Genomic DNA, 144,179 nt, shown 5'->3' on the forward strand with positions numbered 1-144,179 from the left:
TCTCCATCTAAGTAAGCCATGCCCAGGTCCATGAAGTAAACTCCATCTCGTCTGCAACATGTTGTCCATGATGTTTGGTGTCAATGTGCTGCATGAAATCAACCACATCTATCCCAACATCATCATCCATATGTGTAAAATCCATCTCCTCAAAATGAAGAGATCCTCTCATCAAACCCGACTCTCGATGTGCCACATCTAGGTCCATGAAGCAACCTCCATCATATCTGCAATGTGCCATCCCTCAAGTCTGCCAAGGAAACAAGTATACACTTGTCTCATCTCCCATGTGCTGCCCATGATCATAGACCAATCAACTCCCATGTGTAAAAAGTGGTTAAGTCTCGACTCAACCCATGCCCAAGTGTTTCCACCAAGGCATCACCATCGCTGCAACTCCATCACTCCAAAGTGTCTCATATCGATCCTCCACATCAAGTCACTCTCTCAAGCACACCCATACATGTATTCAAAAGTATGCACCCCATACTGCATCAAATTCCCTGACCTCAACTCCTCAATGCATCAGATCCTCCAAGTCCACCATAATATGAAGTCCCCAAAAGTCACAACCTCATGTCATCATGAGCTCCATGAGTCATCTCCAACCAACATCCTAGCAAGCATACATGTCTCGGCCCAAAGGTCTCTGCAAGATGCCTCAGCTCTCCATGTAGTAGGAATGCTCCATAGTCTACTCACGAATCTAACCAAGTCCATGGCCTTGTTGTACAAGAGTGCATAACATCCCCATTGGCTCATAAGTAAAACATCTCCATGTCACATCAAAAAATCCATTCGCATAACATCCCTGCCTTGGCACTCCTCATTGGATGCCCATAAGTGACACCTCTACAAGTGCTCCTGCATAAGACTACCATGCTCCATGTCTCCAACTCGATGTCCATGACTCAAGTTGCCCATGTTGTCCAACTAAGTAGACCCATCACAACAATCGGTCATCCTCATCCAAGTCTGCAATCCGGTCTAGTGAACTTGGTCACCCAAACCATATCATCATCACATGAGTCTCTTCCATCATGGCTCCCCCACTAAAGGTTCCACCAAGACTTCCTCTTGGTCTTGACCATGATAAGTCCACCCAAGTATCGCCATACTCAAGTGTGTGCCCTTCCCCAATCTGTCCATGAGTCATGCCGGACACTTAGCCAATTTCTCCATATGGCTAAAGCATGACCTATTCTTCCACAATGATCATCATGTTCCTCCCTTGTCATGGGCATTTGCACCTTTTTCCATAAGGTCACAAACAGCCCCAACAATCTCTGCAACAGTCAATGGTCCTTGCTTCTCCATACAAGGTATCATCGTAGACATCCATGGTAAGACTCTCCATCGCATCGGAAAATTGATTTTTCCCTTTCCTGCACATGGCCCATCTACCAAAAGCTCAACTGAAACACAAGTATAAGTAGTACTTACTTCATCATGAGGCTCCTCCATGTGAGTATCCTCATCCACCAATGTATGCAAACTGCACGATCTTGGTCCAACTTGAACAATTTCAATTTCATCCTCCATCGTTGTTATGCCTGCAACATCCTCAAACATCACAGCTTCCTCTTCTTTGTCATCGCAATCTGCAGTTGCAACCTGCTCCATTGCACAACCAAGTCAAAGAAGTTTGTCTTCAACATTCCTTTCCAAGACTTCAAGTTTATCTCGAATCCGTGGGTTCTCTTCTTTCATCCGCTTCAACCTGTATAAGGTCAGCAAGAGCTTCCCTTGGCATTCTTCCAAACCTGCCATGTCTTGTCGTTCAGCTTGGCCTAAGCACAAAGCTTCACCCCTGCTAAACCTGTCACGAAGTATTACACTTCCCTGATACCACCTGTCACGAAGTGCAGTGGGATCAACTTTTCTGCAAATCTGATTCTTTGAATCAAGGCTCTGATACCAACTCTCACGAAGTGCAGTGGGATCAACTTTTCTGCAAATTTGATTCTCTGAATCAGGGCTCTGATACCAACTGTCACGCCCCTATACTGGCGGTACTCTTCCAACCGCGCTATAGGAGGTGCGGCACCACCGACCACTTTCTTTTTAACAATACTTGCGATCGTGGACTATGCCTACTCTCTATACTTAGATTATTTTTCAACTTTCCTAAGTATACATTCATTAGCATAGCGGAAACATTCATACATCATTCATCATTATTATCTTTTAACATATATGCACAACGGATAATAAATCGAGAGGGGCAACTCCCTGAAATATGAGTTTGCCTGATAATATTAATACTTCATAAAATAATCAGTTTTACAGTCTTTATAGGAAACCCCAAGTTTCCTTGGTACAATATCTGTCAAATTGTGCAAGTCGGCTTGCACCGTTCAAACCACCCGAACCACCGTTAGAAGTGCCTAAGGATACTTCTGCCCGTTGCACCTCGTTCACCGTCACACTGTTCAGCACGTCGTTCATCTACAACTCGTTCAACTGAACGCCCTCAACTTGTTCAGGTGGATGCCCTCTCACGCCCTTGTCCGTTCAGACGTTCAGACCAACCTCGCTCATTCAGTTGTTTAGCTCGACACCCTCGTACGCCCTCGTCCGTTCGGTCGTTCGGCTCGACACCCTCACACGCCCTCGCCCGAACGCCTTCGCATGACTTTTCCCGAACGTCCTCGAATGACTTTGCTCATTCAGTCATTCGGCCCGACGTCCTCGCATGCTCTCGCCCGTTCGCTCGTTCGACTTGGTGCCCTCGCACACCCTCCCCTGAACGCCTTCGCACGACCTCACCCAAACGTCCTCTAATAACTTCGTCCATTCGGTCGTTCGGCCTGATGCCCTCACACACCCTCGCCCGAATTCCTTTGCATGAATTCACCTGAATGGTCATTCAGATAAACGCCCTCGAATTCCCTCGCCCAGTCATTCGGCCTGATGGCCTCACCCGACCTGCGGCTTCATTTTCTGCATTTTCCCAGGCTCAGTGCTTCGGCCCAAGAGTCCACCTGCACCTTGCCAAATTTCAGTCCTCTCTAAGTTAGCTCGCCCTCCAGCTCACATGAACACTTGGAAACTTCACTTGATTTCTTTTTGCCACCATTTCAATGCTTTACTTACATGTGGTTGGTCCATTGTTTGGGGCGTCGACTCACCAAGCCGACCCACCGCTTCGTCCAACTCGCCCCAACTTCGCGTCGGCCCATGGTGTGGGCGCCCATGTGCGGGATCGCCCCCACATATAAACTTTCCACCTTCCAACACTTAGTCATTTTCACAATATGACTTCGCGCTGCACGTTTCCTTCATTCTGTCATCTTGTCGCACAGTTCGCACGCGCCCTCAACTCGTTGTTCAACCGCCCAGCTTGTTGCTTTCCCGTCGTACGCCCGTTCCAACTCTTGCTGAACTGTCGGTTTAACGTGCACACCTGGCACGCTCGACTTGTGGGCTTGAAAGATAGTGTCCTGCCAATCTTTGTTTTAAGTTTTAAAATTAGATATAATTTTCATTTATTGAGGTTTTATGGAGTCAATTTTCTGACTGTTGATCAGACAATTTGGACCAGTTGGCATTAAGAAGGCAAAATTCCAGCGAAAAATACGCCAATAGTAGTGATGGATCATCAGAGACTCAAATTATTGGACTAATAGTGAAACTGTGACAAACTATATGACAGGAAATCGGACTAACTGACATTCAGCAGAATAAATTCTGGCCAAGAATACACCTAGAGCAGTGGTGTATTAAATGACTGATAAGATAGTTTTTAGATGGAATAAATCTCAGCCACGAATATGCCAAGAATGATGATGCATTAAAGACATTGTGTATTGACGTGTCAATTTCACTCAATAATAAAATTTTTTATTATAATTCAGTAAAAAAGATATTGTTTTTGATAGTGGGAATAGATTCAAGCACCATCAAAAACCTACATCCAAATTTAAAGCTTGACAGTTGTAACCTGACTTTCCAAATATTTGCCCCGGATTTTATCAAAATTTTACCAAAATTTCTATTATTTTCAAACAAAAAATAATGCGTAGTTACACTACAATATGTCTATATATGGAAATTGTGCATATACTTAAGTTGTGCATATACAGAATTCATCTTCCATATATGCACAATTTCTCTATATGCATATATATATATGGAAGCATGCTAATATGGAAGTCACATTCATGCATAATCTATATGCATGATTCCATATCTATATGCATATATAAAAATTTTGCATATACGGAAGATGGGTTTTGTATATGCACAACTTCCATATATATACATAGATATGGCAGCGTGCATATACAAAAGTCATGCATACGCAAAAATGAATCTACATTATTAAAATTAACCCTTTTCTTCCACTTTGTTTTATGATTATATGTGTAGTGTTGTCATTTGCCATTTATGTCAAAGGGGAAGAGAAATATCTACTACAAGTGTGAGCAACATCAATTGGTTTAGTAATGAGGTAGTCGGTGGTTATGGTTGCCATTAATTTCAAAATGGGAGATTGTTGGAATTGTTGTGTTCACATTGATGGCAACCATAGCCACAAACTACCTCATTACCAAACCAACTGATGTTGTTCTCACTTATGGCTAATATTTCTCTCCCCTTTCACATCAATGGAAATCATAAAGTAAAGTGGAAAAAATGGTTAATTTTAATCATGTGAATTTATTTCTACATATGTGTGACTTCTCTATATGCACACTTCCATATCTATGTGCATATACAGATTCAATCTTATGTATATGTGCAACTTTTATATATGCACATGGATATGGAAGCATGCATATATAGAAGATGGCTTCCACATATGTGTGACTTTCATATATGCATGTTTCCATATCTATGTGCATTTATAGAAACTACGCATATATGGAAGATGGCTTCCATATAAGCACATAGATATTATGCAAAAATTGGAAGTGCGTATTGGAAACTAGACTTCTATATATGTGCTTGCACATCTACATGTATATATAAAAGTTTCACATACATGAAAGATGGATTATGTATATGTGCAACTTCTTTATCTATACATAGATATGGAAGCATGCATATATGGAGGTCACACATGTGTGGAAATTAATGCATTTATGAAAGTTGACTTCTATATACTTGCATGCATATCTATGTGTATACACAGAAGGGCACATATATAGAAGATGGCTTATATGTGCAAGTTTTGTATATGCACAAAGATATACAAGCACATATATAGGTCAATTTTCCTATATGCGCTGCATTTCCGCATATGTATGACTTCTGTATATGCATGCTTCTATATTTATATGCATATACATAAATTGCACATATACGAAAGTCATCTTCCATATATGGGCAACTACTGTATATGTACATAGATATGCAAGCTTGTATATATGAAAGTAGTGTTTGTGGAAATGCAAGTGAATATATGACTTCCATATATGTGATACTATGTAGTCCACTATGATTCCCAAGTGAGTGTGAGTGTGTTGTGTTTGATTGAGGATGTAAATGCATGAATAATTTTGTTTTTAATTACACATGAAAAAATTGGAAAAATGCCTAACCACTATAATACCATAAATGACTTAAATGTGTAAATATCATAATTTCACAATACATTTTTATATATTGGGAGAAAACTACATTGAGAGAGATACGAAAAATAATATATTAATACTGTAACATTGTGAAAGAAAACATGTGTTTTTAACCATTTTAATATGTTAAAAGTGATGCTAAATTAATTTAAAAATAAAACAAATGATATATAACAAAATGCGAATAAAAATATAAAAATGTTATATCTTTATAAAAATATATATAATAATATAAATTATAATATACAAGTAAAATATAATATTTAGAAACATAATAATATAAATTCAAAATATCATAAACCATTTCAATCTTAGTGTACACTAATCATTATTATCATAACCATAAATATTGGATGTCAAGTTTGGGGTTGCAATATTTGTAGAGTCTTGGAGGAAACTACAACAAATCCAAACCCAATTTATAACATGCAAATTTAAAATTAAAGGAAATAATCTCTATATTTTCCTTGAAGTAAGTCATTCCCCCATTGAAAGCATGGCTATGACTAGGTATCTTGTGTACATGAAGAGGTTAAACAACATAGAGGTTTGTTACACTAAAAAATGTCACCTTGACTACTTACAGTTAGTATGGCTCAAATCAACAGTCATGCTACCCTCTTAGGCAAGTCTTTATGCCTCTGTTATCCATCTCAAACTCAAAGAAGAGAGAAAGTCTTGTAAAAACTATGTTTATCTCTGGGGTCGCAGGTTCTCTCTAGCCTTACCTGCGGGGACGCAGGTCATGTTCACAAAAACTGCGTCCATGGACGCTCTGTATGTTAAAGGACAGGTGCATCCTCCTGTAAAAGGCAAAATGCGCAAGTTTTATCTTGAGAAAGTTACTTGTGGTTACTTCTAGAACATTCTAGAGGTCGGTTTGATGAAATGGATGCGCCTCCAGTTGGTTCATGTATCTCTATTAAGAGGGGACTTATCCCATCAATAAGGGAGCTATCCCACCCATAGAGGGGGATGATCCCATTGATAGTGGACCTGAATAACCTCTTTACAGCACTATAAATAAAGGCATTGAGCCAGAAGGAGGAGAGGTTGGAGCTATACATTTTCTTTGGGTAAATGCTGCAGGATTTAGGTCTTCCATTAGAACCTTTGTGAGGAGAGATTGTCTTTACATGATTCTACTTGGAAGTGGGTGAGCTTTGTCAAAGTAGAGGAAAACACTTGATGGACCCTGGGAGGAACTTGCACAACACCAAGGCCAGGTTGTAAGAGTTTCTTTGTTTCATTATTAATACAAACTGGTTTATTTTTCTCAATAGCTTGTGTTAATGAGTTATTTCATGTGTTCCTTGGTCTGCATGTTGAATCTATGTTTTATTATATGAAATACAAGTGCTCGGTAATTGTTTGATTGTTTGTGGTTGCAGGAATTGACTTGAAGGAAGAGCTCATCCGGATTGGCAAGAACGGACTACAACAATAGCGTTTTGGAATAAGGTAAGCCTAAACACTTGTACTTTTCATGTTGTAAAAGGTAGATTTAGAGAAAGATCACTCCATTTTGTCTTATTTGTCGCTAGCGAGTTTATACTCCTAGGGAGGTCAGTTGTGTCAGACCAAATGACTTTTTCCGCCACGACAAATTGGCGAAGGGAGGTCAGTTGTGTCAGCCCAAATGACTTTTTCCGCCCTAGTTTTGCGTCATTATGCTGGGGGCATGTGAACTTATAACAAGCATAGTTTTTCGTTTCAAGCTTGCGTAAACATGAAACCGAATCCGAGCATAGTTCTTTTCCTGTGTCAAGCTCGTTAAAAAATGAAACAAATCCTCCTCTACTTGAGTCGAGAGATTGACTAGATCTCGTAAATGTTAAGTTGTATATTTAGGTTAGTTATTTCAGTTTTTTGCATAATTTTGTTACAGTCTTAGGTCGAGTCTTTCAAATGATCTCGTAACTCAACCTTCATTTCATCCAAATGAAGCTGGGGGGCATGCGCTCTAGCAGTTACGCTTAGGGGGCATCAAGCACAGTTTTCTCTCTGTTTCAAGCTTGTGAAAAAATGAAACTACTTTGAAGCATAGTTTTTTCTCCATTTCAAGCTTTTGTAAAAATGAAACCTATCTCGAGTCAATTTCAGTTATTTTCAAGACTCGTTAAACTCATGAAAATCCCGAGATTATTTTGCTATCTTTCATTCTCGTAAAACAAATGAAAATGCCGAGTTCTTTCCGTCTTTTCCTGCTCGTAAATTAAATTGAAAGTCGGCCATACGAGTACATTTTTATCCCTTTTTCAAACTCATTAAAACTTATGAAAAAGTGAAAACCATGAGTACATTTTTATCATTTTTTCGAACTCGTTAAAACTTACGAAAAAGTGAAACCTCAGAGTCATCTTTTAAGCCCTTTTCTGACTCCTAAAACATGAAAAGATCGCCGAGTGTTTCTTTTACACTCGTTAAAACGGAATTAAAAGACGGTCCCCTTTTAGCTCTTTTCTGACCGTAAAATCAGGAAAAGATTGCCGGGTTTTTGTCGTTTCAAACTCGATAAGGAAATAAAACGACGTGTCTTTGATCGCTTTTTACTTTTCAGGTCAACGACACTATTATGAAATTACTCCTTGGTCGCAAGATCAAGCGGTTCCCCCAGGTATTATTTTATACTTTTTTGGGCTTGAGGGACACAAATTTACGAAAAAGTTCAACGTGGAGTTTCCTTAAGTTTTTCAGACTCTCTAAAAATGAAAAACGCCGAGTTTCTCCTATACTGGGCTCGTTAAACTTTTACAGTAAAGGACCTGTTCAATTACAAACAGGAACGAACCACTCCTTCCTAGGGTTCGAATTTAAACTAGGTTGGACTCGTCCGAAGGATGAGCTTATAACCAAGCATATGTTATCCTCCTCAAGCTTGATAAAAATAAAGAGGTACTTGCCAGAAATGGTGGGGGAAAAGAGAGAAGAATGAACCTATTTGTCACCTTTTGTCTCAAACGAAACTTTATTACCACTCTTGAACACGACACTTTTGCATTTCACCTGGGTTGGGAAATCTTTTACCTCACAGTTGACCAAATCACTTTGAAAATCTTTAACCAGGTTCAGGGATCAACTTTGAGTTATTCGTCACCAAACCATCTGTTGTGTCGTTATGTGTTCAAGAGGTCTGCAAACAAAACTTTCATCTGCAAAATACTTATCATCCATTTGACCATCCCTGAGTCAGTCCTTACAGCAACATTTCTTCAACTTGAACAATGATTTCGTGTTGTAGGCTTGCCTGCAACGAGTCGCTTTCTATCGACATCGACACATTATCTAGAAAGATGACTTAGGAATCGACAGTACCTTGAAGTCTGCATGCATCAATGGCAGGTTTCTCGCCTTTGACGACAGTTTACATCATTGACTTTCGATCAAAGGATTCCGTGAAGTGTTCGACATCAGAACATCTATTCACATTTCACGGGTTGTGCTTGGTACTTTGAGAACCATTGACATTACTGGTGGTCTCTCTCACGCTTGTTAACAGTTTACATCATCGACTGGTAATCAAGTGGTTTCTAACATGTTCGACATCAAATCATTTAATCACATGTTTAGAATCGTACCAATTCGGGAAGTAGAAGTGAAGACCCTGGATCTAGTTTCTACCATCCAGGCTGCGAGGAGTTTTGTATTCATTGTCTATGTAGACTAATCATAAACAGATGGCTGCGTCCATACTGTGTCTACAAAAGTCTATAAAAATGATGTACTGCAAGATCATTCCTGTATCAGAATAGTTAGTCCATTAGTTAAAGTTTTGAATCTGAGTATGGGAATGCCTACCTCAGTGATGATATAATCTTATACATGTATTTTGTGTTGAAAATTGCAGGTTCTAACCAGGTCATCCACAAGTCAATCCTTGAAATGATAAAGCGCTTCACCCTTCCTAGAATTACAAAACACCAATCTATTCCAGGCTTTGCACTTTAGGGGGCAATCTGTTACACTAAAAAATGTCACCTTGACTACTTACAGTTAGTATGGCTCAAATCAACAGTCATGCTACCCTCTTAGGCAAGTCTTTATGCCTCTGTTATCCATCTCAAACTCAAAGAAGAGAGAAAGTCTTGTAAAAACTATGTTTATCTCTGGGGTCGCAGGTTCTCTCTAGCCTTACCTGCGGGGACGCAGGTCATGTTCACAAAAACTGCATCCATGGACGCTCTGTATGTTAAAGGACAGGTGCGTCCTCCTGTAAAAGGCAAAATGCGCAAGTTTTATCTTGAGAAAGTTACTTGTGGTTACTTCTAGAACATTCTAGAGGTCGGTTTGATGAAATGGATGCGCCTCCAGTTGGTTCATGTATCTCTATTAAGAGGGGACTTATCCCATCAATAAGGGAGCTATCCCACCCATAGAGGGGGATGATCCCATTGATAGTGGACCTGAATAACCTCTTTACAGCACTATAAATAAAGGCATTGAGCCAGAAGGAGGAGAGGTTGGAGCTATACATTTTCTTTGGGTAAATGCTGCAGGATTTAGGTCTTCCATTAGAACCTTTGTGAGGAGAGATTGTCTTTACATGATTCTACTTGGAAGTGGGTGAGCTTTGTCAAAGTAGAGGAAAACACTTGATGGACCCTGGGAGGAACTTGCACAACACCAAGGCCAAGTTGTAAGAGTTTCTTTGTTTCGTTATTAATACAAACTGGTTTATTTTTCTCAATAGCTTGTGTTAATGAGTTATTTCATGTGTTCCTTGGTCTGCATGTTGAATCTATGTTTTATTATATGAAATACAAGTGCTCGGTAATTGTTTGATTGTTTGTGGTTGCAGGAATTGACTTGAAGGAAGAGCTCATCCGGATTGGCAAGAACGGACTACAACAATAGCGTTTTGGAATAAGGTAAGCCTAAACACTTGTACTTTTCATGTTGTAAAAGGTAGATTTAGAGAAAGATCACTCCAATTTGTCTTGTTTGTCGCTAGCGAGTTTATACTCCTAGGGAGGTCAGTTGTGTCAGCCCAAATGACTTTTTCCGCCACGACAAGGTTAAACAACGTAAAGGTTAAACAACATAGAAGCATGGAGGCTTCTTGAAATTGCTTCTAACTCTAGCCAGAAATTCCTCCAATTCAAATAGGAATGCTTAGTATTAGGTGGTGTGTTGGGGATAAAAGATGATATTATTCTATAGAATAAGGATAATATAAAAATTATTATTACTTCAAAATTCTAGGAGAAATTGTTAGGTGATAAAGAGTAAGAGGGAAAAAGGAAACTAAGATATTATTAAGAGATAATCAATCACAATTCTGAAAATCAAAGAAATAAAAATTATCTATCTGTCTTGTTCAATGTTAAGAAGAAAATTAAAATATGAACAAAATTTTATACATCTCAATAATGAAATTGAACATTGGTCAATTCTCAAAGCAACAAGAGATGTCACATTTGTGAGCAAGAGAGTTGAAGATGAAAAGTGCATTATGTTAGATTGTTAAGCCTATACTCAAACTCATCTAAATTTGGAAATGCTACAAACCTTCTTGATCTTTTCACTAATCAAACCATATTGATATTGGAACAAGTTTCTTAATGTTTTTCCAACATATAAATAATTTTATAAAGAATTCCATGTAATGACATACATTCTTAAACTCTAATAAACTATATTTAGTCTCAATAGATTTTGATTATCATTATTATCATTACTATTATAATTCTATATATAAATAAAAAATATTTCTAATAAATCTAATTTGGATGATTATGATTTTTTTATATAAATTTTATTTTTCTAAAATAAAAATTATAAAGATGATTCTTTTAAATATAATTTTCAACAAAAATATGATATAAGAATTCCAAGAGATATACTTAAATGCATTACTAAATACCATAAACATATATTTTTATTTATTTTAATAAAACCGAATTAAAAAAAAATACAATGATATGAACCAGAATGTATTAATTATAAGACCATATGAAAGGAAACACGTGTTCCTAATAACACTGTGTGATGATAAATTATTTTAAATATATAATGAAATAAAAATAAAAATATTAAGAATATATATCATAAATAATATAAGATATTTTGATTTTAGTGGAGATTAATTATTATTATCATCAAGATAAATATTGGATTTATAATTTGGAATTGTAATAAGAGAGATCAAAACTAATTTATAACTTTTAATTTTAAGATTAAAGGAAATAATCTTTATTCTATTCTTTTGATTCAGGCAAATCATTTTTTATCGAAAACATCGTTAGGACGAAGGTATTTTATTGGGTGAGAGTGCATTCTACATCCCAGTACGAGTGTAATGTGTAATTATGTCCATACTCAACTTGGAGTTGACAAGTGTTTCTGTTAAAATAGAAATAAAATAATGTCCCTTATCATAAAGACAAAAATATTTCCTAGATAAAAGATCGCAAAAATAAATATAGTTAATCTTAATTAAAAGCATTCTAAAATATTGATATTTCCACTCACATTGACTCAGTTGATTGTTGAAAATGAGAATCAACACCAAAAAGATGTGGTAAAATATTTTGACCTTGGTAAAATATTTTCATTTCCATGTTAAGTGACATAATTTTATATCAAACTTTTAAGAAAAATAAATTAATTACAAAACCTAAAAAAATAATTATATTTTCACTTTTGAACATGAGGAAGATGTATAATTCTTATTCTTTTTTAATATTTCAATATAAGACTTCAATAAACTATCTAAATATCTATGCTAATTAATATATTTTAATATGAAACTTCATAGAGAGAAATTGTTATAAAAAATTACTCTAATTTTTTCTATAATAAAATATTTTAATATCTACTTTAATGTTTTCTATAATAATATATTTTAATATTTGAAGGGAAGAAACAATTGAAAGTAAAAATAATTAATTACTCTTTAATACAAAAGAAATGTGTAATTCATTCAATTATGAATCTAAAAAACTCAATATGTGTGATAAATAAAATATTTTAATATATATAGCTAAATAATGTTGACATATATTTCAAAATATATTAATAAAAAAATAAATCTTTTAATGGAATAATGTACTTAATAAAAAAATATTTCAATGTTTGTGATAAAATAAAATATTTTAAATTCTTATTCTTTTACATTTTCCCGTCTTTTGGAAATGTTTTGGTCTTTTTTTTTAAATCAATCAAATATTTGATGTAATTTATAAAATCCAAGTGTTAATGAATATTTTCAGGGCAATGAATCCCTTTATATACTTAAAAATTCAAATTAACATTTTAAGTCATTTACACATTCGTTTATGCAATTTCTCTCTCACACACACACACACACACATATATACACCAAGAGGGATCAAATCTCTTGAAGTGTAAATCATTTTTCAAATTTTACACTCTAAAATAAGTTTGCATCTTAAAATAATTGATCTTTTTGGGTACTTGGTAGATCTGTGGTCAAGATGGATCTATATTGGTGTATATGAAGAAGTCAAACAACATAGGAGCCAAGAGATTTCCTAAAATTGATTCCAACTTTGCCAAAAAAAAATCCCTTCCATTTAAGCAAAAATGCCCAATCTTGTGTGGTTCATTAGAGGATAAAAGAGGAGATTTTTCTACATAATAAGGATGATATGAAAAAATGTAATTACTTCAAAATTCTAGGGGAAATTGTTAGGTGACAAAGACTTAGAAAGAAAAATGAAACTAAGATATTATAAGGAGGTTATCAATTCCAATAGTGAAAAAATAAAATAAAAAAAATTATCTATCTTGTTCAATGTCAAGAAGAAAGTGAACATTGTTAAAATAAAAACAAATTCTATAGCTTCTTAGTAAAACTAAGAGGGTTGAAAATAAAAAGCACTCTCTTAAATTGTTCATGTTTAACTCAAATTCAATCTAATTTTCTTGAGGTTTTAAGTCAATAAAAATATGATGAACCTCAAAAGTTTCTCTCAGCCCTTTCTGAACATAAAAATAAATTGTTAAAGACTTTTGAGTAAACTCCCACCTTTTTAAAATCCAACTAACCATAACAATCTTAATAAAAATTAATAATCATTACCATCATCATCATATTTATAGTTAATAATTAGTTGTATAATAACTAGCAATTGCACCAGATGTTGCAAAGGAAATGTCGTAAGGCATAAATTGGAGAAGAATCGTGACATATAAAAATCCATTATGATGCAGGTGCATACTTTGTCATTAATTCATCCTGTTGGATCTGACGACCCAGATCACTGCATATTTTGGGAGCTCGGGAGGTGATATCAACTTCTTTCCCATTTGCAAACTACTAGACCACTCGATCTGCCTCCCTTCATCAGATGGTTGGCTGATTGATAAGACATAACACTCAAATGTTGAAGACAGAAACTTTAAAACATAAAATGCACAAGAATATTGATTCCCAAAACATTTCTGAGCAAATTCCTTTTATAATATTTTACTTAAGATGAGATCTGATTAGTTTTGACAAAGTCTCATTTAACTAAGAAATAATATAAAACAAAAATGCATAGTGCTCGATTAATCATGCCTTTATTATCCTACAACTAACTATTAAGAGTAGCTATAAATGATTGCCAGATGTGGCACATCATTTCTTCATTGTTTTAGCAAAAATGACCCCACCTTCTCAACAAGGGGTGGGAAGCTATGTTCAAAAGAAACCTGGGACAACCGTTTTTCCTAAGAAGGTAGTTGGCTTTGGTGCCCAACAAGATACATCATAGTCTGCTACTACAGGTCTAGTAGTGTGTCTTCCTCCAACAACTGCTGAAAATCCATAATTCTATCAAGTGCATGGGAAATGTGAACTTCCTCTTCCAGAATAGGAGGTTCATAGGGCTTGAGACTAAATGACATGAATCCACACCAACCTGCTTGAGAATAGTACATGGACTATAGTAGATGCACTTGAGTTTATGATGTCACTTCCCCTTAAGACACAGTTTATCTAGATAAAATTAGACTCAGTCACCTATGTAAAATTGTACAAATAGTTGATGTCTATTATGAAGTTATTTGTAGAAATGAGAGGGAGTGTGAAGAGCATAGGATACTTGGGAATGGGTGCGATCCAATTTCTAAAGAAAGGAGGATGTCGTGTGTTGGTGATGGTAGACAAAAGCTTGTATAGGGCCAACCAGTGGTAACCATAACAACCTCATTATAATTATGTTGTAGGACATGCAAATAATAATTGCATTGTTATTTTTGGTGTAGCGAACACAAAGGGCTTGTAACAAGCTGCAATTTATTTCTTAGGTTTGAACATTTGGTTTTTGTCTTGGAGTGATTTATAGAAAGCCTAGGGGGTGTGAAGATCATCAAATACTTGGGAATGGATGCAAGCTAATTTCTAAACAAAGAAGGATGCCTTGTGGTGCTTCTTTTGTTGGTGATGGGAGACAACTTAAGGAAGAGACATGGGTACCATGTAAGGGCCAACCACTGGTAACCATAACAACCTGATTATAAATGTGCATGGAAAGAAGAATCCCACTATTTATTTTTGGTGTAGAAACACATAGGCCTTGTACCAAACTGCAATTTATTACTTTTGTCTACCCATTTATTCATTTGCAAATGAAAGGCAGTAGAGAAATGAAGCTCACAACCCAATAACTGTTGAAATATCTTCCAAAAGGTGTTGCCTAAAATAATCATGTGAGAGAAAACCTTTGCATATAAGTCTTCACGGAAGGATTTCACAGTTGATATTGTTTTACATGCTTGATTGTCCCAATTCTCTCTTTCCTCCATTGTTTCTTGAAGAGACAGATAGTTTTTTTTTTTTTTTTTTTTTTTTTTTAATGTTTGAAACCATTTTATTCATTTAAATTAGGCATAGGATCAAGGACCAACACTTAGGTATAACTCTAGAAAAAGAATCAGCAAGGTGGTGGTGAGTCTCTTTCCTCCATTATTTCTTGAAGAGACAGATAGTCTTCTCTAGTTTATTTATTTATTTATTTATTTTTATTTTATTTTTTATTTATTTATTTATTTATTTATTATGTTATATATGTTTGAAACCATTTTATTCATTTAAATTAGGCATAGGATCAAGGACCAACAATTAGGTAGAACTCCAGAAAAAGAATTAGCAAGGTGGTGGTGAGTGAAAATAAATAAGACAATGAGCCCCCTCTTAAGCACTAATTTGCCTTTATAGTTTGAAGATGGGAAGATTAATAATTTTGTTCATGATGGTAAACCTAATATAGTTGTTGAGAGACTTATTATACTATCTTAAATATGATATTTTATTTTAGATATTTCCTTTTTAACCTTCAAAATCATTATTTTGATTTAGTACTCATAAGATTTAAATTTTTTTTTTTAATACAAAGTCTTTAAAAAGAAAATATATAATGAAAATAACTTTTTTTAAACAAATTTTATTTTTCAATTTTTTAATTTCGTGCACATATCAACCATCACTTTCATTTTATTCATTTAAATTAGGCGTAGGATCAAGGACCAACAATTAGGTAGAACTCTAGAAAAAAGAATTAGCAAGGTGGTGGTGAGTGAAAACAAATAAGACAATGAACCCCCTCCTAAGAACTAATTTTCCTTTATAGTTTGAAGATGGGAAGATTAATAATGTTGTTCATGATGGTAAACCTATTATGGTTGTTGATGGACTTATTATACTATCTTAAATATGATAGTTTACTTTAGATATTTCTTTTTTAAACTTCAAAATCATTATTTTGATTTAGTACTCATAAGATTTAAGTTTTTTTTTTTAATACAAAGTCTTTTAAAAGAAAATATATAATGAAAATAACTTTTTTTTAAACAAATTTTATTTTCAATTTTGTAATTTCGTGCACATATCAACCATCAATCCCAACAATATTATATTATTTTGGAAAGTAAAAACACAACCCATATCACCATGCAATAAACATTTCGCAACAATATTATATTATTTTGGAAGGTAAAAACACAACCTTGAAACAAGCGTGACCTATTTAGTATGTTAACTATTATCTTGTAAAATCAAATAACTACTACTTTGTGAAGGAAAAATAGTAACTACTATCTTGTAAAAAAAATCAGTGAAATAAAAATTATTATCCCAACAATATTATATTATTTTGGAAGGTAAAAGCACAACCCATATCACCATGCAATAAACATTTCCCAGCAATATTATATTATTTTGGAAAGTAAAAACACAACCTAGAAAATCAAATAACTACTACTTTGTGAAGGAAAAACAGTAACTACTATCTTGTACAAAAATCAGTGAAATAAAAATTATTCTTACAATACTTGAACTTCATACTGGAACCTAACGATTTGAACTCTTTTTTATGTATGATGAAGAGACCTATAAAGATACCCATCTTAATTAGTTTCCATGATGTGCAATGGTTTGTTCCCATAAATTCATAGTAGTTATTTCGCCATGGTTTGTTCCCATAAATTCATAATAGTTATTTCGCCAAAAGAAGATACAAGAAAATCCACACTTTTTAAGAAAGCAACTTACTCCCCGTGGCTTTCAAACTCAAAGATATCAGCATCGAAGACAAGCTCAAATGCCTTTCTTATCAATCCATTTAGAAAGTTCAAATGCCTTTCATATGTTCTCCATCTGGAATGAAAAGACATCAAAGCCAGCTGGTACAAGCAGTATTCGGCATTTTCGAGAATACCGGGCCATTTACTCTAGTACAAGTAGTATTCGGCTTCTTAAAAACTCACTAGTACAAATAGTATTCGACATTTTCCAGAATATCGGGACATTTACTCTATATTTCCAGTTTCTTAGAAACTCACAAGGGCGACTTTAGTAGAACAAAAAGCTCAAATGCCTTTCTTATCAATCCCTTCATTAAGTCTGAATGCCTTTCATAATATAAATGATCTCCTTCTAGAATAAAAAGACACCAAAACCATACAAGTAGTATTTCGAATTTTCTAGAATACCAAGCCTTTTCTTGTGTTTTGTTTTTCCGATTTTGTTATCTCTTTCCATATTAATATACATAAAGAAACAATTAAAATGATTTTTTAACTGGTTAGATTTTATGTCAATTATTATTAACTATTAACTAATTATTAATTTGAAATTATTATTAACTATTAACTGATTATTAATCTAATGGTTGATTTTTCTTCAATCTTCTAACATTAAATCTGAAGGTGAGAAGTAGTACCAAGTGGCACTTTGGAGAGTTGATTTCAAAGGGAAATGCTCTCCTTGTGGAATAAAAAGACATCAAAGCCGCTCGTACAAATAGTATTCAGCATGTATTCGACATTTTCGAGAATACCGGACCATTTATTTTATATTGCCAATTTCCTAGAAACTCACAAGGGTGACTTCAGCGGAACAAAAAGCTCAAATGCCTTTCTTATCAATCCCTTCATAAATTTCGAATGCCTTTCATAATATAAATGCTTTCCTTCTAGAATAAAACAACACCAAAGCCAGCTCATACAAGTAGTATTCCCCATTTTCCAGAATACCAGGCCTTTTCCTGTGTTTTGTTCTTACAATTTTTTGTTATCTCTCTCTCCATATTAAGATACATAAAGAAACGGTTGAAATGAGTTTGTAACTGGTTAAATTTTATGTCAATTATTATTAATTATTAACTAATTATTAATTTAAAATTATTATTAATTATTAACTGATTTTTTTTTTTTGTAAATCAGTAGAAGTATATTAGATTACAAAATTGCATAAAATACAAAAGGTCTATATAACCAGACAGAACAGAGTACTATAGGCTAAAACGACCAAAACCAACTGTGCCCAGGGCCTTAAGGATCAGTAGGCCTGCGGCTTAAGAACTAAGCAACCCAGACAAAAACTTGACATGCTAAGATCGATATATAGAAGAGGCTAACCACGCAGGGCTGCCAGACAAAACTAGATTCAAAATTGACATAAAGGCTTAAGAAAGCCCGTCGCAAAAAGACAGTAGCAGACATTAAAAGGAAAATACCCAGCAGAGGGTGGTTATTAGCTAGAGAAGAGCAGACTGCGTCGAAGATCTCCCTAATCCATTTCCGCGAAGTACTGATTGGTAGCACTTGGACTGGTTGCTTCATTATCGTTATCATCATTTGGAGTCTTCCGAGAACAATGTAAACTTTGAAACAGGAACTGATACTGTTACCTGTTTCGTAGAGATAGAAAAAAAGTGACCTGATTTTGAAAAGGGGTCATGCATAACACACATATTTTTTTTAGAGCATAGTTTTTGGCACTTTAGTTTTTTTTATGTACATCACGTTTTAGAATGGTGGTGATTTTCATGCTGATTTAAAAAAGTGAGCATTCTGCATGACACTCCTTTTTTAAAAGCCCTGTTTTTTGGCTTTAAACTTTTTAATGTATAAAATGTAAATAATTATTTAGTAAATTTGATAATTTTTGAAGTGGTCATTTTCTTCACATTTTCTTGTTTTTTATTTTTATTTTATTTTTTTTTTCGTGAGGTTTTTATTGTTTTGCATTTTTAAATTAGAAGGTCGATATTTAGACTTTTCGATATTCGACATATTTATACATCCTTAATTAATTTTTCAATCCACATGAAATAATTGTTTTTAAGAAATAATATTTTTTAACAATGGACATAAAAATAACAATTTTTAACATAAATATAACTAAAAAAACTACACCTTTTGATAATTTTTTGCTAGAATTGACATGTCAAAATCATAATTTTTATATGATAATTTTAACTAAAAATGGTTAAATAATAGCTTTTTCTATGAATTTCATGTCAAAAAAATAATAAAAATCACTTTTTTTTTCAAGAAATAATGATTAACTTAAAAATCAATGCAAAAATCACATATTACCAATATTGAACGTATAACAACCCTAATTGAGTGTTTATTCTTCTCATAAAATGTCAAAGTCAAAACATTGCAAAGCTTGATTTACAAGCATAACTTAAATTTAATCAACAATGTCACGTAATCCAAACTCTTCGTCCTCTAGAGTTTCATCATTGTCCTCTTCCACAATATTTTCTGTTTCATTTTGCTCATTTTCCTCTTCTAATGGGTCTTTGATGTCTGCGAAACTCCCAGTGTATGTCTTTCCAAACATTCCATGTAATGGTGGTTGGGATTCCTTTGCCTTTTTTGCTACACGTGATTCACTAAAGTCCCCTTTTTTCAACCCAATTTCTTGCATTGCATCTGGAAGAAATTGAAGAGCATTAATTCTTTGCTGAATGAAATTGCACTGTACTGGATCTTTTTCAATTGCAATGCAATTTCTTCCTTTTTGAAGGCAACATGCTAGTGTTGTACCTAATTATAAAGCACAAAAGAAATAATGAACTAAATTAGTACAATGACATATTAATTAAAAAAATAACATATTGAAATTTAATTCCATATAATAAAAATTACCTGAGCCAGAAAATAAATCCAAAACCCAATCTCCTTCATTTGCACAAATGTCTATAAGATAGTTAATCAATAATTGTGGTTTTTGATAAATGTTAACTATCTCTCCTTTTGCTTATTTGTCTTCATATGTTAGTTTTCTCACAACAGCATCATAACTCAGTATTTGGCTATGACTCTTTCTGTCTACCCGATCAAAAATCATAGACATATGGCTATCATCTTTTGCCCAACTATCAATATGAATGAACTCACAATCATTTATAAATTGTTGATCTTCATTGTGAAGAAGATTTGACTTTTCCCTGTAACATGAAATAGTAAAATTTCAATTAACTTGTACATAAATAAATTTTTCAACATTAATCAAATATACATTTTAAACGTCTTACCATGTAAGCTGCATCCTTGAATTTGTTTTCCCCTTGAAGCTTGACAATATCATTGCCAATTGTGTGTCTGAATGAAATGTCACAAATCTCCATAATGGTGATGACGTGACTTCTACAAATCCCGCAACCACTTTACTAAAAGCTTGATAAGTATAAGGGTCACTATCATAGTCAATGTTTGGAATATTGAAACCATGGGAAATATCTGCAATGACTAGGGCATAATCCCTTTTAGGTATGAGTTTAGCAATGTCTTCACAGTCGCCTTGTATTACTTGATATTGAATAGTGTCTAGCCCATTCCAAATGAAATGATTAAGAGTTGGATCAAGTTGAATATCCTTAATACGTTGCTTCCTCAGTCTTTTGATATTTATTTTTTAAATAAAGGTTTTGAAACTATCTGGCACTCCATTATCATTCTTCCTCATCTTTTATAAAATAAACAAATATATGTGTAAGTTATAAATTAAAAATAGTACATAGGTGAATAAAAATGAATGTATAAATCAAGATACCTTTTTAAATGCAAGATAAAAAGCTTTTAATGTTGATGTAGAACTTGAATCTGGATAGTTGCGTACGACATCATCCCAACTATCTTCATTCAACAATCTAACCATTTGTTCTTGAATTTTCATGTAAACTTTGTGACTGCATAGATAAAGTAACAAAAAGTTAATATAATGATATGTATAACAAATACTACCAAGAACAACATGTTTTATTTAAAATATAATTATAATCTAGAAATAAATAAAAATATTTTAACAAACTTATTTTTGAAATTCTTCAGACATTTCCTCCAATTATAATCCCCTGACCTCACACGAGATAATATTGTTTTGACAATTTTTTCATCTTTCACTCCTTGCATCGCCCTCCAAGGTGTGATAGTCATATCGTCTGGAAGATGCTTCATTTCAGGAGCTAATTTACTGTTGCCACATATGAATGGCTTAGACTTTTTGACCTTCTGGTTTTTAATGGCAATGTCTTCCCACATGCTAAAAATCTCATCAATCAACCTCCAAACATCTCCAGTTCTAAATGCCAATTGGAAAATTTTATCAACACCTCTGAATAAATCACTATGTTTGCTGCCTTTTCCACCTTTTGAATTGGTTTTCTCTTCAATTTGATATCCTATTTCCATACAACATTCCTTTCGGAAATCTGCAGTAACTTTTGTCCTATCCCCACCACATTTTTCTTCAAATTCACTATGAATAAATCTAACCCTTTAGATGAAAGTCATAGACATCCTATATTCATTATCTGAATTATGATCCCATGCCACTAACTTTGCTTCTGTATCAGATAAACCAGCGTAAATGATACATTTCATTGTTTCAAAACGTGTGTTATTAGGATATTCCTCCATCAATTGTCTTTGAGCTTCTACAGAATGGTTCCCCCCAAGCACATAATAATTGTATTCAAAACATTTTGACTTATCAAATGCTTCTTTGTTGGGAACTTGAAGTGGATCAACAAGAAGCACATAACTAACCACGTGAGCATATGGATTGTACCTCATCAATGTCTTCAAGTTGTGAACATGTATATGATGTGGTTTTCTAACTTGATATTGACATTGTCCTTCACTTGCTTTATAGGTTTGCCTAACATTAAGCTGAAATGTGCGACCACCATCAATTAAGTTTCTCTTTGTCAAATTCTCTCGAATGACATTTTGTTTTGTTTTGATAATGCCATCTTCCAAATCAGCTCCTAGTGTAATGATTTCTCTGCTTTCTTTTCAAGTTTCACTAGGTTCTTGACTGTTGGTAATGACTGCTTCAAAATCATCAACTTTACTTTTCTTGGTCATAACATTCCCACCAGAGTTATTCTTGGGCATTGTTACTTTTGGATTTTTATGGCTCTTTTCAGTTCCAATGTCATCTTCAGTAATGACAACATATGTTTCATTGTCAATTTCAACTTCATCGTTCTCAAAAGTAACTTGTTTACCCTTGCTAGATTTATCCACCAGAGACCTTTTTTTTCTGATTCTTTGGATGTAGTTTTGTAGCATTATCAATTACTTCATTTTGCCTATTTTCCATATCTTCTTCTCACACTGAGTAAAAACTGCTGACAACTTTCATGATATCATTCTCAATGAAATGAATGCCTCCCAACCTAATTGAACAACTTTCAACGAAATTCTGCCAAACAAAATATCATATGTCAATAAAAAACAAAGTTAAAAAATATAGTGAGACACTTTCAAAAATGAAAAATACAAATATAAATAACAATACTTACGATGTTTTGTGTCATCTCATTTACGATTTGACTACACAACTTTGTAGATACCTCTCTCGTGTCATACAATGAATATGATAGTTGGTATTTAACCCTTTCATGTGACTTGGGAGCTTTTGTAAGTACGTAAACAACTTCAGTGTCCGGTACCGAACACATATCTACGACTCTTCCCATCACCTCAAAAATTCCATTATCATTCGGTATATCGATATATAGATATATATTCACATTTGCGCTTTCTCTTTCTTTCACATACCACATTCTTGATGGAAATTTCACCTCTTTCGAATTCTTCCAGTCTGAAATCATCTTCTTATCACTTGAGGCACTTGAAAGATTTGTAGTCATGAGCTCAGGTGGAGTTCGTTCACCAATGTTTCTTTTATATGCACCTTTATGAGTCTTTGGTCCAGAAAGATTCACTGAAATTATCTTTGATGCCATTTTCCTGAAAAATAGAAACACATAAATCAGTAAATAATAAAAACATATTAACTTAAATTAACAACGAAAATATATCATAAATTTTAATCAACAATCGCCCCACCCACCGCCCTCCATATTCCAAAAGGACATGCATTAACATTCCAGTGTAAAAAAAGTAAATCACGAATAAAACATTTTGCTCGGGCGCCCTCACCCAACCCCGCCCCCCCCGCACGGCACGGGCGCCCTCACCCACTCAGCCCCCCAAGCATCCCAACCCCCCCACCCCGGCGGCCCGGGTGCCCTCACCCGCCCCACCGCCCGGGCGCCCCGGCCCAACCCCCACAACCCTCCCCAGCCTGGGCGTCCTCACCCCCCCGCCCCAACTCTCTCCCTACTCGCCCCCCGCCCCACCCGCCTCCCCGCCCGGCCCGGGCGCCCTCACCGACCCCTTCGGGCGCACTCACCCGCCCGCCCCACCCCTCCGGGCGCCCTCCCTATCTCTCCCCGAACCCGCCCGCCCCGCACCCCCTCACCCACCCACTCCAACCCTCCCAGCGCCCTCACCCCTTCAGGCACCCTCGCCCGCCCGCCTGCCCCACCCCTTCGGGCGACCTCACCCGCCCCCTCGCCCGGCGCCCTCACCCACCCGCCCGCCTCACCTAAACCTCCCTCCGCCCGGGCGCCCTCATGCAGCCGCCACCCGGGCCGCCTGCGCCCCCGCCCGGCATGCAGGGCGATTCCCGGAATTGCCCTGCCTGCCAGGTAGGGGCGCGGGCGGCCCGGGTGGCCCCTGCACGAGGGCACCATCCCTCGTGCAAGCGCTACCCGGGCCCCCGCCTGGCAGGCAGGGTGGTTCCCGTAATCGCCCTGCCTGCTTTGCGGGGGCACGGGCGGCCCAGGTGGCGCTTGCATGAGGACCCTCCCTCATGCAGGCGCCACTCGGGCCACCCGTGCCCCAGCCCGGCAGGCAGGGCGATTCCCAGAATCGCCCTGGCCCTCCCTCATGCAGGTGCCACCCGGGCCACACGCGCCCCGGCCCGGCAGGCAGGGCGATTCCCAGAATTGCCCTGCCTGCCGGGCGCGGGCGCGGGCGACCCGGGTGGCACCTGCACGAGGGCTCCCTCCCTCGTGCAGGCACCACCCAGGCCGCCCACGCCCCCGCCCGGCAGGCCCGGGTGGCGCCTGCACGAGGGCGCCCTCCCTCGTGCAGGTGCCACCCGGGCCGCCTGCGCCCCCGCCCGTTAGGCAGGGCGATTCCGGGAATCGCCCTGCGTGCCGGGCAGGGGTGCGGGTGGCCCGGGTGGCGCCTCCACAAGGGCGCCCTCGTGCAGGCGCCACCCGGGCCGCCCGCACCCTCGCCCGGCATGTAGTGTCATGCCCCTACACCTGCGGTGGTCTTCCAACCGCTTGTAGCAAGGTGCGGCACCACCGAATGCTTTCTTTTCACCAATACTAACATTCATGGACTACGCCTATTTTCACTTTAACATTACTTAGCTTGTGTTTCGCAACCAAGTAAACATGCAATTATCCTTTATACTTAATGAAGCCCATACTCATTCATTATCCATAGCAATTATAACAAGAACATCAATAATTGCAACAGTATAAAGGGGAGGGGCAACAGAGATGGAAGCGAAGGTCCCGTAATGTGAGTCTGCCCGACAATATATTAAGGATATCAGTTTACAATATACAAGTGTGTTTTGGCCAAACCAAGTCTCACACTTAACCAAATATTACAAAGAGAGGCAACCCTGCCTTTTACAACCATGTGCACCTCTTGCACGAAGGGTAGTGCTCACCCGAGCCACTTAAATCCCCTCGCCAAGTCCTACACAATTCTGCACATCCACTGAACCCCGGGTACACTTTTCCCACACCTCTACCGGCTTAAGACAACCTTAAGAATGCTCTCTCAAGTAGTGCGCATGAGCTATGCGCAGCTCTACCCAAAACTGCGCACTCTTTGTTTTACCCCTCAAGCTTATGCGTAGAAGTGATGGAGAATTCGTTGTCCAAATGAGCTCCAACGTATGTGTGTTTATATGAAAGTTAGTGTGGAACCACTTGTGGGCGGTGGCACTCCAACCGACCCCCAAACGTGGGTTAACACACCCCTTTCAACCTTCTTTCAAGTCGGCCTTGCCACCGCAAGCCAACCTCCAAGCGTGGGTATAAACCTGCGCTCTCCATTTCATTATGTCCATCTTTCGTCGCATGGTCGTTTCTGCTTTCGTCGCTTTTCCGTGTCGCCTCGCCCGCCCGTCATGCAGACCTCGCCCGCCCGTCGTGCAGACCTCGCCCGCTCGCCGTGTCGACCTCGCCCACCCGTCGTGCAGACCTCGCCCACGTTGTGCGATCGCGCGCCCGCCGTTCACCCGCGCGCCCGTCATGCACGGTGACTCACCCGTCGCTCCAACCGTGGTCACGCCCAAGGACCTTACATCCTCCTCCACCTAAAATCGTTGTCGTCCTCGACAACATACCATCTCGGTAGCCATCCACCAAGATCATCACCATCCATGATGTTGACTTCTCCACATAAGGCAAACATCCCTGCAAGATATGTAGAGCCTCCTCTCCATCATATCTCGACTTAGTGACCAACTGCCACCAAGCTCACCATACCAAGGTATGTATCTCCATCAGATGTCATCTTGATCCATGATTATCGACCCCATGTCATAATCTCCATTGCAACATCTCGTGTCGTCCTCATCATGTGTCCTCCCCCCATGTAGTCTCTCATCAGATGCCAACACATTTGTATCATGTGTTACCATGTCTCAACTAATGCCAACATATCTCTGCACATTGGTACCCCTCATGACTCGAACTAGTCGGGTGATCAGTCCAACCATATGCCCAAATCATAAGAATGCACATCCTTATGCCACCACAAGTCTTTCCCTGACTTCTGCTACATCTTGGACTCATCAAGAATCTATCAATCATCCCATGCTCAGGTCCATGGAAACTCCATCCCATCTGCAACATGCTCCACATAACCAACCTGATGTCCATGACTCTAGTTTTCCATGATGTCCAACCCATGTAGACCCCATCTCAACCTCTGGTCATCTGCATCCAAGTATGCAATCTATCATAAAGAAGCCTTCCCCAAGGCCCCTTGCAAAGTTGGTGTGGTTCCTCCCTACCAAGGCCTCCACACCAACCTTCCTCCAAGGTTGTTTATAGAGAAAGGAGGGCCAGGAAGTTTCCTCCCTGACTCTCATCCACCCATGTGTCAGATTGATGTTGTGTCCTCAAGTATCTATGCACAGCTTCAATCTCCTCACATGTACACCCAAGCTCACCTAGCTTGTCCTTTGTTAATTGAAAGTCATATATGCCCATAGCATACCTGCAAAAGTCCACTATCCCAGCAGGATCTCTACCTCCATAATCCTCATCAACCACTGCCTCTGAAGTAGTACTCGGACTCCCTTCATTTGCAACTCCATTGTGAAGATCATCAGTAGAAGATGCTCCCAACAAGTGTCTCCATGTTCGTGAGGTTTTCTTCTCACTTCCTTCATTATTCTTCCCGGCTCTTGCAACGAAGTCCACCAACTTCCTTTCTTTCATTGTTTGAGTCACACTCCCAAGTCCTCTTTGCTCCACATCCTCATGCTTCACATTCGGATCTTTGGGATACAAAGTCATAGAAGCCATTCTTGGTCTATACCCCAAGCAACTTCTTCTATTCATCAGTACCATCATGGTCTTCCCTTTGGCTGTGATCAAGAGAATGTCCTGGACCACCATTGGTATGGCTTGTGCAAGCTCCATAAAGTATAGCCCCAATACCATAGAATGATCATCCATGTCCACAACTCTCAAGTCCAACTTTCTAAACCACGATCCTACTTTCACCTGAGTGTCCTTCAACACACCATCAACAGCTCTAATGGTAGAGTTGACTGCTTTGAAAGCACTCCATTCCCTCTCCATCTTTGCTTTCTTCCCAAAAGACTTTGTTGCCTTCCTGCTTAAGAAGCTATGAGTAGCCCCCGTATCCACCAAAGCTGCAAATCTCTTGCCCTTCACAGTCACCTGCACAAAACTTAGCTTCAAGGAATCACCTTCCTTTGTTGGCTTTGTCTTGCGCCTTACATCAGCAACCTTCTTCAAGAATTCGGCCTCAGAAGTGTCAATTGGCTCATGTTCCACCTTGACATTCCTCCTAAGGTACTTCACCTCCTTGCTTGGCTCTTCTAAGCAACTCGATCCTGGTCTAGCTTGATCTCCTTCAAGCTTGCCCTTCATTGCATCTTGCTCAAGTGCACCAACCAAGTGTCCACTGACCAAGTTCATAGAACTAAACTTCCGAATGTCCTCTGGATGCTCTCGGTATTGAGTTCCCAACCTGTCAATGTAGTCGATCTCTTCCTGCTCAATCACGACAACCTTCTTACCAAGAAGCTTATTCTTTATCTCTTCCTCAATTTGCTTGATTTCGGCCTCCACCCTGGCACTTTCCTTCCTCAACTGGGCTCTTTCATCAAAGAGCTCTTGAAGATCAAGACCACTTCGTTGGATCTCCTCATCAAGTTCCTTGAGTTCAACATCTGTCGTACTTCCGCATTGGCTCTTGAGTTCTTCAAGTTCCCTCCTTAGTTCCGAACAGCTCTCCCGAATGTTCATATTCTTAGCCTTCATCGAAACCCAGTTAGAACTCCATCGACTCATCTGTTCCAACAATTCGTACCGGAAAGCTTCAACTGCACTATGGCTAGATTCACCTTTCGTAGTTTCATCTACCATCACTGCCTTTTTAGCCTTCTCCATGTTCACCAGTTACCTGCAACCCTGAACCAACCCTTGTTCCACTTGTGTGAAACGGTTTCCTTCACCTGCAAGTACCTATCACGAGCAACCCTGCTTAACAGCTCCAAACTGAAGCTTTGATAAGCTCTTCACTGAGCTCTAATACCACCTGTCACGCCCCTACACCTGCGGTGGTCTTCCAACCGCTTGTAGCAAGGTGCGGCACCATCAAATGCTTCCTTTTCACCAATACTAACATTCATGGACTACGCCTACTTTCACTTTAACATTACTTAGCTTGTGGATCGCAACCAAGTAAACATGCAATTATCCTTTATACTTAATGAATCCCATACTCATTCATTATCCATAGCAATTATAACAAGAACATCAAAAATTGCAACAGTATAAAGGGGAGGGGCAACTCCCCGTAATGTGAGTCTGCCCGACAATATATTAAGAATATCAGTTTACAATATACAAGTGTGCCTTGGCCAAACCAAGTCTCACACTTAACCAAATATTACAAAGAGAAGCAACCCTGCCTTTTACAACCATGTGCACCTCTTGCATGAAGGGTAGTGCTCACCCGAGCCACTTAAATCCCCTTGCCAAGTCCTACACAATTCTGCACATCCACCGAACCCCGGGCACACTTTGCCCACACCTCTACTAGCTTAAGACAACCTTAAGAATGCTCTCTCAAGTAGTGCACATGAGCTATGCGCAGCTCTACCCAAAACTACGCACTCTTTGTTTTACCCCTCAAGCTTACACGTAGAAGTGATGGAGAATTCGTTGTCCAAATGAGATCCAACGTATGTGTGTTTATATGCAAGTTAGTGTGGAAACACTTGTGGGCGGTGGCACTCCAGCTGACCCCCAAACGTGGGTTAACACACCCCTTTCAACCTTCTTTCAAGTCGGCCTTGCCACCGCAAGCCAACCTCCAAGCGTGGGTATAAACCTGCGCTCTCCATTTCATTATGTCCATCTTTCGTCGCATGGTCGGTTCTGCTTTCGTCGCTTTTCTATGTCGCCTCGCTCGCCCGTCGTGCGGACCTCACCCGCCCGTCGTGCAGACCTCGCCCGCCTGCCGTGTCGACCTCGCCCGCCCGTCGTGCAGACCTTGCCCACGTTGTGCGATCGCGCGCGCACCCGCGCACCCGCCGTTCACTCGCGCGCCCGTCGTGCACGGTGACACGCCCGGCGCTCCAACCACGGTCACGCCCAAGGACCTTACATGCAGGGCAATTCCGGGAATCGCCCTGCCTGCCGAGCGGGGGCGCGGGCGGCCCAGGTGGCGCCCTCTCTCATGTAGGTGCCACGTGGGCAGCCCGGGTGGCGCCTGCACGAGGGAGGGCGCCCTCGTGCAGGTGCCACCCGGGCCGCCCCGCCCCCACCCAGCAGGCAGGGCGATTCCGAGAATCGCTCTGCCTACCGGGCGAGGGCGCGGGCGGTCCGGGTGGCGCCTGCATGAGGGACCTGCCCAAGGGAGCCCTCCCTCGTGTAGGCGCCACCCGGGCCGCCCGTGCCCCTGCCTGTCGACCGGGGGCGCGGGCGGCCCGGGTGGCGCTTGCACGAGGGCGCCCTCCCTCGTGCAGGCGCCACCCGAGCCGCCCGCGCCCCCGCCCGGCAGGTAGGGCGATTCCCGGTGCCCTCACCCGACCCCTCGCCCGGCGCCCTCACCTACCCGCCCGCCTCACCTGAACCCCCCTCCGCCCGGGTGCCCACCCACCCACCCTCCGCCCTCGGCCTCACCCACCCTCCCTCAGCCCCACGAGCGGGGCTCATGCAAGCGCCACTCGGGCTGCCCGCGCCCCCACCCGGTAGGCAAGGCGATTCTGGGAATCGCTTTGCCTACCGAGCGGGGGCGCGGGCGGCCCTGGTGGCGCCTGCACAAGGGAGCCCTCCCTCGTGCAGGCGCCACCTGGGCCGCCCGCACCCCCGCCCGGCAGGGAGGGCTCCCTCGTGCAGGTGCCACCCGGGCTGTCCGCACCCCCGCCTGGCAGGCAGGGCGATTCCGGGAATCGCCCTACCTGCCGGGCGGGGGCGCGAGCGGCCCGGGTGGCGCCTGCACGAGGGAGGGCGCCCTCGTGCAGGCGCCACCTGAGCGGGGGCGCGGGCGGCCCTGGTGGCGCCTGCACGAGGGAGGGCGCCCTCGTGCAGGCGCCACCTGAGCGGGGGCGCAAGCGACCTGGGTGGCGCCTGCACGAGGGAGGGCGCCCTCGTGCAGGCGCCACCCGGGCCGCCTACGCCCCCGCCCGGCAGGCAGGGGCGCGGGCAGCCCGAGTGGCGCCTGCACGAGGGAGGGCTCCCTTGTGCAGGTGCCACCTGGGCCGCCCGCGCCCCCGCTCGGCAGGCAAACTGATTCCCAGAATCACCTTGCCTGCTGGGCGCGGGCGTGGGCGGCCCCGGTGGCGCTTGCATGAGCCCCGCTCGTGGGGCTGAGGGAGGGTGGGTGAGGCCGAGGGCGGAAGGTGGGTGGGTGGGCGCCCGGGCGGAGGGGGGTTCAGGTGAGGCGGGCGGGTAGGTGAGGGCGCCGGGTGAGGGGGCGGGTGAGGGCACCTGAAGGGGTGGGGCGAGCGGGTGGGCGATGGCAGGTGAGGGCGCCTGGGCCGGGCGGGCGGGTGAGGGCGCCCAGGGGTGGGTGGGGCAGGTGGGTGAGGGCGCCCGGGCCGGGCGGGCGGGTGGGTGAGGGCGCCCGAGGGTGGGTGGGGCGGGCGGGTGAGGGTGCCTGGGCCGGGCGGGCTGGTGGGTGAGGGCGCTCAGGGGTGGGTGGGGCGGGCGGCTGAGGGCGCCCGCGGGTGGGTGGGGCGGGCGGCTGAGGGCGCCTGCGCCGGGCGAACGGGTGGGTGAGGTCGCCCGGGGGTGAGTGGGGCAGGCGGGTGAGGGCGCCCGTGGGTGGCTGGGGTGGGCGGGTGAGGGCACCCAGGCTGGGTGGGCGGTCAGGTGAGGGCGCCCGGGGGTGGGTGGGGCGGGCGGGTGAGGGCGCCCAGGCTGGGCAGGCAGGTGGGTGAGGGGGGGGTGGGTGGGGCGGGCGGGTGAGGGCGCCCGGGTTGGGTGGGCGGGTTGGGGGAGGGGGTGGGTGGGACGCCCGGAGGGGTGGGGCGGCCGGGTGAGGGTGCCGGGAGGGGTGGCGGGTGAGGGTGCCCGGGCCAGGCGGGCGGGTGATGGGGGCGTGGGTGGGTCGCCCGGAGGGGTGGGGCGGGCGGGTGAGGGCGCCCGAGCTGGGCAGGCGAGTGAGGGGGGTGGGTTGGTGGGCCGGGCGGATGAGGGGGCCCGGGCTGGGCCGGGCGTGCGGGTGAGGGGGGGGCTGTTAGGGCGCCCGGAGGGGCCGGGCGGGCGGGTGAGGGGGGGCGCTGTTAGGGCGCCCGGAGGGGCCGGGCGGGCGGGCGAGGGGGGTGGGGCGCACCCACAGGTGTTAAGAAAATGAGGTTGACCGGGCCCACCATGCTCACGATGGATGTAATTGTTATTTTGGCTCAGGAAAATTATTAATTTAAAAAAAAAAAAAAAAAAATTCATTAAACTAATTTAATATAAAAGTTTTCAAGGAAAAAAATTTAAGTTACCTTTTAATTGTGAGAATTCTTCGTTGAATATGTTGTTGATAATGATTTAGCTGCTCCACAAATTCACGAGTCTTTCAACGATTTTCAGAAAACCTGGATGTGATGTGAGTAATAGTGATAATGAAATTTTAATATATAAGTGAAGTTACAGAGATGTTTTACTGTACGGTTAATATGGGATAATTTGTTTTACAATATTATAAAGTGAATATTATAGATTTGTTTTACAATGGGTTGAATGTGGGATAATTTGTTTTAAGATATTATAAAGTGAATATTGTAGTATTGGAAAGTGAATATTATATGGTTTAACTATTATAATAATTAATGTAGAAGTTGTAGTGTACAATTTTAATTATGATTTCATAAAAAAATTTAGTTTACATTTTTCAATAAATTGTAGAACAAAGTAATAAAGGTAAATAAATTTAACAAACTTTTTGGAGGGAAATATTTTCGCGAAACTTTTTGGAGGGAAATATTTTCGCGAAACTTTTTGGAGGGAAATATTTTCGCGAAATTTTTTGGAGGGAAAATTTTTGGAGGGAAAATTTCATTCTTTAAGCTATATAATATCTTTAGGAGACTCTCCATTTGTATCATTCAACATCTTCTATTTGAAAGGGATGGATTGTTCTGATAGTGAAGTTTCGATTTATACACCATCAACTTCTTCATCGCGTAACAACTCTATTCATATTGATGAATATAGCGGGAATTCTTCCACTATGAATAGAAAGTCAATTCTTCCACTTAGTCCTGATTCTAAGGACTATGAGAGCAGCACTAATGAAAGAGGGGATGGAGAATTTCAAATAAATGAAGAGTCACACATTCCACTTAGTCCTACTTCTAAGGACTATGAAAGCCGCGGTGATGAAGAGCATGATGGTGAAGTTCAAAAGAACGGAGTGCCACGATGTCCACTTAGTCCTAATTCTGAGGACTATGAGAGCAGTAGTTTTGAAGAGCATGATGGTGAGGTTCAAAAGAATGGAGGGTCACGGTGTCCACTTAGTCCTAATTCTGAGGACTATGAGAGTAGCAGTTTTGAAGAGCATGATGGTGAAGTTCAAAAGAATGGAGTGTCACGGTGTCCACTTAGTCCTAATTTTGAGGACTATGAGAGCAACAGTTTTGAAGAGCATAATGGTGAAGTTCAAAAGAAGGGAGTGTCACGGTGTCCACTTAGTCCTAATTCTGAGGACTATGAGAGCAGCAGTTTTGAAGAGCATGATGGTGAAGTTCAAAAGAATGGAGTGTCACAGTGTCCACTTAGTCCTAATTCTGAGGACTATGAGAGCAGCAGTTTTGAAGCGCATGATGGCAAATTTCAAAAGAATGGAGTGTCACGGTGTCCACTTAGTCCTAATTCTGAAGACTATGAGAGCAGCAATGATGAAAAGCATGATGTTGATTTTCAAAAGTATGGAGTGTCAAAGTGTCCACTTAGTCCTAATTCTAAGGACTATGAGAGCAGTAGTGATGAAAAGCATGATGTTGATTTTCAAAAGTATGGAGTGTCACGGTGTCCAGTTAGTCCAAATTCTAAGGACTATGAGAGCAGCAGTGATGAAGAGTGGGATGATGAATTTCAAAATATTGGAGTACCACAGTGTCCACTTAGTCCTAATTCTGCGGACTATGAGAGCAATAGTTATGAAGAGCGTGATGATGAATTTCAAAAGAATGGAGTGTCACTGTGTCCTCTTAGTCCTAATTCTAAGGACTATGAGAGCAGCAGTGATGAAGGACAAGATGATGCACTTAGTCCTAATTATAATGTGTATAAAGGTAGCAGTGAAAGAGGACGGGATGTAGCATCTTCAATAAGTAAACAGTCACATTTTCAACGTAGTCCTAATTCTATGGACTATGAGAGTAGCACTGGTAATGCATATGAGGAAGAATATCCATTAAACATCGAGTCAGATTTTCCATTCAGTCCGAATTCTAAGGACTACGACAGTAGCACTGAAGAAGCGGAAGATGAAGAATATCCTCCAAGTCAATATTTGAAAAGCAGAGCTGATCATAGTGTGGATAACATTCCTCTTAATGATGATGAGAAGCCTTATACAAATGATGATCAAATGATGGAGATGTTGCCAAGAAACATTGTATCAAGGAGTAGAAGCAGACCTTTTCATATCAATGCAAGTTGTTCTAGTTATACAAGGGGTAGAGCAGAATATCTGACGAGAAGAAGTTCTATCAGTGCTCTCATTTCAAGTGAATGTTGCCAAAAAGATTGCTTGAAACATATGGATTTCAAATTTGCATTAGAAAGCAGGAAGAGATATTTGTCAATGAATAAAAGCATGCAAAATTCATATTTAGTTGGGTGCATGCAATCTACATTGTCAGGGTATGATTATCATATTGGGACTTTTTTATCTGTAGAAAAGGTTTCAAAATGTTTCATTCGATTGGGAATTTTTGTCTCTCGAGAATTCAAGAAAATTTGGAAAAGGATCCCACATTTTATTCAGAAGTACGTCATAAAAGAAAGTTTGGTCCATTATCAAATACTGCAATGTCATGGATGAAATATTTCTTTTCAAAGCATGGAGAGTGTATGCCAAATGGAGAGACAATACATATTCCAAATAATTTTTCAAGACGAGAAATCTACAACTTATACAAAGAATATGCAGAAGGTGCTGAGGGACATGGCCAGTTTATTACATATCAATATTTTGTGAAGGTATGGAAGAAATAATTCAACAATGTTCGTATTCCTAAGAAGACAAGGATGGGGATTTGCAGTACATGTGCTTCTCTTAAATCAAAAAGGGACAAATGTGAAGGCTCAGAAAGAGGTAAGCGTTCATAACTTTAACTTTTAAAATTGTATAGTCATCAACTATGAAAACATATTTCTTAATGAATCTATTTTATGTTGTGTAGATTTAATTGTCAAACAACTTCAGGAGCATCGCGAACAACAAACAAACAAAAGGAAGAAGTTGTAAAAGCATCGAAAGAAGTGTTATGATAATCCGAATAAATATTTGAGTTTGATAATTGATGGTATGGACCAGAAGAAAACACTTTTACCACATTTTGTTCACACACCCAAAAATTTACAGGAGGAAAACTTTATTCAATTTCACTTGGTTGGTTGTATGGTCTTCAATGGGAAAATGTTGCCAAGGGTGTACTTCACAGCTCCAAATATTCATAATGATGCAAATCTGACCATAACCATAATTCATGATGTGATTTCTCATTGGTCTGGTAATCTTCCTGAAGTTTTGTATCTACAATTGGACAACACTTGCCGTGAAAACAAAAATCAGGTTGTTTTTGGATATCTAAACATGCTTGTTGAATTGGGAATTTTTCAAAAGGTAAACATTGGTTTCCTTCTTGTCGCGCACACTCATGACCATATTGATCGGATGTTCAGTCGTTTTTCAGTCACATTGAGGAGGAAGGAAGTTGGGAGCTTGCCATCACTAATTGAATGTATTAAGAAATCATACATACCAGAGCCTACTTTTGATGTGTTGGAAGAAACTATTGACATGCGAAGGTTTATTCTGGGGTCATATGGTGAGGGGAAATGCATTGAAAAACTTAATGACATTAGCTTCCATCATCAATTTCGTATCAAAAAAATTGATGGGAAAACACTAATATGGGGCAAGAAGTATTCAACTACAACAGAATGGGCATCGTCATCAGGATTGCAATTTTTGAAGTTCATTCCAGATCATCCAGTATTTGCATCAAAAATATTGTTATTACAATAAGTTGGTGAATTTCAAAATGCACGTAGACAGAACAGGCTATAAATTATTCTGATTGGCTGGAAGAAATTAAAAAATGTATTAGATATACATATGAGTACTTTGACATTTCTGATTATGTTTGGTGGGAGTCTTTTTTCAATAATCAAAGTGATATCATTTCGACAACAATAAATAAAGATATACCTCTGAAAAATCCATTTATTTGGCCACAAAATGTGTCGAATGAACATGAGGAAGTAAACATTGTTGAACAGCAACAATCTCAAGGTATTATTAATTCTTCACAGGCAGCGGAAAGAGAGATGTATATTGGTTCTAGAAGATCTCATGCACAACGTGAAGCCATGGAAGACCTTTATAGGGGTTCAGTACAGGATATTAAGGAGGGTTGCATGTTTGCAGTGCTAGCAGATGGAGATCCCAATGGCTATCCATTTTGGGTTGCTAAAGTTATAAAGGTCTTTACAGAAAATGAGGATGTTACAAGTGTTGAAGTACATTGGTATGCCACAAATACACACCCATTCAATGGTGTGTATAAGACAGAGATGGTAGTTGACAAAAAAATGGCGGAAAAAGAAAAAGAAAGGGTACAAATGTAAATCGCCGCCGCACAGACATATTAAAATTGGAGGATGTAGACATACTTGTTTATGACTTCAATTTAACAAAGAGAGGAACTCTTCGCTTCAAGACGATAGAGATTCTGAAAAGGTTGTTACCAGAAGGAACAGTGTTGAAATGGGAGTCACCTGAAACCAGTCGTAGATCTAGAAGAATTTTGAAACCTGAAATGTTGGGCATGCATGTGGACTCAGATGGGGCACTAGTTGATGAAAGAGAAGAATATGGAACATCTTCGTCAGCATCCAGTCACTCATCTGAAGATGTGAATTCTGATGGTGTGCCAGAAAACATGAGTGATTTTGAATAATTGTTTAAGACAGTTTATATAACTAATGTATGCATCGTATCTTCAAATAAAATTAATGTTTTCCATATGGTGTTAAATGAGAAGTTATGAGGCATTTTTATGTTGTTGGATTATATGTCTTAATTATGATAAATTTTATTGTTTAAAATATCTACAATGCAATATTAAATTAAAAATATAATATATGTTTTATTCAATATACAAATAATGACTTTTGAATGCATTTAGTGATGTAATTTGTTCATAATGTCATGGTTTTTTAATTTTATAGTTGAAAAAATTTCAATTTTTTTTGTATCTAGCATGTTATGGTTGAAAACATGTAAAATTTATACTTAGGAAAGAAAAATGATATTCTACCAAAAACATTAGTGTGTTTTTTCCCGCATAAACAACTTTATTTGACACATAAAAATTTGGTTTTATTAGCATTTTTTTTAAATACTGAAAATTGACCCTAAAAAAAAAATCATTGTTCCAGTGTTATCACTTTCATTTTGAAGCTATATTTTGCACGAAAATTTCATAGTAAATTTTGTAGTCACTGCGAATTTTAAAACATGTTCAAAATTGACGCCTAAAAAATAAAAACATCGTTCCAGTATACACACTTTTCGTTTTGAGCATTGTTTGATGTTTTTTTGGGGTTTTTTGGCCAGACTTCCCGTTTTGAGTTTATAGTTCCCGTTTCAAAGTTTACATTGTTCGAGAGTTATGGTACTTGACAGTGGAGGTTTTGAGATCTTCCTCCGGCACTTCAACAACAATATTAAGCCCCTAACGAATGGAGAGCTTAAAGAGCCGGGTGAAAGTGCCCAGACTCTGGGAAAGCATTCTGAGTTCCTCCGTGAGAGCCTTCATATTGACTTCCAATGAGTCTAGCCTTGCAGAATTCTTGGTTGAGGCCAGAGAAGTGGCATAGTAAGCATCTTTAAGGGCCGCTCCCTGCATGCTGAGAGCTTTGGCTAGCATGGTTTTCATGCGCCAAGCTTCACTCTGAGTTCTTAGGAATTGAGTGGCTCTAGTTGCAGGAGTACCCGGGTCTGAGAGCCAATCGGTTTCCTCCCCGATGGTATTAATATCCAGCCCCTCCTGGGCTTCATTCACCTTAGCTTCAATTTCTTCAATTTTCTTTTTACCCCTTGCACAGACAGAGGTCTCGTAGGCCTCCCGGGCTTTCTTTAACTCCCTGGTAGTTGTTGCATTGCGACTAACTCTATTCGTCATAGTGTTGTTGCAGGTATCGGCGGGAACTAAACAAGCTTCTGAAAACCAGACAGTTCGCACAGGGCTTAGCTCTATGAGATAGGTATGGCCGGTTAAAACATTTATATTGATCTTCATATTTATGATTGTAGGTGCCATGTGATGGTTCGTGATTCCCATCAGAGCCTCCGTAATTCCTTGGTTTCTGACAAAATTAATCCCCATTAGGTCCCTGATTGTCTTTCCATGATCATGGACGATTGCATCCGTGTTGCCATGCTTATGGCTGCTGAACATGGGCCATGTGTCCTTTGCTGTGCTGTACATCATCTGACTTACATTCCTGTGAGAGATCTTCCTCCCCTTTCGATGTGAGTGATAGGACCTCCCCTTGCAGTGCCATTTCCGGGCATAATGACTTGGGGAGTGATCATTTATGGTTGTCCTCATGAGTTATTGAAGAGCGGTACCATGAGTGCCTCTCAGCCCTTCCTCCACACTTGTAATATCTTGCCCAGACAGTTGTAAACACTTGCCTTGAAGCTCCTCACATACTACGTCTTGCCAATAGGTGTCCGGGTTAATATTTCGTTGATTGACCCCGTAGTTTGCCAAGCAATCCGCCACATCATTTGTAGTGCGTCTTACCGCCTGCAAAATAACACCATCGAGACCCAAAAGATGCTGCGCAATGAGCTTTGTAACTTTGGAAAGTCTCCAATGCTTTGTCACCTTTTTGGGTTGTGACCCATTTTGTAATTTCCATACTGCGTTGATTGCCAATTGAGAGTTCCCTTCCACAACAGTCGACCCTTTGCCCAAGAGAATTAGGATCTGGAGTCCTTGCTCTAACGCTGCAAATTCAGCCTCATTGTTGGTAGCCTCCCCCATAGACTGACTGAAGATATGAAAAATATCACCCCTGTTATTGCGAAGAACACCTCCTAGGCCTGCAGGGCCAGGGTTGCCCCAAGAGGCACCATCAAAATTCAACTTGTGAAATCCCGGTTGAGGAGGTTGCCAGGAGATTAAAGAGGGAGCTTGATGAGGATGCTGCGCAGGAGAAATGGGACAGGTAGTTGCAGCTATTCCAAACACCTGCATAATTTGTTTATCATTAACAGACAGCTCGGTCTCCTGTTCATCTTTACACCTGGTAAGAGTTGTTTCCCGCATGTTTTGCAGGATATTCATTTTAATAATCTCTATTGCTCTTGATTCTTCTTGAAAAACTCTTCTGTTTCTTTCTTTCCAAGTTGACCAAACTATGAAACTAGGGGTGAGTTTCCAGAGAGTGTTCACTGTTTCACACTTGGAATAATTGGTTCTCCAATTTGCTATGCTGTCTTGTATAGAGTCTCTGGTTCTGTCCGTTAGTTTAAAAATTGCCTCCATCCAATTCCATAGTCTATTGGTCCATTCACAGGTATTGAGGAGGTGATTCATTGATTCCTCTTCTTTATCACAGAGGGGGCATCGAGAGGGACCTATGAATCATTTTTTCCTTAGGTTTTCCCAGATAAGGGTTCTATGGTGCATTAGGAGCCATAGGATGTGTTATGCTCCTATACCAATAGGTGTCATATTTCATGATTGACTTGATCAGCTCTGTAATATGTTCATCCTTTTCGTGCTATATAGGTTTCCATATTGTGAAAGATCAAAAAAAATTAAAAAATGTAAAGAGGGTATACCCTAAAAGAAAAATCAAAGGGTAAAAAGAATGAAATGGTCAAAAGAAAAAATGAAAGAAATGAACCCCAAAGAAAAGGACCAGGAGATTGTGCAAGTCCAAATGCCGCTACTATTTCATGTTCTGTAAATAAAGTTTCATGTGTAGTTTGTTGAACTTCATGCTGTAGTTGATGAATGGCCAAACAACTTAATCTTGGCTAGTTCATGTTTCAATTTCCTGTTTTAGAAATAGAAAATAGAAATTTGTCCAAACTGTTCAATCTTGGCAGATAAATAGATAGGTAGAGAAGCAAAGGAGCTCAACTGTTTAAACTGAGCCCTTGGAAGAAATAAGTGCAGATTTAGATAGGCTTACAATGAAAAGAAAAGAAAAGCTAGAAGGGTTTGCTAGTCTAAATGGACCCAAAGAAAAAGGAAGAAAAAATGTTAGGCAAAGTAAGCAGGGTAGGTAGATGGTGTTGCAGAAGTGTCCTTATGATTGATTTTGTTTCCAAAAGGTGTTAATCCTATCTCTATCACAGTTGCATGACAGACATTTTGAAGCAGCTCAAGCAAGGCATAGAGGCATGACCAACTTCCCTTCATACTTCTTTCCCAAAATCCTTTACAAATCTCCCCCAAAGGTATTAAGATCTGCTTAAGATTCGTGAGCCACTCAATCAGTTTCAAGTTAAATGTCTAAGTAAAAATCCGTTTTACTTAGAGAGTATTCATGTTTCTCATATAAATGCTATGTTTACCTTTTTTGGCCTAAGTTGTTAACCATATGACTTAGCGTTGTCCTTTCAACATATTTCTCATATTAGCTCTAACCCTATTTTCTATAAATCCCGCTTAAATTATTCCCATCCCCGTATTGTGTATATATATAATAAAAACCAAAAAATTTATTATTCCTGCCCCGGCTAAGTTATAGCCATACACCGTTGTGTCAAAGGGATTTAAAGGTTTATTCGAAATCCTTAAATAACCTAACCCGCCGTGCAAAAAACCCAAGAGTTAATCAACATCCGGTTAATTAACAACTCATACCAACCCCAAAACCATTAAAAAATTTGATTTTATACATGGGGCCCGCGCATTAAACCTCCGCCGTCTCTGAAGAGCGCCAACCATCTGATCGGCACCCTCCCATCGGACGGCTAATATACATATCGCTATGCCTCCGTCCACCGTAGTTTACCGCCTGGGGAACTGTGGTTTTGGGCCCGTACCGTGGACGCGTGGTGCATTCTCGCGCTGCTCGCGGCCCTCCCCATCAAAACCACTCTGGCCGATAAGCAGTGCGGGGTGAAACCACTTACCGCCCCCCCGCTCAGCCGTCATGTTGATGTCACCTCCATGTCACCCTTCTGTACCCTCCGCTACGCGACAGGAAGTCCCATCCCGATGATGTCATTCATGTAATAAATGCGAAAAAACACCCCCAAACCCAAATTTTGTTAAAATTGTTGGGAAAATTTCATTTTCATTCACTTTCTCTACGAATTGTTTCCATGCACATTATGTTCGTTGATTGCTTGAGCACCCAGTCCGCCACCCGGCCAAGAAATTACAGTGTCACACTCTGTAACTCGTCAGTCAACCTGAAAATCGCACTGTTTTTTGCCTAAATACAGGTATTTACCCCGTTTCACTTTCTGAACTCGTAATTTTGTCTTTTCCTCTGTAAATTTTACCTAAAAGATCCAAATTCAAGTTAAAAAAAGTTCACAGTTGCCATACAAGGACCATAACCACTGCTATTTTGCCCATTTTCCTACAGAAGCCCGACCTCCAGTTTAAAAATACAACAACCACATATGGAAGCTCCTGTGGCACCCCTCAATGCACCTCATAAAGACCAGAATTTGGTTACCCTTGGCTGACAAGGATTTTCAAATAAAAGAATTACCTGGTGATATGAACCATCTCCAGGCATTTTTCCGAATTAGGAATAGTCATCTGAGTAACTCTGATATCCTTGGAATATGGGAATCTAATCTCCCCAGGTATTACCTTCCCTCAGTCAATGTGTTCCCGGATATTATCCACCATTGTTGTGCAAACTATGACCCTGTCAGTAAAGCAGTTTTGACCCCATCCCAAACTGTTATTTTCTACATAACTGCTGAATCTATCAATGAGATGTTACACTTCCATCCAGCTCAGCCCCTTGCTCCTCTTCCCATGGGGTTTTTGCTTGAGCTAGGCTCTCAATTGCCCAATGCAGAAATAACCTGGATTGCTCAATTATTCATGAAACCGGATTGCCAACCCCAAGGCCCACCTCCCTATGTGCATTCCTGGTTTACTGAAACTGGCAGGCTTATTCTTGACATGATATCCTTTATCTTGGGATTCAAAACCAGTCAATTTGTTGATGAGACCATCTTAGTTATGTTGTCAATGTTTACTCCAGGACAACCCCCTACTGTCAAATATGATAATGCCTCTTTCATTGCCAATAAAATCAATGAGCAATTCATAAATCTGGACAGAGAAGGAGTCTTCAAGTACACTTCATTCATATATCAACTTTTGCTATATTATCAACTAGAAAGATTTTCATTTCCCATCAGGAAATTGGATTCCAAAGGAGAGAGGAGGTTTGTGATCTTTTGGACCTTGGTATTCCACAATGTTTGTGAATCCCCTTATACCTACTGTGAATTCATTGACTTGTTTGTACATCCAACCTCAACTCTATTGATAGTAGCTCCTCCTCCTAGGCTCTCTGGTGACATAAAGAAGATTTTACAGCTTTCCAGACAATACAAGATAGGTGACTGGTACCTTTACCAAAATCATACTGAAATTAGAATATATGGCTGTGAACTTTGCCCTTACAAGCTGCCAAAATATGTGCCCATGAGACTATTTTCACTGGAGTGTTTCAGGCAGCTTATCAATGCAGATTTAACCCACTTTTGCAATGTAAAGAAAAAGGCTCAGCTGAGAATAAGTAACCAGTTAGGTCCTTTTATCATCAATAAGAGGGAGGCATGGGAAGATGCTGATAAGATGCTAGGGGAAGACCTTAAATTGAAGAAAAGTTTCTGGTGGGTGCCATATGACCCAAATAGCTTTATAAGTGACAGAAGAGTAATAAACAGGTTATCAGCTTACATACATAATAGGATCCCTGAAATAGAACAATTTGCTAATCAGGATGACTGGGTAGAGGGTACATTAATAGAAGAAATTATTGAACAAGAAAAAATGGAAAAATCTATGAAAGATCTTGAAAAGATCCTTGACCTGGACTCTTTTGGACAGGTGTCTTTCAAGCTGCCTCAACAAACTGGAGTGGGTACATCCTCTGCTAGAACTTCACAGCAGCCTGTACAAGAAACCAGTGCACCAGTTACAGGGTCTTCTAAGGGCAAGGAAGTGGCAGGCACGGAGCAGCAAGCAATGACTGATCAGCAGGGGCAAATTCCTCCAGTCCAGACCAAAGCAGCAGATATTCCTGCATTACAGACTCCTCTAAATGAGGAAAGAGGCAAGAAAAGAGACAGGGAAGAAGCCACACCTATCAGTGGGCCTGCATAACAACCAGGGGAAAAAAGGCAAAGACTGAATCCTCTGTTTGAAGAGGAAATCATTGAAGAAACAATAGAAAGTCTAAGAGGTGAGAGGGTAACCAGCCAACAGACCTCCCCAGTGATAGAGACATCAACTAGCTCACATAGGCAGGAGCTAGAAAGGCAGCATAGTGTGGAAGTTTCATCCACTAGGCCACCAAGTAAGCAGACCTCTGACATCAAAAGAACATTCACAGAGATAAAGGCTAGAAATGATCCACTAATGCTGTAGATTTATAACCAGTATCTTAAGATGGCTCCCACAGAGCAGCAAAGGTTAATGTCAGCATATGACATAAAATAAGGAAAGATGATCATGAATTATTTCAAGCCCAAGGTGCAGCAACCAAAATCAGTAGCTGATTATATCAGGACAAATCTGGAGGTCTTGGCTAATGACATTCATCCAATAGACTAGATTGAGCTGCATAAACACACTGGAGAGATGGCATACTCCACACTAGCTGATAAAGCTATGCTAGCTCATAAATTGCAAAATTCCTTGAATAATACCTCTGCTCAGTTAGATTTGGAGAAAGCTTCTTCTCTAGCAAAGGACAACAGGATCAAATCCTTGGAAGAAATTATTATTGAATTGGGACATGATCCGAAAGATGCCAAAGGCATAAAGGCACTGATGAAGAAGAAAGAAGAGGACATTGCTGCCCTTAGAAAACAGCTAAAACTACCTCCTTCTATGCATCCACAAACTGCAGAAGTTGTCCAAAAGAAATCTGAAGAGGACATGATGGACCTGCTCATGAGACTGAATGATGGACCTCCCAACCACCTAAAGTAGCTCCAATAGTCACTACTTCCCCCTCCACACTTATAACAGCATTGCCTCCTACTATCCTGGCATCGACAGCAGAGGTCATCACAGGAGCAACATCAGCAGAAGCAGCACCAGGCAGCAGTACAGGCATGAGCACAGAGAAATTAATAAAAGCCATGGAGGAATTGAAACTCCAAGTGTCAGAGTTGAAGCAAGTAAAAGAAAAATTGGCAAAAGTTGAACAGAGTTATGATAAATCCAAGATGAATGTGGCAGAGAAAACAAGGGAGATCAAAACTTTGGAGAACAAGGTGAGAACATTAGAAAAGGATCTCTCTCTAAATAAACCTCTAGCAGAAATCAGGGGAATTTTGTGGACCAACATCACCCAATCCCTTAGTGATGTGTGGAGGTCTATCCAAACCATTTATGAGCAGATTGACTTGATAAGAGTGGCCCATGTGGAGATTCAAAAAACAAGAGCCTTATTGGGATAGATGCCTGAGCAAGCTAACCGGCTAATACATTTTTTTAACGCCAAGACCAATGAAGAATTGGAAGCACTGGAAATTAGAGACAGAACAGGCACCATTCTAGACATCAAGAGAGTTATAACCATGAGAACTCTAATGCAAAATTTAGACAGAAGATGCCAGGACATGCAGGTAGAGATTAATCCTTTCACAGAAAAATTTACAGTCTTGCATCAAAAAGGTTTGCCAAGTCCTTTGGGAAGTAATGATCGTCTGATGAAACACAAAGACTATGTATATAAATTGAATACATATGCTATTGATCAAGTTAATACATCGTCAAGTACTTCAGGAGAGAAGGCACTTCCCTCTGGCCAAGCCCTCTACGACAGCCTGGAAAATTTATTCTACATAGAGCACAAGGTGAAGCATCTGTTCACTATCCCACCTAATTTCTTCAGATACATAAAGACTGAAAAAACTTTAAGGAAGCTTCAAAGACATAAATTACCAGGACCGGAGTGGTGGCAAAGTATGTTAGAGATCCTATAAACTTATCTTTGGTCAATTGAAAATTTTGGACCATCTACTATAATGCGGAAGAACAGAAATGAATCAGAGTCATGCGGGTCAAAGAAAGTCTAGCCAAGGCAGAATAACCAGCATAGAGTATCAGTAGAAGACGGCCATGAACCGACTTGCAGCACCTACCTCCAGTACATCTCATAAAGACGGAACAGCCAGCACTGCATCAATTTATTGTTCCCCTGTTTTCGAGACTTTCTATCTCTATCTTTGTAAAAACACATTAATCATCACCAGATATTATCTTCTTCAGATATTTGGTAAGATATTTTGATATTTTGTATAAATACCCCCCCAAACGAAGTATTTGGGGTTGGTTGATTAGGAAGCATTCTCAGACTTTGCTGTAATACAGAATTTGGGAATAAAAAGAGCCTGTTGGAACCATTTTTGTCTAGCTTACTGAATGAGGAATTGATGTTGAGGACCATTTTACAGAATTCTTGAATCATCTTATGGATCAATAAGTCCCTTCTAACTTGTGTTTTACAGTTTCTATGTTTTATCATCTATGTTTCATGATCTAAATAATAGAGAGAAAGAATAACTCAGAATTTGCTTGATTGCACTCTGTGTTCAGTCTTTGTTATTATCAATGTTTTCTTCAGAATTAGAATAAACAGTGAATTCTTAATTGCTCTTGTTTCCCCTGATTCTTTCATCTTGAATATTTGCTAAGGAATTCTTAACTGCTCCTTAACAGTACTCAGCCATTTTCCCTCTGTCAACATGATGAAGGATTCTTAATTGCCCTTCACCCATTGGCTCCATTCCATCTGATTTCAGCCTACAAATTGTTCCATATTTGAGTACCTTGCTCTGTGACACCTTTCTCTGTTTAGAAACCTAATCCAGGAAGCTATCCTCCTTTGACTCCATCATGCCCAATGGACTAAAACTCTTCAATTTTACCTCACTGTTCTATTGAATCTCCATTTCTCCAACCAAACTCAAAACAAAACCCTTGTACTTCATAGCTAGCCTAATATACCTCAAAACAAAGCTAAATTATAAAGAGAGAGCCCTCTCTGGATGCAAATTGGCTAGAATCTGTATCTAAAAGATTGGTCTATGGTTACCTCGGTCGTATTCCCTTTCTTACAACTTTGGGGAACAACCTGAGTGATAACATCATCGGCGACTCCATTGGGGATAGAATAATTGTTTGTTACTGCTATTTATTTCTTAAGCTACAGATGGAGCCTGAAGTTAGCCAGGGAGCCTTTGAAACTGCTTTTGCTATGAAATTGCAGGAGTGAATAAACGTTGCTTCAGTTTATCTCCAATCTAGTTTATGTATTAAACAGTTGTCCCAAATACTTGATCAGTTCCTTGTTTCAATAGATCTTGAGGAAAATTTAAAAATCCCATACTTAAAACTTCCTACAAGACACTGTTAAAGTTTTACTGTTAAAATATTTCAAGAAAAACCAAAAACATTCTCAGAAGCTAGCTCCAAAGAAGAAGATCCGTTATACCAGATCAAATCCTGATCCAAATCCCCCACCTAACTTTGAAAATCCTAATCTGATTCCTAAGATCCTTAGAAGTTAGCAGAGCTAAGAACATTCTGCTAGTTCACCCTGTGACACACATCAGCAGAACCCTATCCAATCTAAGCTTAATCCTGGAAAAGAACCAATCCTTTCTGCCATTATTGTTGCTTCTCCTAGTTCACCATCAGCACTTCAAACCATCTTTTCCACTCCTCCATCCTCAACTTACATTTCCACTGTTAACCCTACTTTTCCAGCTGTCACACTTATCTCTGCAAACATGGAAAATCGATATGCTCCCCTGAAACTACCTGCAAATCCAGGGACTATGCCTCAATATTATCAAAGCAAAATCACCTATTTTGATTGTACTGGCACTTACACAACTCAACAACATACTAAGAAAATGACAGACTATTTTGAAAACTATGAGATTGATGTTGATGATGTAAGAATGAAAGTCTTTGTCCAAAGTTTAACCGGAGATGTTAGAACCTGGTTTGGAGCACTCCCTATAAATACCATTGCTGACCCAGAAGCCCTTTATCAGATCTTCTTGAATAGATGGGAAAAGAAGAAAGATCCTCTCCACATCTTATCGGAATATGAAAACTTGAAAAGAGGCCCACAAGAAACTACTCAAGATTATTGTTCCAGATTTAATAATGTATACAATGCTATTCCTCAGAATCTCAGGCCTCCTCCAGACTTGGCCTTGATCAAATTTCCTGATGCATTTGACTCTGATATGGCATACCAGCTTAGGGAAAGAGCTCGTCGAAACCTAGAAGACATGCAGAGTATAGCTGTCAGTGTTGAGGCCAACCTAATTTCTAAACAAGCTCGAGCTAGAGCTGAAAGAAGGACATCGTTCAAAGAAGAACCTTTTGCATTTGAACAGAAATTAGATGCCATAATCAAAGGCGTGGATAGACTTGGTGATAGAGTAGAGACAATTGAGAGGAAATCCCCTTGGGATGGTCAACCGAGCAATACTGGGAGATTTCCAAACTTCAGAAAAAACCAGAACCTTAATACTGGAAAGGGTGGCCCTGACCAAAACATTAGGCCCCCATTTCAGGAAAATTATGTTGAATCTTCAACTTCTAGCGAGCCAAAAGAAGACACTCAAATTAATTTAATGGGTCTCAATAGTGAACAACAAATTTTCTTGACCCAAGAAGACCAAGAGGCTCACACTCTTAATCAGTTCCAAATTCAATCAGGAGAATCATTTGATTTTAGGGAGTGATATGATACAACCATCTATGAGGTTCACAAGTAGTATAATCTCAGGAGCAGAAGGATAGATGTTCCTGAAACCAATAAACAGAAGGAAACCAAGCAACCTAACAAAGCTAAGATCAAGAACCCTCCTATACGAACCCTTCCTAGAACAAATCCTAACCCAAACAATCCAATAGTTGAAGATATATCATACAGTCAACAACCTGACAGACAACCTTCCACTTCTATTCCTCCCAAAGGAAAGGTGGAAGAACCTCCAGAAATTAACATAGAAGAAACTTCAGCCCATAACAAAACTCCTTTAAAAGAAAAAGACACAGAAAATACAGCAGAAAAAGAAAATCTTACTGCCCCGAATGCAAAAATTCAAACAGAAAAACCTTTCAACCTTGAGACCGAAATAGGAAAATTAAAGATAGCCATTCCATTGTCAGAATTGGCTAAACATGATGTGTATAGAGATCAAATTAGCAGATCACTCCAAATTTCAGAAAAAAAAAAAAAAAAAAAAAAAAAAAAAAAAAAGAAGAAGATGCAGTAAATGTCCTTGATGACCAACCTGAAATAATCTTCGACCCTGAAGTAAACGGTAAATCAATAGATGGAGGGGTTCCTCCTTTCTATGGAAGCCTGAACATTCATGATAAGATACTTCATAATGCAATGTTTGATTCTGGTGCTTCTCATAACTTAATGCCTAAATCTATGATGAAGAAATTGGACCTAGATATTACCAAGGCATACAAAGACTTGTTCTCTTTTGATTCAAGCCAGGTCAGATGTCTAGGACTGATCAAAGATTTATGTGTATCATTAGTTCAATACCCTGCTAAGACTATCTTAATGGACGTAGTGGTAGCTGACATACCACAAAAATATGGCATGTTGTTGTCCAGATCTTGGGGTGCAAAGCTCCAAGGATCTTTACAGTTGGACATGTCCTATGCTACCATTTCAGTATTTGGCTAGCTAAAGAGATTATACCGAGAAAATCTAATGAAATATGTGGTTATTAGTTAGGAGAAGCCCCAGAATTTTCCCATCTACTTCATGCATTCTGACATGGACTCCTTCATTATATACAATGCTGAGGTTAATCCTGCAATTAATATCAAAGTTTTACCACTTCAACAAGAAGAGATTATACACCAAAACTCTAGTGTTCAAATTCAAGAAATTTCTGTGAACAATGATATATCAGACACAAAAGAGAAACCAGATGAAACTAAAAATCCAGATTTCCCTAGTAAACAAATTTCTAAGACTCCTGATACTAACTATGAACATGAGATCCTATGGTATTTAGAATTTGATGGTTCAGTTAATAAACTAGGAGCAGGAGTAGGAATTTGGGTACACAATCTAGAAAATGATCATGCTGAAGGGCATGCATACAGATTAAACTTCAAATGTACCAATAATATGGTTGAATATGAAGCCCTCTTGCTAGGACTTAAATTGGTCAAAAGCTTAGGGGCCACCAGAGTATCAGTATTGGGAGATTCTGATTTAGTCATTCAACAAATGAAAGGGAACTTCCTCACAAATGATCTCAGATTGAGATCTTACAGAGGAGTAGCAATTGAAATACTCAATACCTTTTTGGAAACACAGCTTGCCAAAATTCCAAGGAAACATAATTTGCATGCTCACAATTTGGCAACATTTGCCAGCACTTGTAAACTGCCATTTGAACCCAATCATCAGTTTACGACTGAGATTAAACACAGGCCAATTGTACCTGACAATGTAAAAAATTGGCAAGTGTTTGACAATGATACTCAGATTAACAATTTCTTGACCCTAAAGGAAGAGTTTTGTAACACTAATATGGACACGGACACTGTTGGAGAGGTTGATCAGATAGACAAAATTGAAACAGAAATTTCAGCAGAAACTGCAACTCAAATACTTCACCCAACAAAATTTACCAAGGAAAAGTTGCAAGATCTTAAAGAAATAGATGTTGATGAGGCTATTGGAGGAGAATCTGAAGTTATTGATTTAAAAGATAATTATTTGCCCACAGGATTAACTCCTTTGGAAGACTTTTTCGATTCTAATGACATCCCAAAGAAACCCAAAATGCAGCCTTTAAACGCAGACATTGAGGACTGTAATATAGGAACTGAGGAAAATCCTAAAATGATAAAAATATCAAAAACTTTGCCTCCTGACCAAAAGCTTAAGTATGTTGAATTGTTCAAAGAATTCCAGGACGTTTTTGCATGGAGCTATGAAGATCTCAAATCTTATGATACTTTCGTTATTCAACATACAATACCCCTCAAAGAAAATCAGAAACCTTTCAAGAAAAAACTCAGAAGGGTCAACCCTGTACTCCTCCCTGTAATTGAAAAGGAAGTCAAAAGAATGTATGAAGCTGGGATAATTGCCCCTATCAGGTTTTCAGAGTGGGTGTCTAATCTAGTGCCCACTAGGAAGAAAACAGGAGAAATTAGATTGTGTGTTGATTTAAAGAATGTAAATAAGGTTTCTTTGAAAGACCACTACCCCTTACCCAAGATGGACCACATTTTACAAAGGGTAGTAGGTGCCTCTGGAATTTCACTGTTGGATGGGTTTTCAGGCTTCAACCAGATTCTAGTTCATCCTGATGATCAGGAAAAGATTGCTTTTGCAACCCCATGGGGAACTTTCAAATACATGAAAATGCCATTTGGACTCAAGAATGCAGGGGAAACCTTCCAACGGGCAATGGACATAGCTTTTACTAAAGAAATTCATGATTTTCTAGTTATATACTTAGATGATCTCACTGTGTTTTCCAAATCAGATCAGCAGCATTTAGATCATCTAAGACAAGTGTTTTTAACATGCAGAAAGTATGGTATATCACTGAATCCAAAAAAATCCTTGTTCGGTCTAGAGGAAGGAAAACTGTTAGGTCATATAATCTCCAAAGATGGCATCAAAATTAATCCTGACAGAATAGAAGCCATTCTACAAATATCCCATCCCAGAAATGTCAAAGAACTTCAAGCTTTCCTAGGGAAAATTAACTTTTTAAGAAGATTCATTCCTAATTTGGCTGAATTAATCAGGCTGCTGAATAACATGTTGAAAAAAGATTCTAAGGTTAAATGGACAGTAGAAGCTAAGCAAGCATTTGAAGAAATCAAAATGGCCTTGACCAAAACACCAGTCCTTACAAGCCCAAAATTCGACAGAGACTTCATAATATTTTCATTTGCATCAGAACATACTATTGTTGTTTCTTTACTACAGAAAGATGATCAAGGATGTGAAAAACCCATAGCCTTCTTTAGTAAAGAACTGAGGGATGCACCACTAAAATACCCAATCATGGAAAAACAGACTTATGCACTTGTGAAAGCCATCAAATATTTCAGAGTTTACATATTATACTCTCATATAATAGCATATGTGCCAAGCACTGTTGTCAAAGATATCCTGACCCAAGAAGGGATTGAAGGCAAAAGAGGTAAATTGATTGCTACTATGTTAGAGTATGATATTGAAATAAAACCTACAAAGCTTATGAAAGGACAGGGATTGGCTAAACTCATGACTGAAACGAATTTCCAAGCCCTGGATATTAATGAACTGGATAATGAACAGGAGATGACGACTCCAAAAATCAGCCAGGCCTTCCTAGAATCACCTTGGTATGCTGATATATGTTATGTATTATTAAACCTGCAGGCTCCTCTACGGTTATCCAGAACAAAGAAAAGGTTTTTAAAATGAAAGCTTCAAATTTTTGTATTTTAGATGATGATCTTTTTTGGAAAAATCATGAAGGTGTTCTATTAAATTGTCTAATAAAAGATGAAGCTGACAAGGTAATTAAAGAATTTCATGCAGGGGACTATGGTGGACACTTGTACTGGAAATCGACTGCTGATAAAATCCTAAGGGCTGGATTTTACTAGCCAACCTTGTTTGCTGATATCAAAAAGTTTGTTACTGCTTGCCATAAATGTCAAATTTTTGAAGGCAAGAGGAAACTTTTACCTCTATCCCTTAAACCAATTTCCACTGAAAGACCATTTCAAAAATGGGGTTTAGATTTTATTGGAGAAATTCACCCACCTTCTTTTGGCCAACATAAATGGATCCTCACTGCCACAGACTATTTCACCAAATGGATAGAAGCCATCCCTTACAGACAAGCCAATGATTCAGTGATCATTCAATTCCTAGAAACCAACATCTTGTCTAGATTTGGCTGTCCTGAAAAGATTATAAATGATAATGTTGTTGCTTTCAAATCCAAGAGAATGATAAGCTTTTTTCATAAGTACTACATCACCTTAGGCCATTCCATAGCCTATTACCCTCAAGGTAATGGTCTAGCTGAGTCCTCCAATAAAAGCTTGATCAATATTATTAAGAAATTGTTGGAAGAAAACAAGAAAAACTGGCATAAAAAGCTTATAAATGCACTATGGGCAAATAGATTAACTACCAAGAGATCCAGTGGAACTAGTCCCTATGAGTTAGTCTATGGTATGGAGGTTGTATTTCCTTCATCTCTAGGGGTACCTGTAATGAAATTACTGCAAGAAGCTCAGGTACAACCAAATGACATTCAAAGAGGGATAAATCAGACTATACATTTGCAGCATACTAGAGAAGAGGTATATCAAAGATCTCAAGTGCTACAAGAAAAACTCAAGAAGATATTTGATAAGAGGACCAAGGCTGAAGATTTTTTTCATAGGAGACAAAGTTTTGAAATGGGATTCTAGAAAAGAAGATAAAGAAAAACATGGGAAGTTTGACTTCCTGTGGAAGGGACCTTTTATTATTCAGGCTTCACAAGGCAACAATACTTACTTTCTAAAAATCCTGGATGATACAGAAGCAGAAGATGGACCAGTGAATGGTCGGATGTTGAAACACTATTTTGATCCAGTTTGATTGATATATCCTGACTCCAACATGTACATAGGGAAGTTCAGTTTATACAACTTTCTACAACAATCAGAATAGAAAGGAATGTGCAGAAAATTTTGAGAAACAGTGAAGGAATTTTACTATTTTTGTTTTCAGCCCAAGAGAAATGTATATATTTTACATGGTCCTTTTGTATATTTTTTCTAAATTACAGCAAAGGAATATTTCAGAGTGCAACAAGAATTGTACATAAGGCCATCTGACCTGTTGTTCTTGACTTTTCACCAGGAAAAGCCATCCCCAAGTGGAGCCAGTGTTATGCTCCTATACCAATAGGTGTCATATTTCATGATTGACTTGATCAGCTCTGTAATATATTCATCCTTTCCCTGCTGTACAGGTTTCCATATTGTGAAAGATAAAAAAAAATTAAAAAAATGTTTAGAGAGTATACCCTAAAAGAAAAATCAAATGGTAAAATGAATGAAATGGTCAAAAGAAAAAATGAAAGAAATGAACCCCAAAGAAAAGGACCAGGAGACTGTGCAAGTCCAAATGCCGCTACTATTTCATGTTCTGTAAATAAAGTTTCATGTGCAGTTTGTTGAACTTCATGTTGCAGTTAATGAATGGCCAAACAGCTTAATCTTGGCTAGTTCATGTTTCAATTTCTTATTTTAGAAATAGAAAATAGAAATCTGTCCAAACTGTTCAATCTTGGCAGATAAATAGATAGGTAGAGAATCAAATGAGCTCAAGTGTTTAAATTGAGCCCTTGGAAGAAATAAGTGCAGATTTAGATAGGCTTACAATGAAAAGAAAAGAAAAGCTAGAAGGGTTTGCTAGTCTAAATGCACCCAAAGAAAAATGAAGAAAAAATGTTAGGCAAAGTAAGCAGGGTAGGTAGATGGTGTTGCAGAAGTGTCCTTATGATTGATTTTGTTTCCAAAAGGTGTTAATCCTATCTCTATCACAGTTGCATGATAGAAATTTTGAAGCAGCTCAAGCAAGGCATAGAGGCATGACTAACTTCCCTTCATACTTCTTTCCCAAAATCCTTTACTAATCTCCCCCAAAGGTATTAAGATCTACTTAAGATCTGTGAGCCACTCAATCAGTTTCAAGTTAAATGTCTAAGTAAAAATCCGTTTTGCTTAGAGAGTATTCATGTTTCTCATATAAATGCTATGTTTCCCTTTTTTGGCCTAAGTTGTTAACCATATGACTTAGCATTGTCCTTTCAACATATTTCTCATATTAACTCTAACCCTATTGTCTATAAATCCCGTGTAAATTATTCCCATCCCCGTATTGTGTATATATATAATAAAAACCAAAAATTTTATTATTCCCGCCCCGGCTAAGTTATAGCCATACACCGTTGTGTCAAAGGGATTTAAAGGTTTATTCGAAATCCTTAAATAACCTAACACACTGCGCAAAAAACCCAAGAGTTAATTAACATCTGGTTAATTAACAACTCATACCAACCCCGAAACCATTAAAAAATTTGATTTTATACATGGGGCATGCGCATTAAACCTCCGCCGTCTCTGAAGAGTGCCAATCGTCTGATCGGTGCCCTCCCACCGGACGGCTAATATACATATCGTTATGCCTCCGTCCACCGTAGTTTACTGCCCAGGGAACTGTGGTTTTGCACCTGTACCGTGGACACGTGGCGCTTTCTCGCGCTGCTCGCGGCCCTCCCCATCAAAACCACTATGGCTGATAAGCAGTGTGGGGTGAAACCACTTACCGCCCCCCCGCTCAGTCATCATGCTGACGTCCCCTCCACGTCACCCTTCTATACCCTCCACTACACGACAAGAAGTCCCATCCCGATGATGTGATTCATGCAATAAATGCCAAAAAACCCCGCCAAAGCCAAATTTTGTTAAAATTGTTGGGAAAATGACATTTTCATTCACTTTCTCTGCGAACTGTTTCCATGCACATTACGTTCATTAATTACTTGAGCACCCAGTCCGCCACTCGGTCAAGAAATTACAGTGTCATGCTCTGTAACTCGTCGGTCAACCTGGAAATCGCACTGTTTTTCGCCTAAATATAGGTATTTACCCCGTTTCACTTTCCGAACCCATAATTTTGTCTTTTCCTCTATAAATTTTACCTAAAAGAGCCAAATTCAAGCTGAAAACAGTTCACAGTTGCCATACAAGGACACCAGAACCACTGCTGTTTTGCCCATTTTCCTACAGAAGCCCGACCTCCAGTTTAAAAATACAAGAACCACATATGGAAGCTCCTGTGGCCCTCAATGTGGCACCCCTCAATGCACCTCATCAAGACCAGGATTGGTTACCCTTGGCTGACAGGGATTTTCAAATAAAAGAATTATCTGGTGATATGAACCATCTCCAGGCATTTTGCCGAATTAGGAATAGTCATCTGAGTAACTCTGATATCCTTGGAATATGGAATATAATCTCCCCAGGTATTACCTTCCCTCGCTCAATGTGTTCCCAGATATTATCCACCATTGCTGTGCAAACTATGACCCTATCAGTAAAGCAGTTTTGACCCAATCCCAAACTGTTATCATCTACATAACTGCTGAATCTATCAATGAGTTGTTACACTTCAATCCAGCTCAGCCCCTTGCTCCTCTTTCCATGGGGTTTTTGCTTGAGCAAGGCTCTCAATTGCCCAATGCAGAAATAACCCGGGTTGCTCAGTATTCATGAAACCAGATTGCCAACCCGAAGGCCCACCTCCCTATGTGCATTCATGGTTTACTGAAACTGGCAGGCTTATTCTTGACATGATATCCTTTATCATGGGATTCAAAACCAGTGAATTTGTTGATGAGACATCTTAGTTATGTTGTCAATGTTTACTCCAAGACAACCCCCTGCTGTCAAATATGATTATGCCTCTTTCATTGCTAATAAAATCAATGAGAAATTCATAAATCTGGACAGAGAAGGAGTCTTCAAGTACACCTCATTCATATATCACATTCTGCTATATTGTCAGCTAGACAGTTTTTCATTTCCCATCAGGAAATTGGATTCCAAAGGAGAGAGGAGGTCTGTGATATTTTGGACCTCGGTCTTCCACAATGTTTGTGAATCCCCTTATACCTACTATGAATTCATTGACTTGTTTGTACATCCAACCTCCACTCTATTGATAGGAGCTCCTCCTCCTAGGCTCTTTGGTGATATAAAGAAGATTTTACAGCTTTCCAGACAATACAAGATAGGTGACTGGTACCTCTACCAAAATCATACTGAAATTAGAATATATGGCTGTGAACTGTGCCCTTACAAGTTGCCCAAATATGTGCCCATGAGACTATTTGCACTGGAGTATTTCAGGCAGCTTATCAATGTAGATTTAACCCACTTTTTCAATGTAAAGAAAAAGGCTCAGCTGAGAATAAGAAACCAGTTAGGTCCTTTTATCATAAATAAGAGGGAGACATGGGAAGATGCTGATAAGATGCTAGGGGAAGACCTTAAATTAAAGAAAAGTTTCTGGTGGGTGCCATATGACCCAAATAGCTTTATAAGTGAAAGAAGAGTAAGAAACAGGTTATCAGCTTACATACATCATAGGATCCCTGAAATAGAACAATTTTCTAATCAGGATGAGTAGGTAGAGGGTACATTAATAGAATAAATTACTGAACAAGAAAAAATGGAAAAAGCTATGAAAGATTTTGAAAAGACCCTTGACCTGGACTCTTTTAGACAGGTGTCTTTCAAACTGCCTTAGCAAACCGGAATGGGTACATCCTTTGCTGGAACTTCACAGCAGCCTGTACAAGAAACCAGTGCACCAGTTACAGGGTCTGCTAAGGGCAAGGAAGTGGCAGGCACGGAGCAGCAAGCAATGACTGATCAGCAGGGGAAAATTCCTCCAGTCCAGACCAAAGCAGCAGATATTCTTGCATTACAGACTCCTCTAAATGAGGAAAGACGTAAGAAAAGAGACAGGGAAGAGGACACATCTATCAGTGGGCCTGCAGAACAACCACGGGAAAAAAGGCAAAGACTGAATCCTCTGTCTAAAGAGGAAATCATTGAAGAAACAATAGAAATTCTAAGAGGTGAGAGGGTAACCAGCCAACAGACCTCCCCAGTGATAGAGACATCAACTAGCTCACATAGGCAAGAGCTAGAAAGGCAGCATAGTGTGGAAGTTTCATCCACTAGGCCACCAAGTAAGCAGACCTCTGACATCAAAAGAACATTCACAGAGATAAAGGCTAGAAATGATCCACTAAGGCTGCAGATTTATAACCAGTATCTTAAGATGGCTCCCACAAAACAACAAAGGTTAATGTCAGCATATGACATAAAATAAGGAAAGATGATACTGAGTTATTTCAAGCCCAAGGTGCAGCAACCATAATCAGCAGCTAATTATATCAGGACAAATCTGGAGGTCTTGGCCAAGGACATTCATCCAATAGACCAGATTGAGCTGCATAAATAGACTAGAGAGATGGTATACTCCACGCTAGCTGATAAAGCTATGTTAGCTCATAAATTGCAAAACTCCTTGAATAATACCTCTGCTCAGTTAGATTTGGAGAAAGCTTCTTCTCTAGCAAAGGACAACAGGATCAAATCCTTAGAAGAAATTATTATTGAACTGGGACATGATCCCAAAGATGCCAAAGGCATAAAGGCACTGATGAAGAAGAAAGAAGAGGACATTGCTGCCCTTAGAAAACAACTAAAACTACCTCCTTCTATGCATCCACAAACTGCAGAAGTTGTACAATAGAAATCTGAAGAGGACATGATGGACCTGCTCATGAGACTGAATGAGAGATTGAGTGAGACAGAGCAGACATTGGAGAAAGCTCTACAGGAAAAGCAGGGAGAGTTGACCTCCCAGCCACCTGAAGTAGCTCCAACAGTCACTACTGCCCCCTCCACACTTATAATAGCATTGCCTCCCACTATCCCAGCATCGACAGCAGAGGTCATCACAGGAGCAACATTAGCAGAAGTAGCACTAGGCAGCAGTATAGGCATGAGCACAGAGCAATTAATAAAATCCATGGAAGAATTGAAACTCCTAGTGTCAGAGCTAAAGCAAGTAAAAGAAAAATTGGCAAAATTTGAACAGAGTTATGATAAATCCAAGATGAATATGGCAGAGAAAACAAGGGAGATCAAAACATTGGAGAACAAGGTGAGAACATTAGAAAATGATCTCTCTCTGAATAAACCTCTAGCAAAAATCAGGGGAATTTTGTGGACCAACATCACCCAATCCCTTAGTGATGTGTGGAGGTCTATCCAAACCATTTATGAGTAGATTGACTTGATAAGAATGGCCCAAGTGGAGATTCAGAAAATAAGAACCTTATTGGGACAGATGCCTAAGCAAGCTAACCGGCTAATACATTTTTTGAACACCAAGACCAGTGAAGAACTGGAATCACTGGAAATTAGAGACAGAACAGGAACCATTCTAGACATCAAAAGAGTTCTAACCATGAGAACTCTAGTGCAAAATTTAGACAGAAGATGCTAGGACATGCAGGCAGAGATTAATTCTTTCACAGAAAAGTTTATAGTCTTGCATCAAAAAGGTTTGCCAAGTCCTTTGGGAAGTAATGATTGTCTGATGAAACACAAAGACTATGTATATAAATTGAATACATATGTTGTTGATCAAGTTCATACATCATCAAGTACTTCAGGAGAGAAGGCACTTCCCTCTGGCCAAGCCCTCTACGACAGCCTGGAAAATTTATTCTACATAGAGCACGAGGTGAAGCATCTGTTCACTATCCCACCTAATTTCTTCAAATACACAGACACTGACAAAACTTTAAGGAAGCTTCAAAGACATAAATTACCAGGACCGGAGTGGTGGCAAAGTCTGTTAGAGATCCTATAAACTTATCTTTGGTCAATTGAAAATTTTGGACCATCTATTATAATGTGGAAGAACAGAAATGAATCAGAGTCATGCGGGTCAAAGCGCATCACATCAAGGTCAAAGAAAGTCTGGCCAAGGCAGAATAACCAACACAAAGTATCAGTAGAAGACGGTCATGAACCGACTTGCAGCACTTACCTCCAGTACATCTCTCATAAAGACGGAACAACCTACACTGCATCAATTTATTGTTCCCCTGTTTTCAAGACTTTCTATCTCTATCTTTGTAAAAACGCATTAATCATCACCAGATATTATCTTCTTCAGATATTTGGTAAGATATTTTGATATTTTGTAAGAAATACCCCCCCAACGAAGTATTTGGGGTTGGTTGATTAGGAAGCATTCTTAGACTTTGCTGTAATACAGAATTTGGGAATAAAAAGAGCCTGTTGGAACCATTTTTGTTTAGCTTACTGAATGAGGAATTGATGTTGGGGACATTTTACAGAATTCTTGAATCATCTTATGGATCAATAATTCCCTTCTAACTTGTGTTTTACAGTTTCTATGTTTTATCATCTATGTTTCATGATCTAAATAATAGAGAGAAATAATAACTCAGAATTTGCTTGATTGCACTCTGTGTTCAGTCTTTGTTATTATCAATGTTTTCTTCAGAATTAGAATAAACAGTGAATTCTTAATTTCTCCTGTTTCCCCTGATTCTCTCATCTTGAATATTTTCTAAGAAATTCCTAACTTCTCCTTAACAGTACTCAGCGATTTTCCCTCTGTCAACATGATGAAGGATTCTTAATTGGCCTTCACCTATTGGCTCCATTCCATCTTATTTCAGCCTACAAATCGTTCCATATTTGAGTACCTTACTCTGTGACACCTTTCTCTATTCAGAAACCTAGTCCAGGAAGCTATCCTCCTTTGACTCCATCATGCCCAATGGATTGAAACTCTTCAGTTTTACCTCACTGTTCTATTGAATCTCCATTTCTCCAACCAAACTCAAAACAAAACCCTTGTACTTCATAGCTAGCATAATATACCTCAAAATAAAGCTAAATTATAAAGAGAGAGCCCTCTCTGGATGAAAATTGGCTATAATCTGTATCTAAAAGATTGGTCTGTGGTTACCTCGGCCGTATTCCCTTTCTTACAACTTTGGGGAACAACCTGAGTGATAACAGGATGGTTTTAATCTTTGGCCATATGTTTGCATCCTAGACAAAAACTCCTGCTGACTTGTTCAAATTCCCTCCTATCTCTTTATTCTTGTTGGCTTGTTCAAATTCCTTCTTATGTCCAATCACTTCCGCAATGAACTTTCGAACCAGCCCCAACTAGTTATCGCTTGTGCAACTCAATTCACTCTGTTCGTTATTTCTCTTGCAACTTAATGTTGGCATTATGATACAGGGGTTGTCCTTGATGGCAACTCACATAGATGACAGTTCATAGTGCAATGGGTTAATAACAAATGATTATAGATCAGACTCTAGAGATTGAAGAAAGAGAGTGGTTTAAGAAGTATATGTTGGTTCACTTTGTCCAAGAAGCGTATACACGCGGTCTCACAGAACAAAAAGAGCATATACGTATGCACGCACTTTCATAGAAGGAAAAGCACGTTTGGAATGGAAAATCAAGGTTTTGGTCTGAGGTATTTGGTCCGAGGTATTTAGTTTGAGGTATTGGTTTGAGGTATTTGTCTGAGGTATTGGTCTGAGGTATTGGTCCTAAGTAGTTTTGGTCTGAGGTATTGAGAAAGGCCTAAAACTATATAAGGAGGAGAAGATAAAAGGGATTGGTGAGCAAGTAATAAATATCTTATGAATAGTGAGATCAAAAGCAAATATGCGTGTTATGGGTTTCTAGTGCTTTACTTGATCTGAATTATGGATGAACCTTAGTGGTTGATGAGGGATGAGATCTAATCAGGATCATAAGACCTAAAATGAATTATCATTATGTGGTTTGATCATGGATAGTCTATATCTAAATACTAACGCATGATTTACACTGTAAATGTTTTGATCTGGGTATGACTAAAGTCTGGAATAGTTTTGATGTTTTAAGTTAGTATTTTCATATCTGCTCGCTGGTTCACTTTAATAAAAGTGCGTATACACGCTGGTTCGACACATAAAAGTAGCGTATACAATATGAAGTATGATGTTTGAAGTTGCAGTTGGTTCTGGTTATTGATGCAGAATTTTGGGTTCTACTCTGTGTTCACTGAACGTTCAGATTGATTGATTGTGATTTTCTTCAGTGATGATGGGTTTTCAGTGATTGGTTGTATTGTAGTATGAGCTTCAATGTTGTTGATGGGTCCAGTATGAAAATTGGATGAAACATGGCCTTCAGATTGTGTTATTGTGTTCCAGAAGTATCCAGTCTGAAAATTTATGAAATATGGTCCTTAGAGGAAGAGAGAAGGTCGTAGCCTTCTGTAGGTCGGTGCCTACGTACTGGTAAACACATCGGCCAGTACAAGAGCTAGAGGGTTGGAGCTCCTTTCCAGTAGCAGTTGGAAAATGAGTGAAGGTTGGAAACTTCTGTAGGCTGGCGCCTATGTACTAGTAAACAGATTAGCTAGTACAAGAGCTAGAGGGTTGTAGCTCCCTTCCAGTAGCAGCTGGAAAATGACAGAAGGTTGTAGCCTTCTGCAGATGGGTGCCTGCGTACTGGTATGAGTCTGTACCAGTACAAGATTGTAAACAGGTTTTTCTTATATTAAAAGAAGACATCAGCGGGTGGTTTTTGTCCTGCATTGGGTTTCCACCTTAAATCTTGGTGTTTATGTGTATTTCTAATGTGTGATGGTTTATTCTATTATTAATACACATGTTTATTGTTTATATGGTTAATGAAGTACTGATGCACTAAAGATTAACATATGATGAATTAATTGAATCATCAGTTTGCTAGATATATGTTGGTTGCTTTAAAGACAGTTGTGTGTACACGTGAGTTACCTTCATTGAAGTAGTGTATATAAATTTGAGTATGAAAAGAAAAAGTTATTGAATTGTAATATTGATTCACACCTGAAGCGATTCTACAGCAAGAGATACAAAACCCTAGTTGCTGCCGAACGGACCTGCCATAGCCGCTGCAGGTTCCACCACTGAAAGCCACCTATGGCACCAGCTGCAGGAGGGGAGAGCTCCGCCTCCCCTCCAATGGACACGCCCTCATCTGACAAGACGCAAAAGACTGTGACTCTGCACCCCGCAGACACAGGTCCAGAAACTGAAAAAGACCAGCAAAGGACGCAGGAGGAAAAAATGCACTCAGCTCGGAATGAAGAGGACAACGCAAGCAATGATAAGCACACCAATACGGAATCATCTCAGACAAAAGTGACCTCAGCCACTTGTATACCAAAAGCAGCAGAACCGATCAAGGTTGAACTGCCAAGCCACCGCATCAATGGGGAAATCCAATATATGCAGGATTACGCACTCATCGGAAAGTTCTTGGGATTCTGGCCCACAGAAAAAGCCTTACAAGGATGGATAGCCTCAAAATGGAAGCCCAAAGGACAAGTGACTTTACAGCTTGGCCCAAAGGGCTTCTTTACAGCCATATTCAACTGTTTAGAGGACAAAACAAGGATATTTGAAGGCGGCCCGTACTTCTTTAACTCTTCAGGTTTGTATCTAACGGAATGGAAGCCTCGATTCAACCCTGATAAAGAAGACTTCAGTTGGGCCCCTGTTTGGATAAGAATGTATTCCCTTCCCGTGGAATACTGGAGAGAAGAAACGCTGGCAGACATCGGCAACAAGCTGGGGACCTTCATCAAAGTTGCAACCGAAACAAAGACACGCAAATACACCTCTTACGCTAGGATCTGCGTCAAGATGCACCTAACCAAGACCCTTGCAGACACGGTAAGTCTCTTTCACGATGACTTTGAATGGAAACAGCCTTTAGATTATGAGCATATCCCTTTCCGCTGTCGAAAATGTCATGAGCACGGCCACCTCTTCCGTGACTGTCCCTTAAATGTGCAGCCCAAGGCTCCTTCTAATGATACTAACAAGGATCCAGATGGCTTCACCAAAATCCTCACCCGCCGCCGGCATGCCAAGAAAAACCAAGCAACTCCGGATCAAGCCTTCAAGGCGAACCCCCAGAACCGCTTCTCTGTTCTTGCCTCGCAAGATATACAAAACAGTCCCAACTCTGACTCCCCGGATCAGCCGATCCCACCCTCGCCCTCCCTCAACCGCTCCAACCCCTTATTCTCCTCTGACCCAGCCTCTTCCAACTCTGCAGATATACCCTCTATGGAGAAAACCAAATCTGTTTCAGATCTCGGACCCCTAATCCCTTCCAAGGGGAAAACCATGTTGAATGAAAAACAACAAGCATCAGATATGGATCTTGACGCAGCTCTAGCCTTGAGTCTTCATGAAAATGCAGTGGAGGAGGACCACAATACTCCAATTGTTATGGAGGAAGATCGAGAAGATGTAGATCTAGAAGAGTTTGACATCTCCAAGCTTGACATCTCCAAACTGGAGACAGCATGCAAGCAAAAAGAGTACAACTCAATCCCCCTCTGGCAAATAGACAAACTTGAAGGAGTCCTAACCAGGGTGCAGCACCATAAAAGCCTGGGCATCCAAGGAGGCAGTCACTGGGATGGAAGAAAGATCCTTAAAGAAACAAAGAAAAGGGGCAGAAAAACAGACCTTCAGAGAACAATAATAGTAGGGGAACTACTTATGGATTCGGGGCAATTCCCCAAGTTGACCAAGTTCTACAAACCCAAATCTCAGTCTACATGAAGCTCATCTCAGTCACTGGCCAATTCTACTCCAATGGTCTAGACCAGGCAACTGCTGCAATAGACCCTTTCGATTCGAAGCCTTTTGGCTCACAAACACCAATTTCAAGGCCGTGGTCAATCAAGCCTGGACATCTTACATCCCGCCTGTGGGAGCTAAGATGTATCAGTTTCAACAAAAGCTGAAAAATCTGAAACAAGTTCTTAAAATATGGAACCGAACTCATTTTGGCAACATACAGGAGAGCAGACAAAAACTGGAACAGCAAATGAAAGCACTACAACAAATATTCATTCTGGAAGGACGCACAGAAGAACAAATTCAACAGGAGCAGATCCTCTGGAATCAAATTGAAGAACGTCAAAAACAAGAGGAAATTCTATGGCGGCAAAAATCTCGAATAAGCTGGCTTAAAGATGGAGAGAAAAATACAAAATTTTTCCACAAAACCACCATACAACGGCGTATGCACAACAAAATTACCTTTGTCAACAATCAACAGGGTGAAAGAATAGAGGCTCATGAAGACATGGAAAAAGAATTTACAGGATACTTCAAGGACATTCTAAAGGAACCTGACGGCAACCGGGATGAGGCAATCCGGGCCATCACGCAGCACATTCCTAAAATTATCAATGAGGACCACAACAATCAACTGCTCCAACCCATATCATTAAAGGAAGTAGAAGAAGCCATGGCTCAGCTCAAAGATGGCAAAGCACCAGGGCCTGACGGATTCACAGCCAATTTCTTTCATGAATTTTGGGAACTCATCAAAGTTGAAGTATGGGATCTAGTGGAAGAATCCCGCAGCATGCACTGGGTCCTCCCGGCCCTCAACTCAACCTTCATAGCCTTGGTTCCCAAAGAAGCGGCATCAAACAAACCTGAGAAGTATAGACCAATAGCGCTATGCAATGTGATTTACAAACTCATTTCAAAGGTTATTGCAAACCGACTCAAACCGCTCCTTCCCTTGCTCATCTCTCCAGAACAGACGGGGTACGTTGAAGGTCGGCAGATTATGGATGGAATAATTCTATCAAATGAAGTCATACACTCTTTAAAGCTTCTCAAAAAACCAGGTATGCTTCTCAAACTAGACCTTTCTAAAGCCTTCGACAAGCTTAGCTGGAATTACATTCATAAAATGCTCTTGGCTTTTGGCTTTAATGCAACCTGGACCAGATGGATCATGAACCTAATCACTTCTCCCAGTTTCTCTGTCTTACTGAACGGATCTCCCTCACCTCCCTTTCACCCCTCGCGTGGCATCAGGCAAGGGGATCCTCTATCACCTTTTCTCTTCGTTTTAATGGCTGAAGGGCTAAGCAGGCTCCTCAAATCGGTTGTTTCCTCCCAAGCTCTCAAAGGCATCTCTCTTCATGGCCGCACTCCTCAGACACATCAGCAATTCGTTGATGATACTATGCTCTTCGGGCATCCTTCCGCAAAAGAGGCCTCTGTATTCAAATCTCTCCTATCCCTCTTCTCTGAAGCCTCTGGCACGTCCATTAACGCTGCAAAATCTCAACTCTTCTTCTTCAACACTCCCCCCTCCACGCAAAGGAATATTGCTCGAATTTTGGGATTCACAATTTCCCACCTGCCATCTAAATACCTGGGAGCTCCCCTCTCCGATTCAGCAATCAAGCAGGTGTCCTGGAGGTCGCTATTGGACAAACTGGAATCAAAGCTCTCATCCTGGACTTTCAGGGCTTTAAATTTGGCAGGCAGGCTCGTCCTCATTAAATCAGTATTACAAGCAATGCCGCTCTATCTTTTCTCCATCTTGGCAGCTCCAAAAGGGGTACTGAAAGCTATACGCAATCTTCAACGCAATTTCCTCTGGGGATCCACTGGCCTGAATCGGAAATGGGCTCTTGTCAAATGGACAGAGGTTTGTAAAACCAAATCAGAAGGAGGGCTAGGACTTCGGGATCCGCTTCAAAGCAACAACACAATGGGAGCTAGAATTTGGTGGAACTGGGTCTCCAAGCCAAACACCCCATGGGCTCAATTATGGCAAGCAAAATACGCCAGAGGCAGCCAATGGAGTGACCTCATCAGAATCAACCCTACAGCGCAGGGATCACTCATCTGGAACAATGCAAAAACCCAAAGTAGCTTCATACAAGAACATAGCTTCTGGGAAATTCACTCAGGCAAAGCTGCCAGATTCTGGGAAGACTCATGGCAGCAACTCCCCAAACTTGCAAATTTGTTCCACAAACCTCTCTGGCAGGCTCAAATGAAGCAAGAAAGCATCACACTGGTACACCAGTTCTGGCAGCCATCTCCAAATCATGACTTTCAGACATGGAAACCGGCGCGACTCTGGCAAATAGACTGGCAGGGAGAAATGTATACCGATATTGATCAGGAACTCATAAATAGGAAAATCCGCCATTCCAATCAGCAGGATAAACTCAGATGGGGCTACACAACCAAAGGCACTTTCACCACCAAAGAAGCTCATCACTTGCGCTATTCCAATCTCCAGGCGGCTAAAGATCAAATCTGGGAACAAGTTTGGCACACAGGGCTATGGCCCAAGATCTCCACCTTTTTATGGCTACTAAGCAAAAAACGCATTCTCACTTGGGACAATTTGATAAAAAGAGGATTTGTAGGGCCATCCAGATGCCCAAACTGCAACATTAATTGTGAAACCATCAGTCATCTAATGGAAGAATGCCCATTAGCAAAACAAATCTGGGAGAAAGTCGAAAAATGCAATATGAGAGCAAACCCAAGACAGGAGGATGTAACGGAAAACATAAGGAACTGGGCCAAAAAGCCGTTCAAAAGCCGGATTCTTAACTCTCTGTGGAGCATCATACCAGGCTTTCTGTACTGGACCCTATGGAAAGAGCGCAACCATAGAATCTTCAACAACACATACAGATCCATAGATGATCTTTGGCTCATCCTCAAAAAAAACATACAGGAAACCCTGGCCATCAGAGTCTGGAATGATACTGACATGCCCGAAATCCAGCAGGAGCGCAGCATTCTGAAAGAATGGAATCTTGATCTCAAGTCCTTAGTCAAGGTAATCACCAAACCATCCATCAGATCCGCCTCACCATCCTCTTGGTCCCCACCTGCATTCAACTCATACAAGCTGAACTTCGACGGAGCTGCCAAAGGCAACCCTGGCCCTGCAGGCTTTGGAGGAGTCATTAGACGACATACAGGAGAAGCGATACATTTATATTATGGCACAATAGGCAAAGATACCAACAACGCAGCAGAGTTGGAGGGTCTATGGAAAGGAATCTGTCTAGCTGAACAGCATCACTTCTCCCCACTTGAAGTTGAAGGCGACTCTCTTATACTCATAGAGGCGGCTAAAAGAATACAGGCTGGAGCTAAAGCAGTCAAGATAGCAAAAAGTTGGAGACTGCTAAGCCGACTGGAATCTTTGGAGGAAAAGCTCCACACTCCCCACAATATAACCTTCCATCATATAAGGAGAACTGCAAACCAGGTAGCAGATCGGCTGGCAAATCAAGGCGTGTCACAGTCGACACCTTACTTCTCAGGCTCACTGGATATGGTTGAAGATGCTCAACTCAAAAAGGATTGCATCTCTTTGGTGCAAAAAGACCTCCCTCCCCCGGATGCGGGTGCCTTTGATGCGTGAGAGGCAGGTGGCTCGTCACATGGGCAGGTGTCAGCCCGGACGAGCCACGACATACCAGGACGCTGGTGCATTAACTTTGACGGAAGGTGAAGCCATCGGGATGTTAAGTCTGGTTCAAGCGCCATTCAATGCGGAAGGTGAAGTCATTGGGATGTTAAGTCTGGTTCAGGCGCCATTCAATGCGCAGCAACGAACGAGGAGAATGGAGCTCAATAAGTTCGAACCCTATGTCGCTTTCCCGCATTCCTTCAAGCGGTCCGAGCAGACACTGGCAGAGACAGAACATTCTCTGGCTCAGTGTAAGATTTCTCAGAGGGATTCTGTTACGGGGGATAATCGACGGATGCCAAGAGAAAGGCTCAGGATGAGCAGTCGTCGCGGCGGTTCCAGGGGTCGTTCTGCCACTCAGAGGCCTGCCATTTCGCCCTCCTCCTCAGTGGAAATAACTTCCGAGCAGAACAGAATCCCGAGCAGACTAGCAGGCCGTAGCAATGAAAGAGGCAGGGGAGAAATTATGGACTGTGGTCATGTGGAGCATCCGGCTGTTCGCTATCGGATCCCCTGCACGCTGGAGAACAACACTCTCATCGTCTCAGTCACCGTGGAGCATTGCAGCAATCTCAGGGGGCAACTGGAAGACCTGACGGTGCCAAGGGTTGACATGCAAGTTCCCAGAGTTGATATGAGGCGACCAACTCAAGCTGAAGATGCTGGCCCCAGTGAGCCGGTTCAGAGGTTGCTGCGCTCAGACACGGAGGAAACCAAGAAGCTTAAAGGTCTAGCGATGGATGAGCCTCACACAACCGATGAGGAATAGCTTAGAAGCCACTCTGTTTTCGCTGCTAGGAACGCTACTCTCTGTCCAACTCTTTCTGCTCACTTTGTCTATCTGTTATTGGGTCTATGTCCACCGTGAAGGTTTATATGTCCACAGTGTCAGTTTACGTGTCATCCATGTTGGCTTATGTGTCCACCGTGTCAATTTATGTGTCCACTGTGTCGGCTCATATGTCTACTGTGTCGATTTAGATGTTGGTTATGTCGGAAGGAAGAAAAACTGGTCCCTTTTTGCACCAGTGTTGCTCTGAATGGTTAATCATGGGGAAAATCTCTCTGGAGATGCAGGGCCACGGCCCTGTTGTAAAAATTTGCTGTAATTTTGGTTTTTTTGTAATATAAATAGCATAGTCTTATCGAGAAAAAAAAAATATTGATTCACACCCCCTCTCATTATATTCCCAACACTCAACACACTCCATATTCCACCCTTTTTCTGTCTACCTAGACACTCAAATTTTCTTTCACCTCTCCTGCTATTACTACCCAATTTACTCTGTGGGATGAACCTAGCAACAGGGATTAGTGGCAATGGCTTGCTCCTAAAGGTTTATCTTATTGTTTTTTAATTCCTCCAATTATATTTACCTTTGAAAACTAGTGAACTAGTGACATCATCTTTTGGAATACAAAAACAAATATCAGAAAAGTTCTTTGAAAACTAGTGAACCAGTGACCTCAGCTTTTAGAATACAAAAGAAAATATCAGAAAAGTAGGGATCTGATTTGTATTTAGATCCTTTAATTACATTATCTTTTAAAATTAATGAACCAGCCATGTCAATTCTTCGAATACAAAAGCGTATATAAAAAAGGTAGGGATCCAATAACAACTCTCATGAAGAAAAAACAAGCCACAAGGGTGAGCATAAAATTAATGAACCAGCGATGTTAATTCTTGGAATACAAAAGCATATATTAAAAAAGTAGGGATCCAATAACAACTCTCATGAAGAAAAAACAAGCCACAAGGGTGATCAGAGTGTTCAAATTTACAGGTTGTTTATGTGCAACTTGTTCCTGTTTTTGTAATGAATTAGAATAAATATATTATTTTAATTTATGTTTTAAAATAGAAAAGAAACTATAAATCCACATTTTAGAATTTTTAACTTTAACTCAACATTATTGATATATAAATATGGTATTGATAACCCTTAAACAAATGCCCAAGTGACATTGTAACATACCCATGTAAATACTATACACGTAATAAATAAATAAATAAATAATTATTTATCGAAAAACTTAAATGACACATGATTATGCCTTAGCACTAAAGACCATTTCAATTATGTACAATACCATAAACTTAAGTTCAGTCTCGTTCATTTATGTCTGTTGGTTAATTACATATACGGATTAAGGCCTTTAAACCAACTTTCCATGGTAATCTCTGGCTTAAGGACCCCCTGGAATTATTATTCAAGTGACCTTTTGTTCTACATTTAATTGGTCGGGCGACGTGTCTGCCCAGATCTAACAAGGGGATGGATCTGGACTCTTCCATTGGACTCCAGCTGGCCCTCTTGGCCTTAGAACCTGTTCTCCATCTACAGTTGCTATCATTCCCCTTCATCTGACAGAGGAGATTGCTTATTCTTCCCGATGCACCAGCTGAAGTCTATCCCTTGGCATTCTCTACTATAAGTTATTGTTTTTTTTCCTACACATTGAGATTGATTATTCATATCTCGTTTTTTTCTCCATCATGATTTTTGAGGGTTATGGTTCTCTGTTTTGCCTCTCTAGTCGGCGTGGTAATTAATCATTGGGTCTGTCCCTACAGGCCGTGAATTATCTACATGGAGTACAACAACTTGGAGGCAACCCCAACCCGATTTGCATCTCAGGTAAGGGTTTCTCCCTAACTCACATCCGTGGGTTTTCCTCTTTCTGTTACAATGTGAATTTCTTTACTAGATTGTTGATAATGAGTTTTAGTTTCTGGCACTTTACCTTTTATTTACTAGTTCTAACACTTTCTTCTCTGTTCTTTTGCGAGGTAGAGGGCATGGCTTACGCTAAGAGTAGGAATATGTGGTTTGTGTTTAGAATGGCTCGTACATCTGGAGAGGAACCACAAATCTTATCCACTGGGTATAGTCTATAGCGGAGGTGTTTCTCTTATCCTGTAGCCTATAGGGTTTTCATGAAATCCCTAGATTAATTATGGCGGACATCTTTTAAGGCATTGTAGTTATAATTATTCAGGGATATACAAGCATTTGAGTATAATGTAATATGGTTTTATGCTAACCCTTGTGGCTGGCTTGTTCTAATTTGGCTATGGGGTAGGCAGTGACTTATTCAGACATGAGCCCTTACTCACTTGTTTACTTCACTGTTGTTGGACTGTAAAGACAAGTTCTAGTCTTAAATATTTATATGAAAATATATTTATGTTTTAGGAAAATTCAGTTGATATAGTCTTTACTTTGCTGCATAGCGTTTGGTTGAGGTCTCTGCACTTAAATGTTTTCATGCTTATTCTCCTTGTTGTCTCCTGGTTATTAGCTGCATTCTTGTCTTTGTAAAATGGATATTAGCTATCGGCCGTATGCGGCAAGAGTTTCGTTTCGTTATTTCTTTGAGGAGTAGCAATCTTTTTGTTAGCTTAATTTTGTTTTTGATTGTTTATGCTATTTAAGATATCTGTTATTTAATTCTTGGGATTGTATCTAAACCTGTATTTTGTTGAAAATACTGCTAGGGTAATTTTAACAGCACCTTGAACTCTAGGTTCGGTATATGTTTCATAGAATCCCTTTTCTTTTTTGTTGCGGTGCTATCTCATTGTCTATGAAAATTTCATATATTACATTTTCAATCATACTAGTTACATTTCTTCGTATTTTGGTTTAGCGTTTGAGATTGAAACCCTACTTAATGATTAAAGGATTTCTCATTACCTGGGGTTAACTTTGGAACCAATTCTGGAAACTATCATTAAGTTCCCTCGACTTTCTAGGTTTAATATTGGGAGTAAAACCCTATTTCTCAATTATTATAATGTCTTTGTAGTAGCAGGTCTGAAGAAATTACCCTCTCTAAAAGAGGGGGTTGCCAGACTTATTGTAACTCTACCTTTGTAATTACACTATCATCTATTTTTTACTTTTGTGACTATGATATCTTTTAATTATGCTAGTTATAACTTCTACTTATAACAAATAGAAGTGAATTACTTTCCTAACAGTTCTATGCTTTCCTTTTTCTAAGCAATCACTATACTTATGTAATTTATAGTTTTACTTATCGGTATAATGCCGAATTCCAAATAAGGGTCTGCTACCAAACCTTGACCTTTGTTGCTCTTTTACCTCCCAACCATGAGACTACCTTGTAGAGTTGTCCCCCACCATGAATTGTTCCTTATACATAGGAACTATATCGAGACTATATTTCTCATCAAACCGTTATCTGGTCCAAACCATACTTAGCTCTGGAAATATGCTTGACACTTCAGCGCAGCTTCCTCTTTTCAATTTACTTTCCTCTCTTTTTCTCTTTTGATCTCAGATACTCCTATCCTCTTGATCTTTATTGAATAAATCTTCAAGAAATTAGTTAGGGACAGGTAACTGTCAATCCTAACTACTTAACATGTAAAAAGATAATATTTACATATAACTGTTATTTCATTCCTACATAACTTAATTTAGAAAATAATTTTTTGTTTTTTGTTTTTGTTTTTGTTTTTGTTTTGTTTTTTTTTTTTTTTTTTTTTTTTTTTTAATAAAATAATAATAATAATCAGGTTGTTGAGTTTTGCAGTAATTAAATAATTACATTTGCTGGGGATATCACATCTCCCCCCCAAGATAAAACATTGTCTTGATGTTTCTCTTCTGAAAACAGATTCGGAAAGGTCTCTTTCATAACCTGCTCGTCTTCCCAGGTAGCCTCCTCTGGCCCGTAGTGCTGCCAAAGCACTTTAACTTGGGTGATAACTAGTTTCTGCAACGTTACTTCTCTCTGATCGAGTATACCCAGGGGTTCGACCAAGAACTCGCCTTCTGGTTCGACCTATACACAAGAAGACAAAAATTAGTCAATCCTCTTTATTATTAATCAACCTGTTATAAGATGTCCTATCTTTAAGTAATCCTTCTAAATTACCTGGATGTCCTGCCAATTGATTATATGTTTAGGATCATATATGTATCTCTTAAGTACAAAAATGTGAAAAACATTATGCACACAAATATGGCTGGGTAGAGCAAGATGGTATGCCACTGGCTCGATTCAAGCCAAAATTTGAAAGGGGCCGCAGAATCGGGGTGCCAATTTAGCACACCCGGTCCATTGCAATGAACTCTTCTTGGCCCGTACCCATACATACACATGATCTCCCACTTGAAATTCTCGAAAACTTCTCTTCCGATCGGAAAAATTCTTCTGTCAGTCCTGAGCAGCTTTTAGGTTGGAACATACCTTCTTAACCATATCCTCCATTTCTTTTAACATGTATAGTCCTAGCATCAATTTTTCTTTTGGGCCACCCCAACTCAAGGGTGTCTTGCACTTACATCTGTATAATACTTCAAATGGACTCATCTGTAATGATGTGTGATAGCCATTATTATACGAAAACTCCACCAAATGCAGGTAGTCCTCCTATTTGGATGGCTTCTACATTACATAAGTCTACAACATATCTTCTATCATCTGATTTACTCACTCAGTCTGTCCATCTGTTTGAAGATGGTAATTAGTGTTGAAGTGCAACTGTGTGCCCAACCCTGCAAATAAAGCTTTCCAGAAAGCTGAGGTAAATTTCACATCCCAGTCGGAAATTATCATTTTGGGTATTCCATGCAATCTAAAAATGTTTTGCATAAATATGTTAGCAATTTGCATGGCCTTGAAGGTTGACTGTACTGGTATGAAATGAGCATATTTTCTTAATTTGTCAACTACTACCATTATGGAGTCGTTTTTCCTTTTTGACTTGGGCAGTCTGGTAATAAAATTGATGGAAATGTTTTCCCATTTCCATTTTGGAATAGGCAATGGGTAGATTAATATCGCCGAGTGACGGTGCTCCGCTTTTACTTGTTGGAATTCCAGATAGCAGGCTAAATACTCTGCCACCTCCTTCTTCATACCAGGCCAGAAAAATTCCTTCCTAACTGCAGTATTTAACTTCTGGTAACCAGATGGCCTCCATACAAAATCTTATGATATTTGTCTAAGATTAAATTTTTAAGATTCTTCTAATTAGGAACATATACTCTTTTTTTTGTAAATCAATAAATTTTCTAAATTTACCTCATATCCTAGTGGTTGCTCATGACTATTCAAAATTTGAGCTTCTTGCCATAGATATTTATATTCTGAATCTTATGTTGCTATGTCTCTAATTTTATCATAAAAACTAGTTCGTGACTCACTGAAAGTGATCCCATATAAACAATTTACATTTCGACTTAAGGCATCCGTGACTCAGATCTCCTCTCCTTTCAAGTGCTTGACTTAAAAATCAAATTCGCTTAGGAATTCCATCCAACGAACTTGTCTAACATTCAAGGTGGGAAGTTTGAAATAATTAGTTAAAATGTGATGATTATCCATTAACATAAATTTCTTACCCATTAAGTAATGTCACCACATCTTTAAGGTGTGAATGACTGTTGTCGGTTCTAAATCATATGTTGAATATTTATGCTTGTGCTCCTTAAGCTTTCTAGACTCATAGGCAACCACCTTGCCTTCTTGCATTAATACCCCACCTACACCTTTCTTGCTGGCATCTGTACAAACCACATAATATTTGTTTAAATCAACAATGCTCAAAATGGGTGCGGTGGTAAGTAAATGTTTGAGCTGATCAAAACTTTTTTTACAGTCCATGTTCCACCTAAAATTTTTCCCTTTCTTCTGCAAGGAAGTGATGGGGTATGCCACCCTAGAAAAACCTTCAACAAAGTGCTTATAATATCCAGCTAGACCCATGAATGATCTTATATCAGCCACATCCTTTGGTACTGACCATTCCATGATGGTTTTTATCTTTTCTAGATCTACAACAATCCCATCCTTAGTAATGACATGTCCTAAGTACTGGATTTGTTCTTTGAAGAAGTCACATTTACTGTACTTAGCGTACAATTGATGTTCTCTTAAAACTTGTAGAATGATTTGGAGGTGCTCCTTATGTTCTTCTATGTTCCGAGATTAAATTAGTATGTCATCGATAAAAATTAACACAAATTTATCCAAATACTGATGAAATACACCGTTCATGAGGCACATGAAGGTTGCGGGAGAATTAGCTAGCCCAAAAGGCAGCACAACAAACTCATAATGTCCATGACGAGTTCTAAAAGCAGTTTTTGCTATATCCTCTTCCTTTGTCCTAATCTGATGGTAACTGGAACAAAGGTCTATCTTTGAGAACACAGTCACTCCCTTCACCTAGTCAAATGACTCATCTATACGAGTTAGGGGGTATTTATTTTTGATATCTAGTTGATTTAACTAATGGTAATCCATGCACATCCGCAAGGTTCCGTCCTTATTTTTAACAAAGAGCACCGGAGCTCCCCAAGGTGATACACTTGGATGGATATACTTTTTATCAAGTAGTGCTTGTAGTTGCATTTTCAATTCTGTTAACTCTAGTATTGGTAAGGGGCTCAGGAGACTGAGGCAGCTTCTGGAATCAACTCAATGGTGAAATCTACATCTCTTTTTGGAGGGAGTCCCAGAATTTCTTCAGGAAATACATCCTGAGAGTTTTGTACCACAGGTATATTTTCTAAAGAGACATATTTATCCTTTGCATTGGTATATCTTACTTGTAGTGGATAAATTTGGTAGCCTTTTTTGATACACTTAACCAATTGGGAGGCTGTCATGGGCCTTAGTTTCAGAAGTCTTAGTATGCCTTGAATTTCCTGTCTCTCTCCTTCCTCATCCATGTAGTTAATAGTTTTGGTTTTATAGTTAATGATGGACTATTGTTTTTCCAACCAATCCATACCTATAAGGATATCGTAAGATCCCATAGGTAACACGTTCAGGTCTGCCATAATAGATAGACCTAATAACTTAAGTGGGCAACTACTGACCTTGGCCAACACCCTTCTTTTTGCTCTCGTGGCTAGTTGTACTAACCAAGGATTTTTAAATTTAGCAACTTGCAAATAGCATTGTTCTACTATCTTGGGGCTAATATAACTCAAAGTAGCTCCCAGATCAATTAAAATAGATATAGCTTGGTCAAAAACTTTACCTTCAAATTCTATCGTGGTTGGTTGGTATTCTACCTGATGGTCCTCAAGAGCAACATAATCTTAGGTATACTCCTTGCCACTTCTCCTAGAGTAGATGATTCTTGAATCTGTGAAATCTAATCATTTCCCTTGTGGTGTGGACAGTTTTTGACATAATGTGGCCCTCCACATCCCCAACACTGTACAGGAAGTCTAATTGTTAATTCCACTTCAGTTCTTCCTGACTATTCATTTGTTTTAGTCTCCCCTGGAAGCTTAAATCTGGGCTAATTTTTGTTCAAATTTTTGTTTGTTTGATCCTTATAGGGTCCTTTGTTCGTTGTATCCTTATTTCCCTTATGGTTGGAGGTAAATTTTATTCCCTTTTTGTCAACCCATCTCTTTCCCACATCTCCCTTTTGCTTGTTTTGCTGATAACATATTCGAGCTTTCCTTATAACCTCATCCATAGTTTTCGGGTTATAAAAATCGAGGCGCTCTTTCATGAATAGCGGAAAACTATTGATAAAATATTGTACTTTCACCTTTCCTTCTCGTATGTAAGGAACATACTGAAGCAAGATGTGAATTCTGCTGTGAAATCATCCATAGACAGTTGACCAAATCGAAGATCATGAAACTCCTTGGATTTTTCATCATAGAATCTTTTAGTTAGATATTTTTCTTTAAAATACCTTTAAAAATTTTCCCAGGTTATGCTTTGCTCATTTACTCCCCATATCAGTTTTACCTCTTTCCACCACACGGTGGCTTTCCCTTACATCTAAAAAATAGCCAAATGAGCCTTTAAATTATGATCGTATTCATACAGCTAAAAATACTTGTTCATATTGATGAGCCAGGCTTCCGCTGCCTCCTCTTGTTCACCATCAAAGAGGGGAGGTTTTATACTCCAAAATTTCCCTTGAAGTTCTATTTTTTGTCTTTCTGTGTCTTGTGTTCTGATACATTATCGGATTCTTCCTCATGATTTTCTTCGCCACCCTCCATTTCCATGTTCTCAGTTCGATATTCTTGTTCTCCAGTCATATTTCCATGCTCAGGACTAGGGATTGGTGGTCGATGATTCTGCCTATCCGACAAACTCTTCATAATATTCTCCTACTCTTGCATTAGCCTCTCATTATCTACCTGTAACCGAACCATCTCATCCTTCAGTTCTTGTACAGTTTCCATGATTGTAGTATTGGTATTGCGCGGCTCTTCCCCCAACTGTACCCATACTTCAGGGTTGGTTTCCTAAAGGGACGCTGGCCCTGTTCTCGTTATGGTTCGGTGTGATGTAATTCCAGTTCTCCTCATGTTGTATGCATTCCTTTCTTTCTCTATGCACATGACAAATATTTTTATTTACTTATGTTCCAGAGGTCTCATTTTTGCAACCTGAGTGCTCTGATACGAAATTTAAGATACCCATGTGAATACTATACACGTAATAAATAAATAAATAAAAATTTATTTATCAAAAAACGTAAATGACATGTGATTATGATTTAGCGCTAAAGACCATTTCAATTATGTACAATACCGTAAATTTAAGTTCAGTCCCATTCATTTATGTTTGTTGGTTAATTACATATACGGATTAAGGCCTTTAAACCAAATTTCCATGGTAATCTCTGGCTTAAGGACCCCCCGAAATTACTCTTCCAGTGACTATTTGTTTTGCATTTAATTGGTCGGGCGATGAGTCTACCCAGATCCGATGAGGGGATGGATTTGGACTCTTCTGTTGGACTCCAACTAGCCCTCCTGGCCTCAGAACCTATTCTCCATCTATGGTTTCTATTGTTGCCCTTCATCAGATGGAGGAGATTACTTGTTCTTCCCAATGCACCAACTGAAGTCTATCCCTTGGCATTCTCTACTACAGGTTATTGTTTTTTTTCCTACGCGGTGAGATTGATTGTTCATATCTCATTTTTTTCTCCGTCATGACTGTTGAGGGTTATGGTTCTCTGGTTTACCTCTCTGGTCGATGTGGTAATTAATCGTTGGGTCTGTCCCTGTAGGCTGTGAATTCTCTACATGGAGTACAACAACTTGGAGGCAACCCCAACCCGATTTGCATCTTAGGTAAGGGTTTCTCCCTAACTCATGTCTGTGGGTTTTCCTCTTTCTGTTACAATGTGCATTTCTTTACTAGATTGTTGATAATGAGTTTCAATTTTTGGCACTTTACCTCTTGCTTACCGATTCTAACACTTGCTTCTCTATTCTTTTGCGAGGTAGAGGGCATGGCTTGCGATGAGACTAGGAATTTGGGGCTTGTGTTCAGAATGGCTCGTTGTTACAAATCCAATTGGGCACATCAACCCTAACTTATAGATCAATACTATTAGGGCTCATCAACCCCTAATTCAGTTGTTACATGCCCTAAAAAAGTCAACCATCAGAATGCCTAGCTTCCCAAGAAGTTTCATGACTAAAATCATCCAAAAACTGCCTCTAAGAAGAACAGTGCAGGTAGGCCTTCATTAGGGTGCGCTGCAATGCAAACCATACATTGATAGGGTGCTATGCAGTGCACTTGGTCCCTCTTTGGCCTACGTTGGGTGAATTTGAGCGAATTTCCATGAGGGTTTGAAAGATTCCTTATCCATTGGATGCCTCTAGAAGTTTCTCAAGGTTATCTACTCCTTTGAGCTCATATTTGGATGAGGAAGGGAGTTAAGGAACATCAATCTCTTATCCCTTCCTCCATGGAACTAAATTCTAAGTTTGGGAGGGCATTCATTATCAACATTTATGGCATAACTTCCTTCATTTACCTATAAAAATACCACTCATTCAAGTGATCACGGGCTGGAAATTATTGAATTAGAGGGAGATGTTGTTAGTATGAGACTTGAGTTGATTTCAAGTGTTGCAATGACGTCAAAATGTCTTGCTTGTTATGAGGAGAGGATGGGATTGAACTAGAGGAGTGATGCTGAATCGAGCAATGGGTTGTGACACTTCCTTTTACTAATAAAGTGTTCAAACATTTTTCCATATGCTTGTGTTCTTCATTTATGCTTTCGTATGTGTATCATGTACTTGATTCCATGCTATGTTTAATCAATAGATCATTATCACATGCTTTGATTGGTTGTTGTCTTCTGTCTGTGTGCAGGTACTCTTCAAGCAGATTAAGTATGGAGAGGAGAGACAAAGTTGTTCAAGGGAGATAAGGAGCAAGCAAAGGCTACATGTAGGCTTCTTTGCCTCTTATTTAATCTATTGGTCATAGGAAAGTAGAGAATGCTTTGCACTGTTGTTCTAGACTTAGCTACTAGTCTAAGGGTTTAAGTGTTTATCCGTAGACACTAAAACTTCCCAAAACAAATTGGTGACTCCAAAGGGGAGCGATCATCCATCTTACTATCTTATCAACCTCTTAAGACATTTCTACATACTGTACTTGTGGTCGTTGATTGAATTTCAGTCTTCTTTCATTGAAAATTGAGCCAAAACTGTGCCAAATTGTCTTCAAAATTGCTTACTGTCACCAACACAGCCCAATGAAGGACACAGTGCACTGTAATGCACTTCCCGCATAGATCTAGTGTGCTTCAACGCATTGTCTCTCACTGCTTCTTGCGTTGATCCCTTGAGGGTCAGTTTCTTGTCTAGGAGCTAAAGTTTTTGAGCCAATTTTCTCCTGTTTGAAAGATTTGCTGAATGTCAATGATGTCTTGTCTCTGAAAATAGTGTTTCATCTCCTTACCTGGCCCTACTTAGACTAGGATTGATAAATTTTTCTTATGTATTTACTTTGTCATTTTCAATCTATAGTCGAAAGTTAGTTTTTGATTGATTGATCTTTAGCGAAAGAAAGTGTCGTAAAATCGTCTTTTTCTTCGAAAATTGAATTGTCGTCAAATCTTCATTCATGAAATATCAATTGATTGATGTGTGCAAATGCTTAGTCTTTTCATTGAAAGTGTCGTAATTTCTCATTTCTTTGAAAACAAAAGTTTCGTAAAGTCTTCCTTTCCTTGAAAAGAAATTGTCACAGAATCGTCATTTTTATGAAAAGAGTTTATTGATCGATTGTGCATTAGTTTTCCTTTTGATCATTCACATTAAGGGAAACTGAAAATAAATACATGCATGTTGCATTGAAAAAAAATTTGTGTGTTGATAAGGAATAGTATAGGGAATTTGCATTTAGATTGTGCTCTTTGCTCTTTGATCAAAAGAAAATTTGATTGCTCTATCCCTAAGTAGCTAGGATTTTTATTGTTAAATTGAATGGAAAGAATGCTTATCATGATAGTTGCATTCCTAGAATTTCAGAATACATCACGTGGTGAACTTGAAAGGCAAATTCCTAAGCAAGATCAACTTAAAATAAACATCAATTTACCTAATGGAGCATTGTCATTAACGCAAAAATTTAGTGGTTCTAGGCTAGAGACGTGTTCTGGCGTCGTAAAACAAAGTAGTTGTCGTTAACTTGTCTGCAATACATCCCGAGTGTGATACCTCATTCCACGTACATGAGTATATCGTAGCTCATCCACGTACCTTCTAGTATATAGGGCGGTGTTACAGTACGTAAAGTATAAGGGAATGATCTCACTGTGTGGTTTTGCATTAGAAAACGCTTATACGGACTGGGCCTCCACGTACCTTCGGGTATATATGAGAGGAAAAATCTAGGTTTCTATCCATCCTTAAGTAACCGAGTTGGCTGCCTTGTAAATTTTGATACACTGAACACAACATTCAGGGAGATTGCCTGCTCATACTTCTTGGTTCGCCAGGAGGTATTTTGTAGTTCACAGTTGCTTGGTAAACCTTTTTCCTAGTATACCCCTTTTTGTTTATTTCTTTTTTCATAATAAAATTAATCAGCAATCGTAGAGGAACATCAACCCATACCCCGTCATTCGTGGAGAACAACGAGCAAACCACCTTTACCTCCCGAAGCGACACCAATTCGGGCAAAGCGGTCTCGCTTAACTGAGTCTAGTAGATCAAGAACTCCTAGTTCTTCATCTGAGTTACCTGAATCATCTATTTCAGTAAGTAGAGAGACTCCAGTTACTCCAACTATTTCTGGTACATCTATTCTTGAAGAAGAAGTTTCATAATTACTTGAGGACATTAACACTGATCCTAGTGAAACAGTAACTGAAATTGTTCAACCACAAGTTGATACTCAACTTAATATTGCCCAACAAGAAAGTAATTTTGAATTTGAATTAATTCAACCAGAACTTAATCCAGAAACTATCCCAGTTCAAACAGAAGTTACATCTAAACCTGAAGTTGTTCATGAACCTCTTACTGAAACTGTTTTTCATTTACCTGAACATCTGGACTTCGAAGTTGAACATTCAGAAGTTTTTATTTTACTGGTTACCCCTCAGACATTAGTAACTATTGAAACTTCAACTTCACCAACACCAGAAATCTTTTACGGACCTGACGATGAAGTTCTTCCACCAGGTTTTATTGCCATAGAGGAGGAATTGGAAGAAGATTCCACACCTGGAACCCCATTTCACTTTGGAACTGGAAGCCGAAAAAGCTTTGAATGAATGTCATTCAGGAGCTTGTGGTGGAAATTTATCTGGTTACGTTACCGCACAGAGAATTATTCGTGTTGGTTACTTATGGCCAACTATATTCAAAGATTGCATTCTTGTTGTCAAAAGTTTCCATGCTTGCCAGATATTTGACCGAAAAACCAGATTACCACTTGCACCACTGCATCCAGTCATTGCTGTTGGCCCATTCGCCAAATGGGGCATTGACTTTATGACATGTAACCCCACCTCGGCCGGGGGGCATGGGTATATTATAGTCACTGTTGACTATTTTACCAAATGGACTGAGACAATGCCAACATTGAACAACAATGGCAAAATGGCTGCCTTATTTTTCGTGAACCATGTGGTTTCCAGGTTTGGTGTACCACAAGTCATAGTTACAGATCATGGATCTCATTTTTGCAATCACATGATGATTGAATTGACTGCCAAGTTAGGACTGTCACATGATAGTTCTACTCCATATTACCCACAAGCTAATGGACAAGTTGAGGCTTTCAACAAAGTCCTTAAGCGCATGTTGCAAAGAATGATTGGAGTTTATAAAAGAAATTGGCATTTAATCCTATACTCGGCTTTGAGGGCATATCGAACCTTCATGAAAAATGCAATCGGATTTACACCCTTTCAATTGGTGTATGGTTTGGAAGCAGTCTTACCAATCCAATGTGAAATCTCGTCTCTCAAACTCGCGATTGACCTGCTACCTGACACTTCTGAAGAAGAAGCGCATTTCTTGGAGCTAATCCATCTGGATGAAACTCGTCGTGATTCCACATTGGCTAACAAAGCGCACAAGAAATGTATTAAGGCGTAATATGATAAAAATGTCAAGCCTCGTGTCTTCTCAGAAGGTGACCTGGTCTTGCTTTACGATCAGGAGTCTAATAAACTTGGTGCAGGAAAATTTGAACCACTTTGGATGGGCCCTTATATTGTTAAGTGTGTTTTGACGAAAGGTTCCTACGAGTTAGTGAACTATGATTGGATTCCATTGTCGCAGCCCCAAAATGGATTGTACCTTAAACGTTACTATGCTTAGTTAAGTGTAGTAAAACTCACTGTATATATGCTTTGATTGCATGTGTGTGTGTTTCTTTTAGAGTTCTTATTTGGTTAAGTAATCCACTTTGCATTTGTTGCAGATGTCGAAATTTTCAGAACCATTTGTTGGTTACGCCAATGGGGCTAGTCGTAGTACGTAGAATCTATCCTCTGCAGCATGGGCCATTTTCGCTCCAAACGACGAGTTAGTGAGTTTTAGAGGGATATGTATTAGACGATCGATAAACAATATCGTTGAGTATAGCACATTGATTGAACTCCTCTCTGATGCCATTTCACTTGGCATACGCCGAATCATCATTAGGCTAGACTCACAACTTGTTGTACTACAACTTAATGATGTTTATACCGTCCGAAACCCAGAAATGCATCGCATGTTCCTTAGATTTCATATTTTGGAAAGGTATTTTGAGTTTATTCAATATCATCATATTTCTAGAAATCTAAACACACTAAATGATTCTCTAGCAAATTATGTGTTAAATAGACATTTGCGACATATGTAAAGTAAATATTTTCAATTCACATCATCAATTGAATCGGATTGCATCACTTAACCATAATAAAACCCTGAAAGTAAAATAGATAGTTGTTTTAAAAGTTTTTACAAATATTTTGTGTCCAAGACAAAAATTGGTAATCTCACCAAAAAACTCAAAATGTATGCAAAAAACATCTAAGTAGACTAGTTCTGCTCATGATAATGGGTCACATCTTGTGGTATCATACGTAAGAGTCTCATCCAACGACTTGGCACACTGATGGTGTGGCGCTGCAGGCGCATAGGCAACTCCTCGATCTGGACATTCGGAATGCCTAGGGTTAAACCCTCTATGTGATCCTGTAGCTCAGCCAATGTCTCGGCTAAATCTAAGTCTTGGAGAACTTCTCTCCCAACAGGTCTCTATGCTGGCCCACCTGCCTCTCGTTGGTGCCCCACAGGTCGAACAGGTCCAACATCTGCATACATTAAAAAAATGTTTTGTTTAGTCTTGGAAATAATTAAAAAAACACAAAAAACGTAGAAACTTGAAAATAAAAAACACTTTGGTCAAACAATTTACCTATAGCACTCCACTGTGCTCCAACTGGTAACATCAAGTTTGTGTCACCATGGAAATCCATTCCTGAATATGGATATTTTGCGACAGCCATATCCTGTCGATCAAACCACTCAAAGAACACATGAGTAAATGAGATCAATGACTGACCAGCATGTCTAGCCATAAGATCTACCCATCTTTGCATCCGTGGATCTCTAGATCCAGATACACCTAGTGAAATAAGTTGTGGTTGCATAAGTGGGATTCTCTCCAAGGCAAAAGAAATTAGGATAGACCCATAGCCAAAATTATTTGTCTTTCACTCTTTTCCTTGGTCAGTTGTTCTTCCGCGGATGAAAGCACTGCCTCACCCAAGTTGAACACTTTTGGCTCTAAACACTCTAAAGCATATTGTATGTATGATCTATTTGCGAGGTGTAGTGTCACATTGCCAGCCAGTTTGGCAAGGGTAAAGAGGATCATCCTCAATGGTAAATCACTAACATCCCTGATGTTAATCTTTCTGTCTCTGCTAGGTTGAGCTCCTTCCTGGCAGAACTGTCGTATATAGTCTCTCACTGATTCACTTCCTCTGGAAAATTCTGATAGTGAGATGGGGGCATCTCACCTCGAAAGTCCAGTCAGAAAGTAGATTTCATCGATGGTAAAAGGGATCACTTTTCCCCTAATGTGAAAGGGCTGATCAGTAGGATCCCAAGAATGAACAAGGAACGATAAAAGTTCAATCTGTTGTCGCATGCTAGATAATTGAAAATACTTGAGTAACCCACAATTCCTTAGGGCCTCAACCGTACCCTGATTATTTAGGGTAATCATATCTTGTTGTTTGTGCTCTCGTTCTCTCCATATAATCAACATTTTGATCTGATGAATGTCTGCAATGCAACCATTAGACAAATTAGGATCCATTTTTTGCAAAAAACAATGGAAAATTTGGGCAAAAATAGTTGTGTAAACTTGGGTTTTGCACCCAGCGCACCCGTCCCTTAGAGACATTGCGTTGCAATGCATACAACCTTCTGGGTGAGTGCAATGCAGCGCACCTTTTGATACTAAAAGGGTGTGCTGATTCCAGAGTTCAAAATTGAAACCCTAGGAGCCTCAAAAACTCAAAATTTTTGCTTAGAATTGAAAATAAATGGAATGAAATGAAAGAGAACAGAGATAGCTCCTACCTGGTCCAGACGGCACGAGGAATGATCCACTGAATCCTCCGCAATCAACTAGTGAACTATGAGGTAAAAACTGCGCTAGAGTACCAAAATCAAAGGGTAAAAGTGAAATGGTAAAACTTGTTTTTATGTTTATTTCTTGCACATTAATCGAGTAAACATTAGTTTTATTCAATTTTATCCATGAAACAGGTATTTTTAACCTATTTTGATGGTGTTTTGAGTAGGTTTAACAACTGAAATGTAGAATTTCACGTGCTCAAATGTAAATTGAACATATTTGACCACAAAGCAAACTTTTATCTCTTTTTTGAACTTTGTTAAAAACGAAAAAGGAACCCCCTTGGAGTCCTCTTTAAGCTCTTTTTAGACTCTCTAAATATGAAAAGATTGCCGAGCACTTGTCCATTCCAGCTCGTTAAAGGATTGAAAAAGATATCTCTCTTGTATTATTTTACGCTTTTTTGGACTTGAGAGATTATTTTATGAAAAAGAACTTGTGTAGTTTCCTTTTCGTCCCTTTTCAAACTCCCTAAACATGAAAAGGACCGAGTTATATTTTTCATTAAACTCGTTAAAAACATCAAATAGCGACACACTTGTCCATCTAGAAAAGACTGAGTTTAACCTTCGCTAAACTTTTTAAAGCATCAAATAGCGATGGATTCACCCAAAGGGTGAAATTATACAACAAGCATATGTTATCCTCCTCAAGCTTGATAAAAATAAAGAATTTCTAGTCAGAAATTAGTGGGGAAAATGGGAAAAAGCCGAGAAAACTTTATGGTAGCAAGTTACTCTTGAACATGACACTTTCACCTCATCACCATGACTATGTGGGTTGGGTCATTTAGCTTGATGATTATCACACCATTGGTCTATCATACCATCCATTACTTTGTTTTGTGTCAATGCTACCAATTCATCTTAGTGCTACCGACATGTTCAAGAGAAGTCATTCAGTTCAAACTTCATCCTTTGCAATACCATAAACCTTCATTTTCATGATCGCCATTCCTGAACCTTGTGTCATCAGTCGATTTTTCATCTCCAAAATCATTTACCTCGTTTCGTGTCGATTATGTGGGATACATCAAGGCCCTCCTGCGATGAGTCACTTTTTGTCGACATCAGCACATTATCCAAGAAGTAGACTTAGAAACACCCCTTCAGTACCTTGAGGCTTGCATACATCAATGGCAGGCTTCTCACTTCCGGCGATAGGTTGACATCACAGGCCTTCGACCGAAAGACTTTGTATAGTGTTTGACATCAAATCATTTATTCACACCATGCGAAATGTATTGTAGTACCTTGAGGGTCATTATCATTAGCGGTGATTCCTCTCGTGTCTGTTAATGACTTACATCATTGGATGGTAATTAGACGATGTCTTCCCATGTTCGACTTCAGAACATTTATTCACATGGTTAGACTTGTACTTGAGCAAAAGATTGAACGAGATTGAAGACCCTAGATCTAGTTTCATCCATCCGGGTTGTGATATTTTCAGGAGTACCAAATCAAATGTACAATGGCCTTACATTCATAGTCATCCATTCATGGGTCTATATCTGTAGACGACTATATTTGTACATGTAAAGAAAATTTATAAGCTGAGCTTGGGTATGCCTTCCCTCAGCGAGGTCATGAGAAAAAACCAAATTATCATGATATATGTATTGTAATTGATGCAGGTCACCTTCCACTTCAAAACCTCCTCTCCACATGATAAATCATTTCACTCGACATCCATATTTACGAATTCATGCTTTAGGGGGCAACTGTTATAGATCCATTTGGGCACATCAACCCCAACTTATAGATCAGTACTATTAGGGCTCATCAACCCCTAATTCAGTTGTTACATGCCCTAAAGAAGTCAACCATCAGATTGCCCAGCTTCCCAAGAATTTTCATGACTAAAATCATCCAAAAACTGCCTCTACGAAGATCAGCGTAGGTAGGCCTTCATAGGGTGCGCTGCAATGCAAACCATACACTGATAGGGTGCTCTGCAGCACACTTGGTCTCTCTTTGGCCTGCGCTGGGCGAATTTGAGCGAATTTCCATGAGGGTTTAAAAGATTCCTTATCCATTGGATGCCTCTATAAGTTTCTCAAGGGTATCTACTCCTTTTAGCTCGTATTTGGATGAGGAAGGGAGTTAAGGAACATCAATCTCTTATCCCTTCCTCCATGGAACTAAATTCTAAGTTTTGGAGGGCATTCATTATCACCATTTATGGCATTACTTCCTTCATTTACCTATAAAAAGACCACTCATTCAAGTGATCAGGGGCTGGAAATTATTGAATTATAGGGAGATGCTGTTAGTATGAGACTTGAGTTGATTTCAAGTGTTTCAATGATGTCAAAATGTCTTGCTTGTTATGAGGAGAGGATGGGATTGAATTGGAGGAGTGATGCTGAATCGAGAAATGGGTTGTAACTCTTCCTTTTATTAATAAAGTGTTTAAAGCTTTTTCCATATGCTTGTGTTATTCATTTATGCTTTCATATGTGTATCATGTACTTGATTCCATGCTATGTTTAATCAATAGATCATTATCATATGCTTTGATCGATTGTTGTCTTCTGTTTGTGTGCAGGTACTCTTCAAGCAGATTAAATATGGAGAGGAGCAACAGTGTTGGTTAAGGGAGATAAGGAGAAAGCGGAGGCTACAGGTAGGCTTCTTTGCCTCTTATTTAATCTATTGGTCATAGGAAAAGTAGAGAATGCTTTGCACTGTTGTTCTAAACTTAGCTACTAGTCTAGGGGTTTAAGCGTTTATCCATAGACACTAAAACTTCCCAAAACACTCGTGCATCCCGAGAGGAACCACCAATCTTATCCACCGGGTACAATCTATAGCAGAGGCATTTCTCTTATCCTGTAGCCTATAGGGTTTTCATGACATCACTAGATTAATTATGGCAGACTTCTTTTAAGGCATTGTAGTTATAATTGTTCAGGGATATTCAATCATCTGTATTTAATGTAATATGGTTTTATGCAAATCCTCACTGCTAGCTTGTGGGTAGGCAATGACTGATTCCAATGTGAGCCCTTACTCGCCTATTTAATTTACTGTTGCTGGACTATAAAGACAAGTTTTGGTCTTAAATATTTATATGAAAATATATTTATGTTTTAGGCAAATTTAGTTGATATCGTCTTTACTTTAATGCATAGTGTTTGGTTGAGGTCTCTGCACTTAAACATTTTCACGCTTATTTTCGTTGGTGTCTCCCTGTTATTAGTTGCGTTCTTATATTTGTAAAATGGATATTAGCTATCGGCCATATGCGGCAATCGTTTCGTTTCCTTATTTCTTTGAGGAGTAGAAATCGTCTTTTTGTCAGCTTAATTCTGCTTTCGACTGTTTCTGATATTTAAGATATCTGTTATTTAATTCTTGGGATTGTATATAAACCTGTATTTTTTTAGAAATTCCACTAGGATAATTCAACAACACCTTGAACTATGGGTTTGGTATATGTTTCCTAGAATCCCTTTTCTTTTTTGTTATGGTGCTATCTCATTGTCTCTGAAATTGTCATATATTACATTTTCAATTATACTAGTTACATTTCTTGGTTTCTTGGTTTAGCGTTTGAGATTGAAACCCTACTTAATGATTAAACGATTTCTCATTACATGGGTTCAACTTTGGAAACAATTCTGGAAACTATCATCAAGTTCCCTTGACATTCCAGGTTTAATATTTGGAGTAAACCCTATTTATCAATTATTATAATGTCTTTGTAGTAGGAGGTCTAAAGAAATTAACCTCTCTAAAAGGGGGGGTTGCCAAACTTATTGTAACTCTACCTTTGTAATTACACTATCATTTATTGTTTACTTTCGTGACTATGATATATTTTAATTATGCTAGTTATAACTTCAACTTGTAACAAATGGAAGTGAATTATTTTGCTAACAGTTCTAATCTTTCCCTTTTCTGAGCAATCATTATACTTATGCAATCTATAGTTTTACTTATCTGTATAATGCCGAATTCCAAACAAGGGTATGCTAACAGTTATATGCTTTCACTTTTCTAAGCAATCACTATACTTATGCAATCTGTGGTTTTACTTATCTGTATAATGTCGAATTCCAAACAAGCGTCTGCTACTAGACCATGACCTTTGTTGCTCTTTTACCTCCCAACCGTGAGACTACCTTGTAGAGATGTCTCCCCCCGAGTTGTTCCTTATACACAGGAACTATCTTGAGACTATATTTATCATCAAACAACTATTTGGTCCAAACCAGACTTAGCTCTGGAAATCTATAAAACACTTCAGCGCAACTTCCTCTTTTCAATTTCTTTTCCTCTCTTTTTCTCTTTTGATCTCACATACCCTTATCTTTCTTGAATAAATCTTCAAGAAATTAGTTAGGGATAGGTAACTATCAATCCTAAATACTTAACATGTAAAAAGATAATATTTACATATAACTGTTATTTCATTCCTGCATAACTTAATTTAGTTAGCAAATAGTTTTTTTCAATAAAATAATAATAATAATAAGTTTGTTGAGTTCTGCAGTGATTAAATAATTACATTTGCTAGGGATATCACAGACATCCAATGATACCACTAGCTTTGTAACTTAGAATTTCATTGATTTCAACTAATCCCTTTTGAAATCACTTTGTTAGACACCATTATTGTCTGGATTAATAAGGAAACAATTTCTACATAAAAAATGACCATGATTTAGGTTGCAAAATCATAATAATAATGATAATAATTTTGATTATAATAATAAATCAAAGTCATTTCTTGGTTAATAATAATAATAATTTTTGGGAGTTGTTGTATTTGTCCTTCCCTCTTAGGTTCTATTTCTCACGTTGTTTTGTCTTTTATCCTCGATTTTTTCACACTTAATTTGTTTCATGTCATTGTTTTGCCTTTTTTTGCTTTCTTGTAATTGCTAGCTACTTTTATTTTTATTTCATTTTTGATTGAAGATTAATTATTTTTTACCGCCTCTCTACAACCCAGTATGGAGGTAGATGGCACGATTTTAACACACTTACTTTGTTTCATGTCATTGTTTTCCTTTTTTCCCTGCCTTGTAATTGCTAGCTACTTTTATTTCATTTTTTATTTAAGATTAATTATTTTTTACCGCCTTTTTATAGTTCAATATGGAGGTAGATGGCACGTAAACACATAAACACGTAAACATGTAAAGGTAAACGTAAATGTTTAACATTTAACTTTTTTAATCTAATGTCAGCCATATTTAAAAATCAATCTAATTATTATTATGTATAAGCACATTATAAATTTAAAAAAGAGGTATGGTAAATAAATAAAAATATAAATAAACCAGATGTATGGTAAATATATATATATATATATATATATATATATATATATATATATATATATATATATATATATATATATATATATATATATATATATATATAGATATATATATATATATTATTTACTCCAGAAGTATGGTAAATAAATAAAACTTCTTTTTATATTTACTCCATAAACCTCTTTATATTTACGAAAACTCAAAAAAGAGGTTATATTTAGGTGAAACCTATGGGTCAAATACCATGGGACAAATAATTAATAATACCATGAGCCAAATACCATATTTATAAAAGAGGTATGGTAAATAAATATATATAAAAGAAGTTTAAAGAGGTATGGTAATGTTATAGACATTTTTGGGCACTGCAACCCCAAGCATGAAATGTCCATAAACCAAGGGCTCTTAAGTCCCTAAAAGTGTTGTTCTAACCCCTAAAGGAACAAGGTCAACTGATTACAGCTTCTCCCAGAAGTACTCCATGAAAAACTGCTCAGAACTAGTCAAAACAGGATCATTTCAGCTGCTCCATAGGCAAAGTGCATTGCATCTCACCTAAATACACTGTGTGGGTGCGTTGCATTTCTAAAATCCCTTCTATGGGGTGCGATGGGCGAGAAGTGACAAATGGCAGTGTCATTCCGCAAGGTGGAGAGGCATGGAATCTTCCAGAAACTTCTCCAGTGACACTTGCCTCTCTGAATTCGACCAAGGATGAGTAAGAGATCATCAATCTCCAAGTGGAAGCAAGAACTATCAGAGGGAAGGCACTAATCAAATCACAAGCTGACTCATCTCCCTTACAGATATCTATATATGGATCCCTCATCCCAGAGATCCAGAGGCTGGAATTTTGCATATTGTAAGGAATTGTTGTTGGTTTCTTGAGACAACATCAGAGTGTTGGGTGATCTAAGCTTTGTATGAGGTGAATAAGGGCTTACTTGTTGAGAGGATGATGCTGGGTCAGAACAACTGGTTGTAACTCCCTTGGCTCTTTCTTGTTTATCAATAAAAGCTATTCAAGTTTTCCTCCATACTCTTGTGTCATTTATGTTTTATGCATTTGTATGGTCAATTTATATCTGATCCTAGATTGTTTATGATTATAGATCCATGTTCTTGTATAGTGTTATGCTACTGTGATCTTACAGGTACTTTGTGAAGTTGGGCGTATAGTGGAGCAAGTAGCGAAAGACTATCAAGAGAGAGAGGAATCGAACCAGGAGATTAGCGCAAGACAGAGGTTGGTCTTCTTTGTTCTTCTCTCATCTATATTTCATAAAGGAAAAACGAAAGTAGCTTTACTTTGTTTGTTTCTAAGGTAGCTACCACACCTTAGTGGGATAAGCAGTTCTGTGTAGACACTTTTCCCTGTAACAAAATGGCGACTCCACTGGGGACAAATTAGTTTGTTTGTTTATCTTCCTTGTTGTTTATTTTATAAACTTACAGATGGAGCCTGAAGTCGAGCCAGGTAGCTTTCGAACTGCATTTGCTATGCAAATGCAAAGTAGATAAATGTCGCTTCAATCAATCTCCGAGATTTGTTTATGACTTAAACAACTGATTCACAAACTCTCTGATTGCCCTCGTGGTAGCTCTTAGAACCTCCTTAGATCTACCCCTGATTGTTGCATTACTGGTTACCATTTGCTCGGCCAAAACCCATGAATTGAACTGCAAACTGTGACCCGGAACCCAAGCAAAGTCTCGTCTTTGGCCCAGCGCATGTACTGTTCTGTGAATCTGAAATTCAGCGCACTTCCTGAGTGTAGTATGTGCACTGCATTTCAAATTCCCTATGTTACAGGTGCACTGATCAGACTAGGCATTGTTCAGTCTTGGTTTCTATGATTCATTCTTTTCAGTTCCATTCATGAATTTTGCTGCTTGTAATCAGTATATCTCTGTTTGAAACCCCTTTTCCTTGCTGTTATTCCGCCTCAAATGTGCAAAGAACTGTAAATGTTTTTGTGTATTTGTTGAGTCATTTTCAATTCCCCTTTGCAAAAAGTAATGTAATTGTACCGTCATCCATTGATTTGAAAGCGTCGCAAGTGTCGTTTTCAGTCATAGGAAAGAGTTTGGTTGCTATTGATGGTCGATTACCCTATTACTATTGTATTTGGTCTGAATTTGTAGTTTTTCTAGTGTTGAAAGCAAGTATTCATTTCCGAATCGTAAAGTGTTGTGATTGTCTCCATTTTTTATTTTGAAAACAAACTTGTTAGTAATTTTCACTTGAAAAGTAATTCAAATTTGCGCATTAGCTTTCTTTTTACCATTCACACACTAAGAAAGCCGAAAACAAATACATGCATGTGCATTTGCATTTAGACTGTTTGATTGGTTTGATTTAGGACAGTGCATTTAGTGTGTGCTCTTTGCTCTTTGTGAAAGAATATTGTCTCTCTTTCCTTAGTAGCTAGGATTTTCATTGCACAAAGAAGATAAAAGATTGTTTATCATCTTAGATTGCATTTTAGGAATTGTACATTTACGTCTCACGGTGAACCTGAAAGGAAAATTTCTTAAGAAAGATCAACTATAAAATAAATTTAATGAATCTAACAACGCTTTGGAACCTAACACATAACATCTAGAAGTCTAGGCTAGAGACGTATTCCGACGTCGTAAAGCCTGGTAACTATTGTTCTCACTGATGGTTGGGTGATTCCTTCACTTTGAGACAATAAGTGCCAGTACGGACTTGTGCTCCCACGTACCGTCGAGTATATTTTGGGAGACCACAATAGGCTTAATCCTTTATCCATAGGAAGCCGTGTCTGCCACCCTATCGATCGCAATGCACTGAACACAGCATTCGGGAAGATTGACTGTCGTACCGTAAAAAGTATTCTGCAATTTTGCGATTGGATTGGTAATCCCTCTACCTAGATTTCCAGAGCAGTCCCTTTCGTTCCTTTTTAGACTCCTTAACGGAAAAGGTCCATCTGAGCACTTGTCACTTCAGGCTCATTAAAAATCGAAGGCAAATAGAGTCATCTTTTGTTTTTTCTCGACTCTTAAAAATTGAAAAAACAAGTTGTGTCAAAGCGTCTAAAATTTATTTTAAACGGAATAATCATCACCCTTTCCTACGTTGATCTTAGGTTGAGAAAATGGAATCCACCAACCAAGGAATTCCCCTTGGAGGAAATCTTAGTCCTTTCTCCTCTTGGGGAGATGTTGGTGCACCCCATATGGCCACATTGTCGCTTCCAGGACTGACAATCGGCTTGCCCGTATGGCTCTTCTCAACTTCTGTCGTTGAGAACACCGCAATTCCTGAATAATCGATTCAACAACTAGACGATTCCATAGTTACCCACCAACCTTCTACTTCCTCCAATTCTTCCTCTCCTCCTTCCTCTTCGCTTGATGGAGCTGGTAAAGCCAAAAATCAAGTATCTGAGAAGAAGAAGGAAAAGAAGAAGAAAGAGAAGAAGAAGAAGGAGCCAAAAGCGAAAGGGGGAAACCGAGCATCGTCTAGCGAAAATCCACACACTGCACCGACCAGGCCTAAATCTCCATGTGTCATTTGCAAAGGAGACCACTATCATAGAGATTGTCCTTGCATCCCTTGGATCTTAAGGGACTGGTATCCTCGTTTGCACAACCCGGTGTCATCAACCTCTGATGATCATGTTGAAAACACACCGTCGACTAGTGAAAGTGAAGCCCCAGGACAAAAAGGAAAATATAGATTTCCTTGTAAACTGTGCGAAGGTGATCATGCCGTCCACCATTGTCCCTTCTTAGACGAGGCTAAAAGAGTTTTGGACGATCGTCCAGTTTCACCGTTACGACTTCCTCCTGGATATAAAAAACTCTTGCCGAGTCCGTCACTAGTTGAAAAGCCGGCTGACCCGCCCAGGTGGTCGGCCGAAGCATCTATCATTGAAGACAAACCATCTGAACCCATACCAGACGAAATTCAAAAGGACGAGGCGGCATTTGACCCAGTCTTGCCTTCAGAGGTTCCATCTTCAAGTGATACAGTCACAGAAGAGAATAAGGATGACACCGTCCAAATGCTTTTCGTAAGCACAGACTTCGATGAACATGGGGGCAATTTACCCATTCCTTTACCGCAGGAAGGAAGCTCGTCAGAGTCGTACCCGGCTGTCTATTCGGTCCCACCTCCAAGCAACCTAGTTGTTTCTTTTGACTGGAATCAACTAGGCAGACCCCGTTTATCGGCTAGTGTACCATTCCGAATTATTGTTCAAATATATAGAATGGTTATGGCTAGTACCATCATAGATGAAGGGGCTTCTGTGAGTATCCTTTCCTCGACTGCTTGGAAAGCGCTTGGTTCGCCGTCACTTTTTCCTAAGATGAGAAATCTAACAGGCTTTGATAAAGGAACCAGTCGACCGTTAGGGATCCTTCCCAATGTGCCCATAACATTGAGAGGGAAAATCGTTCAAATGAATGTAATGGTAGTCCAAGGACCCCTAGATTATAATCTACTCCTTGGACGGGACTATATTTATTGCATGGGAGCCATTGTCTCATCACTCTTTAGAGTCATGTGTTTTCCGCACAAAGGAAGAGTGGTCAAGCTCGTAGACCAGCTTTCATTTCCCAGATCACACATAGAAAATAGTCATATACCAACCCTGAATGGTCTTTTCACACAAGGAATGTCATCAATCTCCAGTCCGTCCACCTGATGAGCGCGAGTGATTCGGGGGACATGACTGAATCCCAGGGGGCATGCACCCTGGTCTGCTTCGGCAGGAAAACTTCGGGTATAGGGTAGGTTTCCGCGAGAGATATATGACTGGACTGTACTCCTGTCCGTGATTGGAAGAGGGGGTTAGACTGGAATAAGATTCTCTTGTCAAAGTTATGTGAGTGGAGTCGTCTCCACCACTCGCCTTTGTCTATTTCGGTAGACATCGCTGAGGAAGTGTTTTGTTTGCGCTGTGAATAGAACAATCTTTGGTAACCTGAAAGAGGTATACATTTCCTGATAAAACAAATGTTTTGTCGGTAGAACAAAAGGTGACCTTGAAGCTTTATTTTATACCTGGGGGCATGCAAACCTTTTGGCATGGAAGCAAAGAGCGACTATTTATTTTTTAAATTTGTAGGTCCTCTAACCCTTTAAACTCGTAGGATTGGTCGTTTCCTAACTTGCATAAAGAAAGGATGTGGGGCAAAACTCTAAAAATTGCCATTTTTATATGAGACATTCTTATTATACGACTGGATTAATCGAGCAGTTTTAGCACATAGTTCAAGCTCATTAAAAAATAAACATAAGTCATGAGCAAATGTTCCTCCCTGCATTTAAGCTCATTAAAAAATGAATTATTTCTCGGTAAATAACCATCGTGAATGTAGTACTTCAGCGTTTAAAGCCTTGATCATGTTCTCATCATCACCTCCACTCTATATTGGCTGATCATTCACCTCCATTTGATTGTTTACCCCTTTTGAGGAACAATTGCGAAGAGTGATCCCACTAGCCATCCTTGTAACACTGCCGTGATTGGAAAATTCCAAACCTTACCTGGAATCCGTTGCTACCCAAGTTTATCACTTGTTCCTCAAAAGACGAGGCTCCTTTAAGCTTTTTTCAACTGACTCGTAAAATATGAAAATATTTCCGAGCCATTGGCCTCTCCAGCTCGTTAAAGGGACCGGAAGTGCTATCCCTCCTTTAGATTTTAATCTTTTTTGGACCTGAGGGATTATTACACAAAAATATCGAGCGCTTGTTTTGTTCGGCTCGTTAAAAGTATCGAAAATTCATCCCTTCTGTATTGTTTTATACTTTTTCAGACTTAAGGGATTAGATGACGAAAAAGGAATTTTGGAGTTTCCTTTACATTCCTTTTCAGACTCTCTAAAATTGAAAAGGACTGAGTTATCTTTGTCATTAAACTCGTTAAAACTTAATAGCGACAAACTTGTCCATAGCAGATAAGAACGAGTTTCACTATCGCTAGGCTCGTTAAAACATAGCGATGGGTTTGCCTGAAGGGAAAATTATAGAACAAGCATATGTTATCCTCCTCAAGCTTGACAAAAATAAAGAGGTACTGGTCAGCAATGACTGGGGAAAAATTGGGAAGAAAACTTGAAGAAACTTTGTTGGTAGCAAGTCGCTCTTGAACATGACACTTTCACTCCGCATCCAAGTCGGGTTGGGTTGTTTCATTCACCGGTCACATCACCATGGTCCCATCACACCATCCACATTTGGGGTTAATGCTACCAATCCATCATGTCAGTGTCGCCGATATGTTCAAGAGAAGTCATTCAGAGAATTCACCTGTGTCTCACCCGCTACAATACATTTACACTCCATTCTTTCATGACCGCCACCCTGAACCTTATATCACCAGATCGTTTTCACCTCCATTAAAATCATTTGCTCCGTTCCATGTCATTGATGTGGGATTCATCAAGGCCCTCCTATGACGGATCGCTTCTTGTCGACATCAGCTCATTATCCAAGAAGACGATCTAGGAACACCCTGTTCAGTACTTTGAAGCTTGCATGCCTCAATGGCAAGTTTCTCACTTCCGGCGACAGGTTTACATCAATGACCTTCGACCGAAAGATTTTGCGTGGTGTTCGACGCCAAGTCCTTTATTCACACCACGTGAATTATACTACAGTACCTTGAGGATCATTATCATTATCGGTGATTCCTCTCGCGCCTGTTAACAGCTTACATCATTGGCTGGTAATCAGGCGATGTCTTTCCATGTTTGACTCCAGAACATCTCTCACATGGATAGACTTGTACTTCGAGTGAAGATCGAATGAGATTGAAGACCCCGGATCTAGTTTCATCCATCCGAGCTGTGATATATATTCAGGGAAATAAAGACATCAAATGTACATTATTGCTGCACAAATAATCATCCAATCAAAGGGATGATGGCTCTACCAGAATCATCAGTCTACACTCAGACGATTGTCTGTCCTATGTACATGAAAATGAATTTATAAAGTTGAGCATGGGAATGCCCGCCTCAGCTAGATCATGAAAATTTATGAAGATAATGTATTGCATTGTATCTTATTACAGGTCTCCTCCCAGCTTGAAAGAACTTCGGATCCTCATAATAAAGCATTTCACCCGACATCAAACGATTAACGACCTCATGCTTTAGGGGGCAACTGTTATAGACATTTTTGGGCACTGCAACCCCAAGCATGAAATGTCCATAAACCAAGGGCTCCTAAGTCCCTAAAAGTGTTGTTCTAACCCCTAAAGGAACAAGGTCAACTGATTACAGCTTCTCCCAAAAGTTCTCCATGAAAAACTGCTCAGAACTAGTCAAAACAGGATCATTTCAGCTACTCCATAGGCAAAGTGTGTTGCATATCACCTAAATACACTATGTGGGTGCGTTGCATTTCAAAAATCCCTTCTATGGGGTGCGACGGGCGAGAAGTGACAAATGGCAGTGTCATTCCGCAAGGTGGAGAGGCATGGAATCTTCCAGAAACTTCTCCTGTGACACTTGCCTCTCTGAATTCGACCAAGGATGAGTAAGAGATCACCAATCTCCAAGTGGAAGCAAGAACTATCAGAGGGAAGACACTAATCAAGTCACAAGCTGACTCATCTCCCTTACAGATATCTATATATGGATCCCTCATCCCAGAGATCCAGAGGCTAGAATTTTGCATATTGTAAGGAATTGTTGTTGGTTTCTTGAGACAACATCAGAGTGTTGGGTGATCTAAGCTTTGTATGAGGTGAAGAAGGGCTTACTTGCTGAGAGGATGATGCTGGGTCAGAACAACTGGTTGTAACTCCCTTGGCTCTTTCTTGTTTATCAATAAAAGCTATTCAAGTTTTCCTCCATACTCGTGTGTCATTTATGTTTTATGCATTTGTATGGTCAATTTATATCTGATCCTAGATTATTTATGATTATAGATCCATGTTCTTGTATAGTGTTATGCTACTGTGATCTTACAGGTACTCTGTGAAGCTGGGCGTACAAGGGAGCAAGTAGCGAAAGACTATCAAGAGAGAGAGGAATCGAACCATGAGATTAGCGCAAGACAGAGGTTGGTCTTCTTTGTTCTTCTCTCATCTATATTTCATAAAGGAAAAATGAAAGTGGCTTTACTTTATTTGTTTCTAAGGTAGCTACCACACCTTAGTGGGATAAGCAGTTCTGTGTAGACACTTTTCCTTGTAACAGGTAAATAAATAAAAATATATCAAATAGGATTAGAAATCAATGTCTAATTATATACCAAGCCTGTGAGTCATACCATTGGCCAAATTATTATTCATACTATGCAAAAAAAACATTGTTAACCGTAATATTAATATTAAACAATTATTGTTGTTGTTATTATTATTATTATTAAAAATAATATTCATATTAATATATTATAATATTAATATTATTAAATTTAATAACTTTTTATTGATACAATATTAAATTTATTATATATTAATATATATTAATATATCATGATATATATTAATATATATCATGATATATATGGGAGGGAAGAATAAGAACATAGAGTGATAGAGGTTGTCATGACCACGAGCTGGGTGCACTCATATGTGCGACAGGCGACGATGGGAGACAAACTTCGGTTATGTGCGAAGAGTCAATTTTGCGATGACGAGCAGATGTGTTTGGTTAAACGCATCCTGACAAGTATGCAACAACGAGTTATTTGGAGAGTCGAAAGACTGATAAGTGGAAAATTGGCTAAGTATGAGGGTGCACGCATGACGATTTTATATGAGGTGTCGAAAAATCAACGAGTTGATGGGCCGGTGTGTGGAGTGGATGCCTTGGGCAGGCCAGTGTGTGAAGGTGGACAAGTTGGTGGGCCGATGAGTTATTTGAGATATTCATGTGCAATTTTTATGGTCGGCCTGGGTAGGTTGACCCACCTTAATGCATGGATGATGGGTATATATTGGAGATGGTGACTTGGGAGAAGGATCCATCGAACTCAAGCAAAAAGCATTGAGCTAACACTTGAGCGAGTAAAAGAAAGGATGAACACGGTTGAGGCAAGGCATAAGTGGTGGACGGGCAGAAGTGCAGAGTCGGGGGTAGGAGAAATGAGTTGCAAATTTCAGGCAGACATTTTTGTGATTGGGTTTGCCTGCATGATAGGTAGACTGACGAGCTGAATGATGGGTGGATCGACGAACTGTGGATGAGCTGCGGAGGGAGACCCAGTGGGGTGGGTACCTCTGCCTGGTGCAACGAGACGTGGAGGGCAATCGACAGAGTGGGCACTCCTACCCGACGTGATGTGCTGTGGAGGGCGACTCGGTGGAGTCGGCGCATTTGCCCAATGCAACGAGTTGTAAGTGTACAATGTGCGGAAGTTTGAATCACGGGTGTGATGAGCTACGAAGGACGACCCAACTTAGCAGGGTGGGCACCTCTGGCCAGTGAGGAGCTGCATGACATGACACGACATGGGCAGTCCTGAACGAAGACTAAAGATGGGCATTGTTGAACGAAGGGCGACTTGACCCGGTGAGGTGGGTGACTTGACATGGGCAGGTCGAACTGCTGAAAATTGGAAAGTTTGTTGAGGGTAAATTTGGAGTTTCCTGGAAAACGTTGTACTTGTGTTTGTATTTGTAAAATACTAAACTATTTATTATTAGGCAGACTCTAATATTCAGGGAGTTTCCCCTCCCATTAAAAGAAAGTAATCCGATGTGCATATTTATGATATGATGATGATGATATAAATGTTATTCCGTTGTGTAAATGATGAATGCTTAGTAGAAGTAAAGAAAAATAACTAAGTGTTGAATGTTAGGCATAGCCCGTACTCATAAGTATTGGTGAAAAGAAAGTGGGTAGCAGTGCCGCACCTTCTTATGTGTAGTTGAAATACCACCGCCAAGGTTGGGGCATGATAGATGGTATTAGAGGTTGATTTGGAAAACGACATGAAGCTGATATCGCTGCACTTCGTGACAGGTGGTATCATAGGTCCGGATTCCACGGGCTTTGAACGATTTGCATAATGAAGTGATACAACTACACTTCGTGACAATCGGTATCAAGAGGGCTTGAAGAATGAAGTGAATACTTCGTGATAGTTGATATCTGTTGGTAACATTTAGTATTGGGTTTTGAAGCTGATGACCGTTGAAGGTAAAGTAGGTATTGGAGACTTTTCGAATGGATGAAGATGGTCGAAAGAGAATTTCAAAAGCTTGAAGACATGACAGATTATTGGAAAGATGAAATGCAGAAATGCTATGAAGCTCTTGTGCGAGAGTGGGAACTCTTGATACACATGGGAGATAAAATAGTAGACATGCAGAAGGACTTGGGTAATATTCATGGAAGGACTGCTAAACTCGATGAACTTGATGAGAATATACGACAAGTTGATCGATGACTCCAAGAACTCATGGATGAGCGAGTTCGACTAAGGGAGAAAAGCACCATGTTGCAGGCGAAAGTCAAGGGACTTGAGGACGAAATTAAGAAGGAATTTCTTGATCGAAAGCCTGTTGTGATAGAGCAAGATGAGCTTGATTACATTGACAGACTTGGGGACTATCACCGAGCCATGAAGGAAGATGTTTGGATGATTGGGTCACTTCGAGTGGAAGAAGTCAATGTGTGCCAAGTAGGTGCACTTAAGCAGAATGTGATGGAGGAGAAGCTTGATGGAGCTCAAGCTAAGCCAAGATCGAATTGCTTAGATGAACCGAACAGGGAGTTGAAGTACCTTAAGAAGGAAGTCAAATCAAAACCTAAGTCGAAAGACTCTTCTGAGGTCGAGTTATTGAAGAAGGTTGCAAAGATAAGATGCAAGACAAAGCCTAGAGAGGATGGAGATGCCTTAAGGTTGAGTTTTGTGCAGGAAACCGTACATGGCAAGAAGTTTGCTGCATTGGTGGACATGGGGGCTACTCATAGCTTCCTTAGCAGGAAAGCAACAACATCTTTTGGGAAGAAAGCTAAAGTGGGGAAAGAGTTGAGTGCTTTCAAAGTAGTGAACTCTACCATGAAAGTTGTGACAGGTGTTTTGAAGGACACTCTGGTAAGAGTGGGTTCATGATTTGGGAAGTTGGAATTGAGGGTGATAAACTTGGATGATCATACTATGGTGCTGGGGCAAGAATTTATGAAAGCTGCACAAGCCATACTGATGGTGGACCAAGATATTCTCTTGATTATAGCTGAAGGACAAACTATGATGGTTCTGATGAATAGGAGGAGTTGCTTGAGATATAGACCAAGGATTTCTTTGATGGCTTTGTATCCAAAGGATACAAATGTGAAGCACGATTATGTGGAGCAAAGGGGACTTGGATGTATGACTCAAACAATGAAGGAAAGGAGCATAATTGAATTTGTTACAAGAGCTAGAAGGTAAGATGAAGGTGGAAAGGCAATTTCACACATCTTGAGACACTTGACAGATGCATCTTCTATGAAGGATATTCACCATGGAGTTGTCGATGAAGGGAATTTGAATACTTCTTCTAATGCAATAGTTGGGGAAGACTATGTAGGTAGAGATCCAACTAGCATAGTGGATTTTTGCAGATATGCCATGGGCATATATGAGTTTCAGTTGACAAAAGACAAGCTTGAAAAGCTTGGATGTACACAAGAGGAGATTGAAGCTGTGCACAAGTATTTGAGGATGCAGTATCAATCGGATACATGGGTGGATGAGAGTCAGGCAGGAAACTTCCTGGTCCTCTCTAGATAGACCTTGGAGATAGGTGTGTGTAGGTCCTTGATATTCAGGAGGACTACACCACCCTTAAAAGGGGCCTTTGGAGGTAAGGCTTCATTGCTTGAAAAGTTGATGATGCATGGATGAATTCAAATGTATGGAAACACATTGGCATTAGCATCATGGGCAGCATGTTGCAAATGAGATGATGGACTATGTCATGGACCTGAGCATGGCTTATTTTTTCATTTGGGATGGATTCTTGATCGAGTTGAGATTGTGACAGGATGCTGAGAAACAACCAATGGTGGCATGGGGAGGTTCATTCTCATGGGTTGAGCGCTATAGTTGGATTAGCTACCCAAATAGTTCGATGACATGGGGGCATGCAGTGCACTGATTTTGTGTTAGATAGATGTCTTAGTTATGACTGAGATCAGTTGTGTCAGATGGAGTATTATGTAGTGATTCACATGATTATGATACATGATGGGTTCAGACATGATATATGTTGCAATGATGGCATGTAGTCAAGTTGGAGGGACCAACCTTCCACAATGAGGCAGCATGTGGAATTGCGATAGATGTGGTTGATTGTCATGGATTGAAGAGACTTCCTATTCATGGAGTCATGAACCTTGGTGGTTTATGCGATGATGGAGCAGAGATGGGAAATATGGAAATTTTGCAGATGTTGGAGATAACGGCACTTTGTGACGATGTAAGGAGTTGTCGATGATGATAACCATTTAAAGTGGGGGAGTATGTCACGACCACGAGCTGAGCACGCTCATATGTGCGATGGGTGATGGTGGGAGACAAACTTTAGTTATGTGTGATGACGAGTTGTGTGACGGTGTGATGTGTTACTTGAAGAGTCGAAAAAATTAGAAGTGGAAAATCAGCTAAGTATGAGGGCGCACACATGAAGATTTTATATGAGGTGTTAAAAAATCGACAAGTTGATGGGCCGACGTGTGGAGTGGATGCCCTGGGCAAGAAGATGTGTGGAGTTGGACAAGTTTGTGGGCCGACGAGTTATTTGAGATATTCATGTGTGATTTGTGTGGTCAGCCTCGGCAGGGTGACCCACCTTAATGCATGGAAGATGGGTATATATTGGAGATGGTGACTTGGGAGAAGGATCCATCGAATTCAAGAAACAAGCATTGAGCTAACATTTGAGCAAGAAAAAAAGGGAAAAATACAGTTGAGGCAAGGTGTAGGCGGTGGATGGGTCGAAGTGCCGAGCCAGGGGTAGAAGAAACGAGTTCCATATTTCGGGCAAATAGTTTAGCGGTTGGGCGGGTCTACATAGTAGGCGGACCAATGAGCTGAATAGAGGGCGAACAGACAAACTGTAAATGAGTTACAGAGGACGACCCAATGGGTTGGGTTTCTCTGCCCGACGTGAAAAAGCTGCGTAGGGCGACCCTGTGGAGTGGGCGCTCCTGCCCGGTGTGACGAGCTACGGAGGGCGACCTGGTCGAGTTGGAACCTCTACCCAACATGACAAGTTACAAGTGTGCAGTGTGAAAAAGTTTGAAGTGTGGGTGCGATGAGCTGCAGAGGACAACCCGACCTGACAGGGTGGGTGCCTTTTCCCAGTGACGAGTTGCACGACACGACACAGATGTGGGAATTCCTAAATGAAGACTAAAGGTGGACGCTGCTAAACGATGGGTGACCCGACCTAGTGAGGTGGGTGACCCGACACGGGTAGGCCGAATTGCTGAAAATTGGAAAGTTTGTTAAGGGTAAATTTGGAGTTTCTTAGCAAAGGTTGTACTTGTGTTTGTATTTGTAAAATACTGAACTATTGATTATTGGGCAGACTCTAATATTCAAGGAGTTTCCCCTCCCATTAAAAGAAAGTAATTTGTTGTGCATATTTATGATATGATGATGATGATATAAATGTTATTCTTCTGTGTAAATGATGAATGCTTAGTAGAAGTAAAGAAAAATAATTGAATGCTTAGTAAAAGTAAAGAAAAATAACTAAGTTTTGAATGTTAGGCGTAGCTCGTACTCATAAGTATTGGTGAAAAGAAAGTGGGTAGCGTTGTCACACCTGCCTATGTGTGGTTGAAAGACCACCGCTAGGATAGGTGTGTGACAAAGGTGGAGACATAGGAGGAGTGACAAGGGAGAAATGGAGAAAAACTGAAGGAGAGGGGAGAGGAGGAATGAAGAGAGAGAGGGGGAGAGGAGTGAGAGAGGGAGGGAGATAATGAGAGGATTGGAGGGTAGAGAGAGAGAGAGAGAGAAAGAGAGAGAGATGAGGCAAGAGAGAGGAATGTAGGAGAGAAAGGGAGAGGGAGGAAGGATGAGAGAGAGGACTTGCGAGAGAGGAGGAGAGAGGGAGGGATAGAGAGATGGAGTTGGAGGGGGAGAGGGAGGGAATAAGAAAGACATAAAGAGTGAGAAGTGGAGAGAGAGAGAGGGAGTAACAAGGGAGAGATGGAGAGAGTGTGTATGTTTAGGGGTGAGATAAAGAGACAAAGAAGGGGATATAGAGAGAAGGAGAGAAAAGGACAAAGGGAGGGATATAGTAACATAGTTGGAGAGAGAGAGAAAGGGAGGTAGGAGAGAAAGAGAGAGAGGAGAGTGATGGGGGAATAGATAGGATTGGAGGGAAAAGAAAGAGATGTTAAGAAATTTACCCGAGAACACAATTTAATTATGGAGAATCACTGAGAGGAACAAATATAAAAATAACCAGCAACAAATATAAACACACAAATTTATCTGGGAAAACCCCAAATCTGGGGAAAAACCCAACCTAATGATATCTCATTACCATTGGCCAAAAAACCTTGGCCAATCTGATCAAGTGAGCCTTCACCACTCACCTCCAGGCCTTGCATTACAATGAAGTCCTTCCAACCTTTTATAAGCTCCATTACATATAATACCACGGGTAGAATACTATGGGTGCACAATACCATGTGCTCCAAAACCATCATTGTTTAACCTGGTCAACTTTGACTCTATCCTGAGTCAAGTTTACCTTACAAGAGAGAGAGAGAGAGAGAGAGAGAGAGAGAGAGAGAGAGATGAGGGGAGAGAGAGGGAGGTAGAAAAAAAGGGAGAGACAATAAGTACGAGAGAGTGGACTTGAGAGAGAGGAGGAGAGAGGGAAGGATAGGGAGACGGAGTTGGAGGGGGAGAGAGGGAGGGAAGAAGAAATACATAGAGACTAAAACCAGCCTAGATCCTTATTAATTCCAGATCTATCAAACGCCTTGAGGGATCAAATCTCTCAAGGTGCAAACCTTTCTTGAAGTTTTGCACTCAAAAAAGAGGTTTTCATCTAATGAGATTTGATCCCTCTCGACATTTGATAGATCTAGAGTTAAGATGGATCTAGGTTGGTCTTTTAATTTACTTTTAATTAATTAATTAATTATTATTATTAATTTCTTTTTTCTCAAATTATTTTCCCTAAATAAATAAAAAATATTTTAATATGTTAATTATTGATTTAGTCTCTTTCACCCTTTTAAAAATAATTTTGACTTTTTCTTTTCAATATTTTAATTTCTTGGTCAATAATAATAATAATAATAATTAATTTAATATGAATTAATTAGTAACTTTGAATTATGAACTTGATATTATCATTTATTTTGGTTGACCTTTACTTATTAATTTTGTTAAATTTGACCCAATTTAGTTTTTTGGGATTTTTAATCCTATTTTAAAATTGAATATTCCAATCTATCGCCTTTTTAATATATATATATATTTCAATTCAAATTAGGTGTTTCATTCTCATTGTTAGAATTTATTATCTCTTCATGAGGCTATCTCTATTTAATCTGTGCCTCAATCCGATTCTCCATCTTTTCCAAAGATGAACCACACTAGATGTTCAAAACCTGTCGACATAATTTCTCTAATGTGATTTTTACAGAAATATTTCTCATATTCAAGATATGGATCAAGTCACAAATTGTATTGTCTGGTTAAACATTTTGACTTGGTCAAAATAAAACAAAATTAAATTAAATTAAAAAAAAAACCATAAAATTCTCCAATCACTATGGTAGTGACATTGTAATGTCTTTTTTAACATTTTGACCTGGTCAAAATAAATAAAATAAAAAGCATAAATTTAATAATTATAATTAAACTAGCTTGATTCATATTAACTCAGATCTACCAATCCTCTAGAGCGATCAAATCTCTTAAGATGAAAACCACTTTTAGAGTGAAAATAAATTTGATCTAACTCTTAGTGTGTTTGGTAGATCCGAAGTTAAGATGCGTCTACACTGGTATTAATACAATGATTATTTGATAATGATATTAATATATTTATAATTTTCCAAAAAATATCTAACTATAATTTATGTATCTTAAAATTATTATTTTTATATATTTTAAAAGTATTCTTTTATATTATGTATTTCCATTTATGTAGTTAAAAATGCACTTTAAATAATAAGAAATAACAAACTTGCTCAAAATTGTATTGTCCAGAGGAAATTAATTATTGAGATACTTGGTGGTAGTAAAATTCTTATTTTTTTAATCATTTAAAAAAACAATTGTTTACAATTCTATTTAAACAAGTTGCCTTCAGTGTGACTTTTTGGAAGTTTTTCGGTTGGCTTTTCCAGTCTAATTTCTCTAAAATCTAGAAGGAATTTATTGAAACCACAAGTTTGATGGGTAACCCCTGTACAATCTGAGTGCCCTAGGGGTTTTTGAGGGTGTTGAATCCATATATACAGTCAACAAACCAGTTTAAATAACACAAATCAACATTTCACCTCAAATTTTTCTGTTGAATTTCAGCACCAGAAAGTCCAAAAAGTCCTACTAAAGACAAATCCCTATTTAAATAGCCAGGTATAATGATATGAATTTTCCAGTAATTTTCTTGTAGTGCATTTAATTGTATCTAACAGAGTTTCTCCAAACTTGTATGGAAGATATGTTGTAATCTCCTGTCAAATTCTGACTCAGTCAAGTTACATAAAATGAAAATAAAATAAAATAATAAAGTTAATTTTTGGGCCAAGAGGGACTCTCCAACTAGTATGGAGGAAATTTTGTAATGTTAACATTTTTACTTAGTCGTAAAATTTTCCAGCCCATAGTTTTTTTCCTATGGCATTATAACCCATGGTTGTTTTCCATAATATTATTCTCTAATAGTATTAATATATCAAAGGTTAATAATTAAACTAACCTGATCTATATTTTTAATGTTAAAATTCTGATAGGGAACTAGCAACCTCCCTATATATATGTAACAACCCGCAAGCCACATATATCAAGAAATCATACTTCAACCTAGGAATGAGATGACTAGAGACCACCAAAACTAGAGCAGGGATCCCAAACTCCAACGGGATGCCTATCCTTCCAGCCTTACTATGACGAGCATGTCTTTGGGAACTTGAACCTCGGTGGATGGGATGACAAACCACCATCCCTACCACTCAAGTTAAGTACTCATTGACAACTTGATCCATATTAACTCGAGATCTACCAAGCATTGAGAGGAATCAAATCTCTTTTCACTATAAAATAAGTTTGCACCTCAAAAAAGAGATTTGATCCTTCTTGGCACTCGGTAGATGCAGGGTTAAGATGGATATAGGCTAGTAGTTTAGTATGGGGTAGATGTTGTTAATTACATTATACTTAAAAATAATGATAATATTTACATTAATAAATTTAAAAATGGTGGGGGAGGCAAGATCTGGAAGGATCTATGGTGGACGGTAATGGATTTATTTCACCTATTCAGTGACATCGCTTTGACGTCGATTTCTTGTCTTTGTGAGGGTAGGGAGATGATTTTGGTATATTTGTTGCAGTATAGCTTGTGGGAAGGTCTTAGCCTTGGTTATATATGAAATCCCATGGATTCTCATCTTATTCAATTGTTTCACTTGGGTCATGAAGTGGGAGGAGTTGACATCGAAGTGACTGGTAGTAGGGAATTGGGTCCTTGTATAAAGATGACAAGTAATATGACGCCACTGGAGAATATCAATGCAAGCATAATGCTCGGTAGGATTTTGTATGTTTCCTAGGAAATGCTGGCTTTTATTAAAAAATCAGAGGGCATGGTGGAAAGACAAACGTGCTCCTTCTAGCTTTCTTTTGGAGGAAGAGTTGCAAAATCATCATGAATATATGGGGAATTCTATGGAAAGCTTGTGGGAGGAGGTCCACTCGCTATGTGCTCGCATGACAACATTGGAAGTATCCAACAATTCAAATGAGCAGCCAAAGGGGGGATTAAACCATCCTAGATCCATCTTAACTCCTAATCTACCAAGCACCCAAAGGGATCAAATCTCTTTTGATGAAAAAATGTTTGATCCCTCTCGGTGCTTGGTAGATATGGAATTAAGATGGATCTAAGATGGCTTTATTTTAAAAGCATGTAATTAATGTATATCCATCCATGCACCAACAGTTAATGTGACGGAGACACTGGCCAAATTACTTATAATGCACCATGGATGACGAGAGTGTGCAACATTGGTGGAGCTTGCACAAAGGGATCATAGTGGCCAATGCCAAGACTAGAGAAATATCTCTTTGTTGGACTCTTCATTGTTGTTTTTATCATTACTGTTACTTAATTTTAGACACTCACCGGCCATGTGTCCAACCAATATGTGTTTTTAACTTTGAAAATGGGATTTAACTTCCATTTATTCAAATTTTCTAGAGAAATTTATGATTGTTGATTGGAAAATTGGACTAATTGGCATTGAGAAATTTGCATCGAGAAAGTGGCAATATTCCCAGTGCGATTGGTCAGATTATAAGAATCAAATTTGAGGGGAAATGCTACATTTCAATTTAAAAGGTTAATTTCATTTTGGCTTTTCCATATTGACAAGTTTAAATAAGCTATTCTTTTTGTATGAAATTGAAAAAATAAAAATAAAAATTATATATACCTCACCCATCATAGTTTCTATTGTGTCAATTTATGCAAATCTTAAATGAAGAATCTTATCTAGAAACCAAAACTCTAGATGCACTTGAATGAGTACACATAGCCAACATTACTTTACTAGTGTTACAATCTATATAGAAATGATTTGGAGGATGTTTAATAGGACTGTGTACTTACACTTTATATATGAATCTTATGAAGGGAATTCGATTGGACCATTTCTTTATAATCTATATAAGAATCACATAGAGGGAATTTAATAGAACCATTTACTTTCATCTCAATATAATGAAACTATTTTCTTTCTTACAAGGTAACTGGTCTAATTGTTAAAAAAATTGCAATAATTTTTTTAAATAAAATCATAACATAATATTATTTTATGAATATCATTGTAATCTCTAATAAAACCACAAGAAGAACTATTTAGGACATCCAATAACAAAATTTCATAAAACAAATATAATTTCCAAGGATCTTTTGCGATAAGAACTATAGGCATAATGATTAGTGCACATATGCATTATGATGCATAACAACATCTGCAAAAGAACCCATAAATGACATTATTTTTTGTCAACCAAAATGAATGAATATTAATTATTTTAGCCTTGAATTTTTTATAATAAGGAATCATACTTGCATTGAATCAATTTTGATCCCCAGTGCATGTGATGTTTTCATATTAGGTAGGCTTAAAGAAGACATAAAGGTAATATTCATAAAAATTTGCAAGAGTAGTAAATGCAACAATTATGTTGGCATTAAATGCAAGAAAGCGAACTAAGAAGTAAGAAGATCTATAAGTGGAGCCATGGAGGATTGATAATTACTATTTGTAAATCCAAACTCTAAGAGTATAGAGAGATGATTTGAATTGGAATTATATCTCCTCTATGAGCAACACAATAATTTCATAGTTAGTGCTTGATCTTCAATGCCCATCACTTAGATATAATTTCAACATAAATAATAATAAAATACTATTATATGAAAATGATAACATTTCTTTCTCCAAAATATCACACCATTGAGAAAGAATCTTAACATTATTTGTTTTTTATTTGTTATGGTATAACGAAAAATTATCGATAAAGAAAATTACTATAAAAATAATGAAAAATAAAACTTGTCATAAAAAAATTCCTTAATATTTTAATTAAAGAAATTGGAAATAATTTCCATTTCAAATTTGACAAATATATATATTTCTTATTAGTCCTTGCTGCAGGCACGAATGGAACTACAGTAATCCAAAATCTAGGTTTAACATTAGCTTTCGTTGGTCACTGTCATGGATAACCAAACTTTTTAAGGATCACACTGTATTTTCATAAGGCAATCTGTTTGGCCGTCTTATTTGGCCTCTTGCCAAGGCAGGGAGGCTAAAAGAATATCTTATATTCGTCTGCTCCTTTCGCATTTTGAGGGAGGGTTGTATCCCTTGCTTTGTTTCCATTGTTGCTTGCTAGGAGGATCAACCCACGTGAACTGGCACAAGAAACACATCCTGACACTACTATTCTAAGTACTGGAAGAGTTCGACAGATGATTAGTTTCTACCTCAAATATTGTAGTTGTTCTCGGTGGTTTTCGTGTGTCGAAGTGTCCAGCTAGAGAGAAACTTGGGAATCAATTCCTCTGACACCTGGGATGCATGAAAGCTCAGCATCACAACGCTATAATTTTAATTTAATTTTACTTTATTTATTATTAAAAAAATTACAACTTTGGCATATATTGTATCTCTTCAAAATAGCTAATTCGTACATGAGATTGAGTTCGCAACCAAATGAGTTGAGGATGCCTTGGGCACTCAATGAAATTACCTTTTACTTTATTTATTATTAAAAAAATTACAACTTTGGCATATATTGTATCTCTTCAAAATAGCTAATTCGTACATGAGATTGAGTTCGCAACCAAATGAGTTGAGGATGCCTTGGGCACTCAATGAAATTACCTGGATAGATCAAGTGGCAATAAAATGCACGTAAATGGACTTTTAGGAGGTTTGATTAATTGTCAGGGGAGAAGGATGTTGAACACAGAAGGACAAACCAATGTAAGAATAGTTTTCCTTTGAAACATATCTGACTTAAGTTGAAGTACTTAAGTCTAATTTTTCAGTTGCAAAACTAGTCAACATGTTGGATTCAAAGTTTCCCATCGCAATACCATAAACACTATCAACGAAGTGAGCAGTGAACGACATATAATCTTTAAGTTGGAGTGCATATATGTGGACTTGCAATAGACACAATGTATATTTGTACAAAAAGATCTTGCAATTGATTTATAATTTACATTTGATTGTAGATGTATTCGAAATCATAATTGCATTAGGGTTATGTAGGTGATGATTACAAGATTAAGGTCTGCAACTACAAGATGTGTCAAAGTCACTTTACATTTGTTGGGCACCTTGATTACATCTTCACAATTCATTTTCATAGTTAGTATCCTTGGATTGTTAGTGCAAGTGATAATGAGACAATAAGGCTCTGAAACTGACATTCACGGGTTTGCATCTCTATCCTTACCGGTCACAATCATTATGTGATCTCTTCTTCCTTTCATCCTAAGGAAGATCTAGTTGTTTTAGCATCGTTGGACCAAAATAACAGTGTCTCCAGCTGATGATCTTCCGAGGCTGGCACAAATGAATACATATATCTTTGGCGGTGGTGGTGTTGTGAAGTATGTACTCAAGGGACATGATCCAAACTCCTCTATAATCGGCATAGATAATAAAAAACTAATCAATAAACCTAGATAACAACATAAAAGAATGTTTCACCGCGAGACCTGCATTTAGGTTAGTCACCACAAGTCATGCATGTAGGTTAGTCACGAGAACAACCAAAAATACATTTGACAACATATCTCAGGTGAATTATATAGCTTAACCATACCTTAAGTATGTTTTTAGCATTGTCCACGATGCCACAAAGTTTTCCTTCATAAAGCATCATGTTGTTTTTTGACTTTATAGATTTTATTTTCTTCTCTTCAAAGTTTGTCACAATGATAGGATCAAGTCCAGAAAAGACTTCTCTGCAATCATTCACAAGAGTACAAAGTCAGTGATTGTTGGCGGTTTAGAGAAGTAGCGATTATAGTGACGGTGCTCCTAATGTTAAGCTTAACCTACTGAGCCAATAAAAGAAATTGGTGCTGGATTGAAAGCAACTACTGCTTATGGATCTCGTCTTGCCATCTATACCTTTGCTTATGTTGGTGGGTCAACGATGATCTAGATCTAGCTTTGGCACTTATTATCTGGCTAAACTATCCAATGCTTAGGCTTGTCAAACCCCACTCCCCACTCAAGGCAAGTACTAGCTACAATGCAGCCTCCCTTGTTTTCATTTACATTCAAAATAATTTAATGCCTTTTTATAACAAGCTATGGAGTATGACAAATTTGAACCATGGTTCCATGCTCAAAGTAATTGTGAAATTGTAACAAAGTATGTCAGGGGCAGTCTGACTAACTGACATTTAGCGGAATAAATTCGATTAGGAATACGCCTAGACCAGTGGTCTATGAAATGGCTGATAAGATGGTCAGACTAACTGACATTCAACATAATAAATTCCAGCGCCCTGATAAAATTAAACTACATGAAAAGGTGACGGGAAGTTATTTACAATCTGTATTTATTCACTTTTTTTATAAATTTTATTCATGGCAAAATATATTTTAACTACTTTGCAGTTAAAGTGATTTAATTTTCAATTAGTTCATTTTAATATAACAATTTTATTATGGCTTTACGATACTTTTGAAATATATAAGTATTAAAATTAAATATATATATCAATATTTAATATTTAATTTTAATACTTATATATTTCAAAAGTATCGTAAAGCCATAATTAAAATGAACTAATTGAAAATTAAATCACTTTAACTGTAAAGTATTTAATATATATTTAATTTTAATACTTATATATTTCAAAAGTATCGTAAAGCCATAATTAAAATGAACTAATTGAAAATTAAATCACTTTAACTGTAAAGTATTTAATATATATATATATATATATATAGATATATAATTTAATTTTAATACTTATATATTTCAAAAATATCGTTAAAGCCATAATAAAATTGTTATATTAAAATGAACTAATTGAAAATTAAATCACTTTAACTGCAAAGTAGTTAAAATATATTTTTCCATGAATAAAATTTATAAAAAAGTGAATAAATACGGATTGAAATATATATATATATATATATATATATTAAATTTTAATTTTTTAATCAAATAAAAATGATTTAATAATTTTTTTTAAAATGATTTAATAATTTTTTTTAAATATATTTGTTTATTAAAAAATAAAATCTAAAATGATATTGTAAAACATAATTAAAAAAATATAAAATATAAAAATTATATTGTAATTTCAAATGTAACTTTTATCTATATTATATAAAAGTTATTCGGATGGATGGATAGGATAACAGCATTATGAGACAACAGGAAGGACTACACTATTTCCCATATTGATAGAAACAAGAACACAAAGGCTGAAGCGTTATCTAAAATGGGTCTATTCTTGCCCCAAGGTATATGGAGAATGCAGATAAAGACAAACAGCAATATCTACCAGATCCAGGATTTCCAATTTCAGGACATATAGCATATGACTTATGGCAGAAATTTTGGTTTTTTTTTTATTGTCTTATGCACATATGAAGGCTTCTATAGTTACTAGTTATTTAGTTTCTTTCCTTATTTCGCATCATACACTTGTGGTAAATTGAAACTTTTGGAGCAATATTTACATCTGATAAAACATCACAGCTTTCGGGCATGTAATTCTGGATATTACATACTTTGATAGTTTCAAGATGGGACATGTTTTCAAGCTACGTAGCAATATTATCATTGTATATATAACAAATTTAGATTATAATACAAATATATTGTTTTTTTATGCTGAAAAAAATAACTTATATAATTTGAATCATAATCTAATTAAATCAAATTATAGATATATTTTAACTAATCTATATAATTTGAATTATAATCTAATTAAATCATATTTTATATTATATCAATATACTTTAAATGACCTATATAATTTGAGCCATAATCTAATTAATTCCTATTTTATATTATTTTATTTTATTTATGTAGCATCTTTAATAAATCTCTCATCCATTTTTATAAGATTACAAATAGAACTTTACCAAAATTAAATATTCCAAATTTTTTTAGTTTAAAGAATAATACGGAAGAGGCAGCCTAGAATTTCAAATTTGTAAAAATAGTATGAATATTAATTTTTTTTGTGTGTATCATTTTTTTGTTGTATTATTTTATGTTTTATGCATATTTATGAGTTTTATTTTTTATTTTTATATGTAAATTCCAAGTAACAATCTCTCATATTTAGTGTGATTTATTTTGCTTAGAGATTCGTCACACTTTTTTATCTTAAAATTTTCTAAGTCTTAGCCTTGCAGCGACACTAAGAAATTCGTGTCGAAATGGAAAACATGGAGCAAATTAAATATTGTTCGAGATTTACAAATGAGAAATCCAAATCGATATGCAAAACAGCGTGGTCATTAATATCTCAGAGATTTTCCTTGGGTTTCTTGATGGCAATTGATGGAGAAAGCCTGTTAACAAAAGTTGGAAAGAAGATAATAATCCATCCCTGCATAATAACTTCTTATCACACCAAATATGATGCTTAACCTGATTGAGGAGAGGAGACTTTCCTTATTCTTTTTTTATTGGACAAGCAACGAGATATTCAATGAACCATGAACAGGTGGGATATATTGCTTCTTTCAAATTTTAACGCTCCTTTGCATGTAAAGATGCAGATCCAACTCAAGTTCATGCCAAGCCATTAAAAATAGGTCCTTCATAAAACAATTTCAAATTATTTTCCATTCAAGGTAAAGGGATAGCTCTTGCTGGATCCACAGTTAACTCTATTGATGACAAACTCGCATCTCTTCCAAAGAAAAAAGAGGTATCTCAAATCTTGATAGAAATTATAAAAATATCATATCATCTAGGGTTAGGCCACAAAGTACGTATATTTAAAAGAATATTGAGGTCTTTGAAATGACATTATAAAATATTAAATCATTTAGGTTTAATGCCTATGGGTGAAATCACAATTCTTTTAAAATTTGAGGAGTTAAGAGAACACAAACAACTAAATTATACTTCATTTTAAAATTTGAAATACACAATAAAATATCCATATTACTAATTTAGTCAAGATTTGTAAAAAATTTGATATTCTAACCTTACCTTTAGAATCTATCTACATAGTAAACAAAATGAAAAGATAAAGAAAATTTTCTAGCCAAAGATATGAAAGTCCTGTAAGATCTTATTTTCAAATTTTAGCCTAGCCAAAGATATGAAAGTCCTATAAGATCTTATTTTCAAATTTTAGTGTGATTCATTTTTCTTAGAGATTCACCACAACTTTTTGATCTTAAAAATTTCCAAGTATTATCCCTGAAGCAACACTAAGAAACTCATGTGGAAATGGAATGCAGGGAGAAAATTAAATATAGTTCGAGATCTACAAATGAGAAATCCAAATCAATATGCAGAAGAGTTTGGTCATTAATATCCAAGAGATTTTACTTTGGTTTCTTGGTGGCAATTGATGGAAAAAGCGTGATAACAAAAGTTGTAAAGAAGATAATAATCCATCACTGTAGTATAACTTCTTATCACAACAAATATGATTCTTAGCCTGATTGAGGAGAGGAGACTTTCCTTGTTTTTTTTTTATTGGACAAGCAATGAGATATTCAATGAATCATGAACAACTGGGATATATTGCTTCTTTTAAAGTTTAACCCTCCTTTGCATGTAAAGATGTAGATCCAACTCAAGCTCATGCCAAGCCATTAAAAAGAGGTCCTTCAAAAAACAATTTCAAATTATTTTCCATGGAAGGTAAAGAGATAGCTCTTGCTAGATCCACAGTTAACTCTACTGATGAAAAACTCGCATCTCTTCCAATAAGGGTTTTGGACTAATTTTTCAACCACTATTGTACCTTGTTTTTGGTACAGATATTAATGTAAATATAGAACAAGTAATCATTAAGTGGTAGGAATGATGGTGTGGAGTTGTGGGAATATGAGTTTAAGAGTGAGACTCATTGAAAGGAACTTAACAAATGGTTTAGTTTACTAAATTAAATTTACTTATTCAAAATATCTATTAAAATTTATGACAATTATTTTATACCCATTAAATGTATAATTTAAATTTTTATTTACCCATCCCGGTTGATGTTTAAAATTTTTTATTGACTATGAAATGACGTAGTCTTTAACGCGACTTTTTGAAAGTCTTTCCGGCGATTTTTTCCGGTGAAAATCCGGCAGTAATTTATTGGAATCCAAGTTTGATAGCTAATTTCTGCACAATGAAACCGTCCCAGGGGTTTTTCAGGGTGCTGAATCCGAATATGCAGTTAAAAAACCATTTTAACTGCAACAAATCATGATTTCATCTCAATTTCTTCCGCCGGATTCCGTCACCGGAATCTCAAAAAGTCGCATTATAGACAACTCCCTATGAAATACGTTTAAAAAGTGAAAATACATTTTGTGACTAGTAAAATGGGGCCAAAATATAACATATATTAATTGGATATGCGACTTATTGGCATCAGTTATCTAACACATTGGGGCTCATCAACTAATTGTTCGCATTTTATCGAATAGTCGACAATTTAGTTAATGTCGGATATTCAACGATACATATGTCAATTATCTGACACAAAAAAAGGCCGAAATTGTCCTAACAAAGCTGACATTTTGAAGTTAGTTTTGCGATGTTATAAATCATTGGATATTTTACAAACCAAACGTCATATATCTGACATGTCCTACATTGCGTTCTAATGCCCTAGACATGAAAAATTGTGACAATTGGTCTTCAGATATTCGACAATTAGTTAGTTTTTTTTGACGGGAAAAACCGACGTTTAAGAATTGTATAATTGGGAGTACCAAAATTGTGCGACAGGAGTGTTATCGTTATCACTCTGACGCTCCCTTTCTTTGGTCTTGAGTGGCCCATTTGACATATCAGCATCAGATAACCAATGTCAAGTTGAATTAATTCGATGAGAGTTTTGAATATCAGACACGTCGTTCCACTATTTGGGCCACGTAGGCCAACAGTGACGCGTCGAATATTCAACGGATAAGAGTTCCATCCGACGGGAGTTTCAAACAACTGATGCTTCCTTCCGTCGGTTTTGGCATCGATTAACCAACGATTACGCCGACCAATAAGAGTCGAATATTTGATGACTAACTTGTGTCGTTGAATATTCGACAAACCTCTGTATTATATATATATATATATTTTGTGAAAACCTTTTTATCTCAATGTGGTATGAGAAGGCTTCTTAATCCTGTCTTTCCTTTACAATCTTGTCTAACCGGAAGATAAATACGATTTTCCTTATAAGTGTCAAAGAATGATTCTATTATAGAATATAATTTTTTTCCCTATGAAAAAAAGTAATCATGAATTAAGGATGAGTCGATCCAATGAAACCACAAAATGCATAGACAAAATGCATAGACAATTTATTTAGTAGGAAATCGATCATCTTTTTTAAAAAAGAGTCTTTCATTCAACATGTTTTAGAATACTTGCTAGCTTGTCAACCAATTGACATATTAGATATCATTTTGGGATTCAACTGCGTTAAGTAAGTAATTCATCTATGACCATTTTCATGAGATATAGTCGTAACTAACGAATTCCTCATGATTTTTGAATAGTCTACTTAGCACTCATTGCATTGGGTGATGCTCACAAGGGTGAAGAAGTGGGATTGAAACTAGTGAAATGGATCACATAGCATCAATCATCACTTCCTGGGATTGCACCCGGTAACCAGGACTTCCTGGGACGTCACCCATCCCAGATTTCCTTTGGCTCAAGCGCACTTAACTGTGGAGTTTTCCCTACAATCAAGCCCACTTAGCTTGCTACCCCATTTGCAAAACCTTAGCAAGTATTGTGTCTTATGAACCATTCAAGTAGAGTTTCCTTCACTCATGAAAAAAAAGAGTGAAGGGAACTCTACTTGAATGGTTCATGAGGCACAATACTTGCTAAGGTTTTGCAAATGGGGCAGCAAGCTAAGTGGGCTTGATTGTGGGGAAAACTCCACAGTTAAGAGCGCTTGAGCTAGAGGCGATTTGGCATGGGTGGCCTCTCGAGAAGTCCTGGTTATCAGGTGTAAGCCTTAGAAGTGATGATTGATGCTATGTGATTCATTTCACTAGTTTGAATCACCCTTGTGAGCATCACCCGATGTAATGAGTGCTAAGTGGACTATTCAAAAATCATGAGAAATTCATCAGTTACAACTACCTCTCATGAAAATGGTCATAGATGAATGACTTACTTAACGCAGTTGAATCCCAAAATGATATCTAATATAATGCACTGTGAAAACCCCAATACTTAATTGACATATTATTTTATATATGAAAGAACAAAGAGGTCTATCAAATGATATAAATTGTAAAAATATCATAGCATCTAGGGTTATACCACAAAGTACGTATATTTAAAAGAATATAGAGGTCTTTGAAATGACAAATTATAAAATATTAAATCATTTAGGTTTGATGCCTATGGGTGAAATCACAATTCTTAAAAAAATTGAGGAGTTAAGGGAACACAAACTACTAAATTATACTTCATTTTAATATTTAAAATACACATTAAAATATCCTTATTACTAATTCAGTCTAGCTTTTTTAAAATTTTGATATTCTAACCTTACCTTCAGAATGTATTCACATAGTAAACAAAATGAAAAGTTAAAAAAAATCTTCTAGCCAGTGTAAAATCTTATTTTCAAATTTTAATGTGATTCATTTTGCTTAGAGATTCACCACAACTTTTTGATCTTAAAAATTTCGAAGTCTTAGTCCTGCAACAACACTAAGAAATTCATGTGGAAATGGAACGCAGGGAGAAAATTAAATATAGTTTGAGATATGCAAATGAGAAATCCAAATTGATATGCATAAGAGATTGGTCATTAATATCCAAGAAATTTTCTTTGGGTTTCTTGGTGGAAATTGATGTACAAAGCCTGATAACAAAAGTTGCAAAGAAGATAATAATCCATCCCTGTAGAATAATTTCTTGTCACAACAAATATGATGCTTAGCCTAATTGAGGAGACAAGACTTTCCTTGTTTTTTTTATTAGACAAGAAATGAGATATTCAATGAACCATGAAAAGGGGGGATATATTGCTTCTTTCAAAGTTTAACCCTCCTTTTCATATAAAGATGCAGATCCCACTCAAGCTCATGCCAAGCCATTAAAAAGAGGTACTTCAGAAAACAATGTCAAATTATTTTCTATGCAAGGTAAAGAGATAACTCTTGCTTGCTCTGCGGTTAACTCTACTAATGACAAGCTCACATCTTTCAATAAAGGGTTTTTGGACTAATTTTTCAACCACTACCATACTTCTTTCAAAGTTTAACCCTCCTTTTCATATAAAGATGCAGATCCCACTCAAGCTCATGCCAAGCCATTAAAAAGAGGTACTTCAGAAAACAATGTCAAATTATTTTCTATGCAAGGTAAAGAGATAACTCTTGCTTGCTCTGCGGTTAACTCTACTAATGACAAGCTCACATCTTTCAATAAAGGGTTTTTGGACTAATTTTTCAACCACTACCATACCTTCTTTTTCATATAGATAATAATGTAAATATGGAACAAGTAATCATTAAGTGGTAGGAATGAAAGTGTGGAGTTGTGGGCATATGAGTTTAAGAGTTTGGACTCATTGAAAGGAACGAAAAATGGTTTAGTTTACTAAATTAAACTTATTTATTCACAACATCTATTAGAATTAATGATGATTACTTTAAATATATACTCGTCAAATGTACAATTTAAATTTTTGTTTATCCATCCTGGTTGATGTTTTAAAATTTTTATTGACTATGAAATACGTTTAAAAAGTGAAAATTTCATTTTTTTTCACTAGTACAAATGGGGCCAAAATCTGATGGATATTAGTAGGATATGTGACTTATTAGCATTGGCTATCTGACACATTGGTGCTCATCAACTAATCATTGGAATTTTGTTGAATAGTTGACATTTTAGTTAATTCCAGATATTTGACAGTACATATGTCAATTATCCAACACAAAAAAGGCCAAAATTGTCACAAAAAAGTTGACATTTTGAAGTGAGTTTTGCGACGCTATCAATCGTTGGATATTCAACACACCAAATGTCAAATATACAACATGTCTTGTGTTTTGTTATGTTGCCTTAGAGATGAAAAATTGTGACAATTGGCCGTCAGATATTTGACAATTATTTAGTTTTGTTCGACACGAAAAATCGACGTTTAGACGTCGTATAATTGACAGTATACCAAAATTGTGCGACATGAGTCTTATCGCTCTTACGCTTCCTTTCGTTGGTCTTGAGCGGCCCGTTCGATGTATCAGCATCAGATAACCGATGTCAAGTTGCGATGAGAGTTTTGAATATCAGAGACGTCGTTCCGTCAGTTTGGGGCATGCAAGCTGACGGTGACGCGTCAAATATTCAACAGATAAGAGTTCCATCTGACGTGAGTGTCAAACAACCAACACTTCATTCTGTCAGTTTTGGCATCAAGTAGCTAATGATTACGTCGACTAATAAGACAACCTATGTTATTGAATATTCCACATCTCTCTCTATTTATCTATCTATATATATAGATAAATACAATTGTCCTTTTTTATATATATATATATATATAATTTCACAACTTTTTTATCTCAATGTGGTATGCGAAGGTTTCTTAATCCTACATCTTTCATTGACAATCTAGTCTAACAGTGAGATAAATACAATTGTCCTTATAAGTGTCAAAGCATGATTCTATTATAGAATATAATGTTTTCCCCTTTGAAAAAAAGTCATCATGAATCAAGGATGATTCAATCCAATGACAGCAACAAAATGCATAGACAATTTCTTTAGCAGGCAATTGATCATCTCTTTTCAAAAAGAGTCTTTCGGTCAACTTGTTTTAGAATACTTGCCAGCTTGGCAACCAATTGACATATTACTTTATATATGAAAGAAAAAAGAGGTCTCTCAAATGATAGAATTATAAAAATATCATATCATCTAGTGTTAGGCCACAAAGTAAGTATATTTAAAATAATATAGAGGTCTTTCAAATGACAAATTATAAGATATTAAATCATTTAAGTTTGATGCCTATGGGTGAAATCACAATTCTTCAAAAATTTGAGGAGTTAAGGGAACACAAAAACTAAATTATACTTCATTTTAAGATTTGAAATACACAATAAAATATCCTTATTACTTATTCAGTCCATATTTTTTAAAATTTTGATATTCTAACCTTATATTTAGAATCTATTCACATAGTAAACAAAATGAAAAGTTAAAAAAATCTTCTAGCAAAAGATATGAAAGTCTTGTAAGATATTATTTTCAAATAAATTTACCAAAATTTTGACGTCATAATTCAAGGATCTCAAATACATATAAATAATAGAAATAAAAGTGGTTAAGGTGACAAAAGGAAAAAAATGTAGTAGTTCTATTTCTCGATGGAACTGAATGTTTAAAGTTATCCCAACATATCACATGGAACTTGACGCCTAGAGTGATCTGAAACATAATATTAAATCATAGAACCTTGCTGAGATTAAAAGAAATAATAAAAACAAATCTAAAGGTGGAGATTTTTGAAGGAAATTGTCCTCTCTCTTAGAATTCTCAAGTACAAAAGTTGGGGTTCTGAATGGTTAACATGAATATTTTTTCCAATTTCATGAGAATAATTGTTGACTTGAATAGTGGATTTTGATTCGGTGTTGTCTAAAGGTAGTTTCTATATTTTGTATAAGTTTATGGATTGATTGACATTTGATCTTATCATCCTCTAGAATGGATCTGTAGTATACTTGATTTAGTGGGAAATGGAACTTGGGAATTGAGTCAATCAAATGGCCTACTTGCTAGTCTAAAGGTATGCTTGTATTTTCAAAGAAGCAGGTTTGGTTGATTTTGTTGATTAAGTTGTAAAAATAAGGAAATATGAGTATGCATTGGAGTGTTTTGCATGACTTGTGAGTGGACCTTCAAGAAAATGAACCTTTTAGAGTCCTTGACTAGTTTGTGAGATTGATTGGCATAAATTAAGCCAATCTTAGTTTTCAGAATTACCTTAGTAGCTCAATAGAATTGGTACACAATATTGAGGATGGTGATGCTAATAATGTGACTTGTAAACCCTGTGTTTCTCCCACATTAAAGGTTTCCTGAGCAGAATGTTGCAGACATTAAGCAAGGTTGCATTACAAAAAATGTCCTTGAATGGGTGAATGCCATCATGAAATTCACATTGATAAGTGACATGCAATTCCTCGTCTTAACTTAATAAAATAATCAAATTGTATGTATAAAAATAATATTTTTGCCAACTCCATTCTCAATGATGAAGTAGATAGAATTCCTATGGATATAATTATATGTAAATAAATAATATCTTTTCCAACTACCATTCCCAATGATGAAGTAGATAGATTTCCCATGCACCTATATCTAAGAGTGGAACACAAGTTCCCCTTTCCTTTTTAAGAATAGAGAAATTTTGGATATGGAATGGCACCTTACCAATTAATTCAACAAGAAACACTTGACCAAGACTGACTTCACATGAAAAGTTACACCTACACTAAAGCGAAAAACCAGAAACATGAAGCCAAACTCCTCAGCTAAACAAGATACTTTCCGATGAAAACTTCTTCTAGCCAAGCTTACCTGCAAGTTAGTGTTAATAAGGTGTTTTGGACATCTCATCTATTGCATACTAAATTGCTTAACCTCTTTAAAAGGTAGAACATTCATTGCATAGTTCCTTTTAATACTAAAGACATGGTGATTATAAGAATGGAAGAAAGTAACTCAATTATGTTTAAAGGCTAACGTGCATGGTTTAGTCTGCATTTTATTGACATAGGGTTCCATTATTTCTTACATAGGACTGAAATAATTTACAGGGGGATTTTTTCCCATTTGTCATATCATTCTAGATAATATAATTGAAAAAGAGGAGAGATAATAGAACAATAAAAGACCAAATCTCATGAGTGCCAATGTCAAATGCCAATGATGTGCTAAATCTCGTCAACCTACTATTGTTATTGTTAATGTTTTTTCCACTTGTATGGGTAGTCAATGTAATTCAGTGGAGTGATGAGGACTATTTGAAACAATACTCAAAATGTTTTGTGAAGATGTTGAACATCCTGATGAAGAGCTTCATAATGCAGTAAATTGCTCTAGAAACCCCATTGGTCCACTAGTTGATTTAATTGATCAATTTCTAATTGCTCTAGGAAACAATCGAGTAATCACTTAGAGGTTACTTTGTGTTCATTTCTTACAAATTAGATACCTATTTTTGTCAACAGTACAATGACAAGGGATAATTTGGAGAGAATATTAGTTGATGTTGCCGAAGCCCTCCCACGTTGAGCAAAGACGTATTTACAACATATAGAAACAAAATTTCAAGACTACATATAGATAGGCAGTAGTGATAGGGGTAATGTAGAGCTAGGGCCAAAAAGTGGATGAGGCCATCATCCCCAAATATTTTTTGATATGACTAGAAGCATGCATTGACTACTCATTCTAAGAGAATGAATTTTTTAACCATGTAGCAAATAGAGAATAGGAATTTAAGGATTCCCCTTTTAGGTTTAGGACCTTTCCTAAGACTTTAAGCAAGAGGCGAGGTTGCCTAGTAGCAATGGGCATCTTACCTAGTAGTATACTTATGTTTTCCCCTATCTAAGGTATTTTCCTTTAGGAAGAGTATAAGAGATAATATGTTTAAATTGTTTCCATGGATAAAGTTCATTCCCTGCATTCAAAGTTTGGATTCAATTAAATTTGGTGAGAAATATTTGGAGGTTTTATTAACTTACGTAGTTGCTCCATAGTAGAAAGAGACTAGTAGAGGGTATTCAACAAGAATTTCTAATATGATCCTTTAGTGGAGACTTTCAGATCCTAAAGAGGTTTTAAAGAGAGGGGAAAAGGTTTCTTAAGCATGTTGTAGTTCCATTACTTTGGATTCAATCCCTTTTGAAACTCCGACAAGAAAAACCATCATGGGTGATAAATCTTGGGTTAGAAATGTCTTCAAATCACTCAATATGATTGGGATAAACAGATTCCTCATGCCATGCTTGAAAAATATGAAAAATGGTTGCCTAAATTCTCAAGTAACAATGCAATTTCAACTGAGCAATACATCACTAATTTTTATTAGGCTATTGGTAGGCATGGGATCCCTAATGATGATGAAGATGTACTAGACATGAAATTATTTGCATTGTCTCTAGAAGAAAACACTAAAACATGGTTTAAAGGCTTACTAGACTATGGCATCACAGGTTGGAATGATTTTCATAATGATTTTACAAGAAGGTGGTCTATTAGGAAATATGCAAGATTAATGTTCACACAACTTCATGAGATGAAGAAGGATAGTGATATATTTAAGTATTTCTATGAAAATTTTCATAAGTTGATAAGGGATTTTCCTCCTAACTTGAAACCAAACCATGTGGTCATTTTATTACATTATACAAATTCCTTTGAATGGAAGTTTGGTTTCTTACTAAGAGATAAATTCCCTACTACTTTATAGTTAGCAAAGGAATATGTAGCTAAAATTGAAAAAAAATTGTTTTTCTCTAAATAGAATATTTAATACTTCCAGGGCCTCTTCATCTAAATCCAAAATAGAAAATAATACCATAAATACTACAAAATCATCCACAGAAATGTTGTAGTACTTGGTTAATGCAATGAAGAGAATGGGAGAAAACTTTTCAAAATTTAATGAAGTACTCCAACAACAAAACCAAACCAAGAAAAATAAGATACTCCTACTAAAGAGGCAACATAGGTTTAAACCTAGGGGAAATTCCAATTGGGATAATTCAAGAAATTAAACAAATTCAAAGACTCCCAAATTCTCTTAGTGGAAACACTGGGGTGGATTAGGAATATCTCCCTTGGTGTCAACCATGCAATCTACCACACTAGAAAGACACTTGCTGATATCCCAAAGAGATAACTGAACTAACAAGTGAAATTAATAGGGATGACCCAACTGACCTCAACAAATATGTGGAAGAAATCCTAAACATGGTCAACAATTACTATATTTTTTCCAATGATCAAATGATTGACCAAGAAGCCATTGAGAGAGTCTCAGCCCCTATACCTTTTTAAGAAGAAACGAGGAAGAAGATTAGAGATAAAAAAATGGATACCATATCAAAGAAAGGGGAAACAAAAAAGACAACCGCAAGAATCTCAAGAGAAAATATAACCTAAGATTATTCTTAAAATAAAGAGCCAATCAACAAGGGTCCAAGATGGAGGTTTGACTTTTAAGATATCAACTGAAGAAGGTTCAAAATTAACATTGATTTGAATATGTACTTAACTAAATCCCATATAGCTGTCCCTTTACGAGAATAATCAAGATTCCATAACTTAGGAAGAAGACAAATAAGGTTATGGGATTTACTAAAGATTATCCTTCCTAAGATCAACCAATAATATTGCAAACAATAGACAGGGGAGGTTCAAATGGTAAGTACAAACAATTCTTCATTTCTTTGGGTGCTAATATTTTGAATTTTCACAATTTGACGTTAGATATTGGGGCTTCTACCAAAGTTATGCCTCTTTATGTCACGCAATAATTAGGGCTTAAAAACCACTATACCTTGTAGAAATGTGTGAGCTATGGATGTTAGATAAGTGAAGGTTTTTTGTGTGATGAATAATTTGCAAGTGCATTTAGTGGTTGATTTGGATATTACACTTTTAATGGATATTGTGGTTATTTATGCTCAATATTCCTAGGGCATGATGTTTTCTAGGAAGTTTACTCATGATCTAGGTGGAAAATTTCAAATGGATTTTTATTTTGTCATAGTCCCCTCTTATGAGGGGAAATGTGTCACATTTCATAGGGAACCACTTAGAAACTACCATGTCAAATACCACAATGATCCCAGAAATATTTTTTTGTGTTGTATATGATAAGATAGGGAACTATGCAATCCTTTATCAGTCCTTACCATCTTGGCTCATCAAAGAGGAGATTAATGACCAAATATGGTTTGTGTACTTTGATGGGGCCTAATATCAACTAGGAAATGGAGTTGGAATCACTTTCTTTTCACCCTTGAGTGAATAGTTGATCTTGTTTGATTTCCCTATTTCGGTGCCAGCAATAAAGTCGGAATTGTGAATAAAATTCCCTAAAACATAAAATTATGCTAAAATCCAATGAAAACTTATGTGGTTGTTTAGATTTGAATGCAAATCTATAAGAGGGGGAAGCAAAAAAACATATATCTACTAAAGTTTGATGCAAAAAATTTAATAACAAACTTATTCAAGGAGCTAGAGCTCAATAATTTTCTTTGATGCCATGTTAGATTTTATAAATATGCATAAACATATAATAGATATATATGGCCTAATCTCCTATGTGAAATACACGTGGTAAAAATCTAGAGTGGGGAAACATCCACAAAAGTAGCTTCTTTATCTCTAGGTAAACTCCAAGTATAAAAGGCTATACCCCCACATATGTATTAGAGCTCATTACATTCCACTCTTACACACATGATAGAATCTCCTTCACCTCTATTATATATTAGAGAGTGAAGGAAATAGCATGATACATGTGGGATAAACCTTTTTTCAATATGGTGAATTGTTGAATAATAAATTTGTCAAAATACCAATAGGAATTTTAACACCATTTACCATATTTGAGTTACCTTCATCTCATGATGCCAAATTTTCCCCTCAATATTTATTTTTAGAATGGGAGATGTTGTTGAATTGCTATAAAATCAAAGAGAACCCATTGGAGGAAGAAAAGCACTCTCCCATAGAGAGATATTAGAGACCACTTTTCTAAGACTCCCCTTGAGTGATATATTTTGTATTCTCTTGTATTTCCATTGGTAAATAAAGAACTTATTTTCTTCCCCCACCCCCCCCCACTGAGTTTCTTTTTCATTTTAATTTATGTTTCAATTAGTATTTAGTTAGTATACATGCCAAGAAGAAAGGAATAAATACATAAATATTTTTTTACCCACTCTTTGTCTACCTTATCTCATCAAATAACTAAGGGCTTTCTATTATGCACATACACCATAACGCACACAACATAGACACATGGAGTTGATATTGTCATTAGATGTATCATACATTTGGACTTTATATTTAATGTCTCTTCATGTTTAACTATTCTTTTACGAGATTAGGAAGTTAATCTAAGGTTGGTTTCTAAGTTCTATGGTCATCGTATTAATTTTTTATCTCTACATATGACAAGGAATGTTATTTGTTAATGAAAAGTATTTTGTATTCCTGCTTATTGAGTTAAGTATTTTGATGTAATAATGATTACAATATTTTTTACTTTATGAATTAATGATTTATGATTTGGATACTTAGATGGTGTCATTTTAATCACATGGTGAGAACTAATTACTAATTATGTTAAGCAAGTGTGAGCTATGGAAAGTTGAGGAGACATGTAAAACTCCTCAGTGGAGCTAATTTCATAAAGGGGAAGATTGTGGAAGCCTAAATACATAGTGTGGAATCATGATTAAATAACCATAGTCTTATTTGATGACATGTTAATGAGGTACATGACTTTATACATACTAGTGTTATTATACAACTACACTAATATTTATGATGCAAGAACCAATCATGTGATTAAAATTGTTGGGGAGAACCCCATGGTGGGAGTATGATCACAATATCAATGAAGCATAATTTGTGATCCGAAGAAATTGAAGTGTAAATATGATATGTTATGCCTTGATCTATTTTATATGTGTAATGCATGTGCAAATCATAGGGCAAAGCCTTGATAGCTTGACAATATATGGGTATGGAACATAATTAGGATGTATTGAAAAATGCAAGGAGTCCCACTTTGTAAATATGTGAGTTGAATACCTCCACCTTGGGAATAGTGGGAGTAAGGGGATGGAGTCCTTATTTAGTAGTTATGATATATGACATGCATTAGTGGTGTGTAATTCCTACTCCCCAACACTAATCCTTCCAAATTATACTTAAACTAGTACAAATGTAAGTGGGCTTGTTGATATTAATTCACTTAAAATTTACCCACTTTTGGAGTGATAATTAATATATTTATTATTTAATTTGGTAATTAGGAAGAATATTAATTTTGAAATATCGAAAAGGTGACGCATAGGGATGTTGTGTAATCCTTTCTTAAAAAATTACATTGAAAAAAAGGAAAGGATGCCACATAGGTGGTTAATAATGACTAATTTTAGGAAATTGGGAAATTTAATTTTTTTGTGAGGGTTATATTGCTATATCTATATATTTTACATATAGATGAGACCTCCATGTGATTTTTTTTTGGATGGGGAAATAGCATTATATAAAAATACTATTGAAATTCTATTAAATCATAGTGAAGTTTGAGTCACTATGTTAGTTAGCTCTAGAAGGAGGTTGAGTAATTCAAAACTAAACTCCCTTGTCAAAGGATAAAAGGTACAGTAGGTGAGAAAAACCATCTACTAAAATATATTCTATTGTTGTTTTTATTCTAGTTCTTTGTTGATCCCACATAACTTAGTGTTCTTAAGGGAAAAATGTTTTCCCTAAGTGTGGTCATCCAACCCATCAAGTCGGCCCCATAAGAGGCACTTGAACCCCACCAAAAGACTATATAAAGGAGATTTATTCAACCTAATTTGAGTCACACAAGTAATTCACTCTCTTCAAGAAGTCTGAGGAAAAATTAGAGCGAGAAATAGGAGAAGTATAGTGAGGAAATAAAGAAGGTCTATTTGTTTAGCATGTGCATCAATTCTTTGTTTGGAAAGCTCACACTTATGGGAAGAAAACTATTTATGTTCATATTTTGAGCTAGACAATAGCAACATACCAAGTTATAGAGGGAAGCATTGTTGTTTGGGTGGCTGACCTATTACTTGGTGAGTTGTCTTGATCAAAGGTCTTGGAAGTCTTCCTTCAATTTCTATAAGAAGAGAAGAATATGTGTTTTTTCCTTGTTGGGGGGTTTTTCCTTGGCCTGAAGCCTATTTATGGTGTTCTTGTTTGAATTGTGGTCTTATTTATTGGCATTGTCTCAATGATGGGCACAAAATAGTAATGATGATGATGAACTAACATTGTATCATAAGAATTGTAAATATAACAAGAGAAAACATTATAAAAGGAACCCTAATGTTGTTTTCCCTAGTTTTTCTCAACATATATGATCTTGGAAGATTTGCAATGTAGAAATAAAAATTTGCTTGAAATCAAATGCAATGCAAAACTATATCACACACCTAGTAGCTAAGCACTTGGTAGGCTAAAGTTGAGCAGTACTTCGATGAAATTTTTTCACGTATATGACTCCAACCCTAGTTAATATTTCAAATCCATATATGTGAATGAAAGTACGTGCAAAAAAAAGGAACAAGGAAAAGTTATATACGATAAATCATTAATAAAATAGAAGAAAAACCATACCAATGCCTTATGCCCAATTAATAGGGTAAGAGTTTCTCCTATTTCCATGCATGAAAAATGATAGTTTATGGTCTTTCACTCAAATACAAACACAATGGTCAAAGAAAGACAATTACTACATGGATTTTTTTATGGAAAAGTTTGTTATTTCTTATAAACCTTTGTGTAATTCCTACTCGGCCAAGACATACAATGCAGATATAAAAAATTATCTCACCTAAGCCCCTACCATTTTCAGTTATTTGCTTCAGATTTTTTTTACATTTCAACATCCGAATTGATACTATTTTTCCTACACATATTCATGAGAGAAATGAGGAAAACTTAGATTAAATTTGACCAAATATTAAATTTAATTGCATGAATAAATAATAATTAAAATGAATTGTGTTCATGAATACCTGAATAAGCTCCTCTTGGTTTCAAGAATAAATTGTTGGAGTAGTTTAATCCTAGAGCAAACCTCCCTCCACTCGTCGAAGTAGCAATGAAGTCAATATTGACTTTTTGTTTGCTATGTTGGATTGAGGGTGTTTTTGTTCAAGATTATACAAATCCTAATTTATTCTCTATTGAACACGACCAAACACATGAAGGTGGAAGCTCTCATGGCCCCTCCCCCGCACATCACTCTCAATTCTCTAGTACCCAATCTATCTATTATATAGGAAATAGTTGAAAGTAAGACATTAAGATACATAAAAAAATAAATAGCAAACATTCATTCATTCATAAATCCACAAAACATTTCATATCAATAAATTTTATCATAAAAAATATGTTTACATAATATGAAACAAGGTCATGTACATAAAGAGACATATAGAAATTATTCATTAACTTATAACATTCATTCATTCATTCATTAATCATAGACACAAAATACTTCATCTCAAAAAATTTCACCAAAATATGTTTTCATAATATGGTACATGTTGTTTCTAATGATATAACTAGTACAGTCATTTCTTTTTCTTTTTATTTATTTTTTATGGCCTGGTCGTGTACACATGACGTTGTCAAGTTTGCCGCAAGAGGGGTGGATCATCACCTATAACAAGAGAGAAATGTTAAATTGATATTTTTTGTTATTATTCAGTAATAAAAATAACATTAGAGTCTTCTTCACCTCATGCACTAGTCAACACTCTTGGAATGGCTAGCCTATGCCCCTCTTCTAGCTTCCCCGTGGTGTTTGTATGTTGTCGTGTGATATCTACCAAAAAAATCTATATAAGAAAGAAAATGGTTTTTTGATAAGGAAATGTAAAAGTTAAAAAACAAAAATTCATAATTGAACTTATGACATAAAAAAATCACTTTAAAATATGGTTATTACCTAATATATTTGAAGATGTTGGTTGAAAATGTTTCCTAATGCGTGTCAAACGAGAAATTTCTTCATTCATTCTAACCACAAGCTTATTGAATGTTACAATTGGGTGAAGAGACATGTACAACTCATCATCATTAAACCAATCGGGATTGTTAAGCACTTCCTCAGCATCATCTGTGGGCTGCTTTGAGGATGGTGCCTTCCCCTTATCACCTTATTTATCAAATAATTGTAATTTGTAATTTTATTCCACCATCTTGCGCTATAAACATTCAAATATTTGAATTTGGTGAAACGTTTTAGATCAATAAAAAATCCAATTTAATGAGTTATCTCAATTGAATTGGGCATCATTTGGCTGAGAAACATCATGAGGTCACTGGAAAATGGGATATAATATTTTTGTTAATCTAATGGACTTAGATTAGTTGCAGATTAGGAGGCCTAGTTAGTAGTACTAAGTGAGTCAATGATATATTTAAATGAGAAGCTTGTCTTTCATTTATCATGATCTTTTCAAATGGATAGTTGAGTTAATTATCACATGAGTTGAAACCATTATGTAATTGAAAGGGGAACATGAACATGAACAATTTAATCATTTGGAAGGTTGATTGAGGCATCACAACTAAGGGAGTAGTTCAGGGAGAAGAGAAGAAAGGTATATTCAAGGAAAGGAAGGAATTGAATCTATTATTAACAAGAATGCTAAAAGTATCGTAACACAATATTGTGGATGGAAAAGACTAAAGGTCATGTATATTGCACTATAATAATCCATTAGTCCACAAATTAAGATATGGAGTTACTCAAATCCTTCACTAGGAAAATGTTTATAAGTATCTCATCCCCAAGACTAAAATGGGTGGTTTATTTAACAAATGTTGGTATGTTAGAAACAAGTTCAATGCATGGTAGTTATAATTATAATGCTTATGGAAACTAGTGTTAAAACCTATGAAAGCTTCCTTGGTTTGACTAACAGTCCTAGGGGTTGTACATATTTCAAAATGAATTATACACCAAGATGTTTAAAATCCACAAAGTTTATATCAAACAAAATATTAGAATGTGTCTTCTATATTGTTATGAAACCAGCTCACAAAAAGATAGAAAAGAGAGATCCACGACTTAGAATTCAGCCTCTTCGAGGGGGCAACCTCCTTTACATTACATAAATGAACAATTCTTGGATGATACAAATGAAAATACCTCCTTTCTATATATAGGAGTCTAAGTGGTCCCAATACAATCAAAGCCTACATAACAATAATATTGTAGGGCACAACAGTAATAATGGTGGGCTTCTATGTGGCATAATAGTAACAATATGGGCTCTACATGGGTACATCAATATAATAAGTGGGTTATACTAATAACAATAAGGGGTTACACTAGTAGTATAGGGGCCTAACATGCCCCTCTCCTTCAAAAAGCGTTGTCCTCAACGCTTGAGTAGTTCTTGATGCTTCTATATAAAATTCTTGTCCTCCCATGTGGAATATTGAGCTGGTAAGTTCTTCCACTTGATGAGATACTCTGAAATTGATCGATTTCGTAGCTGTCGGGTTCTTTTTTCTGTGACTGCTCCAGGTTCCAATATGAATTTTCCTTCCTCTTCAATTTCTGGCAATATTGCTTGAATTGGGATCTTTTGCAACTTTTGAATAAGTGGCCATACTTCTTCGTTCTTCTTCCATTCATCCGTTGCTTTGTTTATCCAATTTGGTTGGATAATATAAATAGCACAAAACAATGCTTCCACATCCTCATCCTTGAAGCGTCTTCCCATTCGGTAAGGTCGCCATTTTTTAAGTGCATGTAGTATTGCCAACATTTCCTTCTCATAAATAGCTTGCTTGAGATGTAGCAGTAAAAATACCCAATCAATCACATCAAAACATTTTTCACTACGATGTTGATCTACCTGTTGTTTCATTTGATTTTGCACCGAAGTGGCGTTATCCTTTAAAAGTTGGAGAACTTGCTGTTGATGCTCGATATGATCTTTCTCTACTTGAACCTTTTTCTTCTTGATATGTCCTTCTATCTTTTGAGGAGTGGTAATTTCTTCCAGTCCTTTACAAGATATGGTCAGATTCATTTCTTGATGCTCGATGTGATCTTTCACTTCTTGAACATTTTTCTTCTTGATGTGTCCTTCTATGTTGATAGTTTGAGGAGTGGTAATTTCATCCATTGAATTACAAGATATGGTTGGATTCATTTCTTCTTTCTCGATGTGATCTTTCACTTCTTGCACCTTTTTCTTCTTGATATGTCCTTCTATCTTGAGAGTTTGAGGAGTGGTAATTCTTGCCAATGCTTTACAAGATATGGTCTGATTCATTTCTTCTTTCTCTGGGGTGGTGTCCTGACGTATATCCTCTTCTTTTGATGTTTCTTGATCCTTTTCTTCCTCCTCTTCATATTCTATGTAAAATAATTTCTTCTCAGCACACCTATGACCTTTAGTGCATTTGCTATCACAATTGTAACAAAGCCCTTTTTCTCTTTTTTCTTCCAATTGTTGTGGTGTAACCCTTGTAGGTTGTGGAAGGCTGGGAGAAATAACACTTCCATCTTTATAGTTGTGAGGGGTATGCTTCCTGGTTTCCATAATTTTTCTTTCCATTATGTCACTAAGCCCTTTTACTCTTTCCAATTGTTGTGGTGTTGCTCTAAAGAAGGTGTTGCAATTTATATCCTCATAATGTGCTATCATTTCCTCCGTGAAAATTGACCACGTAACAAGTTTTTTACGAGAACAAAGCCCTTTGTACCATAAAAATTGATCTGGTTCTAAATATGAAGATGCAATACATACCTTTTGTAACAGTTGTACACCATGTATATCAAAATATTGCTCCATCTGAAGTATCCAATTTACCGGATCCTTGCCATCAAATTTCCTCATCTTGCTTTTTCTTGATTTTAGGAGCTCTACCTTGAAACGACTGTAACTCTGTACTTTCGGATCTTTAAGTTCTGAACTTGTGATATGTAGTAGCCCTCTGTGTCCTCTTTCCAATTCCACAAGTCTGATCCAAATTGGATTCTCCAAGAAAAAGTTATGCACAATCTCCCGCAGTGACCTGATTGTAGACTAGTTCAGTAGAGTGAACTTGTATGAAGTACCACGTGTCACTGTTTCAACCTTTGACTCTGAAAAATATATAAACCAACACTACAGTCCGTCTTCTTTCTGTACCTTGTTACGAAATTTCAATCCGATGCTCAGAAAGAAAGTTATGACGATTTTCCCCAGGTCACCTGTTTTGAGTGTAATTCAGGAGTCTGCAAAAAGACCAACTTCCGCAGATCATATCTCCGAAAATATCGCGCAAAAAGATCTGAAATTAGGACCCAAGGTTCAGCGCCAATTCTTCTCAAATGGGTTTTTTTTGCGACTTCTGAAACGTCACAGAAAAAAAGTTATAGCGAAAAGTCCACGATGACCTGTTTAGAGCAGCGAAACCCTAGAATCCAAAGCTCTGATACCAAATGTTATGAAACCAGCTCAAGAAAAGATAGAAAAGATAGATCAACGCCTTATAATTCAGCCTCTTCGAGGGGGCAACCTCCTTTACATTACATAAATGAACAATTCTTGGATGATACAAATGAAAATACCTCCTTTCTATATATAGGAGTCTAAGTGGTCCCAATACAATCAAAGCCTACATAACAATAATATTGTAGGGCACAACAGTAACAATGGTGGGCTTCTATGTGGCATAATAGTAACAATATGGGCACTACATGGGTACATCAATATAATAAGTGGGTTATACTAATAACAATAAGGGGTTACACTAGTAGTATAGGGGCCTAACATATATTTTCCCCTTCTTCAATTTACATGGGTTTTGGTTGAGCCTCTATAAACAATTTCTTGCATTATAATTTAATCATAACCTCAAACTAGAGTTGGATGGAAAAATATCACAAATATATGATGTCTTTAAGGGTGTCATCATTCATTCATTCATTTGTACATCCACAAAATATTTTATCTCAATAAATTTTATCACAAAAAATATGTTTACATAATATGAAACAAAATCGTTATAATTATTTGCAATGTAAAAATCACAACTTTTTATTAAGATAGTATAAATTTGCATGTGCACATGCCATGAGGCATTCAACCTCTCAGTAAAAAATGTGGTACTCAAAAAACAGGATCTAAATAAATAAGTGAAACCATTTTTTATCAGGTTTCTTTCTCTTTTTTAATATGTAGTTAGCAAGGATGTCTTGATCTTGGCCCCCTTCAGTTGTTGTGGTCTCTAGTGTAATATGTCTTGTTGTTGACCTAGTCCTACGAATTTGTTGTCGCAAGTGGGGCCAAGCATCAACTACAATAAGAAATAAATGTTAAATTCATATTTATAGTTATTATTATTACAAATGTTTTATTAATAAAAAGAGTAGTAGAGTGTTCTTTACCTGCTTTGGTAGTGGAGGGAAGATGAATACATTTGGATATGGCCATATGTTCCTCATCTTCTCTAAAAACATCTTGTACATGCTCTGGTGTAGAAACAAGAAAGGTTATAGTTAATACACCATTTGCATTTAAATACTTTTAATTGTATTCCATACTACAACTTTTTTATAACACATGAAATACCTCCAGTATCGGGCTGAACATCAATCTCAAGATCAGGTACTCCACCATCAGTAGGCTCATGTGTTGTATTTACATTACTAGACTTCTTTTTACAATCAAGCACATTACTTTATGGCCAAAAATAAAGGCCAATAGAATGTACAAGTAATTATTTATAAATGTTATTCGTTGCTTTTATTTTCTTGAGTGTTAGGTTGGGTGGTGGAAGACTGTGAAGATGCAAATCTTGTCCTATGTTCAACTACGACTTGAAAGAAAGCTTTAGGTCTTCCTCCATGGGAGCCTCTTTGAATTTTAACCCCTGCAATTTTGCATTAGAAGATGAATTTTTCTTGTTTAATGATATTAAATTAAAATTGTTAACAATTTATAATTTGGATGCAAATTATTTTTTTATATATTTACAATTTTGCGTCCAGTTTTGAGTAACGACCCGAGCTAAGATGATGTTGCCCATGTTTGGTTATTTTAGATATTGTAGCTTTGGAAGTATCTGTAATCCTATATTTAAAACATTGAGAAACTTAATTAAATGTCACAGTGATGACAAATCATCATAATTTCATTATTAAAAGTGCCTCATAACTTCCTGGTTTGGGTGGAGTCTTACCTACTTTTCAAAGTGCCATCTCATGTGCATCTACCATGAGTGCTCTCCGCTCCATCTCTAGAATCGATGGAGGGCACTCATGTGACTTGGCCCTTTCCAATTGTGACCTATATTATTGCCACCAAATATTTTAAATGTAGGCTTACCTTTGAGGTAACTCAAGATTTGTTGCAGGTACCCTCACCAAACATGTGGACCAACCTGTTAATAAGTTCATCTTTTAACTTGGAACTTTGGGATTTCTAGTTTGTGTGAATGGTTAGCCCAAATATTTCCAAGGTTATGTCATACAATTCCTATAAAATACATCATTTCCTGCAAAACGATATTATCATTAGTTTAAAATAATCACAAACTATACGTTAATTTCATTTAAGGTATACTTAATATTTAAAACACTTCTTAAATACTTGGAAGTTTCTCTATTTTCATGGGGACATTGTCATCATCTACCAAAAACATTATCGATAGTGATCTAATGCTAGTAACACAGGAAGATCTGGGAAACCTCACTTCAAATTATGCAATCGAATCATGCTATGCATCTGCAACATCATGTGTAGATCTTGACGTACGTTGTTTAGGGGGTGCAGATTTTATTGTGGGTGGTTGAGTGGGTGTATTTGTCTCAATGAACGGTGACTCACTCATAGGTGGAGAATCAGTGTTTCTACCAACACCGTTCCCCATAGTCATAGCATGAGGATCGTACTCCGCCAAAAAAGCCTGTAAAATAAAGAGTTTTTTTATAAAGGATGAGATAACTAAATCATAAACAAATAAATGGGATAATTAAATGAGTTTCTCACCCTATACTAACGAACGTGTTGCACCAAATTTTTAATTTTGCCTTTTATATCATATTTCTAAGGCTCAATCAAAACTAAAGAATTAAGTTTCTTGTTTTCTTTGATTTTAAGCTTCTTTATTGTTTGGATTGGATCGACCGACATAAAAAATGCTTCATCAATAACCTCTTCCTCACGAGCATTTGTGGACTGCTCTAAGGTTGATGCCTTCCCCTTATCACCTTATTTATCAAATAAGTGTAATTTGCAATTCATCCACAATTAATCATCATTATATTAATAAGAGACCCACTACCGACATATGTCTAAATTTATATAGAAACTTCACATTATATAATGACTAATATAAAAGGTTGTAAATCTATAAAAACTTCATCATCTTGGAAGGCTCTTACAAGAATCATTATGATAAGATAAATATATATTCCATATTGTATAAAAACAATACTTTGAAAAGGATTGAGTGCATTTGCTCAGGTTGGTCATATGCATAGTGAAACTTTCATTTAGTTATATGACGCCTAAAAATATGAATTTGTCTTACTCTATAATGGATAAAATGCTACTTGTATATATATCTCATGGTTATATTATTTTACGTACAACTGCATTGTGTTTACCTATTGTGAGGTTGGTTCCCTTTTACCTTAATCAACTTGACACAATATTTTAACCATGACGTATTAAAATGTTTCCTCAACTTACAAGATGTCTAACAATATATTGTAGTAAATGAAAATCATGACATGCAATATACATTTATTACAAGTTGGGTAAATTAAATACATACAACCCCCATAATAGCAATATTTATATTTATTCTATTCAAATTGTAATCAATGAGAAACTCTTCCACTACATCTATTGATTTAATGGCACATACTAATACATGGTTTCCTTCTTGTCCCTCGAATATGAAAGCGGGTTTCTTATTTGTGGTGACGGGTCATGTATTATTTATAAACCTTGCAATATTCAGTGTCACTTTTTTTGTCCATCAATATACATAGTTGCACCTCTATTTTCATCATTGTCTTTTAGTTGTATATAATTTGTGGCCACTCCATAGCTTCGAATGATTTTAGTATATTGGACTAGCCATACCCAATAATTGTAGTTATTACATGGTCCAACATGCTCCATCAATTCATTTAATCCTTTGTAATGTACCTTTATACCATCCATGGAAAATAGCCCCAAACTATGTAATGATGATGGGGCAATGTGGTATATCCTTTCATTGATAGAAAAATTAGTGTTTATTTTAGGAAGATCCTTGGGTGCCCATTGTTTCACTAGATGTTTGTATCTCAAGGGCACCTCGATGTCATTTATGCTCTCATTATCATAAGAACATGAACCCCCTTTAGCGAGAAAAATTTCCACGCGTCCATGGAATTTTCTTCTAATTTTTTCATCTCTAGTTGATCTTCGAAGCATTGAAACATATGAATGTAAACATAACATAACACATATAGGAAAATGATATACTCTTTGTATTAATATGAATAAGAGATATTTTACAACCAAGAATAGTAATTGATCTTGTAGAGATCTCCCAAAGTTTACTTGTCCTTCCTTGTCACAAAGCACACCTCAATGTCACCCTAATGCATGAAGGTGATAACTCTCTTAGATTCAAGGTAGTATCATTAGGGCATGATCAGTCTCCAAAAGCCAACCCTAACGTTGTAGATGGCTGTAAATTTATAGGAGGGAGTGGTATTTTAGGAATTCTTATCCATTTACCACTCTAGGCTTGAGATACACTCTTGATTTGAGGATGAGCTCAAGGGATAAGAGGTGAAATCTCAAAGGTAGGATCATATAGGATTCAAAGCTCTTATCTAAGGTAAATGGTTGAAAAAAAATCCTTGAAGCTTATTGGTGAGCTCCAGTATTGTAGCAATAATGCTACAACTCCTGGGGCTTCCTGTCTCTCATTTTATCAACCCGGTAGTTCGTACAAACTTGGAAGCGACGGTGCTGTATGCACAAGTACTAGCTCTTGTCGCAGCTGTCACTTGGTCAGCTGGCACAAGTCCGCTAGGGCTCAAGCCAACTTCTATAGGCTCACAGAAGAAGCTTTATCAATGATGGACGAAAGCTAACTCAGAGAAAACTACTCTACTTGGCGAAAATGATCTGAAAGCAAATCAAAGCATGTAAACCTAGGAAACCCTAATTTAACTAGTCTAACCTCTATACTGCAAGGAATGTGAAGGAAACTTCTACCAATGCTGTTGTTACCTCTAATAAGTGGAAATGCATGGATCTAAGCTGTTTGCATCATGAAAGACATGTTTTTTTATTTTCCCTTTAAATGTGTGGAATGATTGTGATTGTGTGCTAATTAGGGTTTGGTTGTGCAGATGGGATGGAGAAGGAAGGAAAGCATGGGACAGGTTGGGAATGCTAGGGGAGGTCCCTAAGGATCCTTAGCATCCATCCACAGAGGTTCCTCGCATTCAGATGCTCAGCAACCGAGAGAGTGGCCTCCTACAGGATGGTTGTGGAGGATCCTACAGGATACTCTGTTTTCTACAGGATGTCTACAAATGGCTACAGGATGACCTACCGTGAGTGGTTGGAGTGATGGAGGAGTAATGGAATGGTCGGGGGAGATGTGCAAGGTGGGGATGAGGCTGGTGATGGATGTAGAAGTGAAGGAATGGGATAGGGAGTGAATGAAGGGAGTAGGTTGGAAGATGGAGGACTAGGTCAACAACGAGGGCTAGAGAATGGAGCTATGCGAGGAGTGAAAGTCTTTGGAGAGATAGCAGAGCGGAGTGAAGGTCGAGAAGATGTGTGTGTATGTGTGATCAAGGTGGAGGAGAAGGTAATGGGCCGAGAGGGAGAAGTGTAAATGTAACAAATGCTTATGACTGTTATCAAACCGAAAGTGCATCAACCTAACTACCTGTGCTCATAATTCAATGATCAACAATCAAAAACGCGAAGGAGAATGTGCATGAAGCTGTGGTAAAGGAGTGCAGTGCATGAGTGGATGACAAGGAAGCATCTAACGTAACAGTGACTGTATTGCAGCAATCATCAAGTGAAGAAATGCGTGTTTTTGGTGGCTAGCTATGGGCTGCACCCCAATCTTCAAGAAAGATGGCAGTGAGTCCTAACAGCCTTTTTGTTGGAGCTCCAATGGACTCTATCTATCCTCTGCTACACTAAACGACTGTAAACAAACTCACCATAAGCAAATCCTATCTACTCATGAAAAAGACCAACTCAACAAGCTATAATTCGAATTGCATGTACAAATGAAAAGCTCAAAGTGCTGGAAATGAAATGGGAACAACACTACAGCAGAGGGGATCTATGGCTCTCAGGTTGGGCCCTAACCTGAGAGCTATAGTCTCCTTAAGAAACTCAGAACTAGATCACAAACTGTCTTCTTTATTCATAATCTGATATCATGCCAAATTGGCTTACAAAAGAGAACGAAACTTGAGCTGTGCTCCAAAATTACAATAGTAACACGAGAGTTTCAACAACCTAACCAAGGCTAAGGCCTCTATACTTATACAAAACAATGCTCCAACAAGTATCCATGATTCTAGGAGCTCGGCTGTTCAATCTATAGTTTAACTGTTGATCCTGTAGGATGATCATAAATGCTGTTTCCTGTAGAGCAGTTTTGAACTGCTGTTCCTATAGAACAGCTGGCCGTGTATTAAGCTCGGAGGGAGGATGGAGTGGGGCTCGGAGTTCTTGGTGAGGATCCCGAGGAATGTCCCCCAAGACCGTGGACAACCTCTCCTTACGTCAGCAATGCCAACTCGTTGTCTCCTTGCCACCTTTTCGTTGTCTTTTGCTCCCTTTTAATGCCAAAACCTGGAATCACAATGCATTAGCTACGTAGATAAAGTGCCTATCCTTTCTCCTACAAACAACATGAATAAACTAAGAAGTGTATGAATAAACAATAAAAATGAATGGTTTGAGCAAGCAAAATAGGCCAAAATGAGCCCAAATTGTACCAAAATTGGGGCTCATCATCACCCCCCAGCTGAACCATTTGCTCATCCTTGAGCAACTTAGTCAAGATCCTCATCCTTCATGGCCTTTACTGCTCCCCTTACATCCCAAGCTTCTGTGGTGATGTCTTCATGGTTGATATGAAACCCTGCTGTATTTTCCACTTTTTCCCATTGTGCCCTTTCTTCCTTTCCTGTACCTCCTTCAGCCAATCCTAGCAACAATGGAGGGCTGAGTTTGAGGCCAATCCAGCTGGCCTGAAGTCTTTGCACTGATTTCTTGTACAGGTCCGCCCTTGCAAATGCTTCCCTCATTCTGGTCGGGGTATGGTATTCCCTGATTTTCAAGCTATGTGCCAAAGCATGCCATCTCCGTGCACAAGCATGGCCAGCAGTTTCTCCCAAGAGTCTGTCCATGTCTTTGAAATGGGCTATTGCTTGGGCTTGTTGGTCTATAAATCTCAAGGAAGCTGCAGGATCATTGGATAACTGTTGGCGGGCTGAGGTGAGGGCAACCGGATCTTCTAGTTCTGCCCGAATATACAGTGGTTCACTCACTTCCCGGTTCATGACCGATTTCTCTTCAGTGGCTCTCTGATCCTCATGATTCAGCCATGATGCAAAAGCCATTAGTTGCATATCGCCCAAGGCGATATTGGGATCCCAAGAGACCTCATTGGGCAGAATTAGATTGTGGATATAAAATTCTGTTAGCTTAGCTTTATCCTCTGCTGAGCTAGTGTTGCATACTTCAGTAAACTGCTGTGGGTCATGAATTTGCTCAATACCTCTTTGTGCTAGGGTGCTGATCTGGAATTGTAGCCATTGATCCTTTAAGTACAGCCCATAGGACTTTGCAGGATGTCTGCACTACAAGGCTTCCATGGCCCAACTAGCCATGCAAGCCAATTGCGTCCCCTTTTGTTGCAGCTGCTCCTTTAAGGCTTGCACCTCAATTCTTAACTGTTGTTCTTCTTCCTGTAGAACTGTTTTTGGTCCTTCAATATTGGTGGTCAGCTCCTTCTTGCCTTCTTGTTCAGATGTGATGCCCTTGGAGGATAGTCCTGCCTTTGCCTGGAGTTCTTGCAGCTGCAACCGTAGCTTTTGGTTTTCTTCCTGTAGAAGTGCCTGCTGGCAGCTAGCCACATGTTTAGCCATAGTGAACTCATTTCTGACCTCCCTGAGCTGATCTTGTAGAGGGTCTATGTCCCCCACCCCCTTTGATTTGGCAATTTGCATCCAGGTATGGGAGCGGACTCTTTCTTTCTCCAATTCGAAGAATAGAGGTACGGTGAATTTTTGTGGGATGATCTTGCCTGCCTCCAAGAAAGTGTAATATGAATTCAGATTGGGTGAAGGACTAGGTTCAGGTATATGCTCTCTTGCTGTTTCTTGAGGGGGTTCTGCCTCATCCACCCTGGGTGATGAAGGTCCTCCTTCTTCTTTCTGTTCGGTTTCCTGTAGTCGAGCTAAGGTATCCTGTAGGACGTTCTCAGCTTCCTGTAGCCTAGTTTTCTCGTCCAACAGGTCCACTCGGTCTTGCCATGTGCTCTTCTTCGGGCTGCCCTTTTCATAAGTAATTGTGACCTTTGAGGGAGATTTGTCTTTGGGAGAAACAGGGGTGTCCTCAATGACAATTGGGCTGCTGGACTGCTGCTGTGGTTTCCCTGTTTTTATCCGAACACTCCTCCGTGCTTTGAAGTAGAGAGGAGGGTCCCTCTTCCTTTTTCTCTTTGGCTTAGGTGGCGTACTGAGGCCAGCTAATACGGCCGCTGCCTCTCTGGCTAAAACATCCACCTTCTGCTTCTCAGATTTTGGTTGTGCATGGCTTCCTGTAGAAGCCTGTTCTTGCACCCTTGTGCTTCCTGTAGACGCTGGTGTCGGGCTTCCTGTAGAAGCCTTGGTCTTTGCTTTTGGGCTTCCTGTAGAAGCCTGCTTTTTCTTTCCTGTAGCGGTAGGTGTCTTCCCTTTTTCTTTTTTTTCTACGGTGGTTTGATCCTTTTGTTTGCTTGCGAGTGCTGGAGAGGTAATTGGGCTGACGTGGCTTTCCCCGACTCTGTCTCTTCTGCTTTTTGACCTTATTTCTCTTGCTGACAGGATGGGGGAGTTAGCTTTTTCTTTAGCCTCTTCTTCCTCAACCACCTCTTCCTTGTCTTCAGTGCTGGAGGAGCCACTCTCTTCGATCAGCATTTTAATGTCTCCATCTCGTGTCAGATTCCTAAACGACTCCCAGGAGAGGGGAACTTTATATGAGTGCAAGGCATCTTCCACAAGCAATTTTATTAACCCATGATGGGCTATCTGATCAGGGATTCCCTGTCTTAGTTTGGTAGTACACTCCATGAGGGACTGTAGAAGATAATAAGGGATGCTTAGTTTTTGGTCTACAGGATCGTCAATTCCGTGCCTTAACTCAGTGAGGAGCCGGAAATGATATGCATATACTATACTGAACCGGCCTTCACACGTAATATACTTCATTATTTGCAAACTGACTTCATTCCACGGTGGTGTTAGGCTCGTCCTTCTTACCCCATTTTTATCCTCTGAGAATTCTTCCTCAGGTGGGAAGAACTCCTTCTTTGCTTGCTGGCTCATCTTCCGCTCTTCTTTGTCCCACGGCAGACCCATGGGCAGCTCTGTAATCCGACTGATATGCTCTGGGGTGAGTTCGAGGCTGAGACCTCTGAAGGTTACCGTGGCCAATGTCTGTGATTTAGGCTGCAGAGCCTGCAAAAATTCCTCGGCTACTTCATCATCGTAGCCCTGTAGTTTATCACAGAAAGGCATCCATTGCGCTCTAGTGAAGAGCTCAACCACTGCCGGGTTTCTCCTTAATGCATTTGAATTAGTGGGCTCTCGCCTAATAAACCCGCCAGGCATGATGAACACAGTGGTTTATACCAGAGGTGGCGGATACACAGGAAATTCGGTCTTAAAGACAGAACATGCAATGAATTTTCAGACCACAGTGGATTATACAGCTATCCTGTAGGAGCGATAGTATAGGCACGGCAATCCAATTTTTTTATGACCAGCTGGTGAAAAAATGACTTTGCCACCTTTGGAAAACAATTGCGGAAGGAGTTGCAGGGTTACCTCTTTTCTGCCACCTTTTTTTACGTGAAGACTTCACCTTCCTGTAGAGCCGCGTTCCTGTAGAAACTGCTTCCTGTAGGACGGCGTTCCTGTAGAAACTGTTCCTGTAGGAGCAGTGCGCAGGCTTCGAGAAGAGCTTTAGTTGGCTTGCGGTCGAGAGGTGCTTTACCAGCGTTCAGGTAGCCGAGAGCTCGGCGTATCAACATGCAGAGGTAAGCAGAGGATCGACTCGAGTTTTGAAGTGAGGTTGATGGAGATACACGCTTAATCGAGCCGATTAGATTTTGAATCGGCGCAGCTCGTGGCGCGGGGGTGAGCTGTCCCCGCCGGACCGTTGGGTGACGTCACCCATCATCCGCCTGCACATTCGTTTGTTGCCGCATTCATTCCCACAGATCTGCCGCCGCCCTTTTCGGTTAAACTTCACTTCTCGGTTGATGGGACTGATCTTCACGTGCTTGCTGCGTGTTTCTTTCGTCGTGGCTGCCACCTCGTCCTCTGACTATCCCTTTACTAACCGACGTGGCCAATCACTGGCCTTTAGGCCGCTCAACCATTCACCTTTATGCCATGCAAAACAAATCGAAGTAATAATCATGCAGTTTGATGGAGAGAAGGATTAGAACACTTACCTGCGCGCGGCTGCACATGATTTCCAGTTTTTTGAGCGATGGATCTACCTGCCGCATGTGGCTGCACATTCCTGTAGGCTCGTGGTTACAGGATGCTGGCGATGGAGTGAATGGTTCTGCGTTCATGCGCCCGTGTTTGATCTCAGATGGCGGTGCTGTGAACGGTCTTCACTTGAGCAGGTTGAACTGTTACAGGATCCCCGCGAGGGGTCTTGTCACCGTTCTTTCTCCTCGGGTGTATGCTGCATGCTGGCGGTTCTGGCTTCTCGATCACGATCCCAGCGCTTCTGATGTATCAACGTGGATGTGGTATGGTTCTCAGTGCCTAGTTTTTCTTTGACAGATGCTTTCTCACAAGAACTGATTACTTTGTTGTGCTGCTGCAGGGATCTTGGTTGCATGGCGACGAGGATGGTGGAGGACGATAATGGCAATGTTCAGGGGTGCCATCATTGGCATGCATGCATTCAATCCACTCCTCAGTCGCTAGATCTTCATTTGAAACACATTTCGGCCATCGTAACCTTCTACAGGAAGTTTCCTGTAGAACACAGAGCTTCCTGTAGAAAATTGGCACTCTCCTGTAGAAGATCCGCGTCTTCCTGTAGGAAGACTGTCTGTTCCTGTAGAAAAACTGTATCCTCCTGTAGAAGATCCAAAGCATGATAATAATTGCACATACCTTAAAAAACGTTGTTGTTCTTGGAGGAGGTGCTGATGACATCCTTTGCTAGCATGATGAAGGCCCCTGGCTTGGAGTGGAGAGGCTTCTTCTCCTCCATAGAACATCTGCATGCAAACCTTTTATGGTGCTGATTGCTTTTTCCTTTTTTCTTTCTTTTTTCTATTTTTTTTTTTTTTTTTTAGAAAGACAATAGGAGCGCCTCAATGAGGTTTTCACCCCTACTGCCTGCCTTGGGCGCCTCAGAGAGGTTTTCACCCAAGGATCTTTATTTTTCTCTCTTTTCTTTTTCGAAAGACAATAGGAGCGCCTCAATGAGGTTTTCACCCCTACTGCCTGCCTTGGGCGCCTCAGAGAGGTTTTCACCCAAGGATCTTTATTTTTCTCTTTTTTTTTTTTTTTTTTTTTTTGTTTT

The sequence above is a fragment of the Pinus tabuliformis genome, chromosome 8 (genome assembly GCF_031772625.1).
Source record: "Pinus tabuliformis cultivar Carrire ecotype Pingquan chromosome 8, CPIR1, whole genome shotgun sequence".
In the NCBI taxonomy this organism is placed as follows: domain Eukaryota; kingdom Viridiplantae; phylum Streptophyta; class Pinopsida; order Pinales; family Pinaceae; genus Pinus; species Pinus tabuliformis.